The sequence below is a fragment of the Thermobia domestica genome, chromosome 7, assembly GCF_964235325.1.
Source record: "Thermobia domestica chromosome 7, izTheDome1.hap1.1, whole genome shotgun sequence".
NCBI classification, from domain to species: Eukaryota; Metazoa; Arthropoda; class Insecta; order Zygentoma; family Lepismatidae; genus Thermobia; species Thermobia domestica.
In genome coordinates this window covers 263,775,388-263,905,779 of record NC_137460.1, presented here as the reverse complement: position 1 = coordinate 263,905,779, position 130,392 = coordinate 263,775,388, and the positions used below count along the sequence as shown (strand labels likewise).

General features: G+C 35.8%; 1 protein-coding gene and 1 long non-coding RNA gene across 3 annotated transcripts; one reads left to right on the top strand and one right to left on the bottom strand.

Moving 5' to 3' along the window:
• The first annotated feature begins 15,208 nt into the window (after window positions 1-15,208).
• On the top strand, window positions 15,209-102,710 carry LOC145690880 (uncharacterized). 2 transcript variants are annotated; one of them, XR_014132294.1, is made up of 2 exons: window positions 15,209-15,337; window positions 96,816-96,950. XR_014132294.1 is itself a non-coding variant. In XM_081766280.1 (2 exons), the coding sequence occupies exons 1-2, from the start codon at window positions 83,831-83,833 to the stop codon at window positions 97,228-97,230; spliced, it is 780 nt and encodes a 259-aa protein (XP_081622406.1). In that variant the 5' UTR covers window positions 83,603-83,830; the 3' UTR covers window positions 97,231-102,710. The 2 variants fall into 2 exon arrangements, 1 of the variants encoding a protein (XP_081622406.1); XM_081766280.1 differs by lacking the exon at window positions 15,209-15,337 and adding an exon at window positions 83,603-84,195 and having other exon boundaries at window positions 96,816-102,710.
• LOC145689697 (uncharacterized) lies at window positions 74,755-83,754 on the bottom strand. Its single transcript, XR_014132109.1, has 4 exons — window positions 83,750-83,754; window positions 81,370-81,512; window positions 76,576-76,683; window positions 74,755-74,863 (listed from the first exon to the last, which is right to left on the bottom strand). It is a non-coding gene; the product is annotated as an uncharacterized LOC145689697 (long non-coding RNA).
• Window positions 102,711-130,392: the final 27,682 nt, after the last annotated feature.

The following is a 130,392-nucleotide window of genomic DNA, read 5'->3' as shown; positions in this document are numbered from 1 at the left end:
GCGTGGTGTTCGCGCCCGGAAAGAAGGTTTTTGCAACGCGGGACGCGTAAAATATTTTCGGCCGGTAACTGCCCGGGGTATTGCCGGTTATGAAAACAAACAACACTCGGTAACTTGCTATGGTATCTGCACACACAGATACAGTCTTATACACACTATTGTGAATGTTGTGTGCACAGATGGCGTTTGAAGAAACAAACATGGCGGTCACTATAGTAGATTTTAATGGGTTTTCTTTGCATCACTGATATATAGTATAACTGGTAAGGTTTACAATATTTGTATATGGCATATAATATCAACCAGGATGTATAACATTACATACTTTATATGTTATATACACGAATAAAAAAGAAAAGTATTTTTTATAGAAGAATACGTATACGTGTAAAAAAAGATACCACTTAGTAAAGGCAGTTAACTGTTTATATTTTCCATTTAATATACATTAACGGTACGACTATACTATACAATAAACACTTCGTTATTTAAAATAAAAATAAATAGTTATTGTGTAACAATTATAATATATATTTAATATTTATTTTTATATTCTCCTTTTCTATGAAAAGTCGTAGGAACACTAACAGTGCGTTTTAAATTATTCCATCGTATCTGTTTAAGTTATTTTTTACGGACCGCTTGCTAAGCAATTGTATGCACGGCATAACCGCGAATATTTTATTCGTTTGCTTCATTAGAAGCTCTGTTTATTAATGGATGGTTTGCTGTGCAAACTCGTTAAATTTGATTGTGAAATATTTAAAAGATCGTAATTTACTCGAACAATCCGTAATTATAGTATTAACGTTCGTATTTTTTGGTTTGTTACGCAAACTTCTTGTTAGTTTTTTCTTAGTGTATTAGAATTATTGTTGCTTGTTTTTGGTATGGCTTTTTCCCTTGTCTTACTGGTTTAAAAAATTCCTTTCTTAGTAGTGCTAAGAATTTCTTTTGTTTACCTTGTTGCAGGTGTTCAAACTGGTTTAAACTAGTTTTATTGTTCCTTTGTTATGCACTGTGTATTTATACCAGTGTTGCTGAGGAAATATTATCATATGGTTGTTGGTAACCATACCTTCAACAGGATATTTACGTAGTGCTTAGATTTATACAAACATATATTAAAAGTTATCATATTAAAAGTTAAAAGAAATAGTAAAATATAATGTTTAGAGAAGAGTACTAATATTAGCTGTATTAGCTTCAAATAAATCAATAAGAGTTATGTCGTTGGATAAATGTTCTACAGCAAAAGTTCCAATTTCATGAAGAAATAAACATTGATGTTCAAGATGCAGCAAACATTGTTCATAAGAAATATTATTAAAACGTAAGTATGCTCTTATAGTTTTTAAAACACAAACTTCACTAATATGTTCTTCACTACATAATACACAAAAATTATTTTCGGAATACATTACGTACAGTACGTTTTCTTTTTCCTAACACACTTCACTATACTCGTTCGATCCATTTTTCTCAAGAAAAATACTTAAAAGTTCTTTTCACATATTCACATCCACTGATAGTTCATCATATGTAATATTAAAATAATCTCTCGTTAATGGTGTAATAACAGTATGTGTTTCTGCATAAATTTCAAACAATTCCTCCTGTACACGAGGATTCACCAGCAAAGACCAAATACGAATGTCTAAAATGTCTTCATTACAATAAACACATTCATGAAATCATTCACATGTATCATGCCAATAACAGGCATAACATATCAAATAATCATTTAGATTCCATTTCACAATGCATTCTCTAACACAGTTCACATCCACATAATTAGCACCACATTCACAGTTCCAACTTAATTTCGATAAAACAGGTGAACATGGCGGCGTACCCACATTTGATACCACTTCGTCATCTGATTCCGCCTCAAAATCTGAGTTATCTTCCGAAAATTCGTACTTTTCATTATCTGATCCCTCTTCAATATCACATGTATAAAGTTTTATATTATCATTTTCATATCTTTCTAATTCATTTTCATTAATTGTAGAATCCGGAGAATCTGGATATTCTTTTATATTTTTACAACAACTTTCATTCTCAACGTCTAACTTATGCTTCACATCAACGTCTTCTACAAAGTGACGGTTCTCCATCGCAAAACTATACATGTCTATTTTTTAAAACCAATATTTAAATAAAAATTTCAAATGACGTCACGCTCTCGCACCCGCGCACGCCGGTATTTTCCGTTTGCGCCCCGCGCATTTTCGCGCCGCGTCCGCGTTTCCGGTATCCGCCGCCGGCTTAAAAGTCTTTTCATAAATATTTCATATATTGGGCAATGTTCTCTTCAAATTCCATCACATCAACATCTGCTATTATTCTCTTCTTTTATTTATAACAATCTAACGTTTTTCAGCAACTACATTATTTTTATCTTTAAAACATACAGCTGCAAGGTTTCTCTTTTATTATTTTTTTCTTTATTCAAAATTCTATCATGCAACTATAATGTATTGTGTACTTCTATTATTCTTTATAACAATCTACCATTGTTCAACAAGTTTCCAATGCTTTTTCCATTATATTATTACTAATCATTTATCTTTACAACTTTGACATGTTTTATTATTCTCTTTTATGTAACTCCTACACATACAATAGTACCCCACTCATTACCTGTCATCATATGTCATTTAAATAATATTGTATTTCTATACTTCTAAACTCTCTATCCATTGTCTGGGGGAGATCGCATGGGGCGAATTTTGGTTAAATTTTCGTATATCAACTACTGACGACCGGTAGTACGTAACACAAAGAAACTAAACTACATAATCCGTGAACGGATATCGGGAAAATCCCAATTTCTTTCTCCGGAATTGAACTTTTGGGCGGATCAAGATTAGGGATGTTTCCGAAATTTGATCTAGCGTTTGAATATAGATGGCAAGCAATACCTAAGAGTGTAAAAATGTAATATATATGTTAGATTCTTGATTTAAACAAAATTAACATTTTAAATACTTTTTGTTTAAAACAAAGTACTTTGTTTTAAACGTTTAAAACGTTTTAAACAAAATAAATGATATGTATATATATATATATATATATATATATATATATATATATATATGATATGTATTAATGGAAAGTAAAACAAATATTAAAACAGAAGAAAACACAATTACGAAATTTAGATATGATATTTTTCATGTTGAAATTCCAGATTTTAACATCTAGTTCATACTGTGGAAGGTAGGAAGAAGGAGTGATTGCTGCTCAGAGTGCATCAGGTGAACCGCCAGACGTCCGCGCAGCAGTGGATTCCGTTTGCTGGATTTCGGTAAGTTTTCATGCAATTTTATAATTATTTCATGTCATGTAGATATGTTCAGTAGCATGCCTAACCTATATATAATAAGTGTTGTAGTTCATTACACAATCAAAAATTTCGGAGTACATAAATTCCAGTGCTGTGCTCGCTAGGATTATAAACAAAGCGGCAGGTAATTCTATTGATATGTAATTGCTCGTAATAGGTGTACGTAACTCTAAAAATCCCAATGTGGGGAGCGTTGCGTTAGCTGGTCCTCCTTCCTTATGGGTTCGATAAATTCATGTGAGTTTGTTTCAGAAGTGGTAAAATAAACACACATGGTGTCAATAAAACTTGCAAAACTTTACCTTGAGCTGCGCACGATATGCGCCGTTAACGCGATTGTACCAAGTAATTTCGGAACAGGTTTGCTTTTTTGAGCACGGTATCTTAAAAAAATGAGATAATAGGTCAGATTAGCTCCTGTCGCACATCGTAGGCTATGGTGCAAATTAGGGATGGCCAGAAGGATCCGGAAAGGTGGACAGTAACCAAGTTAGTTTGTCAATATATGGAAAACAGAGACGTGTGTCCAGACAGCCAAACCAAAAAGGTTAACGAGAGATGATAGCAATCTTGCGTTACAGGTTAATATTGCTATGTTACAGTGTAATAACTGACAGGGGTACGCTAACCGATCACGTAGTTACCACTATCAATCAGCCTGTAACCGGTAACCTAGTTAGTATGTTGGAATAACCGACTGCTCGGTTAATGAAACAGGGTGCATCAACTGCAGTAACCGAGTATTTTGGTTAATATAACATATTCAATTACGTAAAGTAACCCATTTATTGGGTTAAAGTAATACGGTATTACAAAAGTATTACCAAGTAGATCGGTTAATATAACAAATTAAATTAGTTGAGATAACATATTTACTCTATTAATGTAATAAGGTAGGGCAAATGTTTAACCGAGTAGATTGGTTAATTTAACCTGTTCAGTTAATTGAAATAACCCGTTTACTCGGTTAATATAATAGGGTAAGTTAATTCTAGTAACCGAGTATATCGTCTAATATAACCTCCTTTCTTAGTTGAAATACCCATGACTCAATTTGTTATAACCTCTTTTGCTTTGTTGTCCATATATTGACAAAGTTTCCAGGGTTAAAATTGTGTTTAACCTTTCTGAAGGTTAAAATTTTATGCCCAATTCAGACTTGTTCTCGCTTTATAATTTTTGAACCACTTAACGTAGCGATGTGAAACTAACGTTTGTGTACAAAACTAAATTTTTCTCTAGTTTATAAAACCACATAAAGTGACGTACTTATTTTCAATATGAATCCGAGGACGGTGTCTTATACAGAAAGGTAAAAGCATTGTTTAGAATGATTCATAATGAATAATTGCAAATATTCATAAATAATAGTATAGAAAAGGATTATCAATGCAATGCGAAATGGTAATTCCTTAATTTCCTATAGTAATTTGCTAATTGAAAAATTATTTCGTCTGCAACATAACAGATTTCTAAAAGTACAGTAGAGGGTCTATTTAATAATCCATAAAATTGTGTTACTACCTTTCTGTATCATTTGAAGAAAGACGGAAAATGTATAGTTTTATAAAAGGGAAAGAATTTAGCCTTGTGGAATGGATTTGTTTCACGTCAAACTTAAGTGGTTCAACGGTTTATAATGGGAGACATTTCTGGGTTCGACATAAAATGTTAACCTTGAAATCAATAAAAAATTTTAACCCTGAAAAATATAAAGCACTTCTTAGTCCTGTAAAATATAAAGCTTTTATAGTCTTGTAAAACACAGTAGAACAGGAACTCAGTAGTAATGGGGCGACATGGCCTAACTTTTTGGCCCCTGGGTCTCTGCCTCAGAACCCATGGTCTCTGGCCGGGGTCAATGACCTAGGGGTACATAGGACCACCACCTCTAAATTTTGGCAGGGGTACCTTGGCCCACCCCCAAAATTTTGGCAGGGGTACATAGGACCACCCCCCTTAAATTTTGGAAATTGCCAAATCTAAAAATTTGGTGTGGTAGCCTAGGACCACAGTATGTACCTCTATCCGTATTGGGGGTCTATGTCGTTCCCTTTCATGGGTAAAAAATTGCCAAAAAGTCAAATTTCGGGGGTTTTTGACCTAATTTATCCCCTTGCACGAGGTATTATTACCCTATATAGTTATATGGGCGTATACAGGGGTCCATTACCTTTCATAACATATGGGTATATTAATGCACCCCTTGAAAAATTTGGGAGTGGTACCTTGGCCCACCCCTTAAATTTTGGAAATTGACCAATTTAAACATTGGGTATTATAGTACAGGACCCTAATATCTATTATGATAAATTTGGGTGATCCACCTCATTTCCTTCTAGGGGTACAAAATTGCCAAAAATATAAACGTAAGCAATACGTTATACCACGTGTTTGGTTTTTGGTCGATTTTATTCCCTTTGATGAGGTGTTATTACCTTATATAGTGATATGGTCATGTATAGGGGTCCATTACCTTTCATAAGATATGGGTATATTTGTGCACTCCTTTAAAAATTTGGGAGGGGTACTTTGGCCCACCCCTTAAATTTTGGAAATTGCCCAATTTAAACATTTGGTATTATAGTACCGGATCCTAACATGTATTATGATAAATTTGGATGGTCCACCTCGTTTTCTTCTAGGGGTACAAAATTGTCAAAATATAGACGTAAGCAATACGTTGTACCACGTGTTTGGTCTTTTGGCCCAATTTATCCTCTTGGATGAGGTTCTATTACCTTATATGGTTATATGGTTATGTATAGGGGTCTATTCCCTATCATAAGACATAGGTACATTTGTGCACTCCTTTAAAATTTTGGGAGGGGTACTTTGGCCCACCCCTTAAATTTTAGAAATTGCTCATTTTATATATTTGGTATTATAGTATTAGACCCTAACATGTATTATAATAAATTTGGGTGGTCCACCTCGTTCCCTTCTAGGGCTACAAAATTGCCAAAATATAAACGTAAGCAATACGTTGTACCACGTGTTTGTTCTTTTGGCCCAATTTATCCTCTTGGATAAGGTTCTATTACCTTATATGGTTATGTATAGGGGTCTATTCCCTATCATAAGACATAGGTACATTTGTGCACTCCTTTAAAAATTTGGGAGGGGTACTTTGGCCCACCCCTTAAATTTTAGAAATTGCTCATTTTATATATGTGGTATTATAGTACTGGACCCTAACATGTATTATGATAAATTTGGGTGGTCCACCTCGTTCCCTTTTAGGGGTACAAAATTGCCAAATTTTTAGTACAACCACATGTTTCGTTTTTGACCTAAGTTATCCTCTTGGATGAGGTCCTATTACCTTATATGGTTATATCGTCATGTATAGGGGTCTATTTCCTATCATAAGACATAGGTACATTTGTGCACTCCGGGAGGGGTACCTTGGCCCACCCCTTAAATTTTAGAAATTGCTCATTTTATATATTTGGTATTATAGTACTGGACCCTAACATCTATTATGATAAATTTGGGTGGTCCACCTCGTTCCCTTTCATGGGTACAAAATTGTCAAAATATAAACGTAAGCAATACGTTGTACCACGTGTTTGGTCTTTTGGCCCAATTTATCCCCTTGGATGAGGTTCTATTACCTTATATGGTTATATGGTTATGTATAGGGGTCTATTCCCTATCATAAGACATAGGTACATTTGTGCACTCCTTTAAAATTTTTTGGGAGGGGTACTTTGGCCCACCCCTTAAATTTTGGAAATTGCTCATTTTATATATTTGGTATTATAGTACCGGACCTTAACATGTATTATTATGATAAATTTGGGTGTTCCACCTCGTTCCCTTTTAGGGGTACGAAATTGCCAAATTTTAGTACAACCACGTGTTTGGTCTTTTGGCCCAATTTATCCTCTTGGATGAGGTCCTATTACCTTATATGGTTATATGGTCATATATAGGGGTCCATTACCTATCATAAGACATAGGTACATTTGTGCACTCTTTAAATTTTTTTGGGAGGGGTACTTTGGCCCACCCCTTAAATTTTGGAAATTGCTCATTTTATATATTTGGTATTATAGTACTGGACCCTAACATGTATTATGATAAATTTGGGTAGTTCACCTTGTTCTCTTTCATGCGTAAAAAAATTGCCAAATTTTACTACAACCACGTGTTTGGTATTTTGGTTCACCCCTTGGATGAGGTCCTATTACCTTATATGATTATATGGTTATGTATATTGGTCCATTCCCTATTATAAGACATGGGTATATTGATGCACCCTTTAAAAAATTTGGGAGGGGTATCTTGACTCATCCACTCAGTTTTAGAAATTGATTAATATAAGCATTTGGTATCTTCGTACAGGTCTTCAATATGTACCACTATAAATTTGGATGGTCCACATCGTTCCCTTTCATGGGTAAAGAACTACCAAAAATCAAATTTCGGATGTTATTGACCCCTATTTAATACGTTATATGGTTTATTACCTCTATATGTTTATGTTCTCTTTTAAATTTGGGAATTATCAAATAACAAAATTCGGTAAACGGTTTCTAGGACCCATTGGTATTCCTCTTATGGCCAAATATTCAAAATTTAAAGGTTATTGACCGGCTTTATTATTGAATAAGTACAGGATTTATTACTTTTTCATAAGACACAGGTGTATTTGTGTACCAATCTTAAATTTTGGGGGGGGGTACATTTCTTATTGTCAAATATTTTTTTCTAGGATCGAATTTCTGGCTCAGCTATTAAAGAAACAAATTGCTCGTCGTTTGCGAAGAGAGTGAGTCAGAAAGGAAGGAAAGAAAGTGATTACTTTAGTGCTGACGTGAGCGTCCTGAGGTAAAATTGAAATAATTGCAATATTATAGTTTGCTTTCGAGGATTTATTCATATGAAATTTGCTTTTAGTTCATTTGCATAGATATTTATATAAAATGACCCGTCTGATTCAATACAAAACACTATAACGAGTTCTTTTCTTAAGGCAGAATATGTGTAACCTTACACGTGTTAGATATAGATAGAGAATCTGTGGGCCTTATGCAGAGTCATTTTGACGCGTGATTAGTGCAATACTAAAGCGTTCGACTAACATATGTTGCCTGCAGTAGTCAGGCATTTAGTATGACGCTAATTATACGTCAAAAGGACTCTGCATAAGGCCCTGTATATCTTTTATGAGCATTTAATTAAAAGAGAATGTCGAGTCTTCGGTGGCTCAGTGGTAGAGCGTTCATCTCTGGTGCTTGGGGTCCCGGGTTCGTTCCCAGCCCCCGCCAAGTGAACTTTGTGGTGGACAAACACCGTGTGCGTGGGTTTTCTCGGGGTTCTCCCGTTTTGTCCCACTCTTCATTCCACCATATCATTCATCATGACCGTCTCCTTTAGCCTAACCGGCATAACCGTGGGACGTAAAACTCAAATGTTTCATTTCATTTTTTCAAAAAGAAAATGTAATTCTTACTATCATGCAGAAAGAACTTTGGCATTCGGATCCTGTTCAATGGAATGTTGTATCACTTTGTATACAAAACCTGCTGCAATTTGTAACGTAATGATGTTCGCCAAATTATGAATAAAATACAGGTAAGAATGGGTAATTACTTTAATATAGATCAGTGTATCATCTCAATTTGTTTTTGCTCACGTTTGGTATTATTATCATTTATAAATTTCTTGTAATTTTCTAGTTATTTTGTTCATCTTTTATCGATTGTTGTGTTATTTGTTATCATTATCATCGTTAAGGAGGAAAACATGTTTTTGTTTCAACTTCATTGGGAGATCGTAGTGACGGAAAACGGAGTGAGGATCCGACTTTGGATGTGTGTTTAATTTTTGGATAAGTTCTGTAATGATTGTCGTCGCTGCTTCTCAAAGAATAAAGTCAGTTGGGAATCCTTTTTGATGCTGCTATTAATAGGAAATGCACCATCTTTTAGGGTTTCTTGCTGTACTTTGTTGTTTTCGTCATCGTTGGAGGCAGAGATCTTCGATATCACAGCGAGATGTTTTTTTATTTATTTATTATTATTATTATTTTTTGTAAGATTCAATAATTTTATATGGATTACAGATTGTTTTCTTATGCTTAGGGGGCCACTGTAGCTCAGTGGTAGAGCGCACAGATGTGGTATTAAGACATATAAATGTACAGTGATTTGATATTTTTTTAAATGTACAGGTCTATTTATATTTGCTGCTGTAATATTTATGATCATATTTCATTTTACTTCTGATATTTATTTTTCGTTATGTAATATTTGTTGACATATTATTTGATTGTTAATTTCGTTACTGTTGATATGTTTGATGTATTTCCAAATTATATGTTTGTTATTATTAATACTGGGTGAAAATAATGTGATAGACAGGTGTTTTGTGTTTAATTATATTCATAAAGCATCGATTATCAAAAACAATTGGAGACTAGTGGTGTTCGGATAACCAATCGTTTACGAAAAAACTTGTATCAGTGTCATAGAAGAAAGAGGGAACAAAAAAACACAACTTTACATGAAGTAGTTTAGTAAAGGGAGTTGAAACTTTGTGTGCTTCAGAGCTGACACTTTTCTCTTTATTTTTTCCTCGCTAAATCTCATACGTGTTTTAAAGACAGCATCATATTCTTCTTGTTTCTAACAACTTCATAGCCGTCTCAAGGCAGTGAATTTGGCGACTGAAAAAGGATTGTTAAAATTCGAATAACAAGAAAAAATATTCGAATAAATTTGAAGGCACTACACTGGAATGCTTTCAGTTAGCCGTTGTTTTGGGTGATCGATGCTCTACTGTATTTATTGTCACTCATTTATATATATATATATTTCATTGCTTTTAAAATATACAGCTTGGAATTTGAGAGACAATTTTTGTAATTTTAAAGTCTTAATTTTGTCGTTTACGTTCCATGGCAAATAGTAATTTGTTTTGATAACGTATACCACTGAAATTTAAAGAATTGTACATGTACATCTAGTAAAGCAGAGAATGTTGTTATGCTTAATACTACTCTTGGCATCCAAAACAGTCTATAACTAGCTGGGATTTGAAGCATGCAAAATTCTGCATCATGTTCAGTGGAATATTGAATTGCTCATCAGGCGAAAGCTGCTGCAGTTATTGGGAAGGTTATGGTGACGGAACACAGAGTTTGGATTCGGCCTGTGTGCAAAGTAGGATGAGTGCTGGTTTCAACAAGTTGAGAGATTGTCGCCACTGCTTCTCGAAGAACACTAAGCCAGTTGGAAATCCTTTCAGATGATGCTATTATTAAAACATGCACCATCTCCTAGGATCTTTTGCTGTGCTTTGTTACTGTCATCGATTTTGAGGCAAGAACTTTTGAAATGAGAAAGAGAGATGTTTATTTACCAGTGCAAAGTTTACGAAACTTCAGTTAAAATCCATTGTTCGCAATGTTTCTTTACTGCCTCCATATTGATATATAAATTACAAATTATTTTATTATGCTGATGGGCACTGTAGCTCAACAGCATAGCGCTCAGAGCTGATACTAAGACATGCATACATGTTGAACAACTTGGTATTTTGTAAAATGTATTTGTCCATTTATATTTGTTGCTATAATACTCATGACTGTATTATATCATTTTATTTTTGATAGATATGTTATTGGTAATGTTTTTGTTATTTAACATTTAATTTTTTGTTATTTAACATTTATTGCTATATTATTAGTCTTCCAAACTATGCTATGTATAAAGTCGCAAGTCTTATAGAATGTCTTTGTTCGTTCGTCCGTCTATCGACAGATATCAAAGAAAAATTGGAGGATGGTTTCAACATTAATCATAGATTGAAAACTGTAAAAGACAGCGAGAAGCGGTTTATGCCAACGATTCAACATCTCAATGTAACATGATTATCAACAATACTCTACCAAAACCAGAAGTAGTTCAAATTTACTATTACTTCCGATAGAACAAAAACGTTAACGGATATGGAGATGCTGGTTTGTACAATAGATTCAGCTTCTCACGAATAGTGTCTGTCTCCTTCATTAACCAACTATTAAACTGGAAGTGGTTCTAATTAACCATTTCCGGTTTCAACATTCATCGCAAGAGAAAAAGTATAGTAGAAAGTGAAAAACGGTGCTCTGCAATTGAGTCAGGGCCTCCAAGACAATGTATCATCACAACCCGGAACACTACTAAAACCGGAAGTTGAAATTTACTATTAGGTCCGGTTTCAATACTGATTTACACAGAGCAAAAACGGTAAGAAATGGATATGTAGATTTTTTCAATTGTTTCAGCTTACCAGGAAAGGGTTCAATCTTTTCTGTTAACTTTCGGTTCAAAGTGGAAGTGTTTCAGATTTATAATTTCCGATTTCAACATTCGTCGCCATTGAACAAAAACAGTAAGGTATAGCGAGTAATGGCTTTTTGGTATGGATTCCGGTTCTGAGGAACAGGTTGTATTTTAAATCTTATTACTCTAATGCATCCATCAGTTATAGCGTTACTACTTCAAATTTGAGTATTCTTATTACTTCATTCTTATCATGCCAGAACAGCAATTCTCAATCGTTAAACTACAAGCGACCAGTGGATCAAAAGCTCTCGTATCAATATGTACCCTTAGCTTTAACTTTTTGGATGACACTAGCATGTGAACATGACATTTCAGATATAGCATTATAGCATTAAATACTATTTAATGGTAATCTTTATATCCATGTTGTGTGTGAATACGCTTGGCATCAAACAAAAGCAATGTGCTTGTTCAACGTTAAAGATGGATAGTGTTCTAGTAAATACGAGTAGTTACACTTAGAATACGTTCATTACTATTCAAAATATATTTCAATATGATATCCACTGACTGAAATTACTTATATTCCCACTCCTCGTCTTTTACGAAAAGTGTTTGACATCGTATTTTACCTATAAATTCTGTTTTTGGTAAAGCCGTCCGCTCGAGTGAACCCATTATGAGCGTCTGAATATTATTTTCAATTGAAATAAATGTCTGACATTACTGTACTTAGTGGAAAACAATTAAGTTACATTATGGAAATAGAGGCAATTAACGGTGCTGGCGTAGTTTTGGCGCACCACGTTTTGGAAGATTTACAGGTAAAGATATTTTGCATGAAAAGACATGTTTAGAAGTAACATATTTCTGCGCGACAGAATTAAATACAAAGGGGTTAAGTTCCAAAGTTGGTCGTCAGTTCCTAGCAAAATTTTGAAAATTTATAGGAATGAAATGTATAATTTGCTCGTCTGTGTCCTCGTTAATATACAAAGAGAGCGAAGGTTGTATTTATATATAAAAGTGGTTCTAAACATGGAACAATTTGGGAATCGAAGGGAACTATTTGGCGCAAGGTTACTGTATGGTAGGATTGTGAGAAAGTAATAAGGATTTGCCTTATACACATGGGTGCAGGTTTACAGACACGTTCCCCTGGATGTCAATTTAGAGTTTCTGAAACAATGCAGTGATAATCAGAAAAATGTATTAACAGTATGCTGAAGTAATCGCTTAATATACCTAAGAATAAATTGCAGAAAGTAAGATAACTAAATAACTGCAAAGAAACGAGAAGAAAGTTATACATTTCAATGTAACGGCAAGTAACATAACCAACATGGCTCCTAACCCGCCTCCACTCGCTATCGCTCGCTCGGCATAATTGGTAATTAAGCTTTGGTCAAGTAAATTAAACTGAAAAACTGGCGATTTTTAAATTTTCGTTATCTTTATTACCCTTTTGGCCAAAAACTAGAGAGCGATGACCAACTTCGGAATAAATGCAATACAAAATAGATGTATTTAAGGTTTACAAGTATAGGGTTATTAGTGGAAAAATCATTACAAGTGCTTTACGACGGATAACTAAGTGTATAGGAAAGACGACTCTATTAGATTGTATCTTCCATTGGTGGTATATTTCTGTAAATTATCTTTACAAGTGGAGCGTTACCAGATGAAACCATGACAAGTGCTATTGAAACTCGTATCACTGCGAAAAACCTCTTATTTTGACTACACTCGTTTATGCGCATACCCATCATCACTAATGCGCCTGATCCCTTCGGACGCACCTCTGTGCAAGTGCACAAGCTTGGTCCTGCTCTACCTCGGTTAGGTAGCAATCGTGCTTTTTACGGGAAACTTCGCACAAATTAGCTTGTTTTTCTTTGCACTGTAGTTCTTATGCTACACATCCGGAAGCCAATTTATACGCAAATCAAAACAATTCTTCCTACTGGTGCGCCAGAAATAAACCAGTAAACAATTAATTACCTATCTTACTTTCTTTCATTCCTTCCACCTTATCTGGTAAATTAACTACGCTTTAACTACTAAACCGACTGCATTCCAATAGCAAACATTGTCGCTAACATTGACTTCTACATATTCCCTGCATAATTCTATCCATCTCACAAATATTTACAAACATTTCGGTTCAGAATTCGTGTTTCATATATTTACATTTTTACAAGCTACGCATGCGCACGTCCAGTTTTACGTAGTTGCCACATTTATTTTTCTCATCTGATGTATTCGGGTTATATTAGTTAATCGTACCCAAATCAACTTTTTTGCAGTACTCAAAGTAGACTCTGAATACCAAAAAGTTCACTTTCCTTAGTAGACTGCTAGTATGTTACTAACTAGTAGGTTAATAACAATCGATTAATGAATTGTCTCTGAATACCGTCCTAAGCTATCAACCCTAATTTATATTTGGAAGTGGCTGGATCCACACCCAAAGAGAAGAAAGAGACAAGAAGCTATCAAGGTGTGGATAGTATTTCGTATATGACGTCATTATAACTTAAGCCAATGAAATTTGTTGTATGATAGAGATAAGTTTCGGCATGCTTTCAGCCAGTGATGCCAATTGAAGGGAAATTTCCCTTGGCGCAGGGAAATTTAGAGTAAATTTTGGAGAAAAGAGAAAAAGGGAAATTGCTTGTAATCTCTCAATATTGCAGGGAAATTTGAACCTCTCTTCAGTCATTTATAGATTGAATGGGCCTTATGCAGAGTCGTTTTGTAACGTGATTAGTGCCATATTAAAGAGTTCGACTAACATATGTTTCCTGCAGTAGTCAGACCTTTAGAATGACGCTAATAATGCGTATGTGTATGTGTATGTGTGTGTGTGTAAGTTTACAAATTTTCTGGTGACTGTGCGCACAGAATTATAAATTCTTAAGAATTCCGCATCTCTAAACTTTGATTTAGTTTGTATTGTGCTTACGAACATTCCTCGTGTACAGCCAAAGACAGTAGCAGCTAGAGTTTTCTTTGTAACTGTTCGTATTCGTTTCAGTAAATATGGGAATGCTGTTCTTAAGTAAGTACATACCAAACATATATTTAATATTTTCTATGTATCTTAGGTTACATTAATATTAAAATCTATAATGATATCTAGGATAAAAATTAAATTTACATTATTTATTTTATATTTTTGATGATTTATTTAGGTTGTCCGTCCTGATCGAGGTATTTATAGGGTTTTTCCTCAGTCACATCAGGCAAATGCAGAGATTGCACCTTTAACATAGGTCCTGACCTACACCTTTCCATATCCTTTTCCCTCCTCCATCGCGACGCCTTAGATACCTAAACAATAAATCAAGTTCAAATTCTGTATAAGCTCAAAGGAAGGCTGTCAGGTATCTGCTTGTATGTGGTTATAATGTTGGGGTGAGAAGGTGGAAGCGAAAACGATTAAAAATACGTTTACTAAAAACAGTACTTGAACAGTTTGTATGAAGGGAAATTTTGTCCGGAAAAGGGAAATTCTAAAGCTTGTGAAGGGAAAACGGCTCTGAAGGAATTGGCATCACTGCTTTCAGCGGAAAATTTATAATTGAACGCCATTGTTTATTGTCTGTATTGGGTGTGAATTTAATTTTCAGTTCTTTTCTCGAAAAATTATTTGTCGAGACTAAGTGAAGCATGTTCCAAACCACGCTGTATAGTTTATGTTCAGGTGTAGTTCTAATTTTGATAGTTATAATTTTTTCTAAACATTTTTTGAAATTATTTATGTAACTGGATCTACCAAGAAATGTGACTAGGGCTCTTAGAAACTTACTATTGTGTAGTGTGTAAAAGTTAATATGCATGTCTTAGAAAAGTAGTTACTTATTAACATGAATTGCCTGTTATTGTTTTTAAGAATAAAATCGTTTAAGAATTAAACATTCGGTATGTTTTTGGAACTGGGGGATCTTTTCTGTATTATTTTTTGCTTGGGTAGGTTAGTTTAGGTCAGGTTAGAATAGGATATTTGGGGCATTACTCGAGCAGACGGTTCTAGCAAATTTTCACACGTTTATTGCAGCCACGAACCAACTAAAAAGCACGAATGCTACCTAATCGAGTCTAACCTCAAACCCCGAGCAGAGCGAGGGTGTTTGTCCGTAGGGAGCAGGCGCGTCAGCGACGGGTAGGGTTCATACTCTTAAACGAGGATAGTGGAGAAATACATAAATTATCCGCAGTAATTTTTACGTGGTGATTTTATCAGAATTCCTACTTTCTTCCTATATTTTCTGTGTTTTTGATGGTTTAGGCTAGGCTAGGTTCGATTAGGTTATGTTATGTTAGTAATTACACTTACGTAACATCAACTAATTTCTCCTGTAAACATGGTGATTTTACCCGATTTTGGCCCCCTAGTTCCAAAATTATCCCAAACATTCGTGTCTAGGACACGCTCACAAGTTTATAGATAGCATTAGAAAGAATTGTTGAAAATCTAACAAAAAATATTTAAACAATTCAATACAAAACATTGTGCATGGTAACATGATATGCAATCGGCATTACTTGAGCAGACTGTTCTGTCAATTTACATTTTAAGGTTTGCTTAGATTAGGACGAAAACTGTTTCGGCATTTGTGCTGTATCGCGAGACCATATAACATTCGAAAATGTTACAATTTTGGTAATTTCTGTTCGCATTAGGTTAGGTTAGTTTATGTTATGTTAGTGTAGGGGTCCAGAATAATTTTCCAGAAAATGATAGAATTTTGCTGATTTCCACTAATATTAGGTTAATTCAGGTTACCTTACATTAGTTTAGGTTATGTTATGTTACATCTAAGTACTTGTATCATTCATTTCTCCTGTGTTTTTTGCGTGCTTCTGGACCACTTCTGCGAAACATACTCGAAAATAAATACCAAAATGTACTACATTTGGTTCCGTTGGTTAGATTATATTACATTACGTTACATTAGCCTAGGTTAGGTTCAATTACCTTCTAAAATAGATGCGTGGGAACGTTTATGATTTGTAATAGAAAATTACTATTTGCAATTAAATACGGGGCCTTGTTTAGCGATGAAAGGGCCAGCTTTTCACCTACTTTTTTGCGATAATCTACTCAGATTCGGTCGTTTTATGGTTCCATACGATAAATTAGGTTAAGTTACCAATATGTAATTCACATAGTATTGCCGAGCGAGCGTTAGTGAGTCAAGGCGTGTTAGCACGTTGTGTTCTGTCTTCGTTACGAAGAGTTCACTTTCTTTTCCCACATAAGTCACTATAAAGTTCAAGTTCGGTAAACTAGAAGTAATTAGTTAAAATTTTCATAACACTTTACTCAAACATTGATTGCCAGTTTTTGCCCCATCTCTAAACTGTTAACAAATATGGCGTTTGGATGTATGACAAAAACTGAGGTGCAAAACACAAACCATCTTGTGCTAGATAACCACTAAAAAGCGCGAATGCTATCTAACCGAGCAGTCAGTCCAGGGCGAAGCTGGTGGTCCCGCACGGGGGTGCGTCCGAATAGAGTAGGAGCATTAACGATGGTGGTTATGCGAATGAGCGAGAGTAGTGAAAACAGATGGTTTTTGCAATAATATTTGTTATGGTTTATACAATATGAGTTTTTAATTATTGGAACAGATTAAGGATAGTCCGTCATAAAAATTACGGTAGTTGTATGGATAAAATGAATGAATACATATGACAAAGGATTGTATAGGATACTAAATTCCACTAACGCAGGAAGTTTTCAGAATGTAGGAAACCAGTATTTCATGTTTACAAGTGTGAAACAATTACAACTAGGATTAAAATGATTGCGTGGATATCAAAGACGACTGTGTAACAAACTAATACCATCTGTGAAGTATTTATGTAACGATGTAGGAACCTTAGAGCTCCCTCGTGACTAAGCGGTTAGCGTACGCGCTTTTGGTGTGGGAGACCCGAGTTCGATTTCCGCGCGAGCTCATGTGGTTTGGAGTACACGTTAAATTGCAGGTCCACGTCTCATATAGCCTCGCTGCTCAAAGGGACGCTCAATCGATTCTAATCGATGTAGGAAACTTGTAGAGCTACTAGTGTGAAACCAGTACAGGTACTCTAGCCTATGAGATTCTAGGCGATATCAAGTGTTTTTTGCGCTGCCTTTGATTATGTGCATTTCCCGTCGTTGGCGCGCCTGCTTCCTGCAGATGCAGTTTTTCGTTACCCCGCAGGCCACCTAGCAGAAGTTAGCGTGTGCTGTTTCCGCGATCGCTTTTGTCGCATACTTTCAAACGCGTGTTTATGCCTATAAGGGAAAATTGTCGTAAAGTGAATTTTCACCCATAAATGCAAATCCTACCTAAGAAACAGTTTTTAAGACACTATAGTGAATTTCATAATACTATAGTGAAATAATTGAATATAGTAAGATATTAGGTACTAGGATAGCGCATAGTCATTTCTAGGGCACATTAGTTTGTACGCATATTGTGTTTAGTGTTTATACACGGAAATGAACTTTTTAATTTTACGTCGCATGTTTATGCCCTTTAGGCTAAAGGAGACGTATAATTAGAAAACATTGTATGGAATGGCAATATGGGAGTAACCGAAATAACCCGGAGAAAACCCACGGACACGGTGCTGTCCACCACATCGAAATAGATTTGGCGCACCAGAGCTATACCGCCAATCCACCATGCCTTCCTCGTTATGTACTACGTATTAAATATTACCTACCGGTATGAGTTTTACAAATTCTGCTAATCTTAAACTTAGTGCCCGTCGATATAGTTATCATATATAGTATTATACCGTATATTTCTTGCAGCTACATTTACTGTTCCTTGCAAAAGTGTGAAAGGACACTAGATTTGGTGTGCCCTCTCATTCTAAATAGTTAACACTTTTGTATGTTTAGCATACAGGGTTTGCTGGTTTAATCCAGCTGTTTTTTTCAAAAAATCCAACTGGTTTAAACCAAAAAACAAAAAATGTTCGTAAAAGTGTAAGTGTTTGTAAAATCTTGATGAACACACATTTGTTGGTTATCACGTTTCACTCCCGTATATTATTCGTATTTTATTCAGACCTAAATTCCCCATTCATTACTCAAAAAGATTATACTACAAAAGCAACTTTTTTTTTACAAGTTTATAAATGTTTATTTTGTGATTTTTTTGTAGTTGTTATTATTGTTTTGTAATTGCAATCGGAGAAAAATTCTAAATATTGTTTCGTTTCAATGTTTACTATGGATAAAATACATCGAAAATGCCGTACTTTTTGTGTGTGGGGGAGGGGGGTCATACAGACCCCACAAGAGGCATTTAGTGAAATAAGTATCTTTGGTATCTATCTATGTATAAATGAGTTTGAGCCAAAGTGGACTCAAATAATTCGTATCTTTATTCACTTTTCTTATTGATATGCAGATTAAGTCGGTGTATTTCTTTAATTTGGACCAATAAAAGTCGTTGTTAACTAACTTGAACTAAATTAGTTCTTCTGTACTCCGTAGTACTTTGAAATTGTTCATATGTAATTCTGTGTAATGGTTTCACTTGTGCAACTGTTTATCTTTTTGCCCTTCTGAAATGACTCTTGATAGTTATATTAAGAAGCATGTATTTTTTTAAATGAGGATTCCTTCGTGAGTGAGTCGGCAGACGTATCGCATTTGTGGCCAATCAGTCCTGGTTCTGAGTTCAAATGGAGGACAATTTCTCTCGGATGTAACTCGAGAAGCGGTTTTTATTCCGCTTTAAGCTTATGTGACCCCTTCCAGCATAACCCGGTTGTTGCATAATAACATCAAGGCGAAACAAACTTATTTCTGTCCATATATGATATGAATATATAGAGCAAATCATTTAAACCATAAAAACCTGGTTTAAACAAAAATAAGTTTTTTTTGTTTTTTTTTTTTAAATAAAAAGCATGGTTTTTGCCAACCCTGTTAGCATACCATGTTTTAAATTTTTGTATTCCACCTCTTGCAAACCAAGTTCATGAACAGTATGGCCTATTGTAGTGCGAATAACGACGGAGGTTTGAAATCAGTGCACTAGGTGGGTACGCAGACCATCATGCAGGATAAATCCTTACAATATAGGCCATTTCTACCAACTTTTTCAGCTCGAGGAGAGTAGAATTACTGGACCATACCACCAGTTTTGGCTATTTTGCTTTTATTTAAAACTGTTCTTGGTATTGATACTCTACATTGATTTGTTTTAAAATGTACCGCCCACGATAATAATCTGAGGCTAAGGAAGACGCTAATCATGATCACAAACGAAATAGTGCTATGATGAAAGTAGGAGAAACCCGACAAAACTTACCCACACGGTGTTTGACTACCACTAAGCCCACTTGACGCGAGCTGGGTTCAAACCAAGCATCCACGCACGAGAAGTGAGCACTCTGATATACATTGATTAACTTGCTCTGGTTCGTTTGCATGTGCAAGGATATATAATCACTTACGGAATAGTAACGACAGTCCATAATCATAACTCTTTTTACGAATTCAGTAATCTGTTTCAGATGTAGTTCAACTATGAACGGCCTTATCTTGTATCCCGAATGTTTCGAGACTTTCTATGTTTGAGTTGTTTACTATATATCGTAAAGCATCGATCAACAATTATTTCATTCTACTTTACTTTCTAATTATTTGCATATACTGTTCTACTTTGTACGCTCGGTCGTTCCAAAGGAACTCTTATTATGCACGTGTTACTAAACAATTCATCCGTATCTCACGGAATAGGTATTTTAACTACACGAAGCTAAATTAAGTCAATACCTATAGGTGAATTGTAGGAAATCTGTATAAGTCCTTGCACGGAAACTTAAGTTTTGCTATAATTTAGCTCCAACCCAAAAGTATAGACACTAGCTCCAACCCAAAAGTATAGAGACCACAGTGACTTAGTGGTAGAGCCCTCACCTACGGTGCGTGGGGCTCTGGTATATTATAAATTATAAAAACGAAATTACGAGTAGATCTAGATGTAAGGAACACTTGAGTTGCTTATATTAATACTATTTTAATCATGAAATCGTAGTAATGTAATAAAGTGAAAATCTCAACTAATGGCTTATCAGTATTAAGTGGGTACGCTAGCTTGTTTCATGCCATCATAGGCAGCTATATAATCGAAATATAGTTAGGAAATTGTAATTTTGTATAATGTCAGTCGTAAATGTTAACTATGAAACTGTGTTTGTAAAGCGACAATGAAACACTCAATTGAAATGATATATCCACGTCCGACAATCAACTAAAAAAGCAGTAATTGCTTCCAGTTATTTTAAAAAATCTGTGCTTTGGCATTTCAAACGTTTATTTGGTAACACTAAACCATCGTAGAGACTTTGCATACGTATATGCTTCAATATCTCCTGCACTTTTGTAACCCTTATATATAAACATTCATGTGTGTAATGTCCGATCCCGTCCACTTTTCACTCATGAGTAGTTGATAGGATAGTTCGTCTGTTTACCTGGTGCACTTATTTTGATTTCCTTGAATGTGATTTTTTCCCCTACAATTAGTACTGAGTGTATAATTTTATTTATTTATTGTTATAAAATGCACATATGAAGTACGCTGTTTTTGGCGCCCTGCACAACAGTACTCGTTCAAAGTAAGAAGAACCGACTATGACCGTAAACTTAAAATGTTCTCATATACATGCAAGGATTACTTTTATTATGAGTGGAGAATCTATCCTGGAAATTCCATTAACCAACGAATGACAAAATGCTTTGCTCTTGTTTCATTATTCTTGTGTTCTTATAATGGATATATTTCTATATATATACATGACCTTCATACATGTAGATTCAGTTCCGTGGGGAATGATTGATTATTTGGTTAAATTAAAATCTAGCACAAAACAGTAATTTACTAAAAGAATGTATTGATGAAGACCTCAAGACTTTACATTGTGTAAGAGAAGAATTTTATATATCTGTAAGTAGATTGGACATATTTTTCGATAATGTAAAATTCTAATTTCACTATGTGAGTTTATGCGGGTCAGATGTTCGTAATGCACGATCTTACACATTCATCTCGTATATTTGGAAAACGTATATGAGACGAGATGCAAACACAAGAATGCGTACATAATAATTTCAAAAAGGAATTTTCTAACCAGAGTGACCATAAGATGAAGTTCATATGAATACTTGTAAAACAAATTTTAAGTTATGCTCAATCCATATAACAAATCTGGTAACTGCTGTTATGAGTGAAAAACTCTTTTTCTTTCCTGGTTCATTTTTGAGCCTTTGCTTGACCTCTTGGCATCTGTAAAAAATTGTGTACCAAAGTTCTGTTTTTCTTCACTGAGTTGAATAATAATATAACGATTCTCCACTACTTCTAGAAATAAATAAATATGTATCAGATATATCATAAAGACTAGCAGTTCGTACAAGAGGTATATCATATGAATTAAAAGATATATTCAGGAAGTAGTTAATATTTTGAAACTTATAGGGAGGATCGTTCGAAAAAAAGTTGTAGTTAAACTATACTCCTACATCCATATATACATATGAGAATTAAAAGAACTATCAGTACTATCTCCTAGTTGTCAATTTGAAGTGATAGCAAATAGTCAGCTCCATCTGACCAAATTTCAAGCAACCCCTAATAATGATTTATAATTTAACTATAAAATCTTACCTTGTGCAACTACTTCCATTCCTGTTTAAGTCGTTATCCTCACAATATTTCGCTCTTTTCTGGAATCATTCCTGAATCTCAGACGTAATGTTAGCAGGAATCTACTTTTTGATAACATTGTTATATCACTTCATAAGCTGTAAATAGAAAAATCTGCACAAAGTGTTCTACAGTACACTTCTGTAAATTATATTCACCACTCCTGAGCTTCATGCCGACTTTTTCCTTCACAGGTTTTGAAGTGTAAATTAATAAATGATATAGATTATATTTTTGCTTCGCAAATTTTTAATAACATCCTCCAAATATACTCAGCTTGAGGAAATGATGAAATGTTCGAATTGATTATGAACTCTTGTACAAGGATTACAATAAAGAACTTAAGATCCAGTTAAAATTAAAAACTAAAATAAATTAGTCATATTGGTAATATTTAAGCGTAAGCGACGTGAAATAAGTACTTCCTAAATATTTATGAAACATTAACAAAGCACTTAAATTATGACGAAGAAACGTAGAATAGGTATGATTTAGTCTTTCTGATCACGTACAGAATGAACAAAAATAACATTTCGATATTGGTAAAATACGAATTTCAACAAAGCGGTAAAATACGCGAAAAAGCTATACGTGTACGAAACACCGTGTACGTATATATGGTGTTTCAGGGAGAAAGAGGAATACTTTGGAATATAAATGCCAACATAGGTGACTCTAAGCAAAAAAGTTAATTGAATATGAGCCCTATTCTCAGTGGTTTCAGAGTTACAGATTGTGAACTATTTCTGACCTTATGTTGCTTATTGTTCGCTCTGTAGTTAATCTTGGAAGGGAAGTTATTGAAGGAAATTGGAAATCAACGTTACCATACAGTTCCCTTAAATAAATCTTAAATTAATGTTACATGTACTCTACAACTTCCCTCTAAAAGACACCACCTGCCACAAGTTGCAAACCATTGGAAAAGTCATTCCATCAAATTTTAAGTGCGTTGTGTCTCACCGCTGTAGAGTGACGACAGACTGAGGAAGAAGCAGCCTAATATAAAAAGTGGTTCACAACCAATAGCTCTCAAACCGTTCAGTATACGACCAATGCCCATATGAAGTTATCTGTTTAGAATTAGTCATACTACCGTTTCTCAAAGTATTGCCCTTTTCCCTTGAAACACCTTATATGTTTAATAATTTGTAGATACTGTATGTTATCTTTGAAGTAAAAAAAAAGAACATGAGCAAAATATCTATCGTAAGAAGGAAGGAGCCAGAAAACGAGATATAGTGGAATTTTATTTCGCCATGTGTTATAGCTCAATATTCCAAGAAAGAAAGAAAGAGGAATAAAAAAGGGGTTTCTTGAGAAAATCTTACATATTCAGAATTCTTACATACCTGTGTACAAGGTTATATGGATTTTACTGAAAAGCTTGTTTTCTATTCTGGAACTTAAGACAGAGGATGGAAGAAAAAAAGTAATGAAACTAAACCACAAGTATTACAATATTTTCTTCATCACGATCCTATTCTTCAAATCTATACAACACATAAAAATCAAAAATACTGAAATTACAATACGACACCTCACCAAAAATGAGTATGCGAGCCCTAAATATTCCTTTGTCAATAACCTCAGAGATTGAGCCATGTATTTTAAAGTGAAAAAGAAAAATCCGAAGTCCTTATAAAACATATATGGTAAATACACCCTATTTCACAGATTAATTTATGGTGTCATAATTCTTTTCTTCAACCTAAGCAAACAATTGTACGCAATATTGCTCATACTGTTGCGTATATTGTTGATAACATGGTGATCGCTGTTCAAAGTTACCAACACCAATAGCATGCAACTTATGTAATAAGGAATAAAGATGTAGATACTACAATATCTAATAAACTTACCCACAATACAAACATTTCCTTTAATTTATGAATTAATTCAATAACATTTACAATTGATGATTTCAGTTATCACGCGTTAAAATAATTTGTATTTAAGGTGATTGTAGTTTCACAACTTAACTTTTCATTGATACACACCAAAAGTAAGCAATATCAGAAAAACAACACTATATCATCTCAACCTCGAAGGAAGTGGTCATTTCAGAAATATACTGTACATAATTCTTCTAATACTCTTAAATTAAATTTATATTAAATGATTCGTATTTTACATGTTCGTTTTTCTAATCCTTGTCTGTGAAGAAATTTATAGTGTATGAGACATGCACAATTTCATATTTATATGATGAAAACGATAAAATTAAAAAAAGGTATATACTTTCCCAAATACAGAGCGTAGATAGAAAAATAATGGCAACACTGTTCACACAGTAGAAGGATGTGTATCTCAGCACTACAGGAGTTCCGCAGGCGATAAGGGAATGTGAGACGATGAAGCATGGCGAGAGATAACGACTATGTGTTATTCAGTCAAAACAAGCAATGTTCTAGAGAAGGCAACTTGATGCGCCATAACAATATGTTTCGGAAAAACGAACGACGTGCATGGATCGAGATTGAAGTGGCAAGTGTGTGCAGTTCACAACAATGTTTTCAGGGACTTCGTGGCGACCTCTTCGTCAAAAGTGACCACTTCGCGGAAAGCACCACAACACAAGGAAAGACATCACACATACAACATGGTGATCGCTGCGGTACATTGACAAAGATTGACGTGCTGACGGTTATGACGCCTTCCACACGTGTGGTAAAAAAGATACAGAGATGAGAGGCAATTAAATTCAGGGAATGTAACAGATGTTTTTATGCATAAAACCAGATAGGACTTATACACTGTTCTCATTACTTGTATATGATCAGACCTGTGACGACTCTATACGTAAAGGATTCGCAATACTACAACCTACGTTAAAAATTTAAATAACTTTTCACTGATGGTGATGTCCTGTCTGATATCAACCTAGGATCTAACCAAAAAGAAGAAAATATTACATGAATCATATAATGCACTTCCAAACCAGCTTGTCTAAGGTCGACGATATCAATGGACTACAGTAAGATATCAAAACAGATGCTAATAATTGGTTAAAAGCACTACGAATTGATTTTCAACTAGCTCCATTCTTTCTTCGAAGGGTTTGCAGATTATACATACATTTCTAAACATTCAATAGATTTTGGTAATATATTGAATTCTGGAAATGAGATGTTCGGCATGACTCATTGGTATCAAAGAATATGGTGACGTTTGAAGCTATTCCCAATCAAAACATATTAGAAATACTAACCAAATCCAAAGTGTAACATACACACCTAAACGTAAATGTATTCACTATTATAAAGGTAACCAACAAAGTTCTGTCACTTTTTGTGGAGGTCTGCGTTCAATTGGCCCACACACCGTAAGTTGAATGCGAATGGAGACAAGGTGAAGGTCAGTTCTTGGTATGGGTATATCCAACATACTGTGTAATGGTGGCAGTTCAATTACACCGTGAACTTGCGTAAGGACAGAGTGAACACGAGACAGAATGTCACAAGGGCGTGAATGCTGTACGAGTTCAAACTGGGGTCAACTGCACTACGAAGAACTGACCTTCGCCTTGTCTCGATAAGCCCCACGTGGCTAGGATGACCCGGGACACCATTCTACAGCTACACCTTGGATGGGAAACACTATTGCATCCAGCATACTCCCCGGACATTACACTATCCAATTATCACCTGTTCCATTCCTTGGACAATCACCTTAGAGGACGCCAGTTCAAATTCCTAGTAGAGGTGCAAAATGCACTTGATACCTCCTTTGTTTTACGGTCCACCAAGTTCTATTACGATGGAATCCATGACCTTCCAGAACGTTGGCAGAGGGTTGTTGATGCTGATGGGGACTATTTTTGATCGTCCAGGTACGTCTTAGGTGACATATCGATGTTCGAAGGTGGTGGGTGAAAAAGCTACAGAACTTTCTTGATTACCTTTATAGGCAGGAATAAAAACCTAATTTTCGATAATAAACTACTTATTATTTACATTTACCTAAATGCAGTTTAACAAGTTTATACACTACAGAGAATGATGTATGTCATCTCAGATTTGTGCCGCTAATATGGAACTTACATCTTAGCTCTTAACTTAGAACATACCCAGATACTTTCTAATAATTATAAAAGTGGTTTTCTCAATTTTAATGATCATTTATAAAACGAAATACTTAGCTAGTTATCAGCCTACATGTAAAAGGAATACAAAATACCACACACCATGAACGTATTGCAACAAACGGGCAATAAATTCAACAAGTTGTTCAAATGAAGCCATTATAAAAGAAGGAAAAATAACTGGTATTGCAAGAGTTCCGACGATTTTTTTTTTTCAATAAATACGTATTTGGTTTCTACTGATTAAATGGCAGGCTTACATTATACTTGACAAGTTTCATGTGAGCCTGGATAAACGTTAACAATACGTGGAAACTTTTCAAGAAATTCCATAAGCACTGATTTAAGTAAATATGAAGTGCTTTGTCTATCATACATGTTAAGTAAATTTAAATTTACCAATTAGTATATTATGTTTCAAAAATAGAATTTTTATCATGTTCTCAATTTCGTGAATGTTCTATTTGGTCGCACTTGCGTACTCGTTCACACTTCCAGCTTGTGTAAGTTCGTTGATTTGAATGAACAACACCCAGATATCAAAGTGGATGCTCACAACTGATCAAAAGCACCACAGATTGATATCCAACTGACTCCATTCTCTCTTCCAGCCTTGTGCACATCATGCATAACAACAAATTTCTTCATTCTCTGATCCTTACAAGGAAAGTGACAATTTTTGTACTGCAACTCGCCTACCAAAAAAAAGTTTTGGAAACAACGAAAACCATTTCTAAAATATAGAGAAACTAACATTCTAGTATGCAAAAATATCACAAGAAAAAAAAAAGAAACTTATACACGGGTTAGGCAAAACAAATAGTTATAACTCAGCGATCATACAGCAATTATATTAAGAATAATTAATACGTATATAGTGTGACTCTTGGGAATCACAATGGTATTATTATGTTCCTAGTGTTATTACGGGAACCAATTATGTTGCCTTCGATTTCTAGACAGTAAAAGACAGCATCGGCTTCACAAATATTTTTACACTTTATTTAACTCACGTATTCTGTTTAATGCTGTTTAAATAAAAGAATTATTATTATTTTTTTAAGAAAACTTAGCACGAAACAAAGTTTAGTAAATCATTTGCAGTTTTAATTTTCTGTTCTGCATGCGTTTTCCAATTACACTCAAAGAAAAAGTTTTTTACTTGCCTGTTACACGAGAATTTGTATTCGAAGTACATAGAAGCAGTAACTTACTATAATTTGTAGATGTGTTTGAGAAATACCCTTGTTAAGTTATAAAGGCAGAAGGTCAATTAAAGTATATTTTAATAGGTTAAAAAGTACTTTCTTTTTAACACAGTGTTCGAATCCAACTTCGATTCAGTATTAGAAGATTGTGAAGACTCTGCATTAGATGAAGACAAATATTGAAGCTGCATACGTTTAGAAAATTGTGATAACTCTTTTTTAATCTTCTTGTAGAATATTAATATTCCAAGGTCTATTATAGTTATTATTTGGAAATCAGATGTTCCTTTCGTATTATTATAATTATGAGTAAAACATTAGTTGCAGAGCCTTTGACAACAGCGCTTCCAATATACTACGTGTTCTATCAACCTGTCAGAAGCCAACTTTCGTTAACTGTACAGTAGTTTGTTTTTTTTTTCCCTCGAAAGCTCTCCGTTATAACTTTTAATTACTCCCTCCTTTGTCCTTTAATTGTTAGTGACGTACATCTTGCATAAACGCCTAGTTTTAAGCATGGTGAACCTAATACTTCAATTTATCTGTTTTTAAAAATAAACCTCGAAAATAGTTAAATATTAATTGGGGGTTTGATGCAATAAGGGCGTAAGTCTGAAATATGCATTTGGAGAAAACGATGTTGAAAATTTAAGTGGAGTTTTTTTTCTTACATAAAAGAATGTAATATGCAGCATTTTATTCCGATATCGAGTTGAAATTTTGACACGAGGCTTAACAAGCATGATAAAAACCACTCATGTATTTGATGCAAAAAGGGCGTAACCTTTTAAGCGTAGGGCTTATGCCCTTATTACATCAAACTCCTCAATTCTACTACGATACTTCCTAAGTAAATAAATAAACGAAAGAAAATCTAGGACAAATAATCGGGTAAAAATAAAATAAATCTATTATGTTTAGTTTTCTTTAGTGCCTGAATTGTAAAAGTACATTGTGAACTACTTTAAGACGAAAGAAATGTGCTTATCCTGTAGTGCATATAACAACAGTCAATGTATTTCCTCATTCCATTCACTACTCAGAACGTGGAACACAGATATAGCCCAATGATCTTCCCGGAACACATTCCTCATTAATTCAAGCTCAAGCATACGGCTCGAAGCCTGTTAAAGGTAATTCACGATTAACAGAATTACATAGACCAAACCACTAACATAAGATATTGGACCCTCAATTAACGTGGAACTGTAAACTATTAGTTCAGTGTAGATAATAAATACATAAAATAAAATAGAATTATTACTGAAAATACGTCAATAAAAAAAAAGTTTATTCAGTGCGCAACAAACGAACAGAATCCAACGAAAACGAACATCTACAATCTCACAATTTTGAATTTTGAATGCAGGGATCAAAACCTCTCTCAGGTACAATGTGTGATAAAAAAAATAACATTTTTTTTCTTTTAAGCAGCAACTGCTGACGCTACACTCATTTGATGTAGTTTGTTCGATAGCTGATTCGTTGAGACAGCCAGCGTCAAGATGAAACACGTTCTGACTTGTCAGTCCGCGTCCAGAGCCGCTAGAGGGAGGCCGTGTTTACCGTGTCTGTCGCGCATCATGGATTTCGAACTACGCGGAATATTAAGTTCTGTTTCAAGTTGCAGATAAGTGCCACGAAACTTACGAAATATTGAAATGGTGTATGCTGATAATGCTGTAACTCTGAAGACTGTTTACAAGTGGCATGAACGATTTAAAAGCGGAAATGAATCGGTAGAGAACAAGCAATGTTCGGGACGTCGATTAACCACAAAAAAGAAAACGTGCATAAAGTGGCAAAAATTGTTCGTTCAAACAGGCGAATAACTATTTAAGAGCTTACCGAAGAACTTAGCATCTCACAATTTTAGCATTTTAACCACCGATTTGCCAATGAGAAGAGTGGGTGCGAAATTCGCTCTCCGACTTTTGACTGACGAACAAGAGTTTTTGACCGATAAAAATATTGGTTTGTCCACATCCACAGTACTCTCCGGATATAGTACCATGCTAGTTCTGCCTCTTCCCCAAAATTAAAACTGTGCTTAAAGGAAAACGTTTTGACACCACTCCTGACATCAAGAGGGTTACGATAGAGCAGCTGAACGCCCTTCCAAAAGCCTTCCAGGAATGCTTCCAGTAATGGATTCAACGTTGGGATAAATGCATTGCTAGCCAAGAATTACTCTGAATGAGATTAAATCAAATTCCATGTAAACTTATTACTTTGTTTCTAATATGGTAAAATTATTCACCGTATCTTTTGACCACGTCTCGTATATTTCGAAAAATACGGAAATACTTAAATTTTAAAATATGAAAATAAAATTTTTGACACCTTATTCATTAGAAGTATGAAACTTTGAATACAAGGGAACCTTAAAAAAGAAGATATTAAAAATATGTATTTGAACAGCACTATTAAGATAAATATTCATCGGTTTTCATTATGTTACTATGTTCTAATATTCAAAGTAAATTTAGACATAATATTGACAAACAATAAATTTCTTGAAATGTTAATTTGCTGATCGAATATAAACACACTTCTTCATTTCTTCATTCAGCTATATTTCTTTATGTACAGTAAGACAAAATACAATCACTTTTACGTACAAATTCTACATTACTGATCTGTGTTTACATCAACTTCTTTATACTCGTATTTAGACCTTGCATTCTACTCTTACTTAAGCAAGATGCAATTATTGTTGCAAACTTACGGTGAGTCACACGTTAAGCATCATCCATTGAATTCTTCGATTACAGTGTTTGGGGAAACTGGATTACACATCCTATTCATCTTAGCGATGACACGTACTTAACTTACTAAGGTATCCAGCCATAACTGCTAGACACCCTGTAACCGAAAAACAATTATATATATATATGAACTACGGTAGCAGGTTAAAAAATTTTGAATTTGATCGATTTTGTTTATTTATTAATTCGTAGAATAATCTGCAAGTAGGTATCTAATATTTATCCTAGTAATTATTAAGATACATACCCGTTTTCAGAATTCACGTTTTTTCACCATTTTTCTCGGCCTTTTCAGTTTCTCTACGTTCACAATATATTCCACTCCCCGCTTTTAAGGAAAAATTGAATTTTCCGTCATTCATATCTTGTAAACCAGCGAACGTAGAGGAGAAATGGTTAATTAAATTTAAAAAAGGACTTGGGATACAGGAAAAAGTTAACTGTATATTGAACTTCAAAAGTACTAATAGTATTGTATAAATACCTTCCAATGCTATGCAAATTGAATAATACATAGCCAGACAGAATTAACAGTTAGATGTACAAAACATATTCTGAAAATGGTTTATTTTAATGTTGTTCTTTACTGCTAGATATTTAAACTAATCGCAAATAATCTCTGTAAATCTATATACTGTTAATTATATATAGCTTGAAAAGCTTTCCCACCATTTACTCTTTTTCTGTAAGTCCCTTGAAAAGTATAAAACCGGATTTATACTGTATACCAAAAGGTACAACTATTTTGCGGAAATCATCTAGCAGTTTTCGAGGTTTACAGAATAATTTTACACTAAGAGGAATCAGAACTGTAGATACTCTTGATCTCAATTCGGAACTAAACGTTTGAAATATTGGTACTTCAACTAGAAAAGTAGTTTTTTGTATTACTTTTCTTTATTTATTTCTTCGCCAGTGTCACTTAAGAAAGAACAAGGAAGCAAAACAATTTCCACTCTTGACTCAACTGACCTGTTTGTATTTCGTTAGAAACTGTTTAAGCACTGTACAGAAACAGTAAAACTGAAGTTTAGAAAACAATATTATTGTCAGAAGGAGCCTCAATGCGGTCATAAAATTGCTTTCTCTATATGCCCACATTTGATAGTACTAATTTCCTTTTATTCTTCAACGCATTAACTATGCGATTGGGAAGTTGATTTCCCTTGTTCTATGTGAGTAACACTCAATGGCAGCACTATACGACTATTTCTTTAATATGAAAGTGAGACTGTATAACGAAGAATACCTACAAATATGTTTTATACAATGTAATGATGAAGGATGTCCTATATCGGAGTGTTTGATTGTGGCGAAAAAACAGTGAATGGGTGACGATAAGGGATTTTTATGCTTCATACAAGTACTGATGTAAGTTCAAAAATACAATGAAATAAATAATCAGCTTGCACCAGCCATTTATCAGAACATTGTATCTTAATATCATTACCTAAATCAGAGTTCCTCACATTCTGTTTATTTCCTGTATAGATTTTGGTGGCATACCAACGTAAAATTTCAAAACGGCGGCCATTTTATTTTTCAAAATAGCGGGCATCCACGCTACAAAGCGAAATTTTCGGTCTTATAAGTTGAAATTTTCAGGGTAGAAGCACGAGACACTCTAAATTAGCTGTATAGATTTTCTCGGTGATCCAATGAAAAATTTCAAAATGACGGCAATTTTTGAAAACAGTAGTGAATGAAAAACTGTTGCAAGTTGTGACACTGACAATCCTAAAACGTAAGTCACATTTTAACACTTTTACCCCAAAGGCATTGAAATATTTCGAAAAAAAAACAAAAAAAAATTTGGGCCCAGGTGGGATGGGTTTTTCAGAAAAACCTGGGCTTTTTCAAACCGTGACAAGTGCTATTGAAATTGGTATGACTGTGAAAACCGACATGCTTTCACTACCCTCGCATATGCATATACCGACCGTTGCTGACGCGCCTGCTCCCTTCGGACGCATCCCATGCGGAACCACCAGCTTCGCCCTACTGACTTTAAGTATACTCGTGCTTTTTAGTGGCCACCTAGCACAGGTTGCTGAGTTTTTGCACTTGTTTGTATGCCCCAAACCTAACGTAACATAACCTAATGAAATTTAATCTAATCAAACCAAATATAACAGAATGGTGTACATTTTGATACATTTTTTTCGATTTTCGATCCGGCAATACAGCATAAATGGCAATTAGTAAGTTATACATACGTATTTAATATGCACTTATTCATTTTAACCGTAGTATAGATCCTGTAATCGTCCCATACTTACTGTATCACACTTGTATACATGAAATATGATTTCCTGCATGTTGTGTAAAATTCGTCCAACTGTGCAATTAATTATTCTAGTACCTATCTTGTCCGTAACGTATGATAGTAACCTTATTCTTAGTTAACACAAACTAGACAGATTTCGAAGGTACCACAAGTCGATGCCACGAAATATAAACAAATTGCTTCCAGTGAAGGTTAAAAAAATTAGGCCTACGTTTAGCAGAAGGGGTCCAGCTCTTTTTCCTTAAAAAAAAAAAAAACACGATTTTGGTGATTTTTGTTCACATTAGGTTAGTTTAGATTAGTTTATGTTATATTATGTTAGTTTAGCGATCCAGCATAACTTTCCAAAAAGTGATAGAAAGGGGGTTAGTGCTGTTAATCTAAGCCAAACCAATGTGAATAGATTATCGCAAAAAAGTCTGTTAGAAACCTAGCCTAGAGCCCAAAGCTAAACACTAGCGCAGATTAGTTTAGGTTAGCTTACAATAGATTTGTTTACGTAAAAGGTATAGTATACATGAGAACCCCCTGATCTGCGTGTCTTCTGTGTTCTATTACCACTTCTACATGAAATACCATAAAGTTTCTACGTAGTGCAATAGTAAGAAGTATCCAAGTGCACAAGACATGCGATATGCGTTAAATTCACCCCCCCCACACACACATAGTCATAGAAAAAATACAAGGGCACTACAAATGCATATATAAAGTACAGGTACGTTCTTTTTTACTTTCGTATCAGTTCATAAGTAAACAAAAGTCGCTTTGTTACCCCCTTTGTAAGTTCGTACATACTCAATGAATAATCCCTAAAAGTATGAGCGTCCTGCTCCTTCGCGAACTGATGCAGCTTCAGGTATACTATATCCAAAAAAAAAAAAAAAAAAAAAATCTACTACTAAGCGGAACTTCGAATTTTATTTGCTTACCATGAAATTCAACCGACTCATACTTTCACATTTCTTTCCTGCGCTAATTTTTACATTTCAACACATAGCAGACGGCCATTACTTAATCTCCTTAACCCAATAAGAAAGCATGTTACAACTTGTTTATGACGTTTTCCCTTTTGACGTCACTAAAACTGATGTACGAGTAGCTATTGGCTAGAAATGCAACTACCTCGACTTAGTTTTCACACTAATATAGTACCTGGGTGTGGATGCAGCCGCTACCTTTATATTTTAGTCATTGGCATTGTTATTCCTGTGTTTTACAGGTTGCTCCTGTCTTATAATGAAATCAAATAAAACGCAATTTTTATACAATCTGCCTAATACATGGTAGAAACTCAATTGCGTCTTATGTTGTTCTTAAATTGTTAATTTCCATACATATGTCATTATCCACAATACATCTGCATTACTGCAGGAATGACCATTCCTGCATACAATAGCAACTATATAATTTATAGCGTTCTTATTAATGGAAACAGATTAGGCTACTTATAACATGTAAATTGCAACTTTTAGAAATCGTTGCATACATTGCAGAGTGACGCTCTCCTCTCCACTGTCCCACCGCGCTTACCTAGAAACTGATGTAAACACAACAGCAGCGACCTCCACGAAAAACCGCACTAATATCCTGGTCAGGTTATACCCCTACTTACACAAATGAAGAATATCCTTCTGTATCCTACTGCCATATTACCAGATTTTACTACAATGCATGAATATTGCATAAACAGGCTATTCAAAATTCCTTCTCCAATTTACTGTAATTACTGATGACGATCTTAAAGACATCCGAAACATTGATGTTGCAATTTCTAATAAATTTATTTTCAAAATAATAAAAATTTGCAAAAGATAAAAATAAAAGGTTAAAATTTCGTACAATACTATTACCTATGTTAAAGGCTTTAAACAGTCGACACTGGCCTTATTTAAGGCACCATTACATCATTTGCCTAGTGAGATAAACCAGGGATAAGCGGTTGCAGAGCGCGAACCCAGGACCTTCCTAAAACGAAGTCAACGCTCTACTCAACTGCCCTACGGTCACTCGCTAATATAAAGCAGTACTTTAATATAATTACCCCTAACTCAAGAAAGTAGTCAGATACATTTTCTGTTTAATTTTCCTGAATGTGATTTCTCATGAGATTAACCGGTCAAGGGTTAATTTGGAACGACACGGGTTTGTTGTTTCTCTTTTGATACCAGTTTTGGCCTCTTTCTTCCTCTGTCAATCTTCTTATGAAAATACCTTACGAAGAAGAAGAGGAGAAAACTGTCAGTTTTATTTTACCAATAATAAGCTAATTCATAATTATAAATCAAAATTAAAGTTAGTGTGCTTTAAATATGAAGCAACACATTTCCATTATAATCGCGCTATTTATTCCTATTGCATCAGACAGCTAAACCTTTTCCTAGTAATCGATGTCTACTTTCGGAAAGAGATCTACTTTCATATCACTGTGTTGCATAAGGATGTTAAGGCCAAATAAAATTATTTATATCCATATGTAATCTAAATAAATTAAGAAATTTATTTGAACCAAAACACCGCTTCAAAAGAAAAGTTTTTTTTTTTTTTTTTTTTTTTTTGCTGACCTTGTGTAGCAGAAAGATACTGGCACCCAACAAAATATTTCCCACCAGCTGTATCGAGTAATATTAAATGTTTGTAGCATAAGCAATTTTGGGGGTCTTATAAATTACACACGAGTAGAATCACAGTATTTACAGACAAATTGTTGAGTGGATCAGGAAAGTTTAACGAAATTATATTTGTCTGTTTGTTTAGTTTGAGATATTGCATTCCCTACTTGAGTTTGCGATACTGAGCAAGAAACACTAAAATTTCGAAGGAACCGTATATTTTATTTTTGTTTGGCCAAGTTTAAGGTAGCACCGTTCATAAAATAAGGGAGAGAGAACTTTGTAAGTTGTACGCTCAGTTGCTAAATATTTCCTTCGATCGCTTTCACGTTTCTTTTTTAACGAACTCTTGTGGAGTATCAGCTAGGGCCAGGTTAATTTAAGTCCTTTCAGTTTTCGTCGTTACTTTCGTGATATAGGCCTATGAGGTGTTAAATCAAAAAACTAGTTTAAACCAAGAAAGCCTGGTTTAAACATCCCCCCAAAACGGGTCTTTGGCATTTTCAAAAACAACCATGGTTCTTGTCAACTCTGCTTACTTTTGTATATAGGAGGTTAAAAAATTCTTATTATATACATTGGTTAATCCTGTGGTTTTGTATTATTATCAGCACCAACCACTAATTAAATGACTTTTTGTGTTATAGAGAAGCGAAACAAAGTATGTTTATCAATTCAAAACAGAATTTTGAAAAAAAAGCCCAAAACTTCCGAAGCAAAAAAGAGAAGCAGAAAAAAATCTAGTTTTTTCCAAAAAAGCCGGTTTTTTCCGAGCCCATGCATCTCTAGCGTTATATCGAAGATTACATGAAAATAGAAAAAAGTACCAAAGTGTACTACACTTGGTTAGATTTTATTACTTTACGTGAGGCTAGGTTAGGTTCAGTTACCTTCAAAACAGAGCCATGTAAACTTTTACAATTTGGCATAAAAATTACTATTACGTATAAACGCGGCGTCCGGATGTATGCTACAGTGCTGGGTGCATCCGGAGGAAGCAGGCGTGTCAGCGATGGTGGGTATGCGAGTTGGTAGTGAAACAGATGGCTTTTGGCAATGATACTAGCTTCAATAGCACTTCATATTAGTAAAGCTCCACTTGTAAACAGTATACTGTGTCTTTCACACAATTTCGTTATTTTTGTATACAACTGACTTTCGTTATTTTTGTATAATTCTATAAAACACAAACAAGATATGTCACAATCTTGATATTAACGCGCTATTACCACACTGTCTTTCCCACCACTAAATCATAGCAAGTGTACTTCTCCGCCAAAGAGTCACTTCCGCCTCCACATACAGTATCCCTTACAATATCAAACACAGCCTACAGAAATCACTATTCCCCTCACCTGACTTTCACTTACTCTTCCTCTCAAACCAAAATAAATTCTCCAATTCACCCTGTAATTTTCCAAAAATTGGTCCGGCGATACAACACTTACACGGTGAAGTCCTTCACAAGCACAAGGTAGAGGGATTTAGTAAACGTTCCCTTGAACGTAAGCGCCAGAAGCCATAAACACAACGTATACAAACCAGTGAAGTGCAAGGTGCACGTAACCATGCGTATGGAATACTTACCCTTGCACTTTCAATTCCATACTCTTGATTTTCCTACATACGTTAATGGCACCCACGGAACAGTCGGAATATTATTCAGATAAAGTAACGAAAATTAGCATGTTGTGCATTTTTTTTAAAAAAAAAAAACTAGATTTAAAATTTACATTTTATAATCAGCTTAACCATGCAAAATTGTTTCAAGGGAACTATGGCTTAAATTACTGTTTGACTACTGAAATATAATATACATTTTTGACAAGTTAATTCATTTAAAATATCCAGATACAATTATAAATACAAAATATTCCATTTACTTTTATATGTGACTCGTTTGATTGGTTGCTGGAATCTTTCCAATCTTCATTCAAACAATGCACAAACAAGACATCAACCGATATCACACAATATGGCGTATGTTCGTGTTACCTTATTGCCATGGGTACATTCTTCGGTACGAATTTACTGTACTCATAAATCTTCTATGTAGCCAGTAATTCATGGGTAAGAGGCTGAGATGCAGTGTGTACCCACTAAAGTCTTCGGTACATTGAATTCTCATAGGTACACCTTGTCTCAAAAAGGTTGAGCGCATTCTTTATTGGTGTTTTGAGGCAAAAATTTTCTAAGTCCAGCTTCGGGTATCTTCGGAAAAAAGTAAGCCAGGTTCGAACCTCCAAGCCAGCCTTTGCAATCATGAAAAAGTTTGCAGATGTGTTTTTCTTCTTTTAAATATAATAAGACTTGTTACCAAGTGTTTAAAAAAGCAACATTGATTGTTATACTTAATGATACAATATTTCGAAACTTTTATTAATGTGAGCACATGCTTGTTTCTCATTTACCTCTCTATACATAATGGAACATTTAAATACCTTAAAGAATCTTTCCATATGTAAAAGAATGCTCAAAGTTAAGAAATAGAACATAATTATCGCCTGAGTACTAAAATAAAAGTCAAAGTAGAACAGAAACAGCGTTTGTAATGGATATGAATGTCATAATTATCTTGATATCCGTTATACATCGCTAGAAGCTTAGTTCTAGAAGTCCTTGTGTTAGCTCATTGGTAAGTTGTCGGATTTCAAATCATAAGGTTGTGAGTTCGATTCCCATCTGGGTCAATACTATTTTTAAAATTATATTTTCCGCGATGCATGAAAAATTATATAAAATAATTACATTAAAATACATAAGTTGTTTATATATAACATAATCATTGCAGAACATAGTAATTATTATGTTTAAAATATACCATCTGAGATAATTTTCACAGTAGGTCGGTATTATATATGAGGATGTAAATACAAGTTAAGAAACTCGTTCAATAGCAATAAATAAATCATGTAGTTTATTTATTTGCAGCTATTTGTCATATAGAGAGTAATTCTCAACATTCATAATACAGAATGTTATTTATGTTCTTGAAAAGTTATTCGATGCATAAACAGAGGGTATAAACAGAGAATCCAAAGTCGTACGCTCGCAAAAAAATTCATGAACCCCAAAGGTCACGTGAGCAGACTGGAATTGTCCTTATGAAGCATGCCACAGCAGAAAGTCTTTACATAGATTTTCAATTCAATTCCTGATATATGCTTTTGCAATGTGGAAGTGGTGATGCCTTGAGTCGCCCTCTCTCGCTCGCTCGCTCACTCACTCTCTATTTATGCAGAATATAAAAGTGGATTTATGTGTGCGTTTCAACATAATTCTGATATATCTAGAGCAATTTTAACTATATTTCTTACAGTCTGGAAAAAGAGTACTGTCGGGATACATATAAAAAATGTTAGAAACGGGTCGATATTAGTATCGAATCCATAGTTTCGTGGTCGCTTAGGTCCAATTCAAGTCCAATTAAGCTCCCATTAGCACCCAGGGTGGTTACGTAGTGACATAAAGATATCGAAATCAACCGATATTAGAATCGAGTCGTAAGTTTTCAGCGCCGCTAACAGTGCAGCATTTCCCATTAGTCCACATTAGTCCCATTGCCTAGAGGGCAACATATTTGCAGAGTGCAAATTTTAAAATTTTAATATTTTATTTTTTTTCCGTATGAAAAAGTTAAAAATCATTAGTAAATATACTATTTCACGAACAATCCTCTTTTACTATTCTAATATGCTTAATAATAGCGTAAGAAATGTAATAGTAATTCAGAACATGTCTCACAGTTGTTATTTTTTGTTACATAGTTCTAGCTGTAGCATGTAGTGAGTGGAATTTAACTGTAATAAATTCACTAATTAACCATATTCGAATTAAGTTTTATTTTGAAGTTCGGAATGAAGGGACGGAGAAATATGTAGTTATTGGGGGCACCGAGTTTTTCTACATTTTACTTTCAAGATCTCCATTTTTCTTTTGTCATTTGTTCCTAATAAAAAAGTTCAGTCACTTTTGGATTGTCATAGGATAGTAGGAGTTGGATTTTGGGATGCAGCCTGTGAGATTCTAGAGGAGCTAACTGCTTGAAAAAATATTTTTGAATCATCTGTAACATATGAAATAAGGATATGTATCATAAAAAATTGAATGTAACTATGTCTGCGTAATCATCACGGTCAAATTGCAAAGTCAAATGAATTGACGTTTGGTATATAATCAGGCTCCAATCCCAACTGGGAACTTATCATACGCTTGTCACTCTCATTATAATACATATCCTTAGGGGGAGTAGAAGTCCGAATTTTTGCGAAAAATTTAGTATCTCACAAGCCGTTCAACTGAGAGCTGAAATTCAGCATATAACTCTTTATTAAAAATAAAGAGAATATGCCCTGGCATTTTTTAAAATTGTCTTTTATGAGCGGGGGGTCGGGGGTACATTTTCTATATATTGGAAATTGGTAGTGGGTTGATTTGTAAAAATAATCGAAAACGATTGATATTAGTTGAGAAAAAAAAATTGAGTAATGCTAACTAAAGTTCTTTTTGAATTTTATACCCACTGCTTTCTATTTATAATTGCTGAAGCTGGTGTTTAATATATGGAGCGTTCCGAGCATAAGGCAATCATGCCATTGAGAAAAATCCAGTGGGTCAGTTAGAGAAAAATGGCCATAAAATTTGTATTCTAAACTTAATTACATGGGCATTTTCAATTAGTACGGCATGCTTAATTATATAGAAAATTAGTTTCTCTCTCTCTCTCTCTCTTTTTTTTTACGTTGGTCTTCCTTGATTCGAAACTTTTAAATTTCACCCTATTTTCTACTGAAATGTGTCTGTAAGGAAACAAAGAAATAATTACATATGATAAATTTAAATTCATTTTAATTCGGAAGATGAGAAACACTTTGCCATTATATGTCGTAAGGTCAGACCCACCAGTATTTTAACAAAGAGGTGCTTGAGCCAATGACGGTAGAAATTCAAACTCCGATAAGTGATAATTTCACAGTCTTGTTTTATTACAAGTGTAATCTCTTTAGTCAATGGAGAGGAGGACGTGGGTCATCGGTCAGAGTTGATGTCGATGGGTTTTGGTGGGTCGGAGTTGGTCGCAATGGTTCAGAGTGGTTCATAGTTGGTGGTGGGTCAGAGTGGATCACGATGGTTGATGGGTCAGAGTGGGCCAATGGGTCATTTGGGTGGTGGGTGATAGTGGATCATGATGGGTCGTGGATCAAATTTTCATTGACCCACACCATCTCTGGTTAAAATTGTATTAAAGGTATGAGACACCGAAGATGCATGTCGGCTATTATGCTCAAATTTTGCGCATGGATAGTACTCCATCAGAAAGCAATAAATCTGAAACGGTTCAAAGTATCACCTCCTATAACTCGAGATGTAGGGGTTTGTCTGATTGGTTAAATTAAGACGTCAATGATTTATCCTTCAACAACCAAGCTTTTTATGATCGTTTCCGTGGGGAAGTCAGAAGAACACGTGCCTAGTAATCGTAATATTGATAGTTCGCGTCCACCCCGGGGTATTTGTTTTGTGTTTTTTTGATTCACCTAAATATGAACAAATCACACATATAGGCATTTTAACATATTTTGAGAGAGTAATTTTGTGGTTCGTTGGCGTTTCATCGCGTCTCTGCCGCTGGTAGTAAAGTTTTCAAAATGGAACTTGGGCCATCACGGATCGTCACTGCGGGGCCACCATTTTCTGGCGAGAGGTTAATAGTTGACCATCTGTAGTCCACCGACGCTTACAGCTTAGGGTAATGAACGATGTCCTTGCCTTGTAGACTTCATGACTACCGACGTCGGCAGTCAACTAGCTTTTAGTATTCCTTTACTAACCATCTATCGTTCATGTTTCTACACGGCGCTGTCATAATAATAATAATAATAATAATAATAATAATTATTATTATTATTATTATTATTATTATTATTATTATTATTATTTGTAGTAACAGTAGTATAATTGATGATAGAATAATTATTGTCTATGTATTGTCTAGGTAGGACTACACACAGGATTTGGCTCGTTTTGGTTCGACTTGACTCTAAGCCGAGTCGAGTTGGAAGATATTTTTCACGCTGAGTCCAAGAGTAGACCTCAAAGATGTCTGTTTCGAGTCGAGTCGAGTTTCAAAGAAAAGTCGTTCGTGCCCATCCCTACTAATGAGAGCTTAATCGGAGTTAAGAGAAATTGAAAGTCTCACTATTTATCTAAGCGACCACGAAAACTATGAATCTAATATCAATCATTTTCTAGCAATCTTTTATATGTATCCCCCTCCCATTCACCATAGGTAATCCGACAGCACTCTTTTTGAAACTATAAGAAATGTGGTTAAAATTACTCTAGGCCAGTGGTTCTCAATCTAATTCCTATCACGATCCCCTGTTATCACACGCTCTTGCCAGCGACCCTTTTATAATTTGTTTTATAATAAGCTTGTGTGGGATTTTTAACATACTTATTTCTATAATAGTAGAATCCATTTTTTTTTTGTTTATAGTGAACAGTGCCATGTAAAATCATTGCCCGGGGCGAGAGTATAGTACGATGTCACCGTATATATGAGTGACGTCGACAGACTAGCTACGAAGCGCCACCATGGTTGGCACGAAGCTCAATAACATTTTCAAAATAAACCCTACCTTTCCTTAATTTTGAGCACATTTTATTACGTTTTTCCTTCTATTTTACACATGTGCACTTGCACTTTCCTAACATGAGTAACACACTTCCTCCGAAATGCGTGGCCCCTTTTTTCGGCGCCGGGACTGACAGTGGATAGAGTAACTGTAATATCTATATTCCCAACGACGATGGTTCAAGATGGATGTTAAACTTCTCATTGAAGTGGCCATTAACGTATCCGACCTAAGCCCACAACTTCTTGACCAAATAATAGAATGATCATGCGACAAGTCTTTGCAACTGGTTTTCTGTAACGAAGACTTGGACAAGTTCTGCCTGATAAGAAGAGAAGAATATCCTGGTCTGGTGATTGCTGCTTTAAAAGTAATAATTCCATTTGCTATATCGTACTTGTGCGAAAGTGTGTTTTTTTTATGGTAAACATTAAAACAAAGATAAGAAATCGCTTATCAGTTGAAAATAGCTTGATAATGTTCGTCATGAAGAGTGAACCGGGTATTGCTGCACTAGTGAAATTACACCATGCTTAGGTATCTCATTAGGTTTTAACTTTAATTGTATTTCAATGTGCAGGTTTTGGTTCATGTGTATTTTTCTAGTATTTCTATATACAGTTTTCATTAGTTTTATAACATACCTCTTTGATTTAAATTCATTTTTAAACAACTCTACTAACTAACTAACTCTATGGCCTATGGGACTCGGAGTTCAATGCCGCGTTCACAAAAGCTCTACACTGACTTCTATCCTTAGCCAATTGGATCCAGTTTCTACTTTGTATTCTTATCTCAGCGAGATCCATCTTAATATTGTCCTCCCATCTGCGCCTAGGTCTTCCTAATGGTCGTTTTCCGTTTGGTCTTCCAGTCAAGACTTTGAAAGCGTTTCTACTTTCTTCCATTCTAACTACATGACCTGCCCACCTAAGCCTCCTAGACTTGACGACCCTAACAATGTTGGGTAACCGTATAAATTATGTAGTTCCTCGTTATGAAGTTTCCGCCATTCCCCATTCCCGTTCCTCTTGGGTCCGAATATTCGTCTAAGGATCTTGTTCTCAAATACTTTCAGTCTATGTTCTTCCCTCAGAGTAAGCGACCATGTTTCGCAACCATACAGAACAACAGGCATGATTATCGTTTTGCATATTTTAAGCTTCAAATTTCTTGACAAAATTCGCGACGACAAGGGACTTTAACCGAATAGTAACACGAATTCTACACCCTTTGAAAATGTTCAGTAGACTTATTTTTATTGTTCTTTATAGTGTGTATAAAAAATAAAAGTATGCCTATCAGAACAAAATTAAAAATAATTTGTGGTATTAGATTCTAACTATATATACCTCTTCCGCCTATCTTCGCGATCCCCTAGGGGCCGCGACTCCCAGGTTGAGAAACCCTGCTCTAGGCATACAGGAGTTATGACGGAACACACATTCATACACTTTTATATGTATAAATGCAGATAAGAGAGAGTTGAGAGAGAGCGATTAAGGAATTACCGCTCTCAATCTCTTCACTTTACTTTTGCGATTAGTGAATTTCTTACGTGACAGTTTGGGCCTAGCTAGTTTTTTGTCTTGAACCACGATCCGATTTTCGATATGCTCTACCTAAATGCTGTAATGCGATTATTGAGAAGTTATCTGCGATGAAAGTAGCTGCAAATAAATACATTACATAACTTATTTATTGCTATTACACGAGTTTTTAAATTTGTATTCAATATTCACACATAACACACCGACGTTCTGTGAATACCTTAGATGTTATATTTTAAAGATAAGAATTACTTATGTCGTGAAATGATATGAATATATATATATTCAACTGATATCTACAACTGATGATATGAATATATATATTCAACACATATATACAACTGATGATATGAAAATATATATACAACTGATGAATCGTAATGTAACTATTTTACATATTTTTATGCATTGAAGAAAGTAGAATATCATAAAAGAATCTCACCTGAACGGGTATCGAACTCACGATTTAAACGCTCGGTGGTGTACCACTGAGCTAACATGACCGCTTTTCGGAAGCTGCTTCTGAAATATAACTGAGCTCATACGTAAATGCTCTTTTCCGTATGGAAATCACAATGACGAAACGAGAGTGTGAATACATAGTCTCGAAATATTGTATCCTTAAGTATTTCAATCAATGTTACTTTTTTCTACACTTAATACCATTTCAACATGTCTTATTATATTTAACAGAAGGAAAAACATATCTGTACATCTTTTCCCGATTACTAAGGTTGGCTTTGGAGGTTCGAACCAGCAGCTTTAGTTTACTGTTTTCCGAAGATACCCGAAGTTGGACTTCGAAAGTGTTCGTCTCAAAACAGCTATCATCATATCGCTCAATCTGTTTGGTATATGGTATATGTTTTTATACGTGTAAAGTCAATATGACAATTCATTCTTTAAACAGCTTTTCGTATGTATTAATATTCCTTTATAAAAACTGTTTTTAATATTATTATAACGGCGCACCATTTTCAGATTTCTTTCGCGAGTCGTTGACCAAGTCGTTCGCCACCAGCGTTGCCAGACTCACAGCTCGGAATTATCCCAAAACCTGATCGAACTTATGCTAGATTCGGTCAAATTATGCTAGATCTTCATAATTACTAATTCAGGAGTTAAAAAAAAAACGAAGTTGAGATACGATAACGAAACTTAAAATACACAGAGAGCAAGAATGCATGGATAGAACTCAATACTTCACGCACCAAAATTTTAACTCAACTAAATTACTGCAGTCGTTGCCAGACTCAATGGCGTATATATCGTATAAATGAATGCAAAGTTTTTGTTTACATATTTTGAAAGAAAATTACTTCGCAGCATAAGCGGAGTTGGGAATCGTCTGCTGGGGGGGGGGGGGCAGATTTTTGGTCGGTCTCGGAGCTGTCATTTCTGGAATAAATATGATCATGAAGTCATAAAGATGGTGAAGTTGTAAAAAGTTGGGGGAGAATGGCCCCCATATCTCCGCCCATGCCTCGGAGTTAAAGGATAAGAAAACCCTGGGTAGAGCCACAAAAAAAAAGGCCAAAGCCGTTCCGAACTTACTTCGGAAAATAAGACTGCCTGTATGGTTTACCGAGTGTATGAATCAATGGAAGAGGATACATTTCTGCCGTTCTTTTTCTTCCCACGACCAACTTCTTTCTCATCTCCAGGTTTTACGGCTTTTTGATAACTTGCTGAAATTGTGCTAGATTTGGGCAGGATGCTAAAAGCAAGATGCTAGATGCTAGAGACATGCAAATTATGCTAGATCTAGCATAATTATGCTAGGTCTGGCAACGCTGTTCCCCACAATAGGCGTGTCGTGCAAGTAACCAATCACACGTCAGGTACTAGCTTTTACCTATTGCTTCCTTCTCACAGCTCAGAACATTGGTAACTAAGGATAGACGTACAGCAGTAATTACTTTATGGGAGTTGGAAGGTTATTCTGCAACTGCAGCTAGCAGGCGAGTAGGTGTCCCGGCCTCTACAGGAAGGCGATGGATTCGGAAATATGGTGCTACAGGTCAGACTGGTAATTTACGATCTCCTAGTCGTCTGCATGTGTCCGGTTAGATCCACTAAGGACGTCTAGACAGCTAAGGGAAGCTTCTCTCTTTCCTGGTAGTAAGCATACAGCTCTGCGAAGGCTTCGTCATGCTGGGTTACGTGGCCGAGTTGCTGTCGTGAAGGAAAAACTCTCAGACGACCACAAAATTTACCGTCTCGGGACCACAAAATTTACCGTAGTTTTCTCAGATGAATCCATATTCACAACATCAAAGGAGGGACGCCGTTTTGTGTATCGTCCGAGAGGCACCCGATATGACCATGGATATGTGGCTGCTTGCAATCGCAGTGGCCTTGTATCTATTTTGTGTTGGGGTTGGATTTCCAGTCGCGGAGCAGGACAGCTTCATAGAATTGAAGCACATCTGGACATTGCTCAGTACTTAGGCATTATCAGTAATATCATGGTGCCATATGTACGAGTATTTCAGCCTGATGGTGTAATTCAGTTTCAGTAGTACCAGTCGCCAATACATACTTCAGGAATGGTTCAGGAATGGTTCGCAGGGCACCCTGAGATTGATTTAATCGACTGGCCGCCTCGTGGAGCAGACCTCAATCTCATGGAAAATATGTGGGCAGAAGTGAAGCGTACTCTAAGGGAAAGTTGGCCTGAGGCAGATCCATCAAGAACTCAGGATGACCTGTGGCATCTTGTTTCCGAAGCATGGCTGGAGGTAGGGAAAGGAGATAGATTTGTCACCCATGTAATAGATTCCATGCCCAGAAGAATGGAGCGTGTAATAAATTCAGAACGGTCTTGGACACAATATTAATGTCCCTGCCTTAACTCCCGAAAACAGCCCTTTTCAGGGCTACCTAAACGCTTCTGAAAATATTTCTAGAAGTAAACCACTCCTTGTATCCGATTTCTGTGTAATCCTACTAACAAAAGAATGATAATTAGCTGTAGGCTTTGAACTCAAGACCTCTTCAGTGGCAAGTCCGTACACTACCAGTGAGCTAACATGAACACGCAAACCCAACCTGAAGAAACACGACTTTCAATTTCTGGTATTCGATGACAATGATGCTCATATACTTTGCAAATGTTGTATTCAACTTGGGATATTCCGCAACACACACACACACATAAACAAAGCGAAAGAGAGAGAGAGAGAGAGAGATGAATACACAAAAGCATATTCAACGTATTCGAATGAGACTCTAAGTAACGACATTCCGTTCTAAAGAGAATTTGTGTTTCTTTCCGTGACGTTAAGGGGATCGGGAAAAGTTATGTGTCTTGAAGCAGGATACGACATTGGATACTCTGTTTATACACTTTCTATCTCCGTAGGAATATACTGTATTTCACGAATATAAATAACATACTGTAATGAGAATATTGAGAAGTTAAATCTGTATGACAAATAGCTGCAAATAAATACACTACATAACTTATTTATTGCTATTAAACGATTTTCCTAACTTCTATTTAACATTCTCATATATAATATTCATGAATTTTTGGGGTTCATGAATTTTTTTGCGAGCGTTCCGACTTTGGATTCTCTGTTTATACCCTCTGTTTATGCATCGAATAACTTTTCAAGAACATAAATAACATTCTGTATTATGAATGTTGAGAATTACTCTCTATATGACAAATAGCTGCAAATAAATAAACTACATGATTTATTTATTGCTATTGAACGAGTTTCTTAACTTGTATTTACATCCTCATATATAATACCGACCTACTGTGAAAATTATCCCAGATGGTATATTTTAAACATAATAATTACTATGTTCTGCAATGATTATGTTATATATAAACAACTTATGTATTTTAATGTAATTATTTTATATAATTTTTCATGCATTGCGGAAAATATAATTTTAAAAATAGTATTGACCCAGATGGGAATCGAACTCACAACCTTATGATTTGAAATCCGACAGCTTACCAATGAGCTAACACAAGGACTTCTAGAACTAAGCTTCTAGCGATGTATAACGGATATCAAGATAATTATGACATTCATATCCATTACAAACGCTGTTTCTGTTCTACTTTGACTTTTATTTTAGTACTCAGGCGATAATTATGTTCTATTTCTTAACTTTTAGCATTCTTTTACATATGGAAAGATTCTTTAAGGTATTTAAATGTTCCATTACGTATAGAGAGGTAAATGACAAACAAGCATGTGCTCACATTAATAAAAGTTTCGAAATATTGTATCATTAAGTATTTCAATCAATGTTGCTTTTTTAAACATTTGGTAACAAGTCTTATTATATTTAAAAGAAGAAAAACACATCTGCAAACTTTTTCCCGATGGCAAAGGCTGGCTTGGAGGTTCGAACCTGGCTTACTTTTTCCCGAAGATACCCGAAGCTGGACTTAGAAAATTTTTGCCTCAAAACACCAATAAAGAATGCGCTCAACCTTTTTAGATAAGGTGTACATCAACGAAGTACCTTCTATTTCATGGGTACTTGTGCAAAATCATGGATACTCTTTTTAGAGTGTATCAGTAGTGGAACAACTGACCGGTCGAAGATTTATCGTGAGTAAGTGAAACATTAATTATTCGAGCCACCTAGCCACTTTTTTATTGAAGGAAAGCAAATAGAAATGAAATGAAAGGTTGAAAGAATCAAATAAAATTTTAAAAAAGCTACTAGACCGCTAGTAATCTTTTAATGTTCTCTTAATTTGTGTAATTTATATTCAGCAACACATTCTTTGCACAGTTTAATTAGTTTTTTTTATTTGTATCGTAAAGTGGTTTCTTTTTTATTCGTTAATATTTGTGTTGAAATTAATCATTTTCACATACTTCTATTTTACGGTCAACCGTATGTGCCCAGCTTCGGGTTTTCGATAAGATATAAGTTCGGATGTAATTGTGATTTGCCGTAGTAAAGCTGGGGTGAATTCTTAGGTTTATAGAATTTTAACAACGGCAAAAAAAAACACGATTACAAACACATGGCGACCATGACAGGAGAAAATCATCAATCTTCGGATGTAAATGCGCCCGAAGATACTACTAATTTACTTGGTAAACCCGACAGTATTTAGAACAAGTATTGTAGTGTTTGCGTATAGAATCCAGAGTTTGAGTAACGTAGTATATGTAGCAGACTAGTTAAATTTAATTTCCTTGGAAATTGTTCAAACTTGTGAAAAAGGAAAGAGAAAATAATAAGAAGGCTTTAAATAACATAATGTATATTAAGTTAGTATATTAATATTACTAGTATAAGTTTTTCGTAAGACATTAAAATATAACATTTTTATCTTTGTTCGCAAAATTTTTCTCCCGTCAACTTCCAATATTACGCACAGATGAATAAACACAAATCAGCTGATCACAACCGAACACACACCAATATAGACATAACCTTCTCTTTGCACCTTTATTTACACTTATGCTAAGAATATTGTGAGAAAATAATTATAGAATACGTGTTAAGATATGTTAAAATAAATTAATAAGTTTTGAGAAGTGTCAAAAAGCAGAAGGATTTTATGCAACTGAAATAATGACACATTAGTTTCAGAAAGTTGTTTGTTTACACTTTATTGTTGAAGTTAGGCGTTCGTATTTTGCACTTTTATTTTGTGAATTAGTTGCTTGTATCTTAAATAAATATAGAGAGTAGAATTACATTAGAACAAATTCAAGCATTGTTAGAGAAACAGTCTGCTAAATTAGAGCAGAAACTAGAAAATAAGAGTGAACGTTTAGAACATAAAATTGAAAGCAATAGAGAAAGAGTAGATGAGTTAATAGGCAAATGCAAACAGTCAATAACAGAAACAGCAAATGAATGTAAACAGTGCATAACCAAATTAGCGAAAGAGTGGACGTAGAATTGAGTTGAATTAGAAAGTAGACTTGATGGTTTGAGTAGTACCATTACTGATTACTGATTTCAATAATACGATTACTGAATTACGTTTGGAATTAGCTAGCCTAACCAAACGCGTTGAATCACTTAGCGAAGAATATAGGAAATAGCGAAGAATATAGCGAAGAATGTAGTTGCCTGGTGTTGGGCAATTACAGGCATCCATACAAGCGGTAGAGATAGAGTGTAGGCAGACCACCGACACCCAACAGCGTGATATTGATACCTTGAAAGAGGAATTACAACGGCTAAAAGGCCTAGTAGAGAAAATAGAAGAACACCAGGTGTTCACAGACAGAAAATGCAAGATTGTTATTTTTTGTATGAATAGACAGGAAAGTGCCGTACGCGAATTAGACGGATATGTAAAGGAACTCGCGGAAAAGACAGGTGAGATAGGTGAAGAAGTACAAGCGCAACGGCAAATTCTAAAACTTAACAGCGAACGGTCAGATGGAACCGAACAAACTTTAGAAACTTTCAGGGAGCACCATAAAGCTACTGTTGAAATGATAATGGAGCATTTTGAGAAATTGCCCGCTGTTATCGTAAAATCCGAACATGATCAAGATATTACTCAAGAAATGCATAGATCAGAGAGAGTAAATCGTGAATTATTAGTACGAGAGGAACAAATTGATATATTACGACAATTGCATATTGATACACGTACGTCACCACGTAAAGAGAATCAGTTCGATCATGAGTACCACGGCTAACATTATCAAAGTGAAGGATTTGAATCGGTCGGCCCCCTAGTGAATTTATGAATATGTAATATTTGGCATAATTTGAATCAAATTTGTCGTAACATCCTCATATATATATATATATATATATATATATATATATATATATATATATATATATACCTTCTGCGTGTGAGTGCCCCTCCAAATATACAGACAAATGGGCGCCCTTGCGTAATGCTATATACCTCGGTACTTGCTAGAAATTACAGAAGAATTATTAGTTTTTTACCCACCCATTTTCGATTCGGTGCTGCCACCTGGCGTATCATACTGCAATTATGGTCTCCTTACAAGCGCAGTGTTTGTCTGACCTGGTATACTAGCAGACACAGTTAAAGATGCTTTTATCATGGAATCTGGAAAGTCTTCAAAACTTTCCCTTCTGTTCTTTAAAATATTCTTTAGAGATTTATGACCCCGTTACCTGAAAATCAACGTTGCTACTTCCCTCTATTGTCCCTTTCTTTTATCTTCCATTCATTGTTTTTTTTAATGCTGAATTTTGTTGTTTATGAATGGTTACGGAAGTACGGCAACATTGAAGAGAATATCAGCGCACGTGCTGCTTAAGATCAGCCCTGGGTTGTGTGGGGGAAATGTGTAGTGTTTGGAGCAAGAGATCTCTAAGTTTGTCTCCAATAGTTACAGTAGGTACGTGAGTGATGGTAGTGACTGTTATCAAATGGCACCGAAAATCAACGTCTTATTCCACGAGACGCTTACACATACACACAAAAGCCATGACCAGTTATTGTTCTCAAGTGGAAAAATTGTGTTAAAATATTAAATTGTTCGCACTAACTATCTTAAGTCGCGGCACAAGTCACAATCAAAAGTAGCACTTGAAGCAATAATAGCACGTATATTAAATAAAATTTGTATACGCAACGGGAGTTCGTCAGTCAGCCAAACCGCAATGGCATACAGAAATACAGGATTTGCTATTCCCGCTGAAACGATAAAGATGGATGGATACCTTCTGAAACACAAGAATAGCGGTATGTGAGAGTGAGCTACACTAGCGACAAAAGATCTCACTTGAACGAAATCTGAACTAAAACAGTATATATTAGTGATTTGCAAAATGGTTCATTTCGGAGAATTGATTCATTTAGTTTGATTCACTGAAATGATTCGATCATTTAATTCCTTCATATGAATTGGTTGTCAGCGCATTCCCTTCGCGCAAGTGAATTGGTTGGGAATGATTCGCTCATTGAATCAGTTGGGTTTCCGCGCATCTATTTTGCGCAGATGAATTATTCGATCATATGAATTGGTTGGGAATGATTCGCTCATTGAATCAGTTAGGTTTCCGCGCATCTATTTCGTGCAGATGAATTATTCGATCATATGAATTGAGTGGGAATTATTCGTTCATATGAATCGCTTGGGCTACTGCATTGCTTTTCTGCGCAACTTAATAAATTCCTTGTGAGGAGAGGAAGTACACCAGATGACACGGCCAGCGTTGCATTGGGGTGAGTGGTGGCTCAGTGCTATTATGAAGTTTCAACAATATGGTGTTGCTCTGCTCCCATTGTTGTAATTTTTGCATCTTGTTTTGATATTACGGCTTGAGGCAAAAACTAACACTGTTTCAATCTCCACGTTTTTTCTGCCAATTTCAGTTCTTGAGGAAGTACTTTGTTGAAATATACTCCATAAAACTTTCACGGGATACTAGCAGTTTTAAGAATTTATTTGTAACTTCTTATTGTCGTACATATTAATATGGGGAAAATATAAAGTCCTAAGTGCAATGTATAGGGTACATTCATGTTTTTGGTTTTAAATACAAAAGTACTATGCAATGAGTCCGTAGTAGTATATTCATTTCTGGTGCGTATTATTTCCCCAGGTTATGTACACTTTGTAAAGTACACATCATGTTAATGAATTTTATTCTGTTGTTACGTCTTACAGTTTTGCACTATGGGCTAAAGAAGAGGCGGATGATTAATTAAAGTAAATTGTTATCTCGCAATCCATTCTATTCTATCCTGGGGTCACCGTGGCTCACTGATAAAGCTGTTACCTCCGGTGTGTGGTGTTCTTGGTTTGATCCACTGCTAAATAAGTTTGTGGTGTACATCATGATGTCGGTGGGTTTTGTTGGGTACTCCCGTTTCCTCCCACACTCTCATTCCACCTATTCTTCCATAATCATTTACTTGCCTTAATCATTCGTTTTCCTTAGATTAATGGACATAAACGTGGAATGTTAAACTGCAAAATTTCTATTTTATCCTATTACATTCTAAAATATGTTCTATTTTATTCTTGACTGGCAAAAAATATTCATCTTTTTAAATTCTTTTGAGCTAGAGAAGAAAGGGAGTTAACACATCAACATATACTTAATATTATTGTGATCATTTTATAAGTTTTCCCTCTGGGAGACATTGAGTAAACGCGGAATGAGATGAAATGTTAAAAACTTTTACGTTCCATCCCTAACAGCACAAAATCTTCCCTAGGATGTCCCATGGCCCTCCCGCCCGGGAAAACGGGACTATCCCGGGACGATCCCATAGGACTCCTGCGACATCCATGGGACTGACACGCGAATTCCAGATGTCCGCGTTTGTCCCGGGAAACGGGACGACCCGTGGGACTCCAGCGGGAGTCATGCAGGAAGAATCCCGTAGGAAACCAGAGGATATCCTCAGGCAGAACCACGTACGCGAATGGGATAATCCCTGGACGATCCCGTGGGACTCCTGAGACATCCGTGAAATCCTGATGAGAATCCTACGGGACTTCAAACGGAAGCTCATGTGTAACCGTGTAGCATTGCACCAGAAATGACGATGTGAATCTATTGACTGTTTTCAGGCTCTGGTTTCAGATTTGCAAACACAATGTACAGTGCAAATCAAACGGAATATGTGTTATTTCACGTGTAGCTACTTGAGAGGCGCCTTTGAAAAGCCAGAGCCTAAAAATAACCAATAGCTTCACTCTGTAATTACCGATAGAGCTATCGTGCAATACCACAGGGTGGCCTGTACATGAACTTCCGCTTCAAAGTCCCAGTGAGTCCCGTCAGGTACATATTTATAGGCTATAGGCAGTGGCGTATTTACGATTTTGTTTCGGGAGGGGCTTTGCTATCTTTCGGGGGGGGGGCTTTCCCTGGAAATGTGAAAATTCTGTAAGATATTTCATTTACTTTACTATACTAAGTAAGATTTCTGGGGGGAGGCTTAAGCCCGGAAGCCACCCCCCTAAATACGCCACTGGCTATAGGTAAACACTTCAAAAGCAAATGTTTGACTCGTTGACTTGCACTCTCTATTACCGCAGTAACGTTTCCAATGATATTAGCTATGGTTAGGTAAATTTAAATTTCGTGAGAAAATATATCAATTGGTGCCTTTGGACAATCTCCTTGTTGGCGGGATAAACTGCAAAATGTAGCCAGTGGATGCTTGACGCCACATTGTATCATCATCAAATCCTTCAGACGTCTTCCTTGTGACAAAGTGATCTGTACGATTCAACATAGTAATATATGGGACTATGCGAAATAAGAGCGAAGATGTAGCTATTTACAATATATAAGTTATCTGCATATAGTATTTTTCCACATTACTTGTAATAATAACTAACTTAGTGTTGTTCAGCTGTAAATTTCTCCTCAAGAGATAGAAAGAAAATAAGAATGGAACATGATTCAACTAGGGAAAAAAAACTGCCTTTTCTGAAACATGAACCTAATTAATCATTAATAACCGAAGGTCACGTTTGGATCGTAGTTATCTAGCATCTGTATAGCAAAGAAAGATATGCTTAATAAAACAAATGGGTTACACACGTACAATCTTTTATTCAAAAGCTATCATACATGAAGGGATTTTTTCACCCTTTCAAAATATACATCTAGGGTTTTATAATGTGAGCATTTGCATGTTGTGACCAACCTTGGTCCCACTGCTCATCCCGCAAAGAGATCTCTGAGTTAGCAACACTGTAAACAGTGAATAGTCTGTGCATGGTGGAAAGAGAAACAAACGTGCTGCTTGCAGAAACTGTATGTGCGAAGATGAAATAATTGGTTATCTGTACCAATCCGTCTTAGCCTGTGCTTATACAAGCGTGATATAGTATTCTTTCAGTGACAAAGGTTATTAACATATATATTTTTACTATATTACTATACATTAGCAGTTTTGATTCTTGATGTATTCACGAAAACATATGGTGCCGTGAGTTGGTTCTCAGTGTAGCGTTGTATTTATCTGCTATCATCGGGTGTAATAAGTGATAATCCAAGACGCAAATGTGAATATATTGTACCTAACAGTTTATATTATACAAGTGATCTTATATATTACTTGGAATTGCAATAGTACAAGCGGATGACTTACAGTATGTGTGATTGGCGAAAGGTTCCATTGTCATAGGCCAAGATACAAGTCATCCTGTACTCTAATTGTTCTTATGTTATATTGCATAGTCTAAATATATTTAAATACGTTCCAGTGTATATCCTATGTTCTTTTATTAGCACTTATAATCTGTGTGCATGATTACGCTTATATGCGCGTTATCGCTACCAGAGCTCGTTTACTAAGTTTGTGTTGTGTACGATTACTAATCCTCACACACCACGTATACTGTTAAACGATCTACCTCTACAAGGTGAAATAATTACCGTCACATACAAGATTATGAGACTTAGAAAATAGTAAGTGCGTAGAGTTACAAGGTGCAGACGAGAGAAAAAAGAAACATTGGAATACAGTTCCGTGCAGATATATTTTAAGTGAGCCATCAAGATGAGTGACAGTGAGTCAGCGTCATACACAGTAGAACCGATGGACAGACAAGACATGATGTTAGAACTATTGAAAAGTGTGAAGGAACTCAAAGAAACCATGACGACGCAGCAAAACAAAGCAGATGCCCGAATGGAAAAGCTTACAGAAAGTATAGGAAACATGTCCATACATGTCACGGAAATGTATGGGGAAATACAAACAGTAAAGAACAATATTAACCAGGTCACAGAGGAAGTGAAACAACTTAAAGAAGAGGTGCGGGCAGACATTTTGCACATCAACAAGGAAGTGCAAGATGTAAGGCAGGAAACAGAAGCTGCAACGAATGGTATGCGGCAGGAGCTAGATAAGCTACGGAAGAGCTGTGAAAGCCAAATTGGACATATAGAGGCAAAGCAAGATACCATCGAGCACAAGTTCTATATGATGGAGAAGGACTGGAAAGAAGTTAAGAGCCTTGTGGACGCGCAGACACGGAGACAGGCTACAAAGGTGAAAACACGCGACGGTACGATGCAGGCAAGCAGGAATGGATCTAGTAATTTGAACCAAAGATGCAAAGAATCGCACGCATCAGAATCTGAGTTAGCCTATGAGTTTTTGTCGCAGTCATCCAGCATGGAAGAGGACTGGTCAGAAGACAGCGAACTTCTTAAGCTTAGAGCAACAGGTGAACTAACCACTAAGGAGAATGGAGGTAAAAGGAGAGGAAGACGCCAGCCCTGCAGGAAATATAAATGTACCGGTTCAGGGAGTAGGTGTGTAGGTGATGAGTGTAACAAAAGTTCTCAGGAACACACCGAACCAAAGAGGTTAGCTTCTCCAGGATACGGACGGAGTGAAGAAGACTGTATCCCACATCGGGGAAGGAAACCATGCTGTAGGATACGTGTGTTAGGAAATTCTTCAAGGTGCAAGACAAGTCGTGATGCAGTAAGTCTTAACCCCAAGGACATACAATTATTTACAAAGTATTCAGGTGAGTCTAGTAGCATTAGTGCTTCAACATTTTTACAACATCTGAAAGACGAAGCTAGCGCATTTGGTGTTACCACTGACTATTTATTACCAATGTGACCTATACTGTTAACTCACTCGGCTTATAGTTGGCTAAAGTTACAAGCGCAGCCTTTTAAAACTTTTGCAGAATTTGAGACTGCATTACTTTCTACTTTCGAGTCGGATAACGTAACCGCGAACCGACTGGTAACTTGTAAGAATACAGTGTTCGATCCTCGAGTGCACAGTAGTGTGCGTGAGTTTGTGTTAACACAATTTCAGACTCTGAAGGAACTCTTACCGACTGTACCGGAAAAAGTAATTATCGCGGATTTAATATCGCGAGTGCCACGAAGGGTGCGAGAACTACTTATACTCCATCCACCCAATAACCTCATTGAACTTTGTCTATGGTTGACAGACTGGAAACGCTGTATCGTACAGAAGGAAAATACAAGAATAGTGGTGAGAAAAAGCAACAAACTAATGCTCGAAGTGTACCAGTGAACAAGGTGAAGGCAGAAAAGACTGCTCAGCGAACAAGTGAAAACGAAGTGCCGAATAATCAAAGTAGAAGGAGACGTCAGTGGAAGAGGGACCGCGATAAGCGAACCCGGAGGCAAACAAAAGGAAGTGTGACTAGCAGCTCGCCAGAGAACGAAAGATGTGACTGCCGCAAAAGACGAGAGACGGATAGTGGGTCCAGAACAAGACAAGTAGTAGCGGAGAAAGGGAACCCGAACCAAAGGGAAAACCAATGCTCATCTCGCGACGGTTATGGCGTATATACGTCAACACCTTGGCAGGAAAACTAACATGTCCTGGCCAAGACCCCCATCTTGGACCAGTGAAGCAAACTGGGGGCCTGTTCAAGAATATTTAGTGTGCGGGATTTCTAGCATTCCCTCCCAGTCAACCAATGGCAATCATTCGGAAAATGAAAAGGGCAAACTGACGCATTCGCACGCTAGAATTAAAATACACATCAACGACGTAATAGTAATGGCTCTGCTCGACACTGGAAGTGAAGCGTCCCTCCTAGGTTATGACACATGGAGGAAAGTCACGCACGATGTGTACCGGCCTAGAGTTGAAAGGGCAGACGGTGTGGTGCTAGTTGACTTTACTGGACGGAAGAAATTCGGAGTTAGAGGCAGTGCTGTGATTCCGTTAACGATGTGCGGTGTTGAGTGCTCTGTTAAAGTGTACATAGTAGAGCACTTGTCAGAAGAGTTGATATTAGGCATAGACGTGTTAAATGAATTGGGAGCCCTGATAGATTTCCGATCACGTACGTTGAGTTGGGGCGATGGTAAGGTAAGGAGAATTCTCCGCATGCTGCCGCTCCCATCAGAGATGGAGGTGTGCGAAGAACAGGAAGGATCATCTATAAACTACCTGAGTAGGGTGTGTGCCTTGGAAGAGGATGGTGACAAAAACATAAGTGCACGAATCCATGATGCGATTAGGAGCGCGGATGTTCTCAATGGGTTGGAGCAAAATCAACTCCACGAACTACTGATGGAATACCAAGATGTGTTCAGCGAGACACCGGGGTTATGCCGTGACTTTATATACAAGATAGAGGTAAAACGGATCAGCCTATAGTGAGGAAACCCTATCCTGTACCACTGAAGTACCGGAACCAAGTGAGAGAGGAAATAAGGAAACTCTCAAAGAGCGGGATAATCCAGCCCAGTCAGTCCATCCACAATAACCCAATCTTAGTGGTTCCTAAGAAGGATGGAAACAAGATTCGCATCTGTGTCGATCTCAGAGGACTGAACTCTTTCGTAAAGTTGAAGCAAGTAAGAACGGAACCCCTCGAAGATGTCCTGGGAAAACTTCAAAAGAAGAAGTACCAATCGTCGGTGGACATAGTGCAGGGTTACAATTCCCTCTTACTGCACCCAGAGTCCAGAAAATACACAGCGTTCTCCTTCGAAGGACAGCAGTGGGAATTCCGTGTCGTGCCTTACGGCTACATAAACGGTAGTAGTGCACTTAATGCTGCTCTGCAACGAGTGATCCCATCAGAAAAATTTGGTGACTCGTTAATCAAGTACATGGATGATATCCAAATCCTAGACGATACATTCGAAGAGCATCTTGTAATCGTTATTTTGCGTCGTGGTTCGGATTAATTTCTCAGTCTCATACCGCGCCCCTTTCTTCTCTTATTTTCCAGCTACTTTACGACGTATACGATCACTTACCCATGCCTACAGTTTCGTTATGCGGTAGCCGGAAACGCAATAAACGAAAGTGTAGACAACGTAAATAAATTTGTTAGGCTACGAGTACAATAGGATTTGATATCAACTATGCAAATGATAAAATTACCTTTTGATAAAACAAGTATAATGCTACTATAAAAGCACAAATATTACATACGTTTGTATTTACAATATATTCACCATGAACAATCTAACACAGTCTTTACGCTAGTGGCTTTGTTTTAATAATAGACGAAGAGGTGGCATTAAAGGGTAATTAACTCACGTGTCTCTTCGGCCAGCCTGTCGATGTCACTCCTCCGCTGTCCTGTGTTCGACGATGTGTGCTGGTTTTGGCGTTAAGGTCCCAAAATTAATTTACTGCTTCTTCCGTGATGGTTCCCCATAGGATCTACAAATGTAGGTTTTGCTCCAAAAGTTCGTTATCGCTGTATTGTCAAATAAGTGCACTTATAGAAAAAATCACTATGAAAAATATAGCTGTCACTTTGTGTATAAAAAACTAGGCAGCCTGAATGCTGCTTTTATGTAAATGTAATTCGGGCGAGCGAACGTCAACACGTTCCTCTTGAGCTGGTCTACGGCGACTGCCCCTCTTGTTCAGTTAGCTATTGCGTATATGTTCTCGGTGTTAGAGCGCTCAGATGATGACGTATACTACTAAGTTCGCGCTCTTTGGCTGCAGAAGTGCGGGCATTTTAACTAGTCAAATCAGCGTTAAGCAATGACAAGGAGTATAGTATTTCTGCGACTTTCCCGTTGCTCTCGGGACTGAGAGCGTTCACAAAGGAAATCACTGTCTCTGCAACGGATGCCCATATATGGTTACGAAATCTGACGGAAGTCTACCAACACAGATGAACAAGCATTCCAAAGCGATAACAACGAGTTTCTAGAACATTTGGGTTTATTCGAGGGTTGGTTAATAAAGTTCAGAATAAATCTATTTTCTCAATGTTTCTTTTAAATTGCAAAAATAAGCTGTAGGACGGTGACATCCTATTGGGGCCCGAGCAGTGTCCGAGCAAATTGCTTCAATTTGTGAAGAGAACCCTGGCCGTTGAGGGGTTAATGGTCCATACCGGAATGTCACTCAATGATCATTGTATTTTGGGAACGTCCTGTATATAAATCAACTGTCACTGAGAGTTCACCATAACGACTCGATATATCGAGGCCATACTGTATATAGCGTACTTCACTAATGTACTGAAGTGTTACTAGAAAATCACTATATTATGGAACACACTGTATGTGAATCGAAGATCGTTAGGGACTCACTATGAAAATTCGACGTATTGGGACTGCACTGTATATATAGCACTTCACTTATTAACTGTGAGGCTATTCACCCTGTATGACACAAGCCACCTTTGCTAAAACCACCTATTATGTTCCTTTAAAGCCACCTTTGATTTATATAAAGCCACTTTTGAGTTCTGATTAAGCCACCTTTTGTTTAAATTAAGCCACCTTTATGCCACCATTAATAAATTGTTCATTTTTAATTTATTTATATTCTCAGTTTATAGTTCCTATTATTTGTTTATTCATTTTTTTTAACATTGGTTTCTCACTATAATTCAATGTACTTTAGTTTACCTTTCAATTATTTCTCATTGTTTTTCACTAAACACATAATAGATTCACATATATTAAGCCAAATAAATATACAAATAAACATTAATACAGAAAATACTTAACTACTAAACAATAATAAAATATGTATACCAATTTCGAAAGTGTAGCCTCACAACGTAACGAACGGTAATATCGAAATTCCTAACATGTAGTTTGTGTAGTGTAATGTGTGTATATGCACCTTCTTACAACAAAATTGATACTTAAATTTTCTAAAATAACATCAAAATAACTATATTAACTAATATATATATTCATAAATGCAAAATATTAATAATCCAAAAGAGTTTTCAAAGCAAAAATTCGTAAAATAGTCATGAAGTAAATTACATACTAATTATTCGGAATATTATATTTCAACTCATTAAACATCAAAATACTAAAGGAATCTAAATCAAATATACTATCAAGTTTCAATAATCGTATTGCTCAAGCGACAAACAAGAGATTCATCAAATTGTTTCAAATAAATTTGGATTCACATGTCAAATCACTTTTTTTTTTTTTTTAATCAGCTTTACTCACAGCAAACGTAAACTCTTATTTTACTTATTTATTTATTGCAATAAGTATGTGAGCATCACCACTAATGCACGAAACTTGTATAACATTGGCGAACATACGACCTTTGGCTGATACAATCATTTCCGAATCTCATTTTCAACAAGCATCTTATTGGCAAAGGCAAACTACAACTCAAATTCTACGGGCATTAATCACAAACGCATATCACATAATAAAGAGGGATATACAATCCACCTCTAAACACATTAAACACTTGGAAAAGACATTCCCTACTCGTCTAGGAACTAGCTAGGTATTCAGGAAATGATAAGGAGTATCCATCTCCGAACGTGAGTCGCCCTTTAATGGCCTTTGACATCACGTCAAAAAATACGCGTACATAATAAAATAAATCCATACAAGGATGCCGCTCTATACAGCCTTTGGCATCTCAAAATAGCCCTAACTTATTTGTAATGCTCAATTGCCATTCAGTTGAACTCAAACGTATACAGCTCAAAATACTTTGCACACAATCATTTTGTTCGCTCGATGACCATTATCAATGTCAACGTGACTATCAAATTTAAACTTGATTGCCTCAACATACTATAAGCAATAGGATCGATCAATTACTATTAAATTGTACAACAAACCAAATTCTTTCCATTATTATTATTATTACTGTTATTTTTCAAATTCTCAACTCTCAAATTCAAATTCAATCTAAAATTTGTTATAGTCGTGTGAGTTTATTGACAAGTGTTGATTCGAAACGATGTTCTCTCCTTTCAAACTCTTGAACATGAAAATAATCAGATAAACAACAAAGTAATTCGTTAATCACAATCACACTTTTCAAATGAACTATGTAGCGAAAGTTCCAACTGATACTTTTCTCAAATTGACATGAATAAAACTCTAATAAAGTGAATTAAATTAAAATTTTTCCACCTGTATGAATTATTTAAAGCAAGCAAAATATAATTAGGTATTCTCTCCTTTGTGTGAGTCGTTGAGCAATAGATAAACTTGAAAAAACTACAAAAGTAAACTCTTTTTTTTTTTTTTAATATGTTTTCCACATTAAAACTACTTCTTCATTTTTAAATGTCTGTTTTCCAAAATAATAATTGGAATATGCGAATATAATATATAAATGTAATATGATATATGAACAAAATCTAAATTCTAATTGTATTTTCTCACTAAATATGTAAACCATATTCATAAAACTGGTAAAGTTCAAAATTAGACAAAGTTTTCCTATATATTAACATACGTATTGTATCATGATATGCATAATAGTTAAAATATCAATCTATATATTTACATTAGTAATACTTTAAACATTTTAATATATATATATAAGTTAACGGCGGTTAGGCCTTTCGAAGCGCCATCCTGCGTGCCATTGATTGACAAAGCAGGTCGTAAGTCATAAATTAAACAAAAAATAGGTTAATGAGTTGATCCCGAAGATCAATGAGCGCTGACTTACTATTTTCTTACATAACTGGAGTGTGCGGGGTCGTCGAGCTCCCCGACGATTTGGATAAATCGCTCCTGCACCAAATCCTTTATCCCTCCCAGCTAGATGCTTTACGCATCATAGCTATGTCATAACCGGGTAAAATTTTCCAACCCCAATTGGGCTGCCAGTATCTAGACCTACAGAAGGTATTGAGAAAAAAAAATATGAAAAGGACAAGAAGAATACCCTGGGGGAGGGAAAGTTCGATACTACAGCCCTGAATCTCAACATCATTAACCATTTATTAATTATTAATATTTTTCGGCCCGCTCCTACCTACAAAATTAGTAGGTTTACAATTGCATTCCTTTAAAAAGCGCTAGCCAATACGAAATGTGCGGCCTATCTGGCAAAAATGCACTTATCAACATCAGTAATATCGTCACATCCGGGAATAAGTCATAGCCGAGATTAAAGTCACAATCGAGAATACTAGCTTACACATTTAAAACTATGATTACTTACAATCTAAGATAACAATTTTCCAGCAGACTAATAAGATTATGAGTGCGTAAGGGATCGCTAATCGGCATCCAGCACAAACATGTCATGCTTATCTTTTCCTTCATATGAGTAATGAAAAATAAATAACAGAGTTGAAATGACCTTAATGAAACAAGACAACAAGGTCAATACTACAAGTCCGACCATGATAATCAGTGGGTTGAAAATTATACAATGTTCACTTGAGAACCGACGGACTCTTTTAATACAAGAGAAGTTAAGAGAACTGAAATTGGAAAATTTTCACATTCTGAATTAATCGTTACATTCGACAAATATCATTCTTGATTTATTATTCGCACGTTCTATTTCCAAAATGGATTTGTTTCAAAACTTAAAGTAATATTTAGCAAACCTTTTTTTTTTTTTTTTTTTTTAGACTCACCAACATCAATAAATACAAGGCTGATGATAGTTTTGATTATCTGATTTCCATAATATTTTGTAGCCAATTTATATTATACATATTTCCCATTTTGTGAGCCAATTTTATTATAAGTAATCGTTACCTAATTAAAAACAAACACTTTACATATCGATACCAAATTGTGTCGGTTATCATTGGGTCCATCGTACCCATAAAATAATATAACATTTCCTCACAAACGACATGATGGCCTGTCACATTTCATATTTACATAAAACTAATATATTATTTTATTTTATGAGCACGATGCACCCCGAAGAAAAGAAGAAGGAATCGGTTTAATTAAAAATCCAAACAGTTACAATTTATTGTTTTACTTGAGTCAATGAAAAATAAATGTCTGATAAAATATAAAATTTTAAGCGTCAAACTAAATATCTTGTTATTAAATAAATAGATTTAGAATGTCATAAGCCGAAATAGAATTTAGAAGTGTGTGTGTCTAAAGGCCAAATTCACACACTAGCTGAGGCCCAACCGGATGCCAAACCGATTTCGTCACTGTAATTTTGAAAGAGAATAGTAGTGACGCCTCTAGGGGTTGAATTATATCTTTCAACCTTTTACCTCTTCTTAACTTGTAAAACAGTTTTTGTAATTGAGTTGAATTAAATTCAAAGCTTCATTAATGTCGTAACAAATACCCACTGACTTTACATAACGAGCATTATGCGTGAATGGATTCATAGGCAAGTTATTAAATTCAACATTATTTTCAAGTATTTACGAAACCATACTAAGCATTATCTAATTTTCAATGTTCTGACGCCTAGCCAGTCTTATATTACAAAACTCATTATACTTTTGCACATACTTCATGACAAAGTCAGATGGAAGAATTCGTTAACTGAAAACCACACTTTTTTTTTTATTCAAATTTCATAATTAATTGTAACATCCATTAGTGTTTCTCTAATTGAATTTTAGGTATCTTTAATTGCCTAACATTTCTCTAAATGCCTAATGGTATGGGGACAGCTAAATGTTCATATAAATCATACAAGGTAAATGAATAAAAACTCAAAGAAAATAAAATAGTAAAATTTTATTAATGACATTTGGTTCCCAGGACTGGAAGTACCTGAAAAGAAATAAAACATACAAAACATAGACATCCTAACAAAAATTCGATACAGAAATTCCATATCCAAAACGGGATAACCATAATTTTCAAAAGTGGTGGGGCCGTTTTAAAATTTTCAAAGTCCGGAATCACGACCTAAAATGATTACCTATTTAAAATTTCCAATAATGTCCTTCCTCCGGTTTTCCTTTCCTCTTTCCGTCTCCAAGAACTGTAAAGAAAGAATAAAACATGGTATTTAAATAAACGTACCTGATTATGAATGGATACTGGTGGTTCCTCTGGCTGGGCACGTCGGTGACAGTGTGCACACACTTGAGACTGAAAAACAAATTCCTAACTTTCGAAATTCGGTGGGGAATAATGAAAATAAAAGAGATAACAATCTTTATGTTTCTATTGGTGTCTCTAAAAGAAGAATGGCACAACTTCTTACTTTTCCATTTCACCCACAATCTTTTTTTTTTTTTTTTTTTAGTGCCATAATTGAAGTCCACTGGAATAATTGGGCATAATCACCTTAAAACACTCACTGGTCCACTCTGGGGAACGCATACAATAATCAGTGAGATACAAATCACGTGTTTTGTACAAAAAATGATTTATCTTATGCATATTTTTTAATCGTACAGAACATTGTTTAAGCTGTGTTTCGTTACTGTCCTCACTCATTGGTTCTTGGTGGTTATGGATTTCGCACTCTGGTTGTAACAGAGGTAACGGATCATCAATCGTCTCAAGTCGATGGGGAAGATGCTGCAATTTTCCGATTTCGTCTTCAGGTAAGTGTTTTTTGGCCAACAATAACCAAGTATTGTACGTTTGTGGTGTAGGCGTCCATATCTTGACCCTATCCATGGATTGATATCCTATACTTTCACCACTCAAAGGATCCCGTAACTCAACTGCCCTGTCGTTACTCGACACACTAGTGCATATATATGGCCCACGGAAAAGTTCAAAAAACTTGGCAATTTGTTTCTTTATAAGGCTGCTCACATTATGCTGGCGCACAAATACAAAGTCCCCCACTCGCACTAGACGTCTGTGTGTTTGGGTTTCATTCCATCTTTTATTCCTCTTTTTGATTTTTTCAGTTCGTTTCATATTAGCCAAAATTAATTTATTGCTCCAATTTATCCCATCCTCGTCAGATACATCTTCCTTAATATTGACACCAAAATGCAAAAATATGGGACGTGAAGAATCTATGTTCAGGTGTAAACTAGCTGGCGAAACTCCTAGGTTTTGTGAAATAGAGTAATTATACAAAAGTACAGCCTGTGTCAAATTTTCAGCCCACTCCGTATGTGATTGTGAGCATAAGGTTCTTAACGTTTGAACTAGTTCTTTATTCACTCTCTCTACTAAAGAACTCTGAGCATGATAGACAGTACAATACTTCACGACCACATTGTATTTTTTCATAGCTTGAACGAAACATTTTGAGTGGAAAACTGGCGCATTATCTGAAAGAATAAATCGAGGCAGTCCAAGCATAGGAAAGTAGTATTCTTCAAAACATCTAACAATCGCTTTGGCTGTAGAACTCCTTAATGCAAATGCTGTACAATACCGTGTTTACAAATCCATAATAACAAGGGCAAAACGCTTCTGTGATTTTCCAATTGGATACGCTCCTAACATGTCAATGGAAATGCAATCTCGCGGTCGGCGTGACGGGATGGTGCTTAACAACTTAGCTGGGGGGTGTTGATCTGGTTTCATTCGAGCACAAGTGATGCAGTCCCTCACGAAGCTTTTGACCGAAGTTCTTAATCCTTTCCAATGAAATGCTTTAGAAATGAATGCAATAGTTCTATCAGTGCCTGGGTGGCCCACATCGGAATGGTACGCGGTGAGTATGTTGTGAACTAAAACAGGTGGTATACAAATTTTCCATTTATTAGGATGGTGAAAGTCTCGAATTAGCAAGATATCATTTTCTAACTTGTAATTTTGTTTCCATGACCTACTGTTTCTAAATTCAATTTCGTCCACCGTCCCTTCTAAAACACGTATGACGTTTCTGTAATCTGGACATTCTCTTTGAAGGTCTGCTAATCGCTGAGGAGAGATATTAAGAACTTCGTCTTGTAATACTTGAAAGGAATGTACTTTAAGCAATCTATGTTCATGCGATGGAAATAATCTACTAAGGGCGTCACAAAATTTATTAGTCTCTCCCTTTACAAATTCAACGTCATGTTGGAATTCGCTAATTTCCGCACTCCAGCGGGATAGCCTATTGTTCCAAGATTTTACACGTTTAAGAAATAAAAGAGCATGATGGTCAGTGACAATAATAATTCGTCTTCCTAACAACATAGGTCTCCATTTTCTCAAAGCGTATATAACTGCAAGGCATTCAAGTTCCGAAATCGAGTACCGACGTTCGCATGAGGTCAAGGTACGGCTAATACACTGAATGATTCGTGGTTTACCATCTTGTTCTTGCCATAATTTACATCCCAACCCGACAGTCGAAGCATCCACCTGGACGTAAAAAGGTTTTGTGAAGTCAGGATGTGACAGCAAAATATTTGCGCAAATGTCATCTTTAATTTGATTGAAAGCTTTCTCACATTCTTCAGTCCACTGCCATTTTCTACCCTTCTTTTCCAATGCATACAGCGGAACGGCTTTTGTAGCATAGTCCGGTATGAAATTTTGACACCAATTAAATAATCCCAGCGCGGATTGCAAACTTTTAATGTTGGTTGGTACTGGCAATTCCCTAACTGCTTTTATGGTCCGTTCATCTTTCTTTATTCCTTCAGGACTGATGATGTAACCCAAAAATGATACTTCTGGTGCACAGAACAAGCACTTGTCGATATTCAATGTTATATTATATTGTTTAAACTTGGCAAAGATCTGATCTAACAATTGTAAATGCTCCTGGAAACTGTCGTTTGTGATCAAATTATCATCGATGTACCGAATGATTTTGCTGTGTAACTCTGGGCCCAATACATGAGACATCATAGCATTTAAAGCTTGCCCACCATTCCTATACCCAAAAGGTACTCGCTAATATTGATAACACTGTCCCTCAAAATTGAATGCCGTATACGGTTGAGATTTTGGATGTAAAGGACAATGATGATACGAGGAATTTAAATCCAAGACGCTAGTAAAAGGTTTTCCCTGTAATTTGGCTAACAAATCTTCTATGCGTTCTGGTTTGACTTGCCTTAAAACTGAATGTTCATTAACAGCCCTCAAATCAATGCATAATCTTTGTTTATTGTTCTTTTTCGGGACCACTAGAATGGGGTTGCTATGAATAGATTGACTGTTAGTGATTATTCCCAGTTGCAACAACTTTTTAATCTCTCCTCGTACAAACGGTAAATGCTTGTATGCTATGGGATACTGTTTACGAACCAAGGGTTCATTAGTGTCAATCTCCATTTCATACTGAAAACCTTTACATCTACCTGGATAATTCGTGAAAATTTCTCTGTATCGTAACAATAAATCTAAAAGTTGTTCCTTTTGATGGGGGCCTAAAGTACTAGCACGATCAACAGCAGCTTTCAATTGTTGTGATGTTGCTACCCGTTTAAGAACAGTTTCTTCCTGACCACAATTAACATTATTTATACATGGTTGCCTTACGCTGACATCACCTTCGTCAGCTGATCCAACACAAGACTCACTGTCATCGTCACGACCTGGTGATTCGATGGGCAACAGGGAGACAACCACCCTAATGTTTTCATATTCTAATGAAATATTACCTTGACTAAGATTGATGATGCTTTGTAATTGTTCTAATGCATTCAAGCCCATTATAAATTTCTCATTTAAATCTGCCACAACAAAAACTTCCAATGTAAATGTAAGTGAATCTATTTCAACTGGTATAACAGTTCTACCCTTGCACTTTTTCTTAAACTTTCCACTATAATCTACAATGAGAACATCATCAGCTGGTTGTAATTTCGGAAATGAGATCTCCTTTGTAATTTCTTTCCATAGGTCATAGGAGGCTAGCGAAGTCTCTGCTCCCGTATCGCACAGTGTTTTTACTTCAATTCCATTCACACATGTATTAATGTAAGCAGAATATTGCCTACCGTACGCTTTGACTATCTTTTCTTCAAACTTATCGTCTTCAGTGTCACTCCTAGCATCCTGATCTAAATCTGAATTAGATTCAAATGTGAAATTTCGAACACGGAATACATTATTGGGGATTTGATTAGTGGTTATGTCGACGGATGTCCCCCCTTGAAACCCGTCTTCACTTAGTTTTCCGATTCTTCACGTGACTGGTCTTGGGTTGGATCTATTATTATTTTGGGCCCTCCAATTGTGTCTATAATTTCCCCGTCCTCTATTGTTCCCGCGACGTTGTCCTGGTCTTCGGTTATTATTACCACGCCAATTATTGTCCCTTTCGCTACGAAGTTCTTGGGTTCGATTCTGCTCGTTGTTTATTTGTGCATTTTCAGCATCCTGATTGTTCGTATCACGCGAATTGTGTCGAGTACCGTCTCCCTGATTGTTTCGCCTGTTATTCCTTTGTTGAGCATTAGATGAATTATTTGTCGTTCGAGCTTGTAGCACGCGAAATGTACGATTATCTTTATAATTATTACTGTTATACGTATTATAATTTCTCTTCATATTACCGTTTTCAGTAAGTCGTAATGATTCAATTCTTGCAATGCTTGCTAAGAACTGTTGAAAAGAAGTACACGGATGTAACGTCAGTTCTTCGCGATACCTGCGGGGCAAAGTATCAATAATTCTTGCAATAATCTTCGCGGGTGAACTTTCCGGGTTCAAATCTCTCAATTGTTGGTACTGTTTGGTAGCAAAGCTGCGAACATTGTCGTGGGTCTTGGGATCAAATCTTTTGCTTCTGCACGAAGCAATTTGGCTAGCAACAATGGTATCTGAATCAAATGTATCGATTAATGCTCTTTCGAACTGAGTAAAAGTTTCAAATTCTCGAGGGTAATTGGTGACCCATTCTTTAGCAACTTGTTCAACGAGACAGGGGATGAGGTTAACTAAATCATCTTCGTATATCCCTACAACTCGGGCCTTTTCTTTCAAATCCTGAATATATGAGCGTGCAGTTGTGCCATCCGGAAGTCCGGTGTATTTTGGTAAGTACTGTAAATCTCTGACTTGAATAACACGTTTAGGCTTAGAGAATCTACGTGAGTATACTCGTTTCACACTACTATCAGATCCATCGGATTCGAATCCCTCACTTTGATAGTCTGAATCGTGGCACTCATGATCAGATTGACTTTCCTTACGTGGAGACCCGCGTGCATTAGTATGTAGTTGTTGTAGTTTGTTTTCAATGTACTCTTGTCGCGCCAACAATTCACGGTTTACCTTTTCTAACCTATGCATTTCATGCGTGAAGTCGCGATCATGTTCAGATTTTACAATGACAGCGGGTTGTTTTTCAAAATGCTCAATTATCATTTCAACAGTGGCCTTATGATGTTCTCTAAAACTTTCTAAGGTCTGTTCGATTCCATCGGATCGCTCACTATTTAATTTTAAAATTTGTCGGTGCGCATGCACTTCTTCACCTATCTCACTTGTTTTTTCCGCGAGTTCTTTAACATACCCATTTAATTCATGTATTGTACTTTCATGTTTGTTTACACGGAAACCAATAACCTCACATTTCCCATTCATAAGTACTTGACATTTTTCGATTTCATCCACTTGATTTTTCACCCCTTGCACTTCCTCTTTAATAACATTAATTTCGCATTGTTGTTTTTCGGCGGCTTGCCTACACTCAACCTGTACCGTTCGAACAGCTTCTCGTAACTCATCAATACTTTTCTTATGTTCCGCGTTATCTGTCTCGACGCGTTTGGTTAAATTAGCTAATGTAACGCGAACCTCTGTTATGGAATTATTAGTAGTTATAATGTCGGTACTTAGCTGATCGAATTTGCAATCAAACTTGCTTTCCAATTCTGACTTATTATTCGCGCACTCATTTGCCAATTCCTTTATTCGCTCGTTAGTACTATCAATTTTATGCTCTAATTTCTCTGACTGTTTCTCTAATTGTTCTGTTAACATTGCCTGAAATTGTTCTAAAATATTCGCTTCCATATTTACTTTAACTTAAAACAAACCAAATCACAACACAAAACATGCAAAAACAAACACTTGAAGTAAGTAACAATATAAACAAAAACTTTTCTCAAACTATTTCATTATTTCAGTTACACAAAGTTTTTATTTTATTTCAAATTTTCATTTTGTAAAAATGTTTCGATAGGCAATCAACATAAACAAGCAAATTGTTATTCATTTGTCGTGATAAATAAATCGAAAAGGAAGGTGCATACTACTATGAGTGTGTGTGTGTATGTGTAATCAGCTGTTCTGTGCTTCCGTACTGTGAAAAGTTAGCGAAATAAAAGTTCGCGAGTGGACAAAACGTTTTGATCTCGCACAAAACAAATTATGCTACTAATATTTCTGTGGTAATTGAATTTACTTTCTGTTTTCAAACACTACCTTTTACTTTCTTTCCTCTTGCTCTTTTCTTTTCACGAGTTAAAACAATCTGCGCATGATTCTATACCCCGTTGCCTGCTTGCAACTACGTAATTCAAATGTTTACTATTTTCGTATTGTAATAAATGAACTCTGAAATAATTAAATGTAGTTTTATCCGAAGATTAAAGTACGTCCTGTCACGGTTGAGCCATTTCGGGTGTAATCGTTATTTTGCGTCGTGGTTCGGATTAATTTCTCAGTCTCATACCGCGCCCCTTTCTTCTCTTATTTTCCAGCTACTTTACGACGTATACGATCACTTACCCATGCCTACAGTTTCGTTATGCGGTAGCCGGAAACGCAATAAACGAAAGTGTAGACAACGTAAATAAATTTGTTAGGCTACGAGTACAATAGGATTTGATATCAACTATGCAAATGATAAAATTACCTTTTGATAAAACAAGTATAATGCTACTATAAAAGCACAAATATTACATACGTTTGTATTTACAATATATTCACCATGAACAATCTAACACAGTCTTTACGCTAGTGGCTTTGTTTTAATAATAGACGAAGAGGTGGCATTAAAGGGTAATTAACTCACGTGTCTCTTCGGCCAGCCTGTCGATGTCACTCCTCCGCTGTCCTGTGTTCGACGATGTGTGCTGGTTTTGGCGTTAAGGTCCCAAAATTAATTTACTGCTTCTTCCGTGATGGTTCCCCATAGGATCTACAAATGTAGGTTTTGCTCCAAAAGTTCGTTATCGCTGTATTGTCAAATAAGTGCACTTATAGAAAAAATCACTATGAAAAATATAGCTGTCACTTTGTGTATAAAAAACTAGGCAGCCTGAATGCTGCTTTTATGTAAATGTAATTCGGGCGAGCGAACGTCAACACGTTCCTCTTGAGCTGGTCTACGGCGACTGTCCCTCTTGTTCAGTTAGCTATTGCGTATATGTTCTCGGTGTTAGAGCGCTCAGATGATGACGTATACTACTAAGTTCGCGCTCTTTGGCTGCAGAAGTGCGGGCATTTTAACTAGTCAAATCAGCGTTAAGCAATGACAAGGAGTATAGTATTTCTGCGACTTTCCCGTTGCTCTCGGGACTGAGAGCGTTCACAAAGGAAATCACTGTCTCTGCAACGGATGCCCATATATGGTTACGAAATCTGACGGAAGTCTACCAACACAGATGAACAAGCATTCCAAACCGATGACAACGAGTTTCTAGAACATTTGGGTTTATTCGAGGGTTGGTTAATAAAGTTCAGAATAAATCTATTTTCTCAATGTTTCTTTTAAATTGCAAAAAATAAGCTGTAGGACGGTGACAATCTGGACCATTTGAGGAAGTTGCTACAGGCCTTTCGTCTCGCTAATCTCCATCTTAACCTGGACAAAAGTGTCTTCTGCAGAAAAAATCGAAAGTTCTTGGGATATGTGATAACAACAGAAGGCGTGACAAAGGATATGGATGCGGTCAGACCGATCATCAATTTCCCACGTCCAATGACGAAGAAGGCGTTGCAGCGTTGGCTAGGGTTGATCCAATATCAACATCGTTTTTTAGAGAAGTTTGCGGAGACTGCGCAACCTCTTTTCAATCTTTTGAAAGGAAGCAGCAAGTGGTCCTGGACAGAAGATTGTGAACAAGCATTCACAAAACTCAAAGAGCAAGTGCAAAAAGATGTACTTCTGGCACATCCTGACTGGAACAAAGAATTCATCATCCAGAGTGACGCCTCACATGTTTCGTTAGCTGCTTGTCTAAAACAAGAGCATAATGTTGAAGCACGAGTTCTCCAGTATGCTAGCAGGACGTTGAAGCCACAAGAGAGGAATTATAGCTCCAGCGAGCTGGAATGCTTAGCCGTTATGTTCGCCGTGCGGAAATGGTCTAAATGGCTCGTAGGACATAAATTCAAGGTATTATGCGACAACCAAGCGCTGAAGTGGTTGAAGAATGCAAGAAACTGGAGCAGCAGGCTAACTAGGTGGTCCATCGAGTTACAGCAGTACGAGTACGAAGTAGTGCACGTACCAGGCAAAACTAACATAGCCATGGACGCATTGTCACGGGTAGCCATCGATGAGGAAACTTACCTGTATAGGGTGAATACCGTACAGGCTCTATGTGAGGAAATCCAGCATCTAACACCAGTATTATTAAGTCTTCAACAACAACAAGATGAAGACCTAATTCCGATTATCCTAGCCCTCAAGGATCCGCGAGTAGCAAAAGATGATAAGAGGTGGAAGTATTGGAAGGAGAACTACCGCCTGGACAATGGCATCTTGGAGGTAAAACACCCACGGGAACCACAACGATGGAGGATTTGCCTTCCAGCCGGTCTGGTACCGGACATGCTGCGGATTAGTCACGAACGTACAGGACATTTCGGCGTGGGGAAAGTCTACGCGAAATTATCAGAAAACTTCTTTTGGCGGAACATGAAAGAACATGTGCAGAGATTCATACAAGATTGCGTAGAGTGTATGAGAAACAAAGTAGATAGACACCCTCCTGCACAACCTCTTAAGGTATTTCAAGCTTCTAGACCTCGGCAAGTACTATGTATTGATTACTTGGGCGCATGGCCAGCTTCAACTCATGCCTATAGATACGTATTGACAGCTACGGATGCTTTCAGCAACTACATTGTAGTATATCCTAGCACCAAGGCCTCAACCAGCCATGTCATCAAATCGCTATCAACGTACATCACGCACCTTGGGCTACCCGACATGGTAGTGTGCGATAATTCCACCATATTTAGAAGTGGACGCCTCTCCGACTTCCTGGCAGCACAACACATTCAGTTAGGTTTCACTACTGCGTATCATCCTTCCAGCAATAGGGCAGAGAGGAACCAGTCAGAGCTCATCAGGCTATTGAGGCATATTTGCCACGAGAACCACGAGAAGTGGTATTCGCATTTGCAGGAATGTATCATGCTCCTGAACAATTCTGTTTCCAGCTCCTTAGCAGTGACACCAGCTGGATTAATGCTGAATCATTCTCCCCACTACTATGTGCAAAGGTATTTAGGACTAACCCAGACAAATCTCGATCCGGAAGACATAAAAGCGGAATGGGACAGACGACTACTCCAAGCCTATACGAATAAGTTAACCAAACGACAAAGAAGAAATGAAGCCCATAACGAGAGACAAGCCTCCCGAAAGGAGATCAAGGCACGAGATTGGGTGTTCTTACGAACTCATTATCTCAGCAATTTCGCACGAAGAAAAATAAGCAAGTTCTTCCAAGTATACCAAGGTCCCTTCTGGTGCGAGAAGGTGATCGACGACAAAGTGTTGATCTTGAAGGACCCGTTGACAGGAAAAAATCTTCGACCCCAATCCGTCGACAATTGTAGAAAATGGAATCCTACACCTAAAACTGAGCAACAGTGGATAGAGATCCTAAACAAGAATTCGAGAAGTAACTTAGACACGACAGGTGAAAATCGATCGACTGATTAGTAGTGTTGCTAACCTGGGGGAACTAGCTCACACAAACATCAACATACAGGTGATACCATCATGGGTTCTGGAGCTTAGTGCTCAGTAGGACTGACCTAATTAAGCTCGCCCACGCTGGGAAGCCATATTGTGACCAACCTTGGTCCCACTGCTCATCCCGCAAAGAGATCTCTGAGTTAGCAACACTGTAAACAGTGAATAGTCTGTGCATGGTGGAAAGAGAAACAAACGTGCTGCTTGCAGAAACTGTATGTGCGAAGATGAAATAATTGGTTATCTGTACCAATCCGTCTTAGCCTGTGCTTATACAAGCGTAATATAGTATTCTTTCAGTGACAAAGGTTATTAACATATATATTTTTACTATATTACTATACATTAGCAGTTTTGATTCTTGATGTATTCACGAAAACATATGGTGCCGTGAGTTGGTTCTCAGTGTAGCGTTGTATTTATCTGCTATCATCGGGTGTAATAAGTGATAATCCAAGACGCAAATGTGAATATATTGTACCTAACAGTTTATATTATACAAGTGATCTTATATATTACTTGGAATTGCAATAGTACAAGCGGATGACTTACAGTATGTGTGATTGGCGAAAGGTTCCATTGTCATAGGCCAAGATACAAGTCATCCTGTACTCTAATTGTTCTTATGTTATATTGCATAGTCTAAATATATTTAAATACGTTCCAGTGTATATCCTATGTTCTTTTATTAGCACTTATAATCTGTGTGCATGATTACGCTTATATGCGCGTTATCGCTACCAGAGCTCGTTTACTAAGTTTGTGTTGTGTACGATTACTAATCCTCACACACCACGTATACTGTTAAACGATCCACCTCTACAAGGTGAAATAATTACCGTCACAATGTTCATCCCGGCTTCAGTCACATCGCACTTTATGTGTATTCATTTGCCTGTCAACATCGCGCTTTGTTCATCCCCTTTCCCTACAAAATGGAAAAGGAAAAAAATTCTGTTAAAAGACGAAGTGAGTGCAAATATTCATAAAAAATTAGCCACAGAAAAATCTAATAATTACGTTAAATACGTATGGATGTATGGAAAGTAGTAGGGAGATGACACTTGTTGGAATTACTCGCTTTATTATTATGATCCAGTCATAAGACAATGAGACCTGTTTTGCTTGAATTGAAAAATCTTTTCGCTAGAAATATGTAAGTACATGTGATGCTGCGAATCAGTCGCGCTTCTGACAAGAAGTGAATATAATACTAAGTATTAATTATAAACCAACAACGAACTTTAAAAAGCAGAGAAAGCACACCAAGTTTGGATTTAGTTCGCATAGCGATGAATATATAAAGTTAGCCTTTAAATCAGTAATCAAGCCAAAAGGCAAAGACAAGCAACATAGCTAACTGTCCAGGCCAATCGAGGCACACACACATTCCAGTTCGAGCTTTGGATAATGATGTTTGTCTCTTTTATTCATTGTTGAACATTACTATCCCTTGATGTAAGTAAAAAATTGTTTCAATGAAAGAAAAAAAACTCTATCTATTGAATTCATTTACTTTCTTTTGTATCAGATGTCATGTAAAAAGTGGAAAACGGAACATATGAAGCCAAATTACTAGCATTACTTTGTTACAAACCTTGAGATAGAAGTTAAAAAGGAGCAACTAAGTAATAAACAAAATACAATATTGATACAAGTATTTGCAATGGGATGACCAAAAATTACCCGAACCGTACAAAAAAGAACAAGATTTCCGCTGGACACACACACACACACACACACACAATGAAGATAATGTGAATCAACTGTGGTGTAGAAAAGGGTGTCTACTGGTACTTGAAATACTGGTATTTGATTTTCTTACTGGAAATATTGGAATGTACTGGAAATTATTGTCTAATACTGGAGAAATATAAAGATTTCCTTTGAGACCCTTCAAGATGGCAGTCCCATTATCTGGGTGTAGGTGATGATAAAATTAATTGGTCAAACATTGAAAGAACTTGGTAAATCGAGAAAGAAAATCAAGTGTTTCCTTTTTTTTTAACCCACTAGTTTCTATGCATTCTTTCCATCAGAATATTGAAGAACTAGCTTTATCAACACATTTTACAGCTTCTTGAATATCATAGTATGCCTTTTTTTTATCCAGGGTGGTGTTTTGAAAATTTGTAAGTCAAGAAGTCAACTCCAGTAAACACCCTGTAGAATCCCGAAGGACGATCGCCCCCAAGCAGTCTTTTGGCATGTTTATAGTTTATGTGAAAGTATATCGTGTAGGATTTATTGGGACTTGGCAAAATAACATTAAAAACTAAGACTGCCTGACCTGTATGAAGATAAAAATACAGAACTATAATAATTACAATAGCCATCTACACTATTTAAAAGTCATAAAACGTATTTAGTAGACACATCCCACTTCGTAAATGGGTTTCCATGCCTATCGCGGGTGCGTTACACATGCAAAGAGAGTGTACTATTAATTTTACAACGACTTTTCTTAACTATTAAGTAGGGTCGCACAATGGTGTCTTTGGTGCGACATCAACAATACATTACATTATAATACAGAATAATTTTATGTATTATAATTGATTGCTTGAAGCTTCCGTTTACCACGTCGACTAAGCAAGAGCAAGCAATTTACAAACCTAAAAGTGTCAATATGTTACTTACGTTTCTCTCTTTTCATTCTTTCCGTTGCGTGACGAAGCCAGCTTTGAACTGGTCTTTTGATCTCAGCATCTGTAGCAAATTTGCTGGACGCGTGTTGCCTCACTGTCTCTGGAAATATAATATTTCTGAATGAGAAAAACTGGCAAATTTCTGTAATAGATATGTGTTATAACAAGAAGGAATATGAAATATAATATTCGACATGCATTTCAATAGGTGAAATGAGGTTCCAAAAGTTATGGGATACAAAGATAATAGGTCTATTGTGCTATGCTTCTCGAGCATGGCGAGTGCAGCAACTTGGAATGGCATGGACTCGACAAGACTTGGAATGGCAAATCACTATACAGATTATTGAGGTGGGCGAGCTTTTTTTTATTATTTTTTTTATTTATGTATTTATTTTTTTTTATTTAACAGAACTAGTCCCAGGTATTTGGTGACCGAACTTGGCAGGATCATAGTCGACTAAGTTTCAGAACTAGAAGTTGCGAAACCTTATTGGCTACATCCACATCTTATCAATTGGACTTTTCAGTTATAATTTTAAAGTTTCAGCCTTTTTTAAGAAATAAACGTCGGTTTTAGCGAACTGGCTATTATACAGTGACAATAAAATAAATTTTAACACCATGTGTGTTGATTTCCTCGGGGTTTTCCCATTTCCTTACATTTCTTTCATTTCACCATTTCACTTATTATTATCATCAGTCTCCTTTAGCCTAGGGCATAACCCTAGGAAAATTAATATGCAAAATATCTGCTTATGAAAAATCACACCGGCACGATTAAAGCGGGAGCTTTTCGATGTAAAATATATATATACCGCCCAGCTCTGTACTGAAACTGGACAATCCAGATTCACAGAATACTATCCGTATTAGAATAAAGTGAAGTGGGCGAAGCCCAAATTCTGTTGTTCCCTAGTAAAAAATCAGATTGTAATTATGCTAATGTACTGATTGCACCAAACCGAACAAGGTGCTTTTTACGAAAACTTGTATTTTAAGCGCATGACTTAACTTTATTACGTCATTTTTATTGATGTCTACTTTCGGAGCAGCCTTTTATGTTGTGAAAGGGCTCATCAACCTCCTGTTGCATAAGGATGTTAAGGCTACACAAACTTAGTTATATGTAACCTAAATAAATAAAGAAATCAATTTGAACAAAAAGTAACAATGTGAAAACAATATGGTTTAATCAAATTCTTTTCTTTCGACAAAACATGGTTTCTGCCAACCCTGGCAATAACAAGGATTTATGAGCAGTAAGCACAATACGTTGTAGCTTTCCATTACTTTTACATCCAACACCGCCTTCCATCACTCACTGGCGGGTGTAGGACAAAAGCTCACTAGACCTTTTGTCTAAGCTGACTAAATATATAAATAAAAGAAACACATGACTGGGATAGTCATCCATATTTTTCGATTATATTTGCGAATTACCACTTTTACGTAAATCACACCGTGCAGATTAAGAATAAGGTAACATGTTCCAGCCAATATTACCCTTCACAGATATTGTTTTTCTCTTTTCCTCCTCTTTTCAGAATACAACCCTCGCTCAGCTTTTACAATTTGAGTTACTGCAATACTTTTATCTTTTCTTATATTACAAATCGTTGACATAAAAAATCTAAACTAGTATATTTTAATATATTAGCATTAAATTAGGTTTGCGTATTTTGCGAATAAAATATAATAAAGTGCGTGAAGTTGCCTAACTGGGATGGCATTTAGTATTTCCCCCAACTCGATCCATGGAACTGGTACTGCAGCTTAGTGAACCATTGTGCTAATGAAAGAAAGAAAAAAAACTGGGGGGTTCTCACCCCTTTCGCTCGCTCAGCTATATTTCGTAACGCAACTAAGTCACTTTTTTTCAGGGTTGGCAAAAACCATGGTTTTTATTGAAAAAAACAAAAAAAAAGGTTTTTTTGGTTTAAACCAGGTTTATTTGGTTTAAATAATTTGCTCTATATATTCATATCATATATGGACAGAAATAAGTTTGTTTCGCCTTGATGTTATTATGCAACAGCCGGGTTATGCTGGAAGGGGTCACATAAGCTTAAAGCGGAATAAAAACTGCTTCTCGAGTTACATCCGATAGAAATTGTCCTCCATTTGAACTCGGAACCAGGACTAATTGGCCACAAATGCGATACGTCTGCCGACTCACTCACGAAGGAATCCTGATAAAAATACGTTGTACTGATCTTTACATGCTTCTTAATATAGCTCTCAAGAGTCATTTCGGAAGGACAAAAAGATAAACAGTTGCACAAGTGAGACCATTATACTGAATTACATATGGACAATTTCAAAGTACTACGGAGTACAGAAGAACTAATTTAATTCAAGTTAGTTAACAACGACTTAATTTGCATATCACAAAGATACGAATTATTTGGGTCCACTTTGGCTCAGACTCATTTATACATAAATAGATATCGAAGATACTTCTCATTTCACTAAATGCCTCTCGTGGGGTCTGTATGACCCTTCCCCCCCCCCCACACACACACACAAAGTACGGAATTTCGATGTATTTTATTAATAGTAAACATTGAAACAAAACAATATTTAGAATGTTTCTTTGATTGTAATTAGGCCTACATAACAATAATAACTACAAAAAAAAAAAAAAAACACAAAACAAACATTTATAAACTTACATAAAAAGAGTTGCTTTTGTAGTATAATCTTTTTGAGTAATGAATGGGGAATTTAGGTCTGAATATAATACGAATAATATACGGGAGTGAAACGTGATAACCCACAAATGTGTGTTCATCAAGATTTTACGAACACTTACACTTTTACGAACATTTTCGTTTTTTGGTTTAAACCAGTTTTTTTTTTTTTTTTTTGAAAAAAACACCTGGCTTAAACCAGCCAACCCTGCTTTTTTTTAAAAATCAAAATCACTACCGTAAAAGACTGGAGGAGAAACAAAAAGCAACCCCCAAATTGAATTTCATTAAGACTTTAGTTCTTCGCATAAAATCTTTCGTCACTGGTGCCTGATAACCGAATCACGCTTCACAGTCTCGATATTTGGAAATTCTAACCTTTCAACCTCCGTTGCGTTTTTAAGGGGTTCGGCTATTATTTGTATTTCTAAGTCGCAAATATGTTCGGGGGGCTTCTAACCCCGTTCGCTCGCTCAGGTAGACCTGCATTTCGTAAAGTAAATAAACCACTTTTAATTTAAACATTAATATAGTGGAGAGATGTAACTCAAGCTACGTAAAAAAAAAAAAAAAAAAAAGAAAAGGCCTCCACAGTAGCCTTTAAACTGTTTCATTGCATCGTCTTTGCAAATTTCAACACTATGATGAAATTTGCATGAGATACGTCCGGTTAAAATTTGTAAAAAGGCAGATTCTGCTGCGCTGCTTTTAAGTGCAACACTGTTGTGTTTGCTTAAGTCACTTCACAACAGAAAAGAAACACAAAACATGATGAAAGCAGTTTTAATTGAAAATAATCCATGTTCATCAATTTCGCTAACTAACACCTTGGCGGGTTAACTTTAGCAGACGGCTCTACCAAAAGAAAAATTTATAGGTCGAAAAATATTAGTAGTAAAATAGTGAAACGGTAATATAATTGTTTAAACTCATAAACCATATCGGGCCGCGGTGGCTCAGAGGTAGAGCGTTCATCTCTGGTGCTTGGGGTCCCGGGTTCGATCCCAGCTCGCGCCAAGTGAACTCTGTGGTGGACAAACACCGTGTGCGTGGGTTTTCTCGGGTTCTCCCGTTTCCTCCCACTTTCTTCATTCCACCATTTCATTCGTTTCTCATTATCACCGTTTCCCATAGCCTCGATGCACAATCGTGAGACGTTAAAATAAATATTTCATTTCATTCAATTTCATAAACCATATGTGGGAGTAAGTAACATAGGAAAGTATATGTTATGGTGGAACTATTTGCTAAGGCAGAAGGCGGCTGAATACAAGTTAGGAACGAGATGGTAAGTGTTGTATCTGAAGATTTGGGAAATGGTTAGAAACAATGGTTGCAGTGCAAAGGCAAGGTTCTAGATTACTGGTACCCCTTCCCATTGAGCAGTAATAAAGACAGAAAACAACGTGCCCTGCGGGGCTCTAACCCGCCTTCACTCGCTGACGCTCGCTCGGCAATACTGTATAAGTTAAATGTATAAACTTTAGTACAGAAAGAAATCTACCCATCTACTAATCCACATCGGGGACCAGTAATCTAGAACCTTCCCCATGCAAATTATGTGTCACTTCAAAGGTAGAAAACAACTTGCCCTGCGGGGCTTCTAAGCCCCTTCAGTCGATCAGTTATGTAGCGTTTTGTAACACTAGTGCTCCAAATCTAGTAAAAAATAACTAGACAATATTTGCTCATCTTCGCTTTACCACACATATCTTAACAAAATTCCAGAGGCTGGTGCTGGACACTGAATGGCTGCTTATCAGTTTGGTACATCAACAATGCAGGTTTTATGGTAAATCAGTTTGCGTGCTTATTCTTAAACTGTACGCCATAATTTCAGCATGAAATAACAGTGTGAAATAAGAGTAAGAAGGTTTTAGATAATTATTTGAAACATAAAAAGTGAAAAATATTTTAAAAGATTCCGACCTATTGTAAATCTGCCCATTTGTTCATAGCATTCCTGCTCTGTTGAACTTTAAACATTGAGTACTACGGCTGTATGATAACCATTTCATCATTTTTTTTACAACTAGAATAACAACAACTCTTTTTTTTTTTAAACCACTAAAACTTTCATTTCACACACTTACCGAAATCAAGACTAAAATCTCTTGGAACACTTAATATTTCACTAACATCAACCACTGCGTCACCGCTGAACCTCACGTATTCCCTCCAATACCACAATGCAATTGTGACAAACAAATGACGGTTCCGAACGCGCACCACAGCACTGAGGACCAGGCGAAATTTTATGGTTTATATTTTCTTTTCTGCAGATTTTTAAACATATTCTTTTATTATGAGAGAAATACGTATAATTTTGTGAATTTCTATTTCCCGTTGCTAGTGGCCATCCTGCGGGACAACCGTGGGATTCCCATGCATATAGACCCATGCCTGTCCCAAGCGGGACTTCCCTGGGATTACCTATTTAGGCCTATATCCTGGATTTTTTAGGATCGTTGTGGGTCGTACGGGATCATAATGGGACGTCCCGTGGACTACTTGTGCTATTAGGGATGGTTATCTTCGTCGAGACTAAAGGAAACGATGATGATGAGGATGAATGAAATGATGAAATGAAGGAAGTGAGCGAAAACGAGAGAACTCAGAAAAAAACCCACACATATGGTGTTTGTCCATCATAAAGCCCATTTGGCGTAAACAGGAGAAAATCAGGGACCGCATCCACCCGAGGTGAACGCTTTAAGATTGAGCCAATACAACTTCAATAAGCTTGAGATGAACTTATATTTGCGAAAATACTGGTAACCCCAATTGAACCCAATCTGAGAAATGCCCCAGGGAATAGGGGGCCGCGGTGGCTCAGTGGTAGAGCGTTCATTTCTGGTGCTTGGGGTCCCGGGTTCGATCCCAGCCCCCACCAAGTGAACTTTGTGGTGGACAAATACCGTGTGCGTGGGTTTTCTCGGGGTTCTCCCACTTTCTTCATTCCACCATTTCATTCATTACTCATCATCACCGTCTCCTTTAGCCTAACCGGCATAATCGTGGGACGTAAAATTCAAAGATTTCATTTTCATTTTTTTGCTCCAGGGGATAATTCTTAGCCTAGGGCTGTTTTCTCCTCGCCTACCCCTGAAATCATCACTGTTCTTCTATATTCTTAAGAGAAAACCATTAGCTCGTTAAATTTGAGTTGAGTTGATTTTGAGCTTAACGTCCCATTCAGCAGCGAGGCTATATGAGACGAGGACCTACTGGTTAACATAGAATCCGAACCACATGAGCTCTTGCCGGGAATCGATCCCGGCTCTCCCACATCCTCGTGTTTACATGGAAGCTCAGAAAATCATTTGTATCTCTACGTCCATTTCAATAGTACGGTAGTAAAGCGAAAAATATGTGCCACTAAACAAGGGCACCGATTTCTCTGTAACTTGGGGGGGGGGGCATTAACCTGTGTTTGGTTGCAGACAAGGGTCTAAAGGATTTTAAGACATTCAAGTTATGCTAAATATTGAATATTCATAAAAATACATTTAAATATTCAGGGGTCCGGTCTCCCCAGAATCGGCGCCCTTGCCACTAACTTTTTTGCATGTGGATAAGTGTTTCTATTGAAAGATGCAATACATTATCTTCCCAGAAAGAATCTGCGTTCGTCTTTCTATACATGTATATATATTTGTGAAATCCATTATTAGGCCCTACAGTACAAATAGTTTACAGTGCACTTTTTCTGTGTAAATATTGTATTTAGATTGAATATAATATAGTACTTTGAGCTCATTATGAAACATTAAAATTGACTTTTTTGGCTAGTGCAGTTGAAAGTGATGGTAATATCTTTATCCAATGTACGTTTAGTTTCTTGATAAAATAGATAAGCGATTATCAAGGGTATGTTGAAACTAACTACGAAATCGTATTATATCAAATTGAGGAACACTGTCAGTACTTCACGACGAGCAGCAAGCAACAGAGAAGATTATTTTCAAAGTAATCTGCTTCTAACAAAGCGGCTTCCTCTCTTCGCAAGAAGCAACCCTACCACGAAGGATGAAAAAAAAAACACGCCATCTACGAAAGCAGGAAGAAAAAAACGCGCGTACGGTTTGTTTCTTTTACCATTCCCCGTGAATTGCAAGTGCATTTGCAGAAGCAATTCTACCAATTCTTTCACACAAGCTGGCACTTTCTGATTCTCAATTCATTTCGATCACGGCAAGCAATTCAGTGGAAAATACAAATGATTCATTAGAAGAATCGATTCATTTCTAGCAGGAATCATAATTCATTTGATTCACGCCATGATTCGTTCATAATGAGCGAATCGTTCATGATCGACACAACACTAGTATATATCCGGGTACCAATTGACTTTCCTCCGGCTGCTACTAACAAACAAACAATTGCCGAGAGAGCGATCGTGGCTAAGGAAATAAGAAACTGCAGAAGAAGATGATTTTAAATATAAAGTTGCTTTTGTGAACGTTCTTGTACATCATTTCATTAACACTGGCAACATAAAATATAAGGAAAGTATAAGAACAGTGTTAAATTCTTATTGTATTTCAATTCACAATGGCTGGTGAGGCGTCTGTTAAGTTGGAATTGATGTGCAAAGAAGATATTGCTTTTGACTTATCTCAGGAAGATCCACTCGAAGGGAAAGGGTGGACATACGAACTGATGACTGACAAGAAAGAGTTAATATTATCCACAACGGAAGGAGAGGAAACAGTGGACAAGGATAAAGCTATGTGTTCTTTGGATGTGAAACTGAACGTTGATAGGGTGAAATCAGAATTAGCAGTAGAAGAAGATCCTGAATTTGAAAGGAATATAGAAACGCCTAGAAAAATAGTGGTTCAGGAGACATGCGCGTCGTACTCTAATGACTCCCAACAACTAACAACAAAAAATTTAAATTCTCTTCGCCCAGAAAGGTAATGTTCAATTTTTCATATACTAATTGGCTCAGATTGATAATAGGGTTACAAGCGTTCAGAAATATTGTTGGTTAAAAGCAATACTTCATGAGAAATATTTAGATATGGGAGATATCTCGAACGTAAGTTAGTAACCTACAATTTGGAAATTGCATGGTACAGATAGACAAGCTGTATACCAAATAAAAATAAGATCGATACGACTCATACAAATTTTATGTAGTTCATATCTTGATAAACTAATTATTTCTTTATTATTGATTACACACTTCTCATTAATTGTTGCACATAATTAAAATATGGGTGCTCGACAATATTGTTTTATTTATATAGAGACTTATGTAAAATAAGAAATCGTGAGAATGGTATTTATTCTAATATTTTCCAAATTTAAACGTGGAATGTATTATATTGGAACAAAAACTATGGACGTTTGTGTTTTTACTTACAATTAGCTCAAATGTGTCTAGCCTCATTTTTCCGGAGGGCTTCGAAAGACATTAGTAAAATACGAGATAAAGAATATTTTAACCATCAGTGGATGTTCATTAATTCTAGAGGTCCATACATCAAACCATTTCGCAGCTGCACTCATTTCTTTCAAGGAGGTCGACTTTTTACATTCCCAGGAATCATTTCTAGAGTATGGACCTAAATTTCTCAATATATAATCACTTTAGGGGCTTAGTGAACGTACATGATATGTGAATTATGGTACAAACAACGCTAACTAGCATGTGCTAGATGGCCGGTAAAAATAAGATTGCTATGCAGATTAGGGCATTACGCAGAACGTTGGTAAACGAGGATAGCGCAGGATTCTTTATTTAGGATAATCTTACATCTCTTACATGTTGAATGTGTTCTTGTACGTTCCTAAGTATTTTACAGGGAACATCCTGAAATGCTTCCTTTGCTTGTACATTTGTTTTCCAAATTAACACAATATATTAGGGACGTAATTCCTTAATTATATGATTTCCTTCCTACCCAAACGTTTTTCTAATTTCTGTGTCATGATTTGCCACATTGAATTTTTGATATTTCATTTCACTTACAGTGGTAACTAGCTACCATACACGGGGTTACTTTGCAAGGTAATTCTTAAGAACAGCTACTTCTCATCTCCGGTGCACGAGGATAATTCTTACTGTTGCACTACCTACAAAATTGATTCTATTTCATGTACAATAGGTAATAGGACACACAAGAAACCCAAATCATGTTCTATTCTCACTTCAATATGAAGTGAGAATACAAGGTAATCTGCGTTTCTTATGTGTTCTATTACCACTTCTACATGAAATAAAATCAATTTTTTACGTAGTGCAACAGTAAGAAGTACCAACGTGCACGGAACATGCGATATGCGTTCATCCCCCCCCCCAATCATACATTAAGTACAAGGGCACTACAAAGATACATATGTAAGTACAAGGGCGAAATTATGAAATGCAAAGAAAAAGAAAAAGGGACACGAAGAATTAATTTTCACATATCTAAAATGCTTGAAGGATTATAAGGGCACTACAGGGATACACATTTAAGTGCAAGGGTCACACATTTAAGTACAAGGGCCAAATTCAAAAATGCAACGAGAAAGAGAAAAAGGCCCAGGGAGCATTCATTTTCACATACCTCAAATGATTCGAGGATACAACCAAGCGACTTCAAACTGTCTTCTTTCCGTAAGGTAATTCTTATTTCAACAACACCGTACTCAGTAATATTCCATGAGCCACACACTCACATAACTATAATCACTCCCCTGACATTTTTTTCTTAGCGTGTTCTCAACACAAACCACGTGCAGCTCGTCGCCATATTACTCTGCCTCCTTCTTCACTCAGCTGCCGCCTATATCAATCTGCGCAAACGCACTTCCATAATTCAGTGATGTCACATAGAACATGTGAAAATCGCAACTCGTAAAATAAATAAACAAACTCCAAAACACAACGAGAGCGGAATACACACACGTATTTTTTTATTTCGAATCACTCATTAACTAGTTAAAATTCGGTATGTTACCAACTTTTTAAGTAGGCATTACTTCCCACAAAATATGAAAAGAGATTCAGTCATCTGTTAGTAAAACCATGAACTGTAAATAGATTGGTGGTAGTTCATATTTTTCTTACTGGGTGTGTCCGTACAGTCATATGGTACTTTGTTACTGTGGCGTCACATATTCTGTCTGCTTGTATGTGTGAAATGCGGTGAGCGGGTAATTGAATTTTTGTTTCATGGCTACGAGCGTGGCAACTCTTCTACAACCAACTTTACTGAATAAGTAACTTAGTTCTTTTCATTTTTAGTAGTTAAGTTTAACAAATTTGGATTTGTGCTTTTTACAATTTAGAAATTTATATTCTTAATCTTCTATCCTAAAACTGTTCTTAAATAAAAAATACATAATCCTGCGGGACTTGTATCTATGGCCATTCTCACTTATGTCTAAAATCTAAAACCAGAATAACAAAATTTATTTCGCTCACCTAATAAAAAAGACGTGATATCAAATTAAATTCTCTCCAGCTAGAAGCAACTAAGCAAGCAAGTAACTAGCAATAGCTCTTAAAGTTCCAAACATGTTTCAAATAGAATGGTTTGGAAATTTTTCATGGTTTGTACCCGGGATATTCTTACATTCTTTTATATTCTTAAAGAAGATCTCAATTCATTTCACTCACCTAAAAGAAATGAAACGCTCTCAAATTATACCATCCGCAGAGTAGCAACCGTTCTGATCACGAAGTTTGAAACAAGTTTAATACTACGATCAAAATTTCTTTCATTGTTTGTCAGCACGAACATTAATACTTCCTTCTTCATAAAAAAATTACTCACGAGTTACTTGCCTCTTCTACCCGGAATAGAAGGTTGTCAAATATGCTTACTTCTACGATATGCTCAGTGCAGCGTAAACAAATATTCGAATTCGAATGGGCTTGAAATATTACGAATTGAAACTTTCTTTGTAGGGATATTCTTACAAATTTCTAAATTGTATAGAGCACAAACTCTATATTTGTTAATCTTAACTACTAAAAATGACAAGAAATAAGTTATTTATTCCGTAATGTTGGTGTAGAATAGTTGCAAGTAAAAGGCACAAATCCGATACAAGTTAGGTAATATTTCCAATCCTTATTCTTGAAATATTATCAAACTTGTGGTTGGTAATAACTGTTTTTCCGCTTCTCAACACAAAGGATATAATTTGAATTTGTCTTATCCGTAATAAGTGATGGAAACACATTTGTTACTATATGATCAGAAAAATAAACACACTGCTGGACAAGACTGCACTTATTTAATATAAAAACACATTTACACGTGACGTTTCGATCTTCTAGCCAAGATCCTCATCAGACGTACACTGAGTGATACAAAAAATTACTCAAATATATTTACACAATTCATCTCCCTTTCTGCTCTCTCATTGGCCCTTTCAGATAATATTATCAGTTTACGTAATAATATCAAAGTAAGCCAATAACTCATTAACTGAGGTACGCTCTGAATTAGTTAACGTGGCCAATCATATTGATTCAGTAACTGCCGAGTTTAGAAATAGTGTAGTGGAATGAAAGAAACGTCTCACTGAGAATTGTGAATACATGCGAAGGGCACAGGTTGTGTGTTGGCAAGCCACTAAAATACAACAGTGCAAGGCGAAAAAGAAACCGCAAATATTCTTGAATTCGAGCCGGCCCACGTTGTGGAAGATATGTGCCAATTAAACCAGAAAGTTGATTTCAGTCAGGAAAAGGAAATATGCACTGTAGAGATAGCGAAAAAAAAAGAATCGTTATGTGTAACTGTAGACAATTATGTTTCTAATGTAATTGTTTAGCCGGCAAGTGATGCCTATGTTTCACACGTGATGAACGGTAGAGCTGAGGTTGCGCGTACCCATCCTGTCGAAGAAGCCAGGGAAGGCTAGAGAGTTCAATTATTGGTTTTGTGTGGTAACGAATTTACAGTGTTGTCGTTTTTGTGTCGCAGGCAAATGGTTTTGCGCGACTTAACAAATTCAAATTTGTCTTCGTGGCCGTGTATGTCGAACGTGAGTTGCATTTTAGTGCTGCAAATCCATTCCCACTTTATCATCTTTGAGTATTGTAGATGGAAACAACTTCAAATTCACGGTTTAAAGTGTAGGCGCGCGAAGAGAATTGTGTTTTACGTAGTGGACGTCTCGTACATAATCAATCGGTCGGAAATGTTTACCGTAAACAAACTTAAAAGTAACACTTCCAATAAAGCACACGCAGTCGAAAATATATTTCCGATATAAAGACGAAATCTAACACCAAGGTTAAGAAGAAAAATAAGAGAAATTTTGGTAATACATTAGTTAACATAAACTCTATTTGGAGGAGCATTATTAGCAGAATTAAAATGAGCAGACGTGATCCTAATATCAGTACATCATATGCAACATTTATTAATTTTCAGTTGCCGAAATGTGTGAATTTTCAAGCTAGTACTTCACTATTGCGAAATTGTAAAGAGCGAAAATTTAAGTGTAGGGCTACTCAAGATGTAGAAGAGTTGATTCGTCGTGATGATAATATTCGTCGACCTCCGTGTACAGCGTACTCTCAGCGGGCGCAAACACGCATTAGGCGTGCAGTAGGAAATAAGTTGAGAATAATAGAAAAGTGCTTTGGTAAGCGTAATTCGGAACGAACTCAACTCGGTGCAAGACCGGATCTGTGCTTACTAACACAAATGTGTAAAATACCAAACTGCTGGTAAAAGCTTGAAAATTGCTCCTCCATATACGAGCCTTGGTTAATGAAGTTTAAAATTAACGTTGTCCTATATCTTTTAAATTCCAAAAAGAGAGCCTCACGTCGGTGATATCCTATTGTTCCCGAAGAAGCGAGCGAACAAATTGATTCAATTGTGAAGAGAACCGCGACCGCCAGAGGGTTAATGGTCTTTGTTAAGTATCACTGAAGAAATCACTATATTGTGGAATATCCTCTATATATAAGTTCAATTCACTGGAAGTTCACCATGGAAATCGGTATATTGGTACCTCACTGTACATAATGGATCACTTTTCACTTGTTAACTATAAGGTTATTCAACCTATATGACGATAAGCCACCTGTTGTTAAAGCCACCTGTTATATTTATAATCCCTCATTTAAGCCACCATTATACCACCATTAATAAAAATGTTCATATTATTCATTTAAATTTGCAGTTTATAAGTCCTTTTCTTTCATTCACTTATTTATTTATTTATCTATTTATTTTTCAACTGTGGGTTTCTCACCATGAGTGGATGTTTCAGTTGATTTTCCAATCTTTTTCACTGAACAGTTAACATATTTGAAATCATAGTAATCACCTGAAACTAAATGAATATACAGGTAGATATTAACACAAAAATACTTAATTACTAATCCATAATAGAAAATGTGTATATTTCGGAAGTGTTGCCTAACAGCGGTGTAAACGCTAAAGCCGTAATTCCTAATATGTGTATTTAGTGTAGTGTAATGTGTGTATATGCACCTTTTTTTTTACAGCAAACTTATTCAATACTCAAACCTTTTTATTCAAATATATTTTGTAATGTTCAACTACTAAATATAAACACATAATGTAGCATTAAAATTATAATATAAATTAATATATATATTCATACACAAAAAACATTAATAAAGCAAGACAATTTTCAAAACAAGCATTTCGCAAAATAGTTATAACATTACTTGTATACTGATTATTTAAAATACTGTATTACAACTTACTAAATATCAAAAATTCTAAAGGAATGCAAAAACATTTAAAGTCACAGGTTTTAATAATCATATTGCTCATACGGCAAAACGAAAGACACATTAAAATGTTTCGAATAAATTTAGAATCACAGGTCAACTCACAAAACAATCCCTCTTGTCTTGCTGTTATTCAAACACATATATATGAAAACTTACATTTTTTTTAATTATCAGTATTACTCGCAAACAAACTTCTATTTTTAGCAAAGCATCAACTCTAACGCACGAATCTTTACAACATTAGCGAACACGCGATTTTTAGCTGATAGAATCATTACTTAATCTTATTTTCAACAAACATCTTATTGGCTGCGGCAAAATAAAACTCTACTAGCACATTTATGGGCATTGATCAAGAACGAGCATCACAAGAGGGATATTCTATCCCCCTCCAAAATATTAAAAATGCACAACAAACGGTTCCTACTCATCTATCATTCACAAACTAGGCATTCGGGAAGCAAGAAGGAGTAGCTATCTACGGAGTGGCCTTTGGCATCACGTTAAAATACGCATACATTATAACAGTAAATTCATGTAAGGATGCCACTCTAAATCAGCTTTTTGGCATCTTGAAAATAACCCTAAATCTTATATATAAAAGAGAACGTACAAATCCTTTGTTCCCTCATCACGCTAATACGGCTGAACCAATTTCTTTCATTTTTGGTGGGTTATTAGGATTTGGACCCTAGATGGTTTTTATCATATCACTTTAACTTTTAATTACCAGTGTCTTGAGATAATTGACCATTCAAGTGTCCATAACGTACAAATCCTTTGTTAGTTCATCATAGGTAAAAATAAACGTATTTATATGCAACCCGCATGACCGTGTCACTCGGCGGGTTAACATAAATGACAGGCTATATAATGTTAACATTTACTGCCACTTGAAAGCGAAAAAGTAAAAATTATCTAAGTAACAAAGTTTATTGCGTTCCGGGGTGACCGCAGCGAAGCGGGGCGGGTTAACATAAATGACAGGCGATATAATGTTAACATTTACTGCAATCTTCTATGGTTTTTATCATATCACTTGAAAGCGAAAAAGTAAAAATTATCTAAGTAACAAAGTTTATTGCGTTCCGGGGTGACCGCAGCGAAGCGGGGTGAACGCTGCTAGTCTCTTATAATGCTCAATTGCCATTTAGTTGAATTCAAACGTGCACAGCTATAAAATACTTTATATGCAATCATTTTGTTCGCTTGGCGAACGTTATAAATTTTCACGTGAGTAGTTGGCACATGCATTACTCCCTCAACATATCATGAACTACGGGACCTACCCATCACTAGATTCCTCAACGAATCAAAAAAAAAAAAATTCTTATGTCGTTTTTTTATATCAGAATTCTCAAATTCAATTTAAAATCCGTTAACTAACTAAGTAACTCTATGGCCTATGGAACCCGGAGGTTCAATGCCGCGTTCACAAAAGCTCTCCACCGACTTCTATCCTTAGCTAACTGCATCCAGTTTCTACTTTGTATTCCAGTCTCTTCGAGATCCATCTTAATATTGTCCTCTCATCTGCGCCTAGGTCTTCCTAATTAATGGTCGTTTTCCGATTGGTCTTCCAGTCAAGACTTTGAAAGCGTTTCTACTTTCTTCCATTCTAGCTACATGACCCGACCACCTAAGCCTCCTAGGCTTGATGACCCTAACAATGTTGGATAGGCCATATAAATTATGTAGTTCCTCGTTATGAAGTTTCCGCCATTCCCCATTCCCGTTCCTCTTGGGTCCGAATATTTGTCTCATGATCTTGTTCTCAAATACTTTCAGTCTGTTCTTCCTTCAGAGTAAATGACTATGATTCGCAGCAATACAGAACAACAGACATAATTATCGTTTTGTATATTTTAAGCTTCAAATTCCTCGACAGAATTCGCGACGACAAGAGGTTTTGAACCGAATAGTAACAAGAATTCCCTGCTTTTAGTGGACATTTAATTTCTCCGTGAATATGATTTTCGTCTGTTAATATTGATCCTAGATATTTGAAAGTATCCACTTTATCAAAAGTATTATTTAATATTTTAACGCATCCATAATTTGCTGTATTGCGGTCCCGACGCACTTCCATGTATTTAGTTTTCTTTGCATTTCCTTCTATTGTTCTCCTATCATCCCCTATTAAATTTACATCATCAGCATCTGCCATAACCTGGTGAATACCGTTCAACTCTAGGCCCTGGTTGCTATCTTTGCTTTTCCTTATAGCGTATTCCAGAACGAAGTTAAATAATAATGGCGACAACGCATCTCCTTGTTTCAGGCCATTTTCGACGTAAAAGCTCGTGGACAAAAATTTTCCTACCCGGACTTTACTTTGGGATTCATTTAAACATATCTTAATTATTCTAATTAGCTTTCTCGGTATTCCAAGTTCTGTAAGAACGTTGTGTAATGTTTCTCTCCTAACCGAGTCGTACGCCTTTCTACAATCAATAAATAGTTGATGTACCGGGGTATTGTATTCCCACTTTTTTTCGAGTATTTGGCGAATGGTAAATATTTGGTCGATAGTTGATCAATTTTGTCTAAATCCGCACTGATAATCTCCAATAATTTCATCTGCGTATGGGGTCAGTTTTGCTAATAGAATATTTGAAAGGATTTTATAGGATGTTGACAGAAGAGAAATTTCTCGATAATTGTTACAGTCAGTTTTGTCACCTTTCTTGTGAATTGGAACAATGATTGATTCTTTCCACTGTTGTGGCAATTCTTCCTTGTTCCAGATAAGGAGAATGAGTTTGTGTATCTTGTTCCACAATTTTTCGCCTCCAACCAAAATTAACTCAGCAGGAATTTCATCTACACCCGGAGATTTGTGTTTCTTTAATTTCTTTATAGCGGTTTCTACTTCTATTCGGTTGGGTTCTGGAATATACGGTTCTGCGGTGTGTATCTCCTTTTCTGCACACACACTAGTTTTTGGTTGCGTGTTAAGCAAGTCGTCAAAGAAATCTTTCCATCTATTTAAGATGCTATCCGTGTCAGTGAAAACTGTACCGTCATATTTCTTTAATATATAACCAAGAGGTTGATAGCCTTTCTTAAATTGGTTGATTACCTTGTACATATTCGGATGTTTTTATTTTTACTATTATTTTCAAGTTCCTTAATTTTAGCTTTCAGAAAATCGCGTTGCTTTGTTCTAAAAGTTTTGGAAGTTTCCCGCCTGTTATCTGCGAAATTTTGTGGTTATTTCATTCGGATTTTGCAGCCAGCGTAATTTAGCCTGTTTTCTCTTTTCTGCTAGTTTTATGCATTCCTGGTCGAACCATGGTTTGTTCCTACGTATTTCCGTGGGTCCCAATTTTTCTTTTGCTGAAATTATAATGCTATCTCAAATTTCAATCCAGGTGTCCTCAACACTAGTGCACTCCGAATCTTCTAAGGCCGAGAATCTATTCGAAACTTCAATCTGGTATTTCTTTCTTACCTGGTTCCCTTCTAATTTCTTTAAATTGAATCTCTCCGTTTTCGGACAATGAATGATTTGCCCAACACTATTAGTTTCATCTCTTCATAATTTTCTTTTTTAAAAAAAAAAAAAAAAAAAAAAGAAATATTTCAGATAGAACAAAATGAGAAAACAGACGTAAAATATACGTTGAATACACTCTCGGAGCTCGGAAACTAAAGTAATACGAGGGATTTATAATCACTACAAATTCACTGCCCAATTTCCCTCTCCGGCTCTGTAACTTTCTAACTTCACTAAAATCACCTTTTACCTTTCCAAATTCTTCCGTAATCACTGAAAACTTATTCCAGCTTGTGTAATAGAATATATCACTTAATTCAAAAAGACTGACGAACAATATTAACTTCTCTGGAACGGAACACCGAGTGGCCCAAGTAGAAGTATTAAACAACATGTCCTACTGCCACACACAATCTAAGCAAAGAACGCGTAACAGCAAACAACTCCACATCTCCGGAAGACACCAAGATACTAGACAACGTAACCAAGTGTTACGCTGTCAGGAGGATATCGGCGAGTTAAGCCACGCCCCCTAAACGATCGCGCGCAAAGCTCGTTTTTTTCTCCAGTTGTCTAGAGTAGAAGAATTTACAGTCTATTCCTCCATACAGTTTTCTTTTAAATTTTCTTGCACTTTTTCTTTTGTTTTTTTTTAAATTTTTTTACAAATAGTGACCTTCTTATTTTAACAAATAATAAACTCTAACAATAATAATATAACTAGGAATATATTAATATAATATATACAATTTATCTCCTTGTACACATCCATTCTTCGTTTTCCCAGAACTCGGAAGGATGGTATGGTACATAGTACTCCATTCTCTTTTCTTTTAATAGCATTTTATGTTCTTTTAATATTTGTTCTTGTAGTAATACTGTTATGTGTTTAAGATCTTGATGAATAAGGTTAAGTTTATTCTGTATCAATTCACATTGCTTATCCATATTTATTAAATACAGAAATGAACAAAAATGAATAACTGTTTTCTTGTTATTATAAAAAGGATGTTATGGAAAGGAAAACTATCCTCTAACTTAAGCAGTAATGTAGAGAGAACGGAATACATGGTTATTCAAAGCTTAGAAAAGTAGAAATAATAGCCGTAATCATCGAGCACAGAAATAAGTCTTTAGCAACAACTGCTGCAAATTCACAACAACCAAGTAAACAAGATAAAACAATCATGAATAAAGACGAGCTTGTAAAAGACAATATTCAAAAATTTAACCCTGAGCATATTGTAAACTACTTTCAGAATCCGCTTTGTAGAAATATAGATGCACTTAGTAGTCGAAAATTCAAAGAATGGAAACAAGTTTCAGAAATAAAGAACTTATCCGATGACTTTCTACATATCTTCAAAAACAAGATACATTGGTGTTCAGTTACATTAACCCATAAACTGTCACTTTCTTTTATTGAACGTTATGAAGAACACATCGATTGGGTCAGATTATCAAACAGGAAAGACTTAGTTAAATACGAAAACAATATTAATAAGTATAGTGATAAACTTTTCTGAGACAAATTGTGTGAACGAAGGTATGGTTCATGGTGTTATTATCATTTAAAACCAGAATTCGTACGAAACCAAAAAGAACATACAAAACAACATATTCATTTGGAAGACTACACGTATGAATACGCTCAACAAATGAGTGAAGATTATGTTAATGAATTTAAAGAAGAAGTTGATTGGCTCGTGTCAAAATCAATAGCTTGAAATGCCTTACTGTAGTCAAGTAGAGTAAGAAGCGTCAGTTTTCTGCTATCAATAGCCCATCTTATATCCTCCGTTACGTTTACTAGTGCAATGCATGTGCTATGATTACTTCGAAAACCAGATTGAAATTTATCCAATAAATTGTTTGTTGTTAAGTGTTCCCGCATTTGATAATCTACAATATTTTCAAAAACCTTTGAAAGCACGGGAAGGACACTGATAGGACGATAATCTGCAGTATTATCAACGTTGTTCTTTTTTTGGAAGTGGGGGAACCTTATCGAGTTTCCATTCTGTGGGAAAAGTACCTGTGGCAAGAGAGTAACTAAGAATGTCAGTAATAGGATTAAGTACATGCGGTAGGATTTTCCTGATCATGGTTATTGAATTATCATCTGTACCAGTGCTTTATATTTAATTCTTTGGATCGCTTTTAATACATGTGCAGGCTGTACGTGAGAAAACGAGAACAGACAGTTGATTTCCGAAGCTACAATATTATTCATTTGCAGTTTCATGTAGGCTGGTATCATACGGCTTTGACAGAAAAAAGTGTTCAATTCATCTGGCGTATAATTAACTGCGTTCTTGGCTATGTTTCTCCCATCACCTAATACTTTAGCCGTTTCCAAAGAACTGCTCCACTATTTTGGAATTCAAGTATTTCATAGGCAAAGCGCGTTTTGCCTTCCTTACTTCTTGAGTGCAACGGTTTCTTAATATCCTATTGTTTTCGAATTTTGTATTACAATTTATTGTGCTATCACTGGAAGGATCACTATTTTTAACATGTCTCCTGTATGCTCTATAAGCATTATCTCTCCGCGCCATTAACGAACGTAATTCATCGGTTTAGGACGTTTCTTAACTACAGGGGCGTGTCTACCATACAAATTTATTATTAAAAAAGTATTCAAATATTTGAATGTAGTAAAGCGTGTGTTATCGCTGATCAATCGCCATCTACATTCCTAAAGTAAAAAAAAAATGCTCGACGTGTATTCGATCGAAGAACCTCCAGATTGCTGGCCAAGCGCCTAGACCACTGAACCACGATCACTCCGCTCTAAATGATTCGTCTTTAGTCTGGTTACGTTAAGTTTCTCTGCCTCACCTTGGAAGGTTGTATATTACTTTTTTTCTTCCTTTCAAAACGCCTTTCGTATTCCTCTTATGATGATATAAGTGAATGATCTTTGGTAGAGTTTATATTAATAAGTTGAGTTGTTCTTAAACCTTTGGTACGCAAGTTTGTTTTTTCTCCACATAAAACTACAGATAAGACAGATTTAATTCTCGTACTGTGCATTTGTTTCAAAGCAGTCACGGTCAAAAACTTATGACAACCACGGTATAAATGATGGCTCAATTTGTTATAGTAAAACAAACTACAGCCTCTTATTTTGAGAACAAAAAGATATGGAAACTACTCAGTGGTACTCCATTTCATATTTGTACAATATTTCAAGTAATAAAACGAATTAAGTGTAATTTTATCATGAAATATAGAGAATGATTACTTCTTTTGTTGCTACATAATCATTATCCACGTTCTTATTTCCTTGTTTGTTAAATTTGTTACAGGCGCGATAACGTATTAGCTCTCCACGGAGAAGAGAATACCTTTATTACCTTAAAGGAAGCCATTTCTCATTTAGATGAGAAATCTCATACTTCGATGCAGTTTGGCAAAGCATTTCATCGATCACGTTTTTCAAGACATATGCTGACACAGGAAAGTGAAAGGCGTCATAAATACCGAAAGAGTGATAAACACCTTAATCAAAGTTCAACTTTGTCAAGCGGTAAGTTAGTACATACAGGTGGAAAATCCCAAATCTGCGGAGTATGTGGAATGGAATTTAGTGTATGTACAAGTTTGGCTCCGCATATGTTAAATCATACAGGAGCAAGGTTACAAACATGCAAAGAGTGTGGTAAGTCATTTAATCGACGTTCAAATTTGGCTACACACATGTTAATTCACACAGGAGAATAATGCAACACATGCCAACAGTGTGGTAAGTCATTTACTCTACGTTTCAATTTGGCTAGGCACATGTTAATTCACACAGGAGAATAACGTCACACCTGTCAAGAGTGTGGTAAGTCATTTACTCTACGTGCAGGTTTGGTTACACACATGAAAATCCACACAGGCGAAAAATGCCACACATGCCACGAGTGTGGTAAGTCATTTACTCTACGTTCAAATTTGGTTATACACACGTTAATCCACACAGGAGAAAAACCTCACACGTGCCAAGAGTGTGGTAAGGCATTCAAACGACGTTCAAATTTGGCTACACACATGTTAGTTCACACAGGAGAAAAATGCGAACAGTGTGGTAAGTCATTTACTCTACGTTCAAATTTAGCTAGACATATGTTAATGCACACAGGAGAAAAACGTCACACCTGTCAAGAGTGTGGTAAGTCATTTAATCGACGTTCAAATTTATGTTCACACATGTTAATCCACACAGGAGAAAAAAGTCACACCTGCCAAGAGTGTGGTAAGTCATTTAATCGACGTTCAAATTTATCTTCACACATGTTAATCCACACAGGAGAAACGCCACGAGTGTGGTAAGTCATTTACTCGACTTTCAAATTTGTCTTCACAAATGTTAATCAACAGACTAGTAAAGCGACACACGTGCCAAGAGTGTGGTCTGGGATTTGAACGTCGTTCAACTTTAGTTACACACGATAATTCACACAAGATATAAAGCCTTGCCAAAGTGTGCTTAAGCATTGAAGTAACGTTCAAAGTTGGCTACACACATGTTAATCCACACAGCAGCGAAATTTTGTACATGCCAACACCCTAGAATGGAATTTATTCTACGTTCATACGTATTAAGCCACACAGTACGAAAATCACACATGAATAGATGTGGAAAATGAATTAGTCTACGCTCAAATATTGCAAGGCATTTCAATACACAAGTGACAATAAAAGAGATGCATAGAACGTAGCCTGGCATTTGCTCAAGGTTCACATACAGCAAGTTAAATGTTAATCCACACAGGACAAGTGTTATACACGCGCGGAGAGTATAGAAAGACATTTACTGGCAGTTCCAAACAGTTAAATAACCATACATACGCAAAGGGTGTTCAATAAGATTTAGTTTGGAATCAGCTTTGCCAAGACACGTAATTAGACATGGCATATAGAAAAGAATATGCCGCTCTCACAAGTTAAGTTTTGGAAGAAATTTTATGTGCACGATAAATACCCTGCTAAAGAGGACCACAACAGACTTAAATTTTAAAAGAGTTAGACCACATTAAGCCTTTTAAGTATACCTGCCCTTTATAATGGAATGTTAGTTGTGAAGGACAAATTGTTAACTCCGTATTCTGGGGGCAGATGTTACAGGAAATTGGTTCCGCATCTACTCTACGAATGGCTCATCTGCTTTGACGCCACAGAGATTGCTGCATGGTGTAAAGAAGGCTGACGCCGACGAAGATTCGAGTGACGATTTCACAAAGTAACATTTATCTAAAGATAAAAATTCCAAATATAGACCATGAGAGTTCTTGTATGTAAGGGAGTAAAGGGCAACAAGTTTAAGCGACATCGACAATGAGGGTGCACTTTCCTCATCAGCTACAGCGGAAAAACATGTCCATTCTAACGGTAGGACTTTCTGGACCATCTGCAATTTAGCTGCATCTTGCTGGCCGATACATGGTTGCGCAGTTCCATTTTCACCACGTTTATTTACATTTCCCGTTTCCACGACATTCTTTCATGCTCTTTGACAGAAACGTTTGGGCAAATTGAAGATAAGCGATCAGAAACTCAAGTCTTCGTCCTTCCACATGGGTTAAACTAATCAGACAAACTTCACGTTAAAATCGTATTAAGGTTGTATGTGTCTAAAAATGACTCGCTAATAATATTGAACACGATTGCGTTCCAGTTGTTGTTGTCTTTGATTTCAAAGCGAGATTAATAGCATTTTTATTCAAATTGTTATTGACTTTACCGGAATTCGTGGTGTTTGTGCGAAAAGAGGGTCTGTACCAAAATTTCGACAAATATCTTCTACTCTTTTTCGCCCACAGTCGTTTCTGAAGCGAGGGATGATTATACAAAGTGAAAGTGCATGTGGGTTGTTAAAAATGAAGTTCGAATCTATGTTTCGTATTCCTTACTTATTCTCAAGTATACTTAGAAGTTTTCGAGTACACTGACTTACCAACTTTTCACTCGTTTTATAAGAAAAGTTGTTAAATCAGCTTTTAAATTTTATTCAGAAACGTTCTCTTTACCTTATAAGTATCTGTTACTGTAAGACAACGTCACACCTTCATAACGAACCTGCATACAAAATTTTAGACCATTGTATTTATATATCGGTATTTCAACACATTTCTATACAATTTAAAGCGTGATCCTGTAAAATCAAGCAATAATGAGTTAGCAACTTCTGATTTGAGTGCGCCATATAGTTCGCGTTCATGCTTGGTAAGGCAAATTTTAATATACACAAGTGGAAAACTTCACATATACGAAAAGTTTGGAAAACTATTTGGTCTATGTTCAAGTTTGGCATTACATTTCAATACACAGATGAAACTCTCACACGCATGACAACACATAGGCGAAAAGAAGATTTATATGAAGCTCACGTTTTGCAATGCATATGTTAAAACGTACAGAAAAAAACATATTAAATACTAAGGAAAAAACTAAAGCGTTCTACGTGTGTAGAAAGGACTTCATTAAAGTGTATATTTCCCAACCGGTATATTAATACAGATGGGGAGGAATTGGTCATTTCAAGACTATGGAGAATGGTATAATCGAAGTTCAATTTTGGAAAAACATGCTATCTCTCTCAGGTAAAAGATGGCAGTGCATAATTGTGAAAAGGGTTTACATGAAGTCCATATTTTGTTAGTGGGAAGACATTGTAAAGTATGTGAAACTAGTTACTGAAAAATCATGTTTTTACATAAAACGTATGTTCAATTTAAACTCGTGATAAAATATACAAATGCGAAACATCTTAGTTGTCAAAAGTGCGATAAAATTCGTTCAATCTCACGTACTGCCAATTCACGTTTCCGCTCGCGACGACGGCAATTCGGCTGTGATTGATTATTCACATTTTTCAGCATTGTGCATGATGCAGAGTATGTTTTGGAGCATTTAGGTTTAGTAAATTAAGACAAGTCATAGTTGACAAAAAGCATAAGTTTAATTAAACTACAACACTGTTAATATAAGTGAAGACACTGAACAAAACACAAAATAACAGAATCTAACTTAACCAAAATCCATATCATTGAGCTTGTTATAATGCTGATATTTATTGCAGAGAGCAGTAACGATTGAGTGATTTTTGCATATGATTTTCCACGATATGTAGACTCAAAGGGGCTTCAAAGTTAATCAACATCCACTTCACTGCTCTCTTTCTAAGACTGCTGACATGTATTGCAAGTAGTGATAATTATTGACTGCATCTTGAACATGTTTTTTTTCCATAATCATTACATTCACGGCGAGTTCTGTTGCTTTCCCTTGACCCGCAGATATAGGAAATCTCTCTTCGGATTGGTAACACTGCTTCATCATCGGTAGTTTGTTTTCTGTATTGTGCCAAGCACACTGGCAATTTTTTTGCAAAGTTGATATTTTACGAGGAGCTTTCAGGTTTTCGTTTATTAATTCTAATGCTAACACGTATAGATATATTTTTCACCGAAGCAGGAACTCGAACTTTAACTTTTCTACAGTTTGATGCCATTTTTTGTAACTTTATGCATAGACGATCCTAAGTATTTACAAAGATTTCGTACTGCAAAATTTAACACACAGATTTACGGTGCGGATAGCCGCATGATCCATAATTTATCAAAATCTTTTGATCCTCTAACCAAAAGTTTTCCAAAGAGCTTTCCTTGTTCGATTACCTAGTCCTACTCTGGAGCTATACCAACGCATAACTTTTCCCATATTACAGTACTATATCGAAAAACTAAATCTCACCTATGATTGGGTTAAGAGTAATAGTAAATACTATTTTATCAAACTTTTCCACTTTTTCCCACGTCCACACAAAACTACATATTTCCTTCTCAGCAATTGTTATATTTTGGTTCAGTTCCCTAAAATATATGGTTTTATGTTTAGCAAACCACGTGATTCTTCACTCCTCAAAAGTATGTAATCTGTCACAAGCTTGTTTACAAAGCGCACTGCACCAGCAAACCGCTCTGCAAGGACTGTCAGGTGAAATCAAAATACAATGTGTGACAGAATTCATTCCTAACAAAGCGTATTTCTATGTAAAATTTCTAATGTTACAGTACTATAATTCCGGTATTGTTTGAAAGAACCACGAGCCGCCACTGACAGTGTATGCAGCGTATAAAATTTACTGTAATATAAAGAACAATCAGGTACATTGCCCTTTTCATTGTACGTTAGATATTTTAACTCCTCCCTGAATGAAACTTGATATATTTTTTACAAGAAGCAGGATTGGGTCAAAATAACCCACGCTTAGTACTTTACCTAACATTGTAGGCTTGGTACTCTAAGGATTAATCCAATCTAATCTCCACTACCGATCATTCAAACCTCGTATCCTCTCTTACATCACGATCAGGAATTGTACAGAGACCAAGAAAAAGCTAAAACCTTTGTTTCCTAATTATAGGAGATATTCACACCTTTATTATTCACCTAGGATTTTAATTATCATCCTGTAGTCATTTCAACTTCAATTCACCACAAATTCATCTTCAACCCAACATATATACTCACAAAGCACTCACTACCTTCATTTTGTGAAGACGTGGATCGTCACGAATATGTGGGTCACTTGTTATTATGGATTATTTAGGAAGTAGATGGCGCCATCTTTTATTAATATGGAGACATACGACCTTATTCTCCCTTCGCCCTTTTCCATCCTACCTTTTTGGTCTCAAAACAGGTTGGTAGTGTATTATGAAAATATATTCGAAGATCTGGTACCAGCTGATAATGTAAAATGACGAGGTCCTCGTGATCTAAAATCCGGATTGTGATTGGTTGGTTTTGAACCCGGAATGGAAGCCATGGATCAACTGACGTAGATCGTCAGTTGGTCAGTGTTCGAGGTACGTAGAGTTTGTTCTTTATAATTTGTTAAATTAAATTATTGTTTTTTTGTGAAAATTGGTGAGAAATTTATCATTGGAAATTTCGTGAGTATACTCTAATGTATTTGAATAAGGATAAATACTTATGGATTGACATATTTAGTCACGAGCAAGTGTAAAATATTGCTGATTAAAAAAATTAGATTACTGAAAGACAAAATTAGAGGTTGGTGTAGGCCATGTTGGAATGGCGATTTTTTTGTGTGTTAGCCTGTTTTTTTTTATCAGAAACAGTAAGATTGTTTATTATTATTATTACTATTAATATCCAATTGTTAATATTTTGTGTACTATTTGTTTCTTTTTTTATTTTTATTATTATTATTATTTTTTTCCTTTATTCTAATAAATTGTTTATCCTTGTTAAAATTGAAATAGTAGGTTTGTCATTGCTAATGAACTTCCTTAAAACAACTGAGAAATTTTGCTTGCAATTTCGTAAATTAAAGGTGAGAGTTATAGACCTACATATACATATTTTGGGTGCGCTACGCGGCCTTTTAATACAGTACCGGCGAAAGCTCTCTTTCCCTTTTTTTTTTCAGGATTATTTCCCCGGTGGGCGGGTCTGTATTTTGAAGGTTAGATGTGTGCTGTTCTTTTCATTCTTTTCAAGTACGGATTTTGACCCGGGGTGGTCATTCTGAAAGAAGAGGGATTAAGGGTGTTTTTCGTTACAGAACACTGACCAACTCGGTTAAAATTCTCTCACTTATTAAATTTAAATTTAAATTCAGTTGTTTACTTTCATGTTGATGGCATATAAAGTGAGTGCTGTGTATGTAATTACTTGCTCGTATATATTAATTGGGTTCCTTGTAGGAAGTCTTTGTACGGCAGTTCAAGGAATTGGTTCCGGGGATCGAACCCATACTATCTGGTATATAAGTATAGAATCGTATCGAAAAATAAAAACAATGGTTGTAGGTGGTGATTCTAGTTTCTTTCTTGATGAAGAGTTTATAGACGAAATTCCTGTGGATGTTAATGAGTTTTTGAATATGACTATAGAAGAAAAGCAATCAAAAGTATTTTCTATGAATGAAAGTGACGCTAAGAAACTGCTTTTGTCCATAATAACTGCTAACAGCAAGAGTGCACCTGTTGGTTCCGGTGTTGTAGTAGGTCAAGGTAGAGGCACTGATAACACAACCACACAGCCGGGTGGAAGTGTGCGTGTGCAAACAGCTGGAAGTCAGCCAGGTCATTTACCTTTTAGCTCGGTGAACGATAAAGCTAGAGTTGAACCTCTATCTGAATTGACACAAAATAGTTGTTTTAATAAGATGGAATAATCATCAGCATTTTTGGTTTTACGTTCATTCATGGAATCATTAGAGAATTGTGATGGTACGGATCCCTTAAAATTGTATCAATTTATTCAAAAGATTGATGAATTTTGTAATATTGAGCGTTTTCCTTTTTCTGCGGTTTTGTATTCATTGCGTGGGAAAGTTACGGGTCCACTGCAGGAAATTCTGAACGAGCTGTCACATACATGTAAAAGCTGGGATTTTGCACGTGATTTTGTTTTTCACAACTTATTATCAGAATGTGCTATTCAGAGAATAATAGTAGAATACATGTATCGACATCAAGAGAATAACGAGGATTTAAAAGCTTTTGTAAAGCGTGTAACCACTGTTGATAAACTTTTGAAGTTGCGTTGTGGGGACGGAAAGCTGATTAGTTTTATTACCAGTGGCGTTCTTCCGAACATAAGGGAGCGGTTGTTTTACCAAAGAAAACCCAAGACAATAGATGAACTTAATAAACTAGTTAGTGAATATAGTTATCATGAACTTTATATGAAGCAGTTTAGTTATAAAACGAGGTCCCAAACAGGGTTGCCGGATGCTCCGGTAGGGAGTGACTTTAAGAATTCTCGTAGAACTATAAGCTGTTACAAATGTCAGGGTCCACATTCAGTGAGGCTATGCCCAGAAAACAAAACTTCGAAAACATTTTCTTCTTTTTCAAATAAGACTAATAGGAACTTAAATCGTTTAAATAAAAAAGATGATGCGGCATGTATTGAAGTTAAAGTATGTGGAATTGCAGTGAATAGTTGTTTAGATAGTGGGTGTGTGACTAATCTTTTGAATTTGGAGCTCTTCAATAAAATTAAAAACTTTAGTGATGTGCAAGTAAATTATAAAGAGTGTTTTAAAGGAAAGACTATAAATAACGAATCTATGGTGTTGAGACCTTCAGTTTTGGTTCCGTTTACGGTGAATGATTACACCTTTAAATGCAAACTGTTTTTGTTTAAAGAATTGGAATTTTCCATTTTGATGGGACTAGACTGTTTTCGTCAGGAAGGAGTTTTAGTGGATTTCAATGAATCTAAGGTTGTTTTTAGCAAAGGAAGTGTTACAACCCCTCTTGTTGACTTCCCCTCCCCCTCATCTTTCCAAACGAATTCTTCTGCGGCTTCTTGTCATTCCAGGGGTCCTGGCGACGGAGGGTCATCCGCTAGGCTATTTTTGGGAGATCTCTCTAGTCCCGATGGTACGCCCTGGAGCAAAAGAAAGAACAAACGTGGAGTAAATAGGCAATTGATCTTCGCTCGCTCGAGTTTTCCTGAAACTACTGCTGATAGGGAGAGCGACACCGGAACTTCGTCTGGTGGTCCAAGGATGTTTGGTAATGGAGAGGACAATAACAGGTTTGACAAAAAGCATTCATTCCGGAAGAAACAACATAAAACAGCAAACGGTATGAGAAACAATAAACATTCGGTTGCGGAATTAAAAGAGAATTCCAGCTTTAATTCTAATCGAAAAAGTGTATCGGATGTAGGTGGCTCTGTTAGTTCTATGCCAATAGAGGGAGAGAAACAGTGTGTTAATATTGATGTAACGTCTTGTGATAGTAATGACGATTATAATTCTTCTGATGTTTTGGGTCAGGAAGGGGATCCGTTACTATTAGCATTTAACAAATATAAAAGTGAAAAGTGGGAAATTAGTACAGATGAAAAGGTTAAGATTTTGAATGGTATCGATGAGGATATTGTGAAACAAGATCCTACTTTGGTTCAGTATGTAGAATATTTATTAGATAAATATGCGAATGTCATTACCCACCGAATTGGTACTATCAGTGACTTTGAATACACTATTCAATTAAAGTCTGATGAAGTAGTTCGGGAGCGCCAATATCCTTTTTCGAAAAGTCAGCAAGAAGAGTTATCAAACTTAATTGAACAATTATTAGAAAATGGTGTGATACAACCTTTTAAGTCTGAATATAGATCTCCGTGCTTCCTAGTGCGTAATAAAGATGGGTCACCTCGATTAGTAGTCAACTACTCTAAACTGAATCGGCTCATTTGTGGGGACGGCTTGCCATGTCCTAATATAGAGGAATGTATTAGTTCGCTCGCTAAAGCTAAATATGTAAGCAAGATCGATGGAAAGAAAGCTTTTTTCCAGTTACAGTTGACTCCGATAGCCGTAAGCTCACAGCATTCGCCGTACAGGATAAATTATATGAATATTTGCGAATCCCCATGGGTATCTGTGTTGGAGTACAAGCACTTATGAGGGCCTTGGATGAGATCCTGGGAGACTTACGTGGGCGCGGGGTAGAATACTATGCAGATCACATTGTGATCTTTGGTTCTACAATCCAAGAACATAATCAGTTGTTAGAAGTCTTATCGCGTTTTGCGAAAAGAGGCTTAACCATCTCACCAGATAAATGTTTACTTTTGAGAAGTAGTATTGAATTTTTGGGGTTTCTTATTAAAGATGGTGAGATATCTATGTTGCCAGATAGGTTGCAAGCCATACAGGATCTCCGTCCGCCTGTGAATCGCCGGGGGTTGTGTAAAATGTTAGGATTTTTAAATTTCTACGCTAAATTCTGCGATAATTATGCAGGTATCGTAGAACCGATGAATCGATTAAGATCTCCGAAGGTGAAGTTTGAGTGGGGTCCGTTACAGGATGCTAGTCTTGCACTAATAAAAGAGGCTTTTGCTGAAAAAATTATTTTACGAATTCCAGACATGAGTAAGCGCTTTTACTTGCATACCGATGCAACTTTACGTTGCCAAGCGGCTATATTGTCACAAAAGGATGAGCAAGGTTTATTGCGTCCTGTATGGTTCTACAGTAAAACTTTGAAACCAGCCGATTTTAATCGCACTATTTTTCGACTTGAACTTCTTGCTATATATAATGCGGTAATGAGATTTCGCCCGTTTTTGTGTTCGGAGTTTACTATTTTCACGGATAATAGTGCCTTGGTTAATATGCTGCGAAACCCTAAGAACTTAGGAAGATATGCCAATATTGTGCAGAACTTATTTGAGTTCAGATTTAAAATAGTGCATGTCTCGTCTTATAAGAACTATCAGGTAGATTTTTTTTCAAGGATTTATGAGATAAATCCGAATGATATTGATGTTGATCCTTGTCCTTTTAATGACTCAGAGGGATATATGTATAGTCTGTGGAATTTACCGCTAGCACATGAGGACATTAAACAGTATCAGCAATCAGAGGCAGATACTAAGGATATTTATGAGATGGTAAAGAGCCATGGCGGAGAGCATGAACAATATAAGTTAATGAGAGATACTTTATACATAAAAACCAAGGCCAAGGTGTCGCCTTATAAAGTACTCGTCCCACGTATTTTGAGACCTCTACTACTAAGCTATTATCATACTTTATTGCCTAATGGCGGGCACTTAGGTTTGTTCAAGGTATACAAAAAGATTTGTAGATATTTTTCTTGGCCAAATATATTCAACGAAGTGCGGGACTTCGTTCGCTCGTGCCATGAGTGTCAATTAGTAAAGGCACGAAATACTCTTCCGCAAGGACAACTAATTTCGGAATATTGTAAGGAAGTTAACGCCCACTATTACGCAGATTTAGCGGGGCCGTTGCCTTCTAGTTTCGGGTATCAGTATGTCCTTCTGTGCTTAGATAATGCGAGTCGTTATCTACATTTAGTTCCCTTACGCAATGCTACTAGTAAGTTAGTAGTTAAGGCGTTATATGATATTTTCTGTAAATATGGATTTATTAGAGCTATTTCCACGGATCGGGGCCCTTGTTTTTCATCGGCCTACTTCAGACAATTTTTGTTTGGTAATGGGATAAAGCACATACGCTGTTCTCCGTATTTTCCAGGAGGGAACGCAGTCGAAAAATATGTGAGACTGGTTAAAACGGGTCTTCGGGCATATCTGGATGGTAAGCAGGAGAAATGGGTGCGTTTCCTGAATGAACTCAAATTTTGTCTTAATGCTGCGGAACATGCGGAGCTTAAGTTTAGTCCATTTCGTCTGTTTTTTGGGAGAGAACCGATGGATACGTTGATGGTAAAGTGGAGTATTACACCTGAGGATTTGGAGGGTCCTAACAATGCCCAAATATGGGAGCAAGCTTTCGTTAATATGGATAAAGCATGGAAGCAAGGCGTCGGTTGTATAATAAGCGGATGCTTCCAGTCACGTTTGCTGTCGGAGACAGGGTGTTGGTTAAGTCTCAGTTAAAATCTTCCTTGAAAGATAACATAACAAAGTCATTGATGCCACAGTGGTGGGGGCCAATGACAGTCGTATCTAAACCTACTGCCAATACACTTCAATGTAAGACTGAAGATGGTAAAATGGTTGTTACCCATACAAGTTTAGCAAAATTATATAGAGAACAAAGAAATGTTAATAACATCAGTGAAAATTGAAAAGCATAATGAGAATTGAGGGTACCGGTTTTGTGTGTATATTTTGTTGTTATTGTTCACCTTCATAATCAATCAATCATCTACTAACACTTTTTTCCATCATCATTTCATTTCATCTTCATTGTAAAATGTGTAAGGTACTCCTCAAATCTGGCTAAGATGATTTAATTTGTTTATTTTATTGAAAATGGGTTAGTAATGAAAAATTTCTTTGGGTAAAATTTTTCATCTATGGAGGGGGATGTGTGACGACGTGGATCGTCACGAATATGTGGGTCACTTGTTATTATGGATTATTTAGGAAGTAGATGGCGCCATCTTTTATTAGTATGGAGACATACGACCTTATTCTCCCTTCGCCCTTTTCCATCCTACCTTTTTGGTCTCAAAACAGGTTGGTAGTATATTATGAAAATATATTCGAAGATCTGGTACCAGCTGATAATGTAAAATGACGAGGTCCTCGTGATCTAAAATCCGGATTGTGATTGTTTGGTTTTGAACCCGGAATGGAAGCCATGGATCAACTGACGTAGATCGTCAGTTGGTCAGTGTTCGAGGTACGTAGAGTTTGTTCTTTATAATTTGTTAAATTAAATTATTGTTTTTTTGTGAAAATTGGTGAGAAATTTATCATTGGAAATTTCGTGAGTATACTCTAATGTATTTGAATAAGGATAAATACTTATGGATTGACATATTTAGTCACGAGCAAGTGTAAAATATTGCTGATTAAAAAAATTAGATTACTGAAAGACAAAATTAGAGGTTGGTGTAGGCCATGTTGGAATGGCGACTTTTTTATGTGTTAGCCTGCTTTTTTTATCAGAAACTGTAAGATTGTTTATTATTATTATTACTATTAATATCCAATTGTTAATATTTTGTGTACTATTTGTTTCTTTTTTTATTTTTATTATTATTATTATTTTTTCCTTTATTCTAATAAATTGTTTATCCTTGTTAAAATTGAAATAGTAGGTTTGTCATTGCTAATGAACTTCCTTAAAACAACTGAGAAATTTTGCTTGCAATTTCGTAAATTAAAGGTGAGAGTTATAGACCTACATATACATATTTTGGGTGCGCTACGCGGCCTTTTAATACAGTACCGGCGAAAGCTCTCTTTCCCTTTTTTTTCAGGATTATTTCCCCGGTGGGCGGGTCTGTGTTTTGAAGGTTAGATGTGTGCTGTTCTTTTCATTCTTTTCAAGTACGGATTTTGACCCGGGGTGGTCATTCTGAAAGAAGAGGGATTAAGGGTGTTTTTCGTTACAATTTCTACCACACAAATCACTAATTTCATCTATCATAAATGTTATAATGACCCTGAAATCAATAACATCTATCGACATGTAAGACAAAGTCCACGAAAACTGCTCAATCTTAGAAATCATTCAAATTTCTCTTGTTTTTAAAATCAAGAATACCGCCCGATACAGCTCAACAGAATCTTCACCAAAATCCTAGGAAAAAAATATCGTCAAATGACTTCAAGTTCATGTTTCTCACTACCATCTTTACCACACCATCAAGCAGGCTCCCGCCCACAAATAAGCATCAATGATCAGTCTCTGCGTCTCCTCAGGTGCATCCAGAAGTAGTATAATACCACCAAGTCATCTTGTCTGGTACTCTTTAATTTTGAGAAACCATTTAATGACGTGTAGCCTTAGGGTTTGCTTTCAAAATTGCTACATTTTCGCCTTATCGCATATATCCGTTTTATTTACAATTTATTGTTTGGCATCGTACTTATATCATACCATATTTATGCACTCAGGCGTAATCTATCTTTATCTAAGGCTCTTTACTATCACCCTTATTATATCTACTTTAGGTTGTTGACATGCCTCTTCCACCACCAAATATTCAGTTATTTCCATACGCTGATGAAACAGCTTTCTTGCAATTGCCGTATTATACACTAAGTAGACAACGCCTTACGAACAATAATACACACTTTAGTTCTGTGGTACAATAAACGGCGACTTAAATCCAATGCTGCTAAAATCCAAACAACAGTATTTCTGCCTCCTAAAAAACGCTCCATTCCATTCCTTTTGATTAATGTTTCAAGCAGCCACAAGGGAGAAGAATAACCTATATCCGTCATTTTACAATATCTTATAGTTTGTCTCTTCCAAACGCATCTCATCTCATAGATATTTCACTCATCAACGCAATATGATGAAATGTAAATCCAAATACTTTCATCATGATGTCTTTAATTCATTGTACAATTTCCTTTCTCCACCGTCATTATGATTACGATTGTAAAGGCCGTAATGTCCTATTTTCTTACGTTATTTATTACATAAAGTTATTATAAAATGTCGAAAATCCTATGTCTAATTCCTTTCTCGCAGTACCCTTGACTTCTCTTTCCCCAAAGAAGGGCATAACCTTCCACCGGGTGGTTAGCTAAAACAAACATGCGCCATACCTTTACGGTATAATTTCACTTATGATATTTTTTCTAAACGGTGTTTTATAGGTAATTTATGACTTGAAGCAATGTAGAGTTCTTTGTTTTATACCTTTATCACAAGACTGAGGTCCTGTGAGACCGAAAGTAAAATATTGCCTAAATGTGTACTCCGTTGGCACTTTCAGATAGTGAATTTTTTTATAAAATTTCTTATCAGGGAGCCAACACAAATATAGGGGAAAAGGATGAGGTTTGGGACAGTTGGAGATGTGGGACAGTGATATATATCTCTGGTGATTTGTGTTAAGCCATAGTGGTTGCTAGCAGATCTGGTGGCAACATTTAAAGAGCATTGCTACCAGGTTGTAAACGTGCACAAGGTTTTAGAAGCAAAGACAAATTTTCCTTCACCACTGATAACTATTGTATGAGATGTATATTATAAAAATATTTGACAATATGAAGAGGTAGTAGAGGATTTAATATAAGAGTAGAGAGTTAGGTATTGAAAGTATATTCAAAACATTTTTGTATGATTCTAATACCAGATTTCGTGGCTTTATAGTGACTGTAGTAGAAGTGGGTATACATGGCGGATTTTGACATGATGAAGAGGATTGGGACACTGACCCACTCCTTTCTACTCACAAGTGTGAAAACATTAGGTAGCTTTATTATAATTCCTTTATTATAATACGAGAAAGGTAACTTCACTCTGAAGTGTACTTTTAACTGTGATCAAACTGGATTTAGTACCGTACACACAACGCCACGTTTAATAGCTCTACGAGCACTGAAACAATTCGGACAAGCAACTTGAGCGGAATGTGCTAAACAAATGACAGTGCTATGTACCTTCAATGCAGTTAGGAATAGCATTCCTCCAGTTTTTCTATATTCAAGAGTAGTGTACAAGAATTTATTCCTGAAGAAAATAACACCTCATTGCTTGACATTAGCAAGGATCACTGGATGGATGATTGCTGAGATATTTGGTGTTTGCTTAAAACACTTTAACTAAATTTCAAAATATTCGGAAGAAAATCCAAACATATTGCTCCTCGAACACCACCAAACCAGGAAAACATCATTGTGGTATGAACCTTACGAAAATGGCGTGTTATGATCATTTCCCCCCGCATTGCAGTCACAAACTGCAACTGGTGGATGTTTCGCTTTATAGACCTCTGAAGACCCATTACAATCGGATGTGCAATGACTGGCTGATTAATAATGCAGGAAAAAACTATTTCTCCTGATTCTATTGATGAGTTTATAGGACGGGCATACCCCTGTGCTACGACACAATACATTGTCGTATCTGGATTTTAAAAGACTGTAAAATACCCTTTCAACAGTGCTCCTTCTACAGAAGACTAATTCATGATATATTCAGTAAATGACCGTCCAGATCCCTCGTTGAACAGAAACGCACCGTTTCACCAGCGAAAATTATAAACTACCTTACCACACAGAATGTGTCTGGTATATCTGAGGGTATGGACCATGGTTCATTATAGCTTCTTCCTCAAGGCTACCTTACTTCAGCTATCTAAGAAACTACATCTGTTATATTTTGCAGCAATATCTTCCACTGCGATAGTAACCACTCAGAATATCCGTTCTTGCCCGAAGGCTGTCTACCCCTCTTAATAAAACTAGCCGTGGAAAAAGAGTTGTGGTCGAACAAGAACAGCAACTCCAGGAAAGATGAAACCAAAGGAGAAGGCTTTGCAAAGCAAACGCGAAAGAGATGTCGGTATTAGAGTTCATTTACAACAAGTAATAGGAAGGTTGATACAAACTCAGAGTCCTCAATCGAAGACAGCATTTTCTCTCGAGACCAGTGTGTTGATATATCCTTTAGTAGTTCTGTTAGTGATGTAGGTCTATCAATAAACGAAATAGGATGGGAAAACACTAGTGTTAATGTTGAAAACAGTAATATTATACTTCTTAAATTTATGAAATAATGCGTAGTTTCTGCCAGGTTTTCCAGACTTATTGTTAATGGATGAGATCACTCAATGGTAAGGGTTACTTCTTCTTTTCAAATTAAATAATATGTTTCAGAGTAACTTCCGAATTTCTTTTCATGAAGTGAGTAGTGTTTTTTCTTGGAATGTAAATAGTTATAGAATGGAAGTTATTATGTTTGTTGTTGAAATTATTAATAGGTCAGGCGATGTAATTGTAAACTTAATTTTTTAAAAAATTAAAAAATAGCTCAACTCTGCACTGCACTGCATTATTATTTTGATACAGATTATTATTATTGTTCGATGTGTCCGATTCTGTTCTGACGTTATGGGAGTTGGTGATGGTGATAATGGACGACATGGTAGACTGAAGAACGTGAGATGAATCGAGTTCGGGACAACCCCGAGAAGTCAAACGCATAGGATATTTACCTAAATGACCACTTAACGAGACCTAGGATCAAGACAGAAACCCTACACATCAGAAATGATCGGTCTACTATTGAGCCACTGCGACAATCGGAAACTTTCATGATGGAAATGAACGTAATTCTTTCTACTCCATATCTTATACCTAATTGAATCCAAAGCACCGAGAATTATCAAAAAACCCTAAAGAAAATACACATATTTCATATTATGTGAAATCAAATGTACATTCTAATTACCCATATTCTTCTCCACATCCACATTTTAAAAGCCTCCATTCTTTTATCGTCCCTTTTGCTTAAGTCCATGTTTCTGCCCCATTGAGAGAAAATGTATAAAGCAATCTAAACATCTGAAAAGAAAACAGGTTTGCAATTATAGTATCGGTGTCTAAACGTATAAACAAGTACTATGACTATGGGCTATCTAGAAGCAAATGTGATTAAGAAGTTTGGATAGTTTATCTATTCATGTTACAATGTTCAATATTAAGTCTTACAGCGTTGAATATTAACGAAAAACGCAAGTGCAACTCTGCAAATATTGAGTCACTCACAACATATTACAGTAATGCTTAAATATAGTTAGTGATGTCCACGAGACAAGATTTGAGAATGTCTCGTCAAAAAAAAAAAGTTTCGAAAGTTCTGTCTCGTCTCGAAAACCGTATATATTTTCTATTGAAATAGATCTATCTCGTCTCGAATCTTGTAACGAAAATTCTGTATCATCTCGTGCGTATCACTAAGTATAGTGCGTAAATAACAAAAAATCAAAATCACGAACCTTAATCCTTCAATAAATCCCAAGTTTTAATTAACCTTTAGTCTAATTTTTTAATAGATTTTACAAATGTTAAAATAACTTATTCGTATGTTTAGTTTGGACCCTCAAAAGCTTTGGATCCCTTCCGAAATAAGTTCCCGCGCACGTGACTGAATATTAGATATTCATGATGTTTGTATATCCATAGTTTGGACTTCCGTCCTTATTCAGTTTCATCCCTTAGTAATTATAATACTTCAATATGAACGACTCGATTATGTTATATACACAAACAGTATCAATCAATATTTTATCCGCTTAGTTAACTATCTACTCTCTTCATTTCCCAATTCATCGCCATATTTAATCTTACTCTATTAATAGAAAAACTCCAATTTAATGTTGTCAGGTGGCTAAAGCGCGTAGCCACATGGCAGATTCATAATAATTAGCGACTTGCTTTCCGGACTGACTGAAAATCTTACCTGGTGAGGGATAACGCGGTCTTTGGTGTCCGAATTCTCGTTTATATTCGCGAGATCAGACTAGTTAAAGTTCTTTGCGGTGTTACCTCTTAGAGTTCATTTTAATATATTGATATTATTGCTATATTTTAGTTACTTTCTTGTTAAGCGTTTTATATTTTCTAATTATATATATATATATATATATATATATATTATTTTGTCGAACTTATATCTAATCATCATTTTTTTCTAGAAGGCTTTGCTTTGAAAAAGGTGCATGGTTTGAACATTGGCCTTATTGTAACGGAACTAAATAGCCTCGATACTGACATCACATTAAACCATAATGAATCTATCAGTCAATTGTAGATATCGTGCTATATAGAATCGGTGCTAAAGAAGGACATTAAATTACTATCCATCAGTCGATGTAAGATAATAAAAAACAGGGCGAAAATATTCCATTTTATACTCTTAAACAATTCTTGTGAATTGAATGATGTCAATTACTGTGTGGCTGGTCATAAAGCGATTCAGCCACTAGATGTCAATGTAAGAAAATCCATTCAAAAAGAGATGATAAACCATTCCCATTGTATTAGGGAATTATAGATACATGTGATCTACCAATTCGAAAGACTTTCATCAAATATTGCGCATTTGCCATTTCCATCAAGTTAGAAATCGCTTTAACTTCGGAGGGAAATCATGTATACTGAGTGATCTGTGTGGACCAGGCTCAGTCCGAGACCTGCATTCCGCTCCGGCCTGCGGGTCGGACTTGGGAGGACCATCTCATTTCCTTCTTTGGGCCGGGCCGGACGATACTGCCTTCTCTTCAGGGCAGGCCGGGTTCGAGACGATTTATCGCAGTTCTCTAATAATGAATGTTTCTTATTAAATGATAGTTGGAATAAAGCTAAGCGTTGAAGTCTGTTTGCACGGCTGCACGTGTACTGAAAAACATTGCAAACAATGCAATTTGTACAGTTAGTGTTCCTTAACTGTCAGTCCAGGCAGGGCCAAGAAATTTTAAAACTTAATGGTCAGGTTGGGTTCGAGCCATAAACCTCCAAAATTTCCGGGTACGAGCTGTACTGTAGTTAGTTACGTTAGGGATGGTTTGGGCTTGGGGCGAAAAGTTCGGCTCATGTAGATTTCTACTTCAACTTTAGCAACCCTAGTTCATAGAGGAAAAAGGAGGGGGTGTAGAAAGGAAAACCTGCAAACAAACAATTCTGATGAAAAAAGACTTATTTGCTAATTTATAATATCAGGGTATGGCAGATCGATTTATATTGGTTTCGAATTATATGAATGCCAAACTGAAGTGTTATTTGTAGAACGGATATGTACCCACATGCGCAAAAAATTGCGCGTATACTGTAAATCACGATTTTCGCATTTATTTCAATTTCCTTACGTTTATGGGTAGAATTCAGTTATTAGTATGTAGAGATAATAGAACGCCATTCATCTAAGGATATATTTTCAAAAAAAAATAATAAAATAAAAAAATAAGCAAAAAACAAAATTATTCTTGGTTTTGTGTATACTGGCAACGATGATTTCCAGGGATTTTTTCATTAGGAGAGCACGATTGCGGAAGGAATTCAGTAGGGGAGTCGAGGAGTCGGATCAAGGAACAGGATAGTGGAGTAAAATGTTGCATTTATTGGTTAAAACCTTGTGTGTAGATTGCCTGCCAAATATAAATTAGCTTCTGTAACTAAGATGTCGTACGAAAATATAGAATTAAACAGAAAAACTCTTATCTTAAGTTTCGAAGCGATACGAACCATGGTTATGAATATTATTTCTTAAGAAAAAAGAGCAAACACAAGGTAGCCTCCGTGGTTAGGTGGATAGAGTGGCGGACTCGTAGTTATTTTATTATTTTGACACCACAACGAATCCCATCATATCCCATATATTTTTTTTACAAAACATTATAGGAAGTGTATGATTGATATATCCTTTAATCGACGTATTTATTCAGTATTAGAATACGTGTACTATTGGAAACAGTTATTGTTTTCAGTTTATGGTCTTGTATGTTAAACCTCCGCTGCCCATTCTTGAACAGCAGACAACTCACTTCAGATTTGTGTGTCAGTAACAGGAAAAAGAACATACGCCACCTTCACAGTCTTTCCAGTCTTACCCGTTGTTATATCGACATTACGTTACATCGAATGATGCTTGTTGTCATGAAAACAAGATTGAAAGGAAAAAAGCTGATGTCAAATTATCGTTTGTGTGTGTATGTGAGTGTGCTTGTTTTTTTCTTTTTAGAGTGTTGATTTCTCCTCTCCCTCTTTCTTTTTTTCATATCCAAAAGTGCAAGAAATGCAATCAAAGTGTGTAAGGAATGTTTTCGTTGAACGAAACTAAATTATAAAGATCTATGTATGCGGAACACGAATATTTCCAAAAGATAGCATGAATATGAACGATAATCATACCATATTTCTACATTATATAGTAGCGTGATAAACTGATATTAAAATGATATGAAAACAGATATTAGCTTTTTTTCTACCATGCCAACACATTAAACGTAACTAATTAAATTTTGGGAATTACAAATTATTACCTTACGTGTCGTATTCCTATTAGTTTTCACGTTCGAGCAACGAAAGAAGAAATTGTAGTAATAGTGATAAAAATCGAATTCGAGATTTCAATAAATTCAAGGTTCACGCCACCACATATCGAAAAAAGTGATTTTGATGTCTGTTCATCTGTTCGTCTGTCGATTCGTCACGCTTTTACATGCATTCAAATAGAGGCCATACTGTTCCACGTGTCTGGACCAAATTCTAGACATGAAGTTTTTATAACACTTTATCGTTTTGAATTCTACATCCCCCGACACCTAAAAATAAGGTTAGTTTACTGAAGGATGAAAATTTAAAATAATTCAATTGTCTCAAAAACAGCTGTAAGGATTTTTGCTTTTTTTTACAAATATTGTATGAATCATTGCTCTGAAAAAAAAATACGTAAGGTGTAATTTACTGTATGGCTTGCGTTTTTTCGAACAATTTTCTCAATCACATTTCAAAAATAAATGTGTCATTAATAACCTAATAATATGACACAACTCGTTCGTCTTGTAAACATTCAGAAGGGGTAGTTTACTCTTCTCCGACGATTTTCTCATTAACCCCTGGCGCAATTTTGTTCATATTTCATAAATAAATGTTACATAAATAACCTAATGATATGGTATAGTTCCATCATTCTAAACAGCTAGAAGTTGTATATTACTTTTCGGAGCAAATTTTACCCTCCGATTTTGTCGAGAACGACTCAGGCAATTTCGTTCGTAATTTATAAATAGCATAACTCGTTTGCCCAGAAGAGATACACAAGGGATATTTTATTCTTTCGGATGACTTTTCTGACGATTTTCTCAGAAAGTACTTAGACGCTTTTGCTCATAGTTCACATACAATTATTTCCTTAATAATTCTAATATATGGCATAAGTTATTTCCAACAAAAATATAACCAGTCTGTACTTTACTTTTGGACGTAAGTTGCTTCCAACAAAGTTTCCAAAATACATTATTTTATTCGCATTTCCCAAATAAATGTTTCAGTAATACCTGCAGCCTAACACGAGTCAGTTTAAGAAATTGGAGCTAGAAAATTAAGTGCGTTTCATCTGTTCTTAAATATATTTTTAAATATTACACCTAATGACAATTTTCCTAACAAAATCGAAACGTCTTTTTAAATATGCCTTGTTGTGGCCAAATGGTTCAAGTGCATTGGTTCTGGATTTGCTTGCCGGTGAGAGCTAGTGTGCTTTTATCCAATGTTAAAGTATCGGCGATAAGTAGGTGCAAAGAGAAAAGTGTTTAAACAAGCCTAACCAAGCTAATGAACAATACAAAAAAATAATACAAAATTGCGAAATTATAGAAGAAACGTTGTTAATATTAGATATTTGCGTGTGAAATGTCCAACCGATGACTCTCAGCTCCAAAGGTAAGAAAGTGAAACATCCAATACCAGGTTAATCAGTGGTCTCTAGTTAAAGCTATCCTACTAGGAAGTGATTGAGATACCAAAAATGTTGTAATCGCTGGGAGACATGTTAGGAGAATATAGTGGGTGAGAGAGTTTAATACTGGAACTCATGAATAGCCTATACCTTCGTTGAGTATTGAAGTGCGTAGGCCTATGTAGGTTTGCACTGAAATGAGCATTAATACACAATATCTGTTGAACATTACGGGGGGCTTGCAGACAGGTTTACAGTGTATTTCACGGAGTTTGATATTGTAACGCTCCTAGCGAACTCCTGAACCAGCTCCAATGTACACTATAAGTTAAATTCGTGCTTAATTAAAACTATTTGTTTAAATTTAACACTGTTAACCATTATCACCTGTTAACACTACGGGCAACAATCCGCCAGTAATTCTTTATTTTCTCTTTGTTTCAGCGCCATAAATGTCTTTGTTCATAAATTTCTTTGTCTATGGTTTTTCATATACGTAGCGTGGACATTAGATTTTGACTTCTACGCCATATGCATCTAATTACAAACACACGTATAGAACGAACACTACAAACTTGGAATATATAGTTTGAGTACGGAAAATCATACACGAGGCGCTGCACGGGAGAGCATTGAGCATACGTATGACAGTCAAATTTCTAAGAAATTTATAATAATAATAATAATAACAAACAGAAAACGAAAAATTTATTTACATAATTTACTTATTTAAGCGTCTAAGTGCAATGGACTTAGGTTATTTCTCTCTCTCTCCTGCTCTCTTTGAAGGCAACAGCCCTTAGGGTACCAAGACGTAGAAAAGGACTTATGGCACTCACGACTATAGGGTGGTGTGTGTTTGGCACATCGGGTCCCCTTGTTGTTAGTCGCGGATTTCTAGACCGGATGCAGTTATTCACGGTAGAAAATACAAGAAAATAAACCTTTTTATTACTATTAAAGTAAATAATTTAACTCGTTCCCTCAATGCTTGTTTGTTTAACTCTAAACAGACAACTGATCCGTGGAAGAATAAATAAAATAAACTCGACAAATATTCTTGTAAATAATAGGTAAAAGTTTGCGTCACACTGTTCATTTTGCTGGGCACGCCAGTGTGCCGTGTTATCCGGTTGTGGCACACTGGAATATAGGATATGGCTTTCTAATTTTTCCCAGCTAGTTTAACTGCTTCAATTGAAATGAATCTATAATAATAAGAGGGTGAATTTAGTCTTCTTACCCTTCAATTTAGAAATAAGGTCCACAAAAGTTGGCGTTCCGTCGCTTCTCTGCCGGTGGTGGTATAATTTTCAAAACGGAAGTGGGACCAATTTTTAGCTGCGGAACCGCCAGTTTTGGGGACATATCGTTAGTTGCCTATCAGTGGTCCACCGACGCTTACGGCATGGGATTGTCCCCTCACAAGTGAGGAACATTGCATTCAATTGAGTGTTTTGGAAAAATGGGAAACATCTTCCGACTTCAACTTCTGAATAATACGTTTAGGATCAACACGAATCAAGGCTGCGCCACGGGAAGTTAGAACAAGTGAGGCAATCGCTCCAAGCACTACGTTCGAGAGCCTCCGTCTCATTGAAGTCTTAGACTCTTCAGGAAAAGTAACAAGTTTATTACTTGTAATTTATTCTTTGAGTCAAAGTATTTTGCAATTAACCATCGTTTTGTAAATAATTTTTATGATTGTATACCATTAATTTCGATAATTGTGCTCATAATATAATTTCCCATCATGGATTTGAAAAAATTAAAGTTCCAACAAAGAAAGACCTCCGATCCACATGTCTCTTCATGTTTGATATGGAAGTCTCATCTTCATTATTGACCCTTAATCTATTTTAGTCCTAGGCAACGTGAATCGATGAGATGGCTCTAACTGAAAACATTCATTTAAATGGTTAAGTAATCAGGAATTTCCTGCTGTTATTTTACGAAACACAACGGGTCTTGAGGAAAAATGATAATTTTGCTTACCAGGAAGAGGGACTAAATCATTTGCTTACGTTTGCTTAACTAAGAAGAAGGCAAGGATGCCAATCCTGGGGGGCTTGGCATCCCAAAGCTCATATAGGCCCCCTTTATATTTATAAATATACAATATTTGGCATAATTTAAGTGGAAATTCTTAAAATCCTCACATATATATATATATCTGCATTTATGTGCCCCCCACCAAATTTACAGAGAAATCGGCGTCCTTGGAAGAAGGTCTAGTGAAATGAATAAAAATGTGATAGCGTAATACTTGAACAACTCTATATAATGGAGGAAAGTAAATTAGTATTCAACACTTCTTTCAATTGTAAGCATTTCAAAGATTCTCGTAATTTAGTAGCGTCCCTTATTTGCATTTTTGAAGTACGGGAACTCTATCTATACCTTAACATGGGAATCGGTTTCGGACCATGCACTTAAGCCGCTTTGCCACAAGATGCACATAAGAGTTTTTCTTTTGATTTCCTTAGGAATATTTCAAACGCTATGACTTTTAAAACTGTGTTTAAAAAGGAATACACATCGACACAATAAGATGATAATCTGATACCTAGGAAATATTTTGAATTTTTTTAATTTGTTGTAACGCTAACAAAAGAGTATTTATGTTGTTTTTTTTTTATTATTCCAGCCTTTTAATAAAGCATTTCACACACTGTTCGAGGACGATACAATTCTAGTTCATGTATATGCTGACTTTTAAAATACAGTAGACTTTCGCTTATCCGACATAAACAGGCAGGCAGAACGCTGGATAATGTGATTGTGTTAAGAAAAGACCTATTGAAAATAAAGCTTATGATATAATTTTACATATTACGCATCTAATAACAATGTTTTATAGCAAATAACTGCAATGCACTGAATCAGGACGTATCCAGCTTGAGGGCCTGAGGGCCTGAGGGCTGCCCCCTCGGAATCTCAAGCACTTTTTAATAAACTTGCTTTTACCCTTTTGAAGTTCTTTTATGTCAGTTTATTAGTAATGATCAGTTTGGGCAATGTGCTGTTGTGTTGTTATAATTCTAAAAACATGCCATGATGCCATTATACCAGGTGGGATTAAAGAACAGTTTTATATAGGATTAACATTTAATTTCCGTTTTTTTAATTTGTTGTAACGCTAACAAGAGTATTTATGTTTTTTTTTATTATTCCAGCCTTTTAATATAAGCATTTCACACACTGTTCGAGGACGATACAATTCTAGTTCATGTATATGCTGACTTTTAAAATACAGTAGACTTTCTGTTTTTATCTTTTATATATTAGAACGATACACTCAATGTCTTCTTGCTATTTTTGTTATGTGATATACATAGCAGACAGTTTTCTTTAGTTACACTTCTCTCGAAAATATATTTCATTTTGTTTGTGCTATAATGCAGTTTCCAAAGTAAACCGGTTTATAAATGAAAAGTAGGAAAAAGTTTAAGAGAAGTACAGAACTGTTTCATTATTATTATTATTATTATTATTGATATTTTTAAAACATTAGAATTACGTTCTTACGAGGATTCGTATTGGGCCCTCTCCTAATAGAATACCTGGATACGTGTCTCCATTGAATGATAGACGTATGAGTCAAGGTGTAGACGGGCGCGCTAGGCGATAGACTCTAGAGCATGAAAAATAGATTAAGACCACAACTTGCAGTTCTTCTTGCCTATTAGTGCTATCTGCAATGATATATCAGATCATACGGTATGTAGAACAAAGAATGGCCGGATAAGTGAGACCATGGTATATTGGTGTTTCACGCACCTAAACCTGTAAAATGTTTGTATAAACAATTATCTTTCACTCTCTACCTAAATTTGTGGGTATGATCGCACACATTGCCTCATACAGTATAGTCTTATAAAGAAAAAAAAAATTAGCTAAAAGCTAAAGAGAAGCTAACTTCAATAATTTAGTTTTTTTTTTAATAATGGCAAACTAGTCCATTTCATCACAATAAATCAGGTTTGGTACTAAAATGTCTTTTTCTGTCCGTATATATGCTTCACACTTTGTTGGAGACAAAATTGGTTTCTTCCCAAGAAAACAGGATGAGAGAAGCTATACAACAGCATGAACTGAAAACAATAGCTATTACCAATAGTACTATAATCCTGGATAAATACGCCATTTTAGCAAAATATCAATAAGTTGTCCTTATTATATTGCTTCGGTTTATATTAACATGAAAATTATAATGTTTTGTAAAAAAAAAAAAAAAAGAATGGGAATGGATGGGATTCGATGTGGTGTCAAAATAATAAAATTACGACGAGTCCGCCACTCTATAGTATTGAATAATTCACTTCAGCAAATTTGACCTTCATCTATTTTTTTCCCACGGATACGTTCCCTGGGCGCTGTTGCTAAGCTGGTGTACGTATGCCCATACTCTTGGACGCCTACTGGCTGTAGAATCAAGTTGAAACATGCCTTTTCGTCTTCTTCTTCGTGTTCTCGTCGTGTATTGGCTAGTTATTTGAACCGTCCGCTCCTCCTGGAAAGTCAAAGAGCATAAGCGATTTTGCCCCATTGGTCCTATTCCCACGAAATGCCTGTAGGTTATGAACTGAATGCGTGATATACAAATGACCAAAGCTTCTAAGCAGATTGTATGAAATTGGTCTTAGTTGCTAAGGTAAATATTATATATCATGATTTTTTTTAAAACGTGAGATGAGATACGATATATCCCTCTCATAGCGAAACACGTACTCATACAAAATGGTGTTACTAAGTGTTAGAATCACATGTGGAAATATTTTGGACCTGGGAACGTTCCCTGGGTTGCTAAGATGAATATGATTGTTTTAAAACGTGTTGGATTCCATTGGTTGAACATAATCTAATAACGCGAGCTTCCCATACGTGATGAGATATTTTTTGAAACACATTCCCATAGGGATGGCTCTATAGACAAAATGAAACACGGCTTTCTCAAATCTTCATGTGAAATCGTAATGAGATATGTTTTCGATGACTAGTATGCGACCTCGAATATCGTAGGCATGATCGAGCTTGTTATGACGTGATTCTCGAAGCCAAACATGTATGTGTGTGTGTGTGTGTGTGTGTGTCTGTATACAGAGAACATTTGTGAATCAGATTTAAGAGAAAATGTGTGTGGATTTCATCCTCTTCCGCGTATAAACATTGGTGTTCAGCTTACTGTGAAGATAGTGTGATTACCGTCTTTTCCGCCTAAAAACTTTAGTGTATTTCATGAGACGTATTTTGTTAGCTGTGAACAAAGTGTGATACCGGTCGTTGTTATTAAAATAGGTACCGGTATATATTTTTCTTCATTTAATTATAAAGGCAGTTCAAAGAACAAGAAATAAAGTGTATTTATTCTAGGCTCCGTTCGTATGAATCCAGCTTCTAACATTGATAAATTTGAGTGATCCATCACGTTACCTTTCATGGGTAAAGAACTACCAAAAATAAAATTTCGGAAGTTATTGACGCCATTCGATGAGGTCTTATTACCTTATAGCATTATACGGGATGTATAGGGGTCTATTTTATCTTTTAAGATATAGGTATATTGGTGCATCCGTTGAAAAATTGAAGAAGTGCATTGGCCCCTCACCTTAAATTTTGGAAATTGCCAAATGTAAACCTTTAATATAGTACTATAGGACCCTAATACGTATTAGTATAAATTTGTGTTGTCCATTTATCCCCTTTAATGGATAAAAAATGTTAAAAATTCAAATTTCGGAGGTTATTGACCACCTTTGATGCGGTTTTATTAGCTTATGTGAATATATGAATGTATTCAGGGGTTTATTTTCTTTTATAAGGCATGAGAATATCGAAGTTTTCATTTTAAAATTTGGCAGAGATACATTGGCTCACCCTTAAAGTTAGGAAATTACCCAATTTGATATAATAATAGTGGTTTTTATAAATTTCGTTTCCTTTCATGGGTAAAAAATTGTCAGAAATGTAAATGAGCCCTTTGATAAGGATGAATGTGTAAAGAGGTTTATAACCTTTATATTTTTATGTTCCCTTTTAAATTTCGGAATTATCAAATAACAAGTAGGTTTCCCTCTTATGGACAAATATTCAAATTTTAAAGGTTATTGACCTATTTTATTTTCTTTCATACGGATTATTATTGAATGAGTACAGAACTTATTGCTTTTTTCGTAAGACACAGGTGTATTTGTATATCGATATGATATTTTGGGAGGAGTACATTTCTTATTGTCATATCAATAATTGGTAATTGTTCTTAAAATTTGATGGTATCTCATTCATTGGGTAAATCATCGTCAAATATTAGTATGATTACGTGATCAGTTATTGACCTATGATGGGATTACAAGTCCAGGATATTGGTACATTCAAACTTTCTAGGATAATTTGAGAATTGTCCAAATGAAATTCCGTCATTGGTTTTGATTATTTCCGCTAAATATAAACGTAAGCAATACGATGTACCACGTGATTGACCTTGACGAGGTAGTGTACAGGGATTCATTTCCTTCGTTGTGGTACTCCTTAAGTTTGAGTACACACTTCTAGAAAACAGTTGGTTCTACTAGGGTAAACAATTGACGGACACTATTGAACATATGATGATATGATTAATTCTAATACTTAGGTATATCGAGAGAAGTAATCTTTAAATTTGGGAATTGTGATAAACAGAATTTTAGCATGACACGCGAAATTTGAAACAATACTTCGAACTTTAGCCACAGCTCATAGTCTAAGATCATTAGTGGTGGTTGATTTGACCTTGAGCTTTAGAGATCTGATAGCTAATCTTATTGCATCTTATGACTCATAGTCTAAAGGCAATACATGCTGCAACACTGAAATTTAGTCACAAGGTGATGTACTCTGACACTGGCAAAGTTATTGTTGATGTTATTTGATTGGTTGATCGCTGTCTTTTTGCAATCTGATTGGTTGATCACTATCTTTCGTACAATCTGATTGACTGATGATTAGCAAGTGTTTGCTGCATTTCAGATTTTAGTTTTGTTTAACATTTATAGATTACTGTTTAAAAATCTTGGTTTCGTTCAACATTTTACACTCACTGATAAATATGATCAAAACCGTTTATTTGTTAATCGAATAGATGAAAACCGGATAAAGTTTGATGGTTAACCATGAAACGTAAAATTTTTGTTTGAAAGTTTTTCATTTTTTTGAATTTTAATTTTTTTCCTTTCAAAATTTTGTTTGAAAATTTTTGTTTCAAATTTTTGAAAAATATTTTGTTTGAAATTTATTGTTTGAAATTCTTCGTTTCCAAATCTTTTGTTCAAAATTTTTGTTTGAATTTTTTTGTTTCAAAATTATTGTTTGAAAATCTTTTGTTTGAATTTTTTCTAAATTTTTACTTTGAAATTTTTGTAAATTTTTTGTTTGAAATTTTTTTTGGTTTCAAAGTTTTAAGTTTCTGCACTCATTGATAAAGAACCGGAGCTGTTTAGAACGAAAACATCTGGCAACACTGTTTATCATGATGCAATAGTTCACGTCAGGACCTGGGGTTGTATTATCTGTGAGGAAAGTAAATGTACACCTATTTTTCGAATCTGGCATTCCTGCTCTCTATCCGTGGAGAGTATGAGAATTAAATCAATCAAATGTTTACTGAGGGGCAAAAAGAAAAGTTTAATCTGAATAAGACATTGCAGAGGGACACAAGCTGTGAATACGAATAGTGCATAGTGTAAATAAAAGACGACACCAAAAGAGAAAGCCAGAAACAGCTGTTAAACTAAGAAAAAAGAGTAAAAATTGTTGAAGTGGGAACATGAAACACAAATACAACAAATACGCCGACAACTAAACGATCACCATGCCATCATCTTGGTGTAGTGGTTAAGGTGCTGGCTTACAAATGCAAAGGTCGCCAGTTCGAATCTTCGGTAAAGACATTTTTAAAAATTTTTGTTATTAATACATGCAGCTCATGAGAGATGGTGAAAGAGGTCGTATTTAGTCTTTCGTAGCAATTATTATTAGTAATGTTTAGTACTGATAATATTTTTTGTCTTGCGTATTGCCTTTATTCTTTTCTTCATTTCAAAAGAGAAGAATATCCGAACAAATGCCACGAAAATTCCTCATATTTGGAATGTAAACGCCATTTGCAATTAGTAAAGAATAAAAATTGAACGTTCCGATGTAGCTGCAAAAAGTAAAAAGACAAACATGGAAGTGGAGTGTTCCAATCCATTCTCATGGTTATTAAAAATACAATTTCTACATGCCTTACACCTCCCGACCACGTTTCTACGTTAGCAAGTAAGAGGTTTGTGTTTAGGTTAGACTGGTCAATACGTTTTGCAAAGGGGCCCGGTTTAGCTCTGACGCACCACAGGTGCGAGAAGGGAGCAAAACACTTTTTCTCTCTCCCTCTGTGTGTCTATTTATCTATCTATCTGTATAGATATAACTCTATATGTGAATGCCATAACCACCCTAATTTTCAGCGGATTGAGATGAAACTTACACAAACATTAATTGTTGAAATATTTTGATGAGTTCGTTAACCAGAATAATCAGATGAAAATGTTCAAAATGGCGGTCCTTCAAACTCCCAAAAATTTCCAAGGGAACCAAATTTCGCCCATAAATAGGTATTTAGAAAGTTTGAATAACTTTTCCTCTTTTACTGAAATATATGTGTGTAGAGACTTATTGAAATATTGGACCCGATTAATCGCATAAAGAAGGTTCACGCCCTTTCGCTACGGTCAGGCTTTTTTTTTGCAGGAGGGGGTTATTTTCGTATCGGAACAAGATGATTGTTAGTGGTGATATGAAATTACACATTGAAAGTGAAGTAACTTGTGAAACGTGTTATTTGAAAGAATAATATAATAAATGTGCTCTCCTCTAACACAGAGAACTGTAAATCATGTATTTTGAATTCGGGTGCGTGAATGGCGAGGAATGTTATTTGATTTGCTTTTTAGTAACACATTGCATTGCAAATAAAGGTAGACAACATTAATGGTAAGTAAAATAATAATTATAATAATAATAATAATAATAATAATAATAATAATAATAATAATAATAATAATAATAATAATAGGTGTTGTTTGTGGCAAGGCAATATCTTCCTCAATTCTTCTTCAAACGTAACAATTGTAACGCCATATCTCCCTTACAACCAAATATTAGCAATTTATATCGAGAGAACGGGAAATTGTAGAGTGATGGGAGCAACGTTGGACAGTATGCACTCATAGTAATCAGAAAAATAAGCGATTTCAATGCAAAATGAACGAAGAGTCATTGTCATGGGTAGTCATGGAGCCACGGCAGAGCCCTTTTTAGCCAAAATGTCGACAACTTATATCGAGAGAACAGGAGTTGATAGTGAGATGGGACCAACGTCGGACACCGTGGACCCATAAGGCGTATCGAAAAAAAATTAGAGGGGGACGCCAGCTAGCCTTACATATTTCCACATAATAATATAAAATTATATTGTCGAAATACACACACGAGTTAGCTAGTAATATTTCATATTATTATTATTATTATTATTATTATTATTATTATTATTATTATTATTATCGACAGCGTCTTTTCATTACGTGTGCATGTTTGACATGAAGCCAAAGAAAAGATCCATCATTCGTAGAAAGAATGAGAGTAGTCAGTTACTTTAACTGTGAACGACAGTGAAAAATACGAAGAGTGATTACCTGTAGCCAGGGGCGGATCCAGGAAGGGGGGCGATCGGGGCGATTGTTCCCCCAAAAGAGGGAACTTTTTTCATTTTATATATATAAATAAAACCCATCTCAAAGTTTGGAGCCCTTAAAAGTAACAGTATGACAACCCACCGCCCCCCCCCCAGAAGTCGGTCCTGGATCCGTCTCTGCCTGTAGCGAAAAGAAACAATACTTTCTCTCAAATGGATAAAAAAACAAGCCGAGATAGATTAGAACTCGCATGGACGGCGCGAAAAGTCTGTGCTTTGTCCACTTTTTTTTCTTTAACTGACTCACCGAACGTGTTTCAGTAACTTACTTATTGCTAATATTACTTGCTTCACTCGTTTAATTTGCTTTTTCTAATAACTTATAACGACAGGGACACGAACACAGAAACATAAGGAACGGTTAAAAATCATAGATGCTCTCCCGCCGGGAATCGAACCCGGGACACCATACACCAAAGGCGCACTTGCTTGTCACTAGACCAGTGGGGAGGGCACTGCTCACTTTCTGTGTCGTTAGGGATTACGACCACTGTATTGCCAGCTATCACTTCTGTGGGTTGTATACTATTATCACATGTTTCTTCTTTGCTGGAAGAGTTAAACCTACATTCTATGTAATACATGAGGTATTTAGACCTATATGCTCTTCATATAATTTAATAAAAGGGTCATGCTGGGAATAAGAAAAAGAACATTCCTTGGACAAAACGGAAACTATTGGCATCATAAATATTTATCTATGATGTGTTACTAAAAGGCAAATCAAATAACACTCCTCGCCATTCACCATCCCAAACTCGAAATACATAATTTACAGTTCTCTGTGTTAGAGGAAAGCACATTTATTATATTATTCTTTAAAATAACACGTTTCACAAGTTACTTCACCTTCAATGTTGTAATTTCATATCACCACTAACAATAATCTTGTTCCGATACGAAAATAACCCTCTCCTGCAAAAAAAAAGCCTGACCGTAGCGAAAGGGCGTGAACCTTCTTTATGCGATTAATCGGGTCCAATATTTCAATAAGTCTCTGCACACATATATTTCAGTAAAAGAGGAAAAGTTATTCAAACTTTCTCAATACCCATTTATGGGCGAAATTTGGTTCCCTTGGAAGTTTTTAAGAGTTTAAAGGGCCGCCATTTTGAACATTTTCGCCTGATTATTCTGGTTAGCGAACTGAAGATATTTCAACTATTAATGTTTGTGCCAAGTTTAATCTCAATCCGCTGAAAATTAGGGTGGTTATGGCATTCAAAAATAGCGTTATATATATATATATATATATATATATATATATATATATATATATATATATATATATATATATATACAGATAGATAGATAAATAAACACACAGAGGGTGAGAGAAAAAGTGTTTTGCTCCCTTCTCGCACCTGTGGTGCATCAGAGCTAAACCGGGCCCCTTTGCAAAACGTATTGACCAGCCTGACCTAAACACAAACCTCTTACTTGCTAACGTAGAAACGTGGTCGGGAGATGTAAGGCTTGTAGAAATTGTATTTTTAATAACCATGAGTATGGATTCGAACACTCCACTTCCATGTTTGTCTTTTTACTTTTTGCAGCTACATCGGAACGTTCAATTTTTATTCTTTACTAATTGCAAATGGCGTTCACATTCAAAATGAGGAATTTTGGTGGCATTTGTTCGAATATTCTTCTCTTTTGAAATGAAGAAAAGAATAAAAGCAATACACAAAAACAAAAAGTATTATCAGTACTAAACATTACCAATAATAATTGCTACGAAAGACTAAATACGACCTCTTTTATCATCTCTCATGAGCTGTATGTATTCTTAAAAATTTTTTTTTAAATGTCCTCACCGAAGATTCGAACTGGCGACCTTTGCATTTGTAAGCCAGCACTTTAACCACTACACCAAGATCATGATCGTTTAGTTGACGGCGTATTTGTTGTATTTTTGTTTCATGTTCCCACTTCAACAATTTTTACTCTTTTTTCTAAGTTTAACAGCTGTTTCTGGCTTTCTCTTTTGGTGTCGTCCTTTATTTACACTATGCACTATTCGTATTCACAGCTTGTGTCCCTGTGCAATGTCTTATTCAGATTAAACTTTTCTTTTTGCCCCTCAGTAAACATTTGATTGATTTAATTCTCATACTCTCCACGGATAGAGAGCAGGAATGCCAGACTCGAAAAATAGGTGTACATTTACTTTCCTGACATAATACTTGACATGAAAAACACAAATCATATTATGGGTCATTTTATTACACTGCACTGATTAATACCATACACCCCTACCAGATAAAAGATCTGGATATTTTAAATACAATGTATGTTGAACTTCTTGTCTTTAGCGTATAATTTTAATTCCAACTGAAGTCTTTTAAAGTGTATTGCGATGTCAATTCATGGATACTTAATGTCCATTTGATCACAAATAAACTTTTTATTATTACAGGTATGC

Coding starts and splice junctions, on each gene's coding strand:
- LOC145690880 (XM_081766280.1), top strand. CDS start 83,831: ATGGCTGGTGAGGCGTCTGTTAAGTTGGAATTGATGTGCAAAGAAGAT. Junction 84,196..96,815: donor AATTCTCTTCGCCCAGAAAG/GTAATGTTCAAT, acceptor AATTTGTTACAG/GCGCGATAACGTATTAGCTC.